At 42.1% G+C, this 134,653-nt stretch overlaps 1 protein-coding gene across 4 annotated transcripts; it reads left to right on the top strand.

The window, feature by feature from the left end:
* Window positions 1-53,850: 53,850 nt before the first annotated feature.
* SENP5 (SUMO specific peptidase 5) lies at window positions 53,851-101,879 on the top strand. Of its 4 annotated transcripts, none has more exons than XR_014492675.1 (10): window positions 53,851-53,968; window positions 64,761-66,295; window positions 74,782-74,887; window positions 75,017-75,164; window positions 79,513-79,560; window positions 80,954-81,031; window positions 91,130-91,267; window positions 93,274-93,357; window positions 94,855-94,970; window positions 101,001-101,108. XR_014492675.1 is itself a non-coding variant. In XM_083363929.1 (10 exons), the coding sequence occupies exons 2-10, from the start codon at window positions 64,792-64,794 to the stop codon at window positions 101,109-101,111; spliced, it is 2,268 nt and encodes a 755-aa protein (XP_083220055.1). In that variant the 5' UTR covers window positions 53,851-53,968; window positions 64,761-64,791; the 3' UTR covers window positions 101,112-101,879. The 4 variants fall into 4 exon arrangements, 3 of the variants coding, with proteins under 3 accessions (XP_083220055.1, XP_083220054.1, XP_083220056.1); XM_083363929.1 differs by lacking the exon at window positions 94,855-94,970 and adding an exon at window positions 100,833-100,883 and having other exon boundaries at window positions 101,001-101,879; XM_083363928.1 differs by lacking the exon at window positions 94,855-94,970 and having other exon boundaries at window positions 100,932-101,879.
* The last annotated feature ends 32,774 nt before the right edge of the window (window positions 101,880-134,653 follow it).

Below are 134,653 nucleotides of genomic sequence, written 5' to 3'. Positions count from 1 at the left end.
TGATTAGTTTCTATCCATTGCTTCTTGTTCTGCCTTCCAGTACCTTGGAAAATAGCTTGACTCCCCCCCCCCTTGGATATTGGAACACTGCTATCATGTCAAGGACTTCTTACTTCACTAAGAGTCCTTCCCTAATTTTAATGAAACATGGTGCTCTGGAGAGCACATTACGTGACATAAAAGGGAGGATTTTTCCATTATGGACAAGGACATCAGACAGGTTCAAAGTCAAAATTCAGGTGAATGAACCAGGCTTAAATCAACAGAACGTTTTGTCTGAAAAATAGCCAAAACTAACAGGTCTTGATAAAATAGTTTGCAAGTTCAGGGACAGATAGCTGCTGCAGTCATTCCCCAAATCAGAGTTTGTCCTCTTCCCTCTGCTGATTCCACAAATTTAGATCGCCCACCTCCTTTTCTTATTACACATAGTCCTCAATTTGTGTCCACAATTGAGCCCAAAATTTCTGTTGCCAAGCAAGACAGTTAAAGTGAGTTTTATTCCATTTTACGACCTTCCTTGTCACAGTTAAGGCAATCACTGAGGTTAAGTTAGTAACACGGTTGTTAAGTGAATTTGGCTTCCCTGTTGACTTTTGTTTGTCAGAAGGTCGCAAAAAAGGGATCACATGACTCCAGGACACTACAACCGTCATAAATATGAGTCAGTCGCCAAGCATCAGAATTTTGATCACCTGCCCCTGGGGATTCTGCAACAATTGTAAGTGTGAAAAACAGTCACTTTTTTCAGTGCCATTATAACTTCGAACAGTCAATAAACAAACAGTTATAAACCAAGGACTACCTGTGTATGTTTGTGTGTATATATATATGTATGTGTTTGTGTGGATAGATAGACAGAAAGACAGACACACCTATGTTTTTAAGGGGCTGCCACAAAGTAGATGGTGTTAGCCTATTCTCCAAAGCACCTGAGGGCAGGACAAGAAGCAATGGATGGAAACTAATCAAGGAGAGAAGTAACCTGGAACTAAGGAGAAATGTCCTAACAGTTTAAAACAATTAATCAGTGGAATGGCTTGCCTCCAGAAGTTGTGGGTGCTCCATCACTGGAGGTTTTCAAGAGACACTGAATAGCCATTTTTCCAGAATGACATAAGGCCTCCTGCCTGAGCAGACCATTGAACTAGAAGGCCTCCAAGGTCCTTCCAACTCTGTTATTCTGTTATGTTTAAATTTGCAGAGTTCAGTATATAAAATAATAATAATAATAATAATAATAATAATAATAATAATAATAATAATAATAAGAAGAAGAAGAAGAAGAAGAAGAAGAAGAAGAAGAAGAAGAAGAAGAAGAAGAAGTTGGAAGGGACCTTGGAGGTCATCTAGTCCAACCCCCTGCTCAGGCAGGAAACCCTATACCATTTCAGGCAAATGGCTGTCCAGTCTCTTCTTAAAAACTTCCAGTGTTGGAGCATTCACCACTTCTGGAGGCAGGTTGTTCCACTGGCTAATTGTTCTGTCAGGAAATTCCTCCTTAGTTCTAGGTTGCTTCTATCCTTGATCAGTTTCCATCCATTGCTTCTTGTCCTGCTTTCAGGTGCTTTGGAGAATAGCTTGACTCCCTCTTCTTTGTGGCAGCCCCTGAGATATTGGAACACTGCTATCATGTCACCCCTCACCCTTCTCTTTGTTAAACTACATATACCCAATTCCAGCAACTGTTCCCTATATGTTTTAGCCTCCAGTCCCCCAATCGTCTTTGTTGCTCTTCTCTGTTCCCTTTCTAGAGTCTCGACATCTTGGCTGGGCTCCCATCTTGCACTAAGCTATCATGACAAGGGCATTTGTTGCAGGGGAACAAAAGGAGAACAAGGAATGACATGTCCACTGTGTCAGTCAAAACAACAACCCTTGTGAGTTGCAGATGAGAGTGTAGTGTGAGAGCAGGTTAAAGCTACCAAAGGCAGGAACGTAAGGAGGGTAAACAGAAGCCAAGAATCTTGTCTCATATACCCCTTAGGGGAAAAAGTTAAGAAGCAACCAGGTCATTAAGGAAATAAAGGAAAAATATGTTGTCTGAACCAGACAAAGGAAGTTGGGCCTGAGCACATGAAATCTCACCCTCCTAAACTCCCTCAACAGCTACCAGACTTGAAAATCTAGAAGGCCAGAGTAGCTGCCCTTCTAGTGAATCAGCAGAGCAATTATTTTGGGGTATAAAAGGGATCCTGAAGCACACTCAGGTTGTTTTTTGAGTCTCTTTGGATCCAAATCTAGCAGTTTCTATCTCTCTGGCTAGTGCCTGGTGATCTAATTGAGAAGGATGTGGGGTAAGGATGGATGAGTGTTTAATTATGTTTGTGAGAAAGAGCAAAGTACATTCCAGCAAAGTAAAATTTTGCTGTTGCAATACCTTAAATTCACTGGGTCTCCTATATTCCAAAGAATCTATTGTGTCTCAGTGTTCAGTTGAAAGTGACTTGTGTGCGTCCACTGACCAAGGCTGGGCTGTGTGTCTTGTCTGCTCTAGCTGCAACTTTCTGGAAAACCCAGATACAAGATCTTTGGATTTCTTCCCCCATGCACAACTTTGCTCCTTTGCTTCCATCTTGATTAATTCAATTTTATCTGAATTTTTATTTTCTTTTTTTTAAAAATTCACTGTTTTATTAGATTATATGTCGTCTTTTAATTATATGACTATAAGCCTCCCAGCTTCTGCCCACCTAGCAGTTCGAAAGCACGTAAAAATGCAAGTAGAAAAATAGGGACCACTACGGTGGGAAGGTAACAGCGTTCTGTGCGCCTTTGGCGTCTAGTCATGCCGGCCACATGACCACGGAGACGTCCTCGGACAAGCGCTGGCTCTTCGGCTATGAAACGGAGATGAGCACCGGCCCCTAGAGTCGGAAACGACTAGCACGCATGTGCGGGGGAACCTTTACCTTTACCTTTTTAAGCCTTCCAGAGTTGCCTCGCTGAGATGGGCAGCACAGAAATTTAATCATAACTTGGGCGGTCAATACATTTTATAAATAAATAAATAATAAATAAAAAATACTGAAAAGGACCAGAGGCACTGGCCCAGAGATATCCAGGGACCATCTATGGTTGGGTCCTTCGTATGTTTTAGTTTGGGGAAACTAAGATGAAGCTTCTTCCCAGTTCAACATCTTTCTTACAATTCTGCACTGCTTCTTAGAACAGAGAGATGAAGGGGCTCCGAGTCTCCCAGTGAGCACCATTGGCAAAACAAGCACCACAAGGTCACCATGCCAATTCCACCTTTTTTGCGTGCGTGTCACAACATCACGTCCATGCTCAAAAAAAGGGCAAGATTGTTATAATTCCTGTCATGTGAGTGGACTTTCATTTGCATGATGTAAGCTTTTTTTCCTCCATTATTCTTGAGACACAATAAACATTACCAGAATGTAAAAAAAAAAAGGGCAAGGCTTGCATGGCAAGATCACAATGTCCGTTTGGCATTTTGATGAAACAGGTGGATCCTGCAAATGTCCACGGTTGTATCATTGGGCCGTACAAAGATCTCATAGGGATAGAAGGAAAGATCTGGGGAACAGCTTTGCCTTGTAGTAAATGAAGGTTCTGGCGGTGCTTAGACCAGTCAGGGAAGCCATTTTGTGAAGACATCGGTCACCATCAGCAACACTTTGCAAGGGTGTTCGTCATAAGCTCTCAGAAATCTAAACTTGCTCATAGCCCTCAAAGATTGAGGGCTAAATTATAATCCTGAGGATTATAATTAACTACTACAAGAGTGAAAAAATGGACTCCTCCTCCTCCTCATTTATCTAGAGCTCCCTTAAAAAGACTCTGAGTGCATATACATGTGCTTTAAAATTCTGATTTTTATCAGAATAGACCTGGAAGAGACCTTGAGGGGGGGTCCTCTAGCCCAAGCCCCTATTCAACACGAGATCCTTTGCAGCTTTGTTGAATTCCTTTGGATTTGTACCAAGAAGGTAAATTAAGACTGCTGCAGCAAAAACAGTTCAGGATATGTATGAAGTTCTTGATCTCAAGTCAGATGGTGCCTAAAGTTTCCCCTCAAAAGGCCGCAAAAGGCCCCCTTAAAAGGCCTGCTGACTTTTTACTCCTTAGTGGATTTTAAGGAACATCAAAAACAGCAGGGAAAAAAGGGGGAAAAAAGCTATCAGCAAGTTTACAAATGGAGGATATTTCCTATTTGGTGCTCTCGTAAAATAACCTTGAAAAAGCTGAGAGGTTGCACTAATCTCTGAAAATCAGCCTCTGAACCTTTGCGAATCAAGCAAAGACATCTCTTATCTTATCACCTCAGGTGATAGTTTAACTCAAACCCTCCATGGATAGCCCAGGCATCATTACAAAATTTAAAGAAAGGCTACATCTCCTTTTCATGTTTAATTATATAAAAAGGGCAGCATACATTGCACTCCTTTTCTCCATGTTCTCTATAACCCAAACTGTAAGATAAATTCATTTACCTAAAATTACCCAGGGAACTTCTATGGCTGAAGGTGTATCACAACCTGCAACTTCATTTGAAGAGTTAGGGAAGTGGCCCTGATAAGACCACACCTGGAATACTGCATCCAGTTTTGGTCACCACAATATTAAAAAAAAAGATGTTGAGAGACCAGAAAAAAGGCAGAGAAAGAGGATTAGAGGACTGGAGGCTAAAGCATATGAAGAACTGTTGCAGGAATTGGATACGTCTAGTCTAGTGAAAAGAAGGATTAAGGCATGACATGATAGCAATGGTCCAATATTTGAGGGGTTGCCACAAAGAAGAGGGAGTCAAGATATTCTCCAGACAGAACACCTAGAGCAGGACAAGAAGCAGTGGATGGAAACTAATCAAGGAGAGAAGCAAACTAGAACTAAGCAGAAATTACCTGACAATTTGGACAAAACCAGTGGAATGGCTGGGTAAGCCTCTCTGGAGGCTTTTAAAAAGAGACTTGACAACCATTTGTCTAAAATGGCATAGGGGGTCCTGCTTCAGCAGTGGGTTGGACTAGAAGACCACCAAGGTTCCTTCCAACTCCATTATTCTGTTATCGGTTAACTCTCTATTTCTAATCTAACACCATAATCACCGTGCTGGTTCTGCATATTTAATTGAATTTAATTCATGGCATGTGGCTAGCCCATACTGTTCCTTAATGCCGCAAACATCTGAATTATGCCCATTGTCAATGGGACTAAGAAGAATACTTGTTTTCACCCTAAAATCAAAATTAAACAGAATGCCATTTACAATATGATCTGAAAGGAACATAACCGTAAATTTATGATGAACACTTCCAATAAACAATGGATCAGTGGGTGGATGAATGGAGAATGGATGGTGGGTGGGTGGACAAATGGATGAATGGAGAGAAATTCTAGACCAGGGGTAGGCAACCTTGGCTCTTTTATGACTCATGGACTTCAACTCCCAGAATTCCTGAGCCAGCATAGTTGAAGTCCATGAGTCATAAAAGAGCCATGGTTGCCTACCCCTGTTCTAGACTATGCCCAGCTTTCCCAAACTTGTCAATTTAGGATAGCCAGTCTCATTTATAAAATGATTGATTACAGCTTGCAAAGCTCTCTTTCACTTAAACTACAAGTAGTCTTCAACTTACACCCACCACTGAGCCCAAACTTTCTGTTGCTAAGTAAGACAGTTGTAAAGTGAGTTTGGCCCCATTTTACCATCTCTCTTGCTCCAGTTGTTAAGTGAGGCACTCCACTTGTTAAATTAGTAACATGATCGTTAAATAAACCTTGTTTCCCTGTTGACTTGGCATGTTAGAAGCCACAAAAAGTGATCACGAGACCCCGGGACACTGCAAATGTCATAAATATGAGTCAGTTGCCAAGCATCTGAATTTTGATCATGTGACCATGGGGATGCCACAACAGTTGTGTCACTTGTGTGAAATACAGCTGTAAGTCACTTTTTTCGGTGCCGTCATACTGTAACTTTGAATGGTCGCTAAAGGACTAAATCAAGGACCACTTGTGCTGTCAAACATAGAGCCATACAAACCTATTCCCCTCACTTTTCCCAAACGAAATGGGAGAAAAAGAGGGGAGAAGGAGAAAATGGGATGGAAATGGGATAAAAAGGAAATGGGGATGGTTTTGAGAAAGCAATGGAAAGAGAGGAACAGAATGGAATAGTGACCAGGAGAATTAAAAAAAAGAGGTAGTAATAAGCCTTGGAAAGAAATACACATAACCTCCTTTCAGGTTGAGTTCATTTGGGAAAATGTGAGAAGATCTGGAGATGACGGATTTGAGAAAACAGGTTGAAGGAGACACAGTGCCAAAGTTCAAGTCATTTCCTCCTGGCAGTGTCAGGAGATGGGATTAGGAATAATTTTAGAGCTGGCATAGACTAGTGTTGAGAGGCTACAGGTAATCTGTAGAAATGAACCAACTTATCTAAATTATTTGCTCCATAAGATCACTTTTTTCTTCTGTTTCCATGATAGCCAAGTGTCTGTGTTATCCTATACCTTCCCATTCTTCCACTTTAATTTCCTTAGCGAGTTAAAGAATTTCTAAGTGCTGCCAGGAGCAGAACAAAATGATAGTAAAGGAAGAGAGTCCTACAACAAGTTATTATGGAAAGGGCTGAAGTCACCAGGCAAAGAGGCTTGTTCCAAGCAGCAACTCACCTTCTCAGTAATCTTGAAAGGCAGTGCCTTTTTTGTAAAAGAAAAAGGTGCCGGAACTCACACGTCATACAAACCACCTTGCCTACCCTACAAGGTTCCATCCAAAAAAGGTGCCGGAACTCCGTTCTGAGCGTTCTATGAGAAAAAAAGCCCTGTTGAAAGGCATCCAGGCTTTGCGGTAAGCCAAATTTGCAGCAATTTGCACCTTGTGTTAATTCTTTCATCTCTAACAGTTCCTCTACTATCTGTAAAATGTAAGCTGTAAATTGGGCCCTAAAATGTGTTCTGTAAAAAAATTCCTAGAAGGTTGGTGCTACGGTTAGGGATCTGGAGGGAATCTGCCATGGATTTCAGGAGGAATGAGCTGGCACAAATGATCAAAGGACGTGTTAGGGCAGCTAAGAGGGGCAAGCTCAGCTAAGCAGCGATAAAGGACACTGGGAAACAGCCATATCTTTTCACTAAAGAACAAAAAACTGCATATAAAACTCCATAGATTAGTCATGTTAAAAGTGCATATCAGAAAATTGCAGATATTATTAAGGGGAACTAGTAGCCTACTAGGGCTGTGCCAGATGGCAGAACTTGTTTGCTTTCTCAGAGGCCTTTTTCTTACTTATGAGTCTTCTGCACCTATAGTTCTGCAGGCAGTCCTACAATTCTCACATGAATTAGAAATGGAGCAGTCTTTTTGCAGTTTACTGGAAACCAGATGCAAAGAATCTTGCAGTACTTCTTGACTGCCAGGCAGTGGCGCTGTTGCTAGTCTCCTCATTCATTTCTGCTAACACAATGCTTTTCAACCTTGGCAAATTTAGGATGCTGGCATTCTGGGAATTGAAGTCCACGCATCTTAAAGTTGCTGATATTCAAAAACACTGTGCTAACGTGTTCAAAAGGAACCAGTACAAGTTCAGGAGAAGGATTTACTGCACATAAATGAAGGTTCTGCAGCAAGTGTATAGCCACAACTGTGTATAGCTGGTGTCCTCCAGTTGCTGTTTGCACACAATTACAGAGAGCATAGCTACAGTCCTCAACAATTGGTAAGGAGTTATTTCACTTTATTTCCCTTACGAACTATAGGAAGGATAACAAAGAAGTACAACAGGTGAATCCAGGAACACTATCAAATATTCTCCCTGGCTTGTGTGGTGAAAATAACTGGCACTCCTGCTGAGGTGCAAAGATTTTCCTTCATTTTTTTCTGCTGGTTTTCCTCAAGTATCCATTAACCCCAGCTTGTGCTTAAGAGCTGTGGTGGCACAGTGGTTAGAAAGCAGTATTGCAGGCTAATTCTCCTGACTGCCAGCAGTTCGATCCTGACCGGCTCAAGGTTGACTCAGCATTCCATCCTTCTGAGGTTGGTAAAATGAGGACCCAGGTTGTTGGGGGCAAACATGCTGACTCTGTAAACCACTTAAGAGAGGGCAGTGAAGCACTGTGAAGTGGTATATAAGTATACTGTAAGTGCTATTGCCGCTATTGTTTTGAAGTTTGCTTCCCCCCCCACCGCTACAGGCTGGATCAAGAACTATTTAGTTTGTACAAGTAGTCCTCAACTTACAACTACAATTGGGACCATAATGTCTGTTGCTAAGAACAAGGTGGTTGTTAAATGAGTTGCACTTGATTTTATAAGCTTTTTTTGCCACAGTTGTTCAGCATATCTCTGCTGTTGTTAAGTGAATCACATAGTCATTAACAGATCTGGTTTCTCCCATTGACTTTGCTTTTTGGAAGCTGGCTGGGAAGGCTGCAGATGGTGATCACATGACTCTGGGACGTTGCAACCACTGTAAATACATGCCAGTTGCCAAGCAACTGAATTTTTATCACATGATTGTGAGGAAATGCTGTATTGGTCATAAGGGCGGGAACCGCATGTAGATCAGTGATGTTGTAACTTTGAACAGTCACTAAACAAATGCAAGTCAAGGACTACATGTATATAACTTTTGCAACATTTCTGCACTTTGTTGCTATAATGCCATTGTAGGGAGCCCCCCCCCTTTTCGGGGAAAAAAACAATTAGGGAAAAGTCCCCCCAAAGTAAAAAGAAGGCTCCCCTGAAATAAAAGCAGACTTGCAACCCCTTGCTAGCAGAGGAATCACCTGGAGCAGCTTTTGCAATAAGCTTGTGAATGAACTACTTTTATCCATTCACAAAGGCAGAGCGTTTCTTGTGATTGGATACTTCGAATCTGGACAGCTCCTTTCATAAACAAATGCTGCCAGCTGCAGCCCATTCATAAGCAAAGCACTACCTGATGCAGCTTTCGTAAAAAGCTGAAACTGAGCAGTTTAAGGACACAAAAAATAATAACACTTAAATCTAAATTTCCCCTGCCCAATCTCAAGGACAGGGCTTGACCTCCCAGCCACAATAGGAGTTGATCCACCACAATTAGAATATTAAAAAACCACACATTTAAGTTTATTGCACAACAAACCTGCATATCTCAAAGCCCAGAAATCCTATAAAAATCCATCTGCTCACCAAACCTGGTTGTCAGCTGTCCTAGAACCAATGCCTTGTCATTTCGCTTCTGATTCCTAAATAAATGGAGACCTCCTTTCCTGCTGCTTGCCTCCAAATTCATTTCTCCTGCATCTTTCTCCCGGATTGGAACAGGACCAGATTTTACTTCCGACACCATGATCTGGGGATGGAAACCTCCATTATATGCTGTGGTGTGCACATTGGGATAACAAGTAACTTGAACACAAATGTACATTTTTCCTTCTTCTGGACAACTTTGTTTAAAAAACCGTACGTTTTCTGTTCTGAAAACAAATATTTGGTGACCATTTTGTAACAAATATCCTTATCAGAAGTTCTTTGAATCATTGTGTCCAGGGTTTCTAGTTATTTCTGCTGGAAGAAATTTAACAGCACAAAAACCTGTTATTGTGAAGCAGAGCAAGTCAGATCAACCTCATCTTAATTCTTTGGCCAGATGGAGTAACACACTGGTGCACACAGCATCGCTGCATCTCACTAGAGTGATATGTCTCATTGAAGCACATGGCAAGCAGTGCTTATAGCATGATCATCGGACCTGACAATAAGAAATAAGTAACAGTAACCTCTCATCGATATGCATGATGGTGTGCCTCAAGACAGGTGGCTATCCAATTTCCATTTGAAAACTTCCACTGAAGAACTCCACCACTGTCCAGGGCAGACTCTTCCAGTGTTTTAATAGCTCTGACCATCCTACTATTGATCAAATGATCAATATTGTTCTTTCCAATCAAATTTAAATGATGCGTTTGAAAACGGGGTTGGGTGGCTTTCCTTTTATGTCACATGTTTTTCTTCATTATGCTGAAGAGAATAACAAACTTGGAAGGGATCTTGGAGGTCATCTAGTCCAACCCTCTGCTCAAGCAGGAGACCCTATACCATTCCAGACAAGTGGTTGTCCAGTCTCTTCTTAAAAACCTCCAGTGTTGGAGCACCCACAATTTGTAGAGGCAAGTCGTTCCACTGATGAATTGTTCTCACTGTTAGGAAATTTCTCCCTAGTTCTATGTTGCCTCTCTCCTTGATTAGTTTCCATGACTTGTTCTTTGTTCTGCCTTCTGGTACTTTGGAAAATAGGTTGATCCTCTTTTCAATTGTGGCAGCCCCTTTCTTTTTTCATGCTTTCTTTCTTTCTTTTTTTTAGTTTGGTTTTGTAAGCAAACCAACCAACCTACCAAACAAAAAAACAAAAGCAGGCTGAGGATAAAAACAAAAGCCCATTTCAGCTGAGTCCATAAATTAAATCAGAGAAAAGGATTGTCGTCTGGATGTAGCTCCACACTTCTCTAGGTAGCTCTTTTCTTGGTTCTTGACTTAACTGTGCTGTATTTTTTGCACTATCTTGCCTATGATTTATGACCTATGGCCTATTACTTGCTGTTTACACTGTGAGCTTATACACTGGAGAAAAATTCCTTGTGTGTCCAATCACCTTTGGCCAATAAAGAATTCTATTCTATTCTATTCTATTCTATTCTATTCTATTCTATTCTATTCTATTCTATTCTATTCTGTTCTGTTCTGTTCTGTTCTGTTCTGTTCTGTTCTGTTCTGTTCTGTTCTGTTCTGTTTTGTTCCTATTCCTATTCCTATTCCAGAAGATGGTAGAGGACAGGAAGGCCTGGAGGAACATTGTCCATAGGGTCGCGATGAGTCGGACACTACTTCGCAGCTAACAACAACAACATTCCTATTCCTATTCCTATTCTTATTCTACTCCATCCCATCCCATCCCGTAATTGCTTTATACTGAAATATACCTGATATACTGTAGGTAATCCTCAACTTCCATTCACTACCATGTTTCCCTGAAAATAAGACTGGGTCTTATTTTATTTTATTTTATTTTTGCCTCCAAAAGAGGCACCAAGTCTTATTTTCGGGGTAGGTCTTACCTCACCCCCGGCATCGACAGCCCCACTTCTTCTGGGGCTGAGGTTCTGCAGCTGCATTCGGGCCTGAATTATGCAGTCAGGCCTTTCCAGAAGACCTAAGCAGCCGAGTACCGATCTTATGGATTGAATCCATAGCTTGGTTCTTGGCTGCGCAGGCCTTCAGGAAAGCCCTGACTGAGAAATGCAGGACTGGCTACAGAAGAGGCCTCAGAAGTGGGCCGGTGAGGAGAGGCCTGGCAACAAGGTAAGTGGGTGCAGAATGGGTGGGGCAGCTCCGCACCTCCACCCCCACCCTAGCTTGATTTTTAGGTGTGTGCCTCACCCCAAAACTAGGGCTTATTTTTGGGATAGGGCTCATTTAGTGACCATTTGAAGTTACAGTGGCACTGAAAATTTCCGGTGATGTCACTCAAGGATAGCCCCCGGGGAATGATTCTCCTCTCCCCGGGTCTGATTTTTGCCTGCCGGTAGGTCCAATTGGACTGAAGGTCACCCAGGAGAGGTGGCTACCAAGGGGTGAAGCTTTGAAGACTGCCGGTAGTAGCCAGCTCGCTGAATACAAAGGAGCCCATTATCGGCTGTTTGTTGGAGACAAAGAATCTTAAAGTGGCAGCAAACAGCTGATCTAGGTGAGAATACTTCTCCTTTCTCACTAGAAGTTGATATCAGTTTGGCAAATAGCTCTTTTACAGCTCGAGAGTGAAGCCTTTACTTTTAGGGAGGGGGTGGAATTCTTTCTTCTTACCCCTCCTCCTGAATTTAAGCGGCAGTTTAAGCTTTTTGGCAAACTAAAAACTTTCTATATTGTAAAGCTGTCTGAGGCATAAGATAATTTGGGAAGCTCCTGCTCTTATAGAGATTTTTTTGTGTTTGCTTTTTGTTTGGAAGCCACTAACAACTTTTACTTTTTAAATCTCTTTTTACTTTTGATTATTATTTTTTCCAAATGTGCTGGGAATGGACATCTAGTGCCACCTTGTGGTGAAAGTGAGAACTATGTCCAGCTTCCCTTGACTGGAATATACTTAGATTAAAATTTTGGCTGTATGCAGACATTGCTTATCTGAAAGTCCTTGAAAACTTTGCTGGAGAAAAGACTTTATTTTTGTTTTACCTGGTTTCACAAGATAGACTATAACTATAAATAAAATAGTATTTGGAGCCATCTGACTTCCCTGGATTACAAATACAGCGTGTTTTGGAACTATAATAAGCTACTTTAGAAGAATTGAAAATTAAGAAATTACCTAGAACAGAATTTGGTGGATTATAATTTTGACACTTTTCTCCCTTTTTCTTTCTTCTTTTTTTTACTTTTAGAGCATTTTCCCCCTCCTTTTTTCCCTTCTTTTTGCCCTGCTGCTATTTTTATTTTTCCTTCCTCTTTTTTTTATTTTCAACTACTTTTTTGGATTGCCTCTCCTAATTAATAGGAGCCTATTGGATTATAAAATGTGGCCATTTGGCTACCTGATGAATTACAATATATGAAGATGAGCATTTCAAATCTATCCAAACTTGGGGAAAAAGGATCCTCTGCTCCTGCTTCGACTTCTGCAAGTCCAGTATATCAGAGATCAATTACGACAATGCTTCTGCAAGACAAGACGGATACCCTCCAGAAAGATACTCAAGCAATTTTGCAAGCAATTGCAGCTCAGATGGCAACTTCAATGAAAATCCATGAAGAGTTGAAAAATGACCTTGATAAAATGAATCAAAACATTAACAATAGAGGTTCCCAAATTGAAAATTTTAAACAGATGATTACAGTTAATCAGCAAAGAATTCAAAAAATGGAAGATAAATCAGTTGAAGTTGACCAGAAACTAGAAGCCTTAAAAGATGAAAATGAAAAATTGGTGCAAATAAACAGAGAACTAGAAGACTAGTTAGTGGTTATAGAAATGAAAAAGGCCTCATATTTTCTAAGATTCCAAAATATAATAGAAGATAAGGAAGAGGATCTTTTAGATTTGATAACTGAGTTACTGGCAGACACTTTAGGAATTAGGAAAGTACAAATGGAAGGAGAATTGGATCAGATTTATAGAGTCAATTCAAATTATGCTAGAAGAAATAAAGTGCCTAGGGAAGTGCACATTAGATTTCTTAAAAGTTTCATAAGAGATGAGATTCTGAGAAAAGTAAGAGATGAACCGTTAAAATATAAAGAAAAAAAAATGTAGTTCTCAAACAAGAAGCAATGGATGGAAACTAGTCAAGGAGAGAAGCAACCTAGAACTAAGGAGAAATTTCCTGACAGTTAGAACAATTAATCAGTGGAACAATCTGCCTCCAGAAGTGGTGAATGCTCCAACATACCTTTACCTTTATGAGAAGGAGAGCGAATATTTAATACCACATGTATTAACAGCAGCGAGAATTGTATTTGCCCAATATTAGAAAAATGAAAACTTACCAACTGAAGAGGTATTAATCAAGAAAATTTTAGAATGTGCAGAAATGGATAGATTGACTTTAGAGATTAAAGAGGAAGAAGATTCAGTTTTACTTTAGAACATGGGATAATTTCTATCAATGGTTTGGAAAATGAACTAGGGAGAAAGGAATGTGATATGTTATTTTGAATACATACTAGTAAGAAGAATGTTATACATTGATTAATTAATACTGTCTATGATAACCAATCATACTACTGTTATCTAGTACTATATTAATTATTGTTACCTAAACATATGTACCCAGACAATATTGTTTGCTAAATATTAAAAATGTTACTGGGGGATAACCCCCAATGTTGATCCCAACCCCGATCCCAACCCCAGCCTAAACCCCAACCCCAACCCTATCTTATTCTTAACCCTATAAAATTCAGTAAAATTCTTTTTTTAAAAAATGTGACTTATGGCTGGTTTTCATAAGTACTACTGTTGCAGCATCCCCATGGTCACATAATCAAAATTTGGACACTTGCAATTGGCATGTATTTATGACAGTTGAAGTATCCTGGGATCATGTGACCCTCTTTTGTGACCTTATGACAAGCCGAGACAATGGGGAGGGGCAGATTCACTTAACAGCTATGCTACTAACTTAACGATTGCAGTGATTCACTTAACAGCTCTGGCAAGAAAAGTCACAAAATGGGACAAAACTCACTTCACAACTGTCTCATTTATCAATTAAAAACTTGGTCACAAGTCGAGGACCACCTATGCCTGGTCATTATTGGCAGAGAATTCCGGTAGCCATAGACCCAACATATTAAGATACCAGAGATAAACTGTAGAGTAACAATTTCTGGATATCTAGTCTTAAGATCTCTCTGGCAATTGTGGTCCCAACACATCTGCAGGTCATCATGGAAACATCTACTGTTATTTTGCACTGAAGTCTCAAGATGAAGAGTTTAGCCATCAGGATGACAAAGCTTAAACCAGCTTTAGACTAGACACTCTATTGCTGAAAGTATAAATGGATCATCTTGATGATGCCAATGCAAGTGTTTTAAACAATCTGTCCAGTCTCTTAACAATATTTTTCCCCTTTCCCTAATAATGTAATCCATTTTGATCTGTTATGTTTCTGGCAAGCTCAACTGCCATAATAAATGAGCACCATTAAGCTAGAAGTGACCTTATTGAGGGCCAATCAACATATCCATCTCTCTGTGATCAGAGGATATGAAAACAAATATAAGCTCAGATTACTTAGCATGAATTATGTTACTGGTATTGCTCTTAGAAGAAAGCAAAGCACTTCTTTCTCAAGGATCATTTGCTTTGCTTAAGGGTTTACTGACCTGGAGTCCATTACAGCTGCTAAAGTAGTTGACCCTTTAGATGCACTCCATTAGTCTGTTAGTTATCTACTCATCTACAAGACCATCCATGTTTAGGGTCACTGCTCAATGCACCCGCGGTGATTCACACAGCCCATTCAGTGTGATAGGAGGCTGAGTTTCATTCTGGGTTGCATAAAGTTTTCCTATATGCTTCAATCCTGAATGTACTAGTACTAGTACTGCTTTACAAAGCCCTAGTAAGACCACACCTGGAATACTGCAGCCAATCACAAAAAAGATGTTGAGAGTTTGGAAAAAAAATTCAGAGTAGAGCAACTAAGATGATCAAAGGCCTGGAGCTAAAACATATGAGGAACGGCTGCAGGACTTGGATTTGGCTAGTATAAAGAAAAGAAGAAATAGGGGAGACATGATAGCAGCAGTGTTCCAGTGTCTGAGGGGCTGCCACAAGGCAGAGGGGGCCAGGTTGTTCACCAAAGCACCAAAGGGAAGGATGAGAAACGATGGTTGGGAACTGATCAAAGAGAGAAGCAACCTGGAATTAAGGAGAAACTTCCTGACAGTGAGGACAATCAAACAGTGGAACAGCTTGCCCCCAGAAATCGTGGGCGCTCCATCACTGGAAATTTTTAAGAAGAGACTAGACAATCACCTGTCTGAGATGGTATAGGTTCTCCTGCTTGAGCAGGGGGCTGGACTAGAAGACCTCCAAGGTCCCTTCCAGCTCTATTCTATTCTATTCTATTCTATTCTATTCTATTCTATTCTATTCTATTCTATTCTATTCTATTCTATTCTATTCTATTCTATTCTATTCTATTCTATTCTATTCTATTCTATTCTATTCTATTCTATTCCCCTGTTCCTGAAAATATAAAATGATGAAAGCGGGTTGAATCACTTTGTTAGATGTGACATCCTTGGAACAAATGTAAAACAAAGTTCTCTATGAAGGTACCACTTTGGGGGTCACCTCAGGGAGCCTTTTTCAGAAAAAAAAATGATGACAAGGCCAGACAGGTGGACCTATGGTCAAATAGGGTATCCCAAGGCTCTGACATGGATGCAATACTCTTTTTTTGTAATATATTTTATTGATTTTTAAAAAAACATAAATCACTTAATAATTTGTGAACAGTGTGTTGTCTGGATTACATTTGTAAAACAATCACTGATTTCTATAATCCATAATTCACATAATAGTTTTAGTTGATTTCCTCTTTTCCCAAAATATCCTCTTTTGCAAACATTGAGTTAATACAATTCTTATTGTTTTGATAGATAACAATATATAATTATAATTAACTGATTATCTGGACCCGTACCAATCGGGTTTCAGGCCTGGGCACAGCACGGAGACGGCATTGGTCGCGCTGGTGAATGATCTCTGGCGGGCTCAGGACAGGGGTTGTTCCTCTGTCCTAGTCCTATTAGACCTCTCAGCGGCTTTCGATACCATCGACCATGGTATCCTACTGCGGCGTCTCAGGGGGTTGGGAGTGGGAGGCACTGTTTTGTGGTGGTTCTCCTCCTATCTCCTGGGCCGCTCGCAGTCGGTGTTGACGGGAGGGCAGAGGTCCGCCCCGAGGCCTCTTGTTTGTGGAGTCCCTCAGGGGTCGGTTCTCTCGCCCCTCCTGTTCAACATCCATATGAAGCCGCTGGGCGAGATCATTCGTGGTTTTGGGGTGGGGTATCATCAGTACGCTGATGATACCCAACTTTTTTTCTCCACCCCAAACCAACCCAGCGATGCCCTCGCCGTGATGTCCCGTTGCCTGGAAGCGGTCCGGGTCTGGATGAGGAGAAACAGGCTTCGTCTCAATCCTGCCAAGACTGAGTGGCTGTGCATACTGGCATCTCGGGTCAACCAGACTATTCCATCTCTAACGATGGGGGGTGAGGTGTTACCCCCCGTTGATAGGGCTCGCAACTTGGGCGTCCTCCTGGATTCGCAGCTCACTTTTGAAGACCATATAGGAGCCGTGACCAGGGGGGCTTTTGCCCAGGTTCGCCTGGTGCGCCAGTTGCGACCCTACCTGGACCGATATGCCCTACGCACAGTCACTCATGCGCTTGTGACCTCCCGTTTAGACTACTGCAACGCTCTCTACATGGGGCTGCCCTTGAGGACCACCCGGAGGCTTCAACTGGTGCCGAATGCAGCCGCGCGAGTCGTGATGGGGGGTCTCCCGATACTCCCATGTAACACCTCTACTCCGCGAGCTGCATTGGCTTCTAGTTGCCCTTCGGGTGAGATTCAAGGTGCTGGTGATGACCTATAAAGCCCTAAATGGCGAGGGTCCGGGATATTTGAGGGAACACCTGCTGCCAGCATCAAGTTCCCTTCGTCCAGTGCGCTCCCACAGGGAGGGTCTCCTCAGGGTGCCGCCGGTTAAAGACTGCCGGTGGGTAACACCCAGGGGTAGGGCCTTCTCAGTGGGTGCGCCTGCCCTGTGGAACCAGCTGTCTGCGGAGCTTAGGACTGCCCCCAACCTCCGTTCATTCCGCCGGGACCTGAAGACCTGGCTCTTCGAGCTCTCTGGCCCAGGCTGAGAATATTTTTCATTTTAATTTTAACTGGGTTTTAATTTTCTCAGGGTTCTATTTAATCTCTTTTAATTTGTTTTAACGTTTGTATTGACTGTTTTTAAATGCCCTGTAAACCACCCTGAGTCCTTCGGGAAAGGGCGGTATATAAATCTAAATAAATAAATAAATAATTTTTTCCCAATAATCCTAAACATAATAATCACATCAATATAATATTTTTTTTTCTATCCAATCATTCCGGTTGCCTTATCATAGATCCTGTTACAGTCCTTATTTTAATTTGTTTCTCCCACCAAATTCTAGATATTCTTACTGGTTAAGATTTTCTCAAAAATTAATTACATTTAAGAATTTAACTCTATTTTTCCATATGAAACATCTCCACATTTCTTAAAGAATAGATAAAACAGTAGAAAAAAGAAAGAAAAGCAAGAGTAAAGAAACATAAAAAATAACATACTACTTAAAATATATATCCCTCCTAAGCTAATATATATTTATTTCCTAAATTTATTCTTTTTAACCATAATTAAAAATATGTTTAATCTTTAAACATTCCATTTAATACATCTAGCCATCTAGTCCTTTAACTCTTATTCAAAATATTTTTTATCCATTATAATTTTCTTAAATTCAATCACATTTAAATATCTAAAACATTTCCTTTATCTAAGTCATTTAAACTTTTTTATATTACTCATATCAAGAAAGAGAACAAAAAAGGGAAAAAAAGCAAACTATATTACATTTAGGGAAATCATCCCTCTTAGAGTGACATACATATTCCAAAACTTTTCTATTTCTTTAACCATATTCAAACAAATGTTTCTTTTTTAAGTATTCTCTCTGGTAAGTCCCATCATCTATTTTCTTTTTTTCTTTTCTTTTTTATTAATTTAATTTATATACCGCCCTTCTCCCGGAGGACTCAGGGCGGTGAACAGGGCAATACATAAAAACTAGATACAAAAATTAAAAATTATTAAAACGTGATTAAACAATGCCCATAATAAATTAATACAGATTAAAAATTGAAGTTCATTTATAAAAATCCCACCCCGTCCCATCAGGCCAGGCCAGCTTGTTTAAAGAGATGGGTTTTAAGATCGCGCCGGAAGGAGCGGAGATCGGGCGCCATCCGGAGCTCGACCGGAAGATGGTTCCATAAATCCGGTGCACCCACAGAGAACGTCCTCCCCCTGGAGGCCACCAGTCGGCATTCTCTGACTGGTGGCACCCTGAGGAGGCCCTCTCTGTGGGAGCGTACTAGGCGGAGGGAAGTTGACGCCGGCTGCAGGTGCTCCCCAAGGTATTCCGGACCCATGCCATGAAGGGCTTTGTAGGTCATTACTAACACCTTGAACCTCACCTGGAAGACAACTGGTAGCCAATGCAGCTCGCGGAGCAAAGGTGTGACATGGGAGTATCGGGACACCCCCACAACAACTCGCGCGGCCGCATTCTGCACCAGTTGGAGCCTCCAAGTAGTCTTCAAGGGCAGCCCCATGTAGAGAGCGTTGCAGTAGTCCAAACGGGAGGTCACGAGTGCATGAGTGACTGTGCGCAAGGCATCCCGGTCCAGATAATCAAAGAGAGAACCTAGAATTAAGGAGAAATTTCCTGACAGTTAGAATAATTATTTCCACTTTAGTCTTTTTCTTTTGCCCAGTGTCTTTCTTAATCAATGCATTTTGCTGAATCAAATTTTTTCCCCGTACATTCGTAAGCTGCTGTAGATATAAAAAGTAAATCAGGAGAAGTGTCTTTGTACGGAACTTCTGCCTTTCCATGTTTGTTGGAAATCTTTTTCTTTTTCTTTCTCTCCACTTCTCTTATCATTTCCTTTCTCTCCGATGTTCCTGACATTTCTACAGTCCATTTTATCCAATCTGTTTTCTTGTCCTCAGATTTATTTTGTAGTCTTAAGGGATAAGTTGTTTTTTCCAATTCTTGTGATTTTCTCCCCCACTAGGATTAAATCATGTTTCCTTGTTTTGTTAAGTTCCATCTTTAAGTCTCTATTCTCAATTCTATATCCATTTATCTGTTTTATCTGCTCCTTCTCTCTTGTTGTTTTCTGGGATTTTTTGTTGTTGTAGAGTTAACTTAGAAATAGATTGGTTTATATTTTCAAAGTTGTTTTGGATTTCTTTGTGGTTTAAAGTCATTGTTGTTAGTTGCAGTATAATATATATCTTCTCCTGTGAAGTATTTATGTTTTCTTGACATGTTCTTTCTACATGTCTCTGATCCATGATAGCCAAGAATTTGAGTTTTTTTCTTCCTTTCTTTTCTCTGCAAATAGCTTTAGAGTCCCAATCAGATAGATATTTGTAATTCAAATAGTTCAAAAAAGATTTTTTTTCCTAAAATTTATAATTCTCTCTTTGTCTACAGCCCAGATTATTGTCTTTTTTTGTCACAGCTGTTCTTTGTTGTTAAAGCTTTGAAGGTCACAAACACAGATTAGCTCTTCCCAGATTTGGCCAAGTCTTATATTAAAGTCATAGCTGTCATAGTCTTCATCTGCCACTAGGTATCAGCAAGTATTTGTTTTTCAAATTCCAAAATGAACAAATTATCTATAGAATGAGAGTCTTAACCATTCAAACAATTTTAGATTTATCCAGATTTAAGTTTTAAGTTTCAGGTTTTATATTTATCTCACTTCCATATATTTTGATCCTCCATAAAAAGATTAATTCACCGCTTCTGTTAGTATAAGGGTGGGGTGGAAATCCCCTCCTTCCCTTTTAGAGGTATTTTGCTTCTTGGGTATCCTTTTCAGGAAATTAAATGTAAAATAGAAAAGAGAAGATCGAATTCCTCACCCAATTTCAAGCATGCTGTTCACAGTTGTGCTGCTTAGTGCTTTTGGACTTCAGTTGCTAGTAGCGTGGGCTGGTCGATGCAATATGGGCAGTCTTTCTCCTGTCAGGTTAGAAGGCTTTCCCAAAGTCGAACGGAATGGCCACCACTGTTCCAGAATCGCTGGAGCACCTTTCTTTCTTTGTCGCCTCTCTGGGGTGACTTAGACCCATTTAGGGTCCACTGGAAGGGCAAAATTAGCCGTGGGGGTACGGAGAATCCACAAGCCCACAACCGGTTGCTACTGTATAAAACTGGAAGTCCTGGATGCAGTACTCTTCAATATCTTCATAAATGATTTAGAGGAGGGGATAGAACAGGAAGTCATCAAATTTGCAGATGACAGCAAGCTGGCAGGAATAGCCAACACTCTGGAAGATAGGCTTAAGATACAGGATGATCTTAACAGACTTGAACATTGGGCTCTATCTAACAAAATTGAATTCAATTGCAAGAAAAGGTTTTACACTTAGGCAAGAAAAAAATATATGCACAGGTGTATAGAATAGGTGATACCTGACTGAATAGCAGTAACTGTGAGAGGGATCTTGGAGTCCTAGTAGACAATCACTTAAATATGAGCCAGCATTTTTTGGCTACAGCTGCCAAAAAATCCAACACAGTCCTAGGCTGCATTAACAGAGGTATATTATCAAGATCACGTGAAGTGTTAATACCACTTTACAATGCCTTGGCAAGGCCACACTTGTAATATTGCGTCCGTTTTGGTTGCCATGATGTAAAAAAGATGTTGAGACTCTAGAAAGAGTGCAGATGATTATGAGACTTGAGGCTAAAACATATGATGAATGGCTGCAGGAATTGGGTATGTCTAGTCTAGTGAAAAGAAGGATTAGGTGTGACATGATAGCAGTCTTCCAATATTTAAGGGGCTGCCACAAAGAAGAGGGGGTCAACCTATTCTCCAAAGCACCTGAAGGCAGGACAGAAACCAATGAATGGAAAATAATAATAATAATAATAATAATAATAATAATAATAATAATAATAATAATAATAATAATAATAATAATAATAATAATTTAATTTCTATACCGCCCTTCTCCCGAAGGACTCAGGGCGGTGTACAGGGCAATACAATAAAATACAACATACAAAAATTTAAAAAAATATTAAATATTACAGCCCAATTCAATACATTAATACAATAACATTAAAATACCCCTAAACCCATCAGACCAGGCCGGCTTGTTCAAATAAATATGTTTTTAGGTCACGTCGGAAGGAGCGAAGATCGGGAGCCATCCGGAGCTCCACCGGTAAACGGTTCCACAGGTCTGGCGCGCCCACAGAGAACGCCCTCCCCCTGGGGGCTGCCAGTCAACACTCTTTGACCGACGGCACCCTAAGGAGGCCCTCTCTGTGGGAGCGCACTGGACGAAGGGAAGTTGATGCCGGCCGCAGGTGCTCCCGTAAGTAACCCGGACCCATGCCATTTAGGGCTTTATAGGTTGTAACCAGCACCTTGAATCTTACCCGGAGGACAACCGGAAGCCAATGCAGCTCGCGGAGTAGAGGTGTTACATGGGAGTATCGGGACACCCCCACCACAACTCGCGCGGCCGCATTCTGCACCAGTTGGAGCCTCCGAGTAGTCTTCAAGGGCAGCCCCATGTAGTGAGCATTGCAGTAGTCCAAACAGGAGGTCACGAGTGCATGAGTGACTGTGTGCAAGGCATCCCGGTCCAGATAATCAAGGAGAGAACCTAGAATTAAGGAGAAATTTCCTGACAGTTAGAATAATTATCAGTGGAATGACTTGCCTACAAAAGTTGTGGATATTCCAATACTTCAGGTTTCTAAGAAAAAACTGGACAACCATTTGTCTGAAATGGCATATGGTTTCCTGCTTATAGTCCAGGGGGTTGGACTATAAGACCTCCAAGGTCCCTTCCAACTCTGTTATTCTGCTATATAATACTTTTTAATCTAGGTGAACCTCTGCTAACTAAAAAAAAAGAGTTGGAATCAAAGGATGTGTCTGTCACTGGTTCACATATTTAAAACTGAAAGGTTTAAACTAGATAAAGTTACGGGTTTGACTTTATAAGAAATGAATTTTAAATTTTACTGTGTGGTAATGATCAAGATATTATTGCCAAGGTTGCTATTGAAATTGCTATTGAAATTGAATTTGGAGAATCAATATGTGAAGCATCGCATGATTCAATGGGCAAAGAATTTGGGATATAATGCTTGAACAATGGGAAAACATGTGGATGAAGGGTTTAACATTTACATTAAAGGATTTAAAAGAAAATATTTTGTAAAATGTTGTACTGTTGATATTTAACACCCGATAAATTGTCAGAGATGTACAATTTCAAAGTGTATGTTGGAAACGTAATGCAAAGAAGGAACTTTTAATCATCTTTGGCTGACTTGTAATAAAGCAAAAAAAAAAACACTGGGGTAAGATTTCATATTTTATTACAGAAGATTCTTAAAGTGAATATATAAAAATTAAACCAGAGACTTTTCTTTTAGGCTTAATGGACCAAGAATTTGAAAAAAAAATCTGGAACTTGCTGTTATATATATTGACAGCAGCAAGAATGCTTTATTCACAAAAATAGAAAGATGCTCTAACTCCCACAATGGATGAATGGCTGGAAAAACTGATGGGACTAACGCAGATGGCTAAATTAATTGCTCTGACCCAAAAATATACTACATCCAACTTTCTGTTTGGAAACTTGCCTCTGGATTTTGTGCTTGAGATGGAAAAATTGAAATGTTGACACTGGGTTTTGCTGTATAGATAAAGTTTGTTGTTATAGAAATGGCTAATATATACTAAGTATATAAAAGTAAAAAGTTGAGGCTGTAATGTTACTATTTTATTCTTCTGTTCTAAAAAAAGTAGGAATCAATGCATTTCCTTTCCCCCCACCCTTTACCCAACACCGCTTTCTCTCCCCTTTTCACTTCCCCATATTCCCACTATTTTCATTTGTATTTTATACTTTGATAAGTTTAATAAAATTCTTTTTGTTTAAAAGAAAAGAAAAGAAAAGAAAGTAGGTTGAATGAAGAAGAACAGTCATTGGACTGGTCTACATAGGCAGTGGAAATGTTTGATAGGGAAGCCTACTATATTGAGCTGCCAAAGGATAATACAGTATTTTAAAATGATAAAAAGGTAAAGGTAAAGGTTCCCCTGCACATGCGTGCTAGTCATTTCCGACTCTAGGGGCCGGTGCTCATCTCCGTTTCAAAGCCGAAGAGCCAGCGCTTGTCCGAGGACGTCTCCGTGGTCATGTGGCCGGCATGACTAGACGCCAAAGGCGCACAGAACGCTGTGACCTTCCCACCGTAGTGGTCCCTATTTTTCTACTTGCATTTTTACGTGCTTTCGAACTGCTAGGTTGGCAGAAGCTGGGACGAGTAACAGGCGCTCACTCTGTTATGCGGCACTCGGGATTCAACCCGCCAAACTGCCGACCTTCTGATCAACAGGCTCAGCGTCCTAACCCACTGAGCCACCATGTCCCTTTTAAAAAGATATCCAAGCCCAAATCTATTGCTAAATAAAGAACACTGCAAAAGAAAATTGTCTGCCCATATAGATGTTTTAAGATACTGTATTTTTTTTAAAGTGTTCTTCTACTATCTTTTCCAGCCCTATTAGGATGTCAGGAAAATAAACCACCATCTCTCTAAAACTCAAAGCAGCATCCAATAGGATACATAAAAATATATGACTAAACAAGGAAGTTCCTGAAACTATATAATTCTCCTCCTTTCCTTTTGATTATCAGATTTAGCCAGAAACCAAAATAGATCTAAAATTTCAACAAACTAGAGAAGGAGATCATATGTGACTGACTGGAACAACAACAACAACAACAAGAACAGCAAAAAATGGAAGCCTAATGCATACATAATGATCTTGCCTGATGAGAGCTAATTCTATTTTTCATTTTTCTGCTTTAGAGATAGTTGCATAACTGAAACATTTCTGTGGTTTAACAGGGGTTAAACACATACCTCAATTTAAAGAAATATTTTAAAGCATCACCATCTTGTGAACTCTCTCAAAAACTTCTTGAGTATTTGCAACAATTTTCTCATGAGACACACCATTACATGGTATTTTTAAAAGATTTTTTTTAGCCTGCTTTTTTAAAAAATAAATAACTCAGGGTGACAAACATATCTTAAAGTCCTTTCTTCTTCCTCCCCACAACAACCCTGTGAGGTGGGTTGGAGAGAGAGAGAGAGAGAGACTAGACCAGGGGTCAGCAACCTGAAACAGTGAAAGAACCGGTTCCCTCACAAAAGGAAAAACTGGAAGCCACAACAAATGTGTGCACATGCGCATACATGCGCACATGCGCAGAACAGGGTTTGACTGAAGAGTGGAGCCAAGGCGAGATATGCACCTACCCTGCATATTTGAATTGATTGGTTGAACTTTTTTACTCCCACTTTTTTTGGGGGGGGACTGCACATGGCAGAGGACTGGGAGCCACAGGAGACGGCTGAAAGAGCCGCATGTTGCAGACCTGTGGACTAGACAACTCACCAGTTGGCTTTCATTCATAGGCGGGACTAGAACTCACAGTCTCCTGGTGATTGGCCCAAAGCAACCCAATTAGCATTCATGCCTAAGGTGGGACTAGAACTCACAGTCTCCTGGTGATTGGCCCAAAGCAACCCAATTAGCATTCATGCCTAAGGTGGGACTAGAACTCAGTCTCCTGGTGATTGGCCCAAAGCCACCCAATTAGCATTCATGCCTCACGTGGGACTAGAACTCACTGTCTCCTGGTGATTGGTCCAAAGCCACCCAACCAGCTTTCATGTGTAAGGTGGGACTAGAACTCACAGTTTCCTGTTGATTGGTCCAAAGCCACCCAACTAGCATTCATGCCAAAGGAGACACTACAACTTGCAGTCTCCTGGTGAATGGCCCAATGTCACCCAACTACCTTTCATGCCTAAGAACTCACCGTCTTCAGATTTCTAGGTTAGGACCTTAACCTCTACACCAAACTGACCCCTTGGCACATCAAGTGGGTGGTTGTGAGAAATGGCACCAGGGTAGCCACTGCCTGGATTAGATTATTTTGAATCAGGACGCTGTAGGCTGAATATTGAAATCGTATTATTCGAATGGCTGTAATTCTCTCTGAAAGAGGGGGAAGGGAGAGGACTGGACACAGACAAGATAAACACACCCAATATACCAACAAAAAAGTTTTATGCATTTTATAACCATTGGACCGGTTTAAAAAAATTGATCCCAAATTCTTCCCAGCAATTTCTTTGGTGATACTGTCTGAACGATTTCGTCAGAGTTTTATTTTTAAAATCGAGGCAGTGCTTGCCTCATATCCTTTAAAGGGTAACCTGAGTTTGATAAACCTGGAAGTTGTTCTGAAAACATGAAAGAAAAATGCTAACCCATAATGTGGCATATCTTATCAACCATCTTTTATTTTTTTAATGTTTTCTCTGTGGAGAAGAGCATCTGGATGTGTTTTTCTTACGCAGATTTACTACTTGGATTCCTACTCCAAATTAAAAAAAAGACACTCTGTCTTTCATTTCCTTTTTTAAACCAAAATCTATTCATCAACCTAATGTGAATGAGTCAACATAAAGGAGTAAAAAAAAAAGATTATTTATTATCTCTTTTATTTTTCTATGCATAATGCAGGGCCAAAAAAGTATCTTCCCAGTGGCAAGGCAAGTTTATTTCTTTAATCATTTGTCCTAAATTCATTCTTAGAGGGTTGTTTTTAAAGGAAACCAAGATTCAGATTTGGCTAAAGTTATGGATCCAAGCAACCTGGAAAATAGTGAAGGAGGCACAATCAAAGTTGTAAGAGATCCAAAATCTCCCATGATTAATTGGACTAGTTTTGCATTAAATGGATACACGTAGTCCTTGACTTACAAAAAAATCATTTAATGACCATTCGAAGTTACAATGGCAGTGAAAAAAGTGACTTATATCCATTTTTCATACTTATGCCCATTACAACATCTCCACAGTCACATGATCAAAATTTGGATGCTTGGCATCTGGAATGTTTTTACGACAGTTGCAGTGTCCTGGGGTCATGCGATCCCCTTTTGCGACCTTCTGACAAAGGTGAATCTGGGGAAACCAGATCCACTTAACAACCATGTTACCAACTTAACAACTGCAGGGATTCACTTAACAACTGTGGTAAGAAAGGTCATAATGTGGAGAAAATTTCTTAACAACTGTCTTGCTTGGCAACATAAAGTTTGAGGTTAACTGTGGTCGTAAGTTGAGGACTTACAGGTACTCATTATCCCCTTCAGGGTTTGGGCTAAAAGCAGTGACATTTTTGGTGCAATTGCTCCATCATGTCAGTCTTGCTATCAAACAAAAAGTCAAGAAAGTACGGTCAAGGCACTTGAATAAGTCCCTCAGATAAACAAGATCAGGTGAGATGAATCTGGTTTAATTTCCTGCCACTTCTACCCTTGTAGAAACAAGCAAGAATTACAGGGGTGTCAAACTCAATTTCATTGAGGGCCGCATCAGCATTGCGGTTGCCCTCAGGGGGCCGGGTGGGTATGGCCAGGGTGGGCGTGGCCTACCGGGTGGGCGTGGCTAGAGTGTGTATGGCCTACTGGGTGGGCGTGGCCAGCTCTACATTGTTCGCATCAAGGGTGCCTTTGGGGGCCTGGGCAGGAGTGGGACAGATCTGAGGGTCTCTGGCAGAAGGAGGGTCTCTGGGCCAGGGCCAAGGCAGTGGGGGCCGTTCCCTCACTGTTTCCAGGGTGGCTTCGCGGGCCACATGAAACCACTTCGCGGGCCGGATCCGGCCCCCGGGCCTTGTGTTTGACATGTCTGATTTAGAACATTGGGTGCCCCTCTTGCTACTTCATGTTTGATGGTTGCAGAATTTCTAGATGTATATTGTTACAAAACTCTAGTAGAAGAGAATTTATGTAGCTAAAGATGAAAACTGTGGAGTCCTTGGTGCTTCCTGATCTTGGTTGTTTACATGCAGCTGTTTCCCTAGTCATTATTCTATTCCCTAGATCAGGGATAGGCAACCTCGGCTCTTTTATGACTCATGGACTTCAACTCCCAGCTATGCTGGCTCAGGAATTCTGGGAGTTGAAATCCATGAGTCATAAAAGAGCCGAGGTTGCCTACCCCTGCCCTAGATGTTAGCTTAGATATTCCCTAGACATTCCCCAGTTGAACGTCTATGGAGATTCTCAGTCGTGGTTGTCCCAAAGGTGCTTTTTCAAGAGCCAACTGGGCTTTCTTGTTTTTCTTTGAAGACATTTCACTGCAAATGGGTGTGGAGCCTTCCTGGAACTGCTGAAAGGACTGTGTTGAAGACTAGAGATAGATCATGTCATATCCCTCTCCCTCTATTGAGAGAGGCCATCTCTGTCAAAATTGAACAGCCCTCTCTCAACGGAGGGTGAGGGAATACAACATCATCTATCTCCAGTCTACAACGTAATCCTTTCAGCAGTTTCAGGAAGGCTCCACACCCATTAGGTGACCCTGAGGGCACAGATAAACCTCCAAGTGACCTCAATGACTCTCTAAAAAAATGCAAATGAACAGCCGTCTGCAAGGAGTATAAATCCTTCCATTCCCCACCACCCAGCCGTAGCTGAAAAAGCTTCTTGGAAGTGAAACGTTTTCAGAGAAAAACAAGAAAGTCCAGTTGCCTTTTGAAAAAGCACCTTTGGGATTCTCCTAGCTGGGTCATAAAACGTCTGCAAGCAAGCAACCAACCAAGCTCAGAGACCAACAAGGACTCCACAAACCTATATTGGTTGGCTTGTCAGTAAAAAGGTAAAAAGTTTCCCTGTCCAGTCATGTCTGATTCTAGGGCATGGTGCTCATCTCTGTTTCTTAACCTAGGAAGCCACATCGTCCGAAGACAATTTCCGTGATCATGTAGCCAGCATGACTATACGGCAAAGGCACACAGAATGCCGGTACCTTTCCACCGAAGTGGTACCTATTTATCTACTTGCATTTGCACGCTTTCGAACTGCTAGGTGGGAAGAAGCTGTCAGGTCTGCGCCCCCTCACTTGCGACTAGTGCAGATATAATTAGCCAACATTTAACTTCTGAATATTATGGGTAAGGGCTGTAGGTCAGGAATGGAAGAGCTGCTTTGCTTGAAGAAGATCCCAAGTTCCACCCCAGGCATCTGGAGGTAGTGTGGGGGAAAGGATCCTTCAGGAAAAAAAACCCTGTCCTTTAAACAAGGCTCAGATCACATACGAAGAGCTTCACTTTGAGAAGAGGGTGGTGGCAGAGAAGCTGCTTTTGAATGCCAAAGGTCCCACGTTTATTTTATACAAGAGACCCCGCCGTCCATTTTTTTTCTAAGCAGCCCTGCGAGGACAGATGGCTGAGAGAAAGCTCAGGATTGGCCCTTTGCCGCTGAGGCATTTCTGTGACTTGAATTTGATTATCTTCAGTGCCTGTTCAATATCTTACTCACTACGTCAACTTACGTCAACTCCCCTCCGCCCTGTGCGTGCCCACAGAGAGGGTCTCCTCAGGTTGCCTCCGGTCAGGGAATGTCGACTGGTGGCCCCCAGGGGGAGGGCCTTCTCTGTGGGTGCTCCTGCACTATGGAACCAACTGCTGGTTGAGCTCCGGATGGCACCGGACCTCCGCTCCTTCCGCCGCGGGCTGAAGACCCACTTCTTTGAACTAGCTGGTCTGGCCTGATGGGGAGGGTCTTTTTAACGGGTTTTTTATTATTTTATTGTTATTGTATTTTAATTGGGCATTGGTTTAATCTTTTTAAAATTTTGTACTGTTATTTATTTATATATGCCCTGTTAACCGCCCTGAGTCCCTCGGGAGAAGGGCGGTATAGAAATCGAATAAACCTAAACCTAAACCCAAACTAGACCACATTGGCTCTTGGGCTGAGAGAAAGACTCGCCGGGTCTCCCACGGAGCTTCTGTAATTGAGGGTGGGCTTGAAGCTCAGTTCCCCAGCCCAAGTTCAAGTCCTGGCATCACCAGAGAAGACTTAGAGAAATCGGGAGTTGCTGCCCCTAGAGAGAAAGGTGGGCCCCGTAGAAATGTATATAATAAAGAAATGCAAGGAGTCCTCAACGTACGACCGCAATTTGAGCCCAAAACTTCCATTGCTAAGCAAGACAATTGTTAAGTGAGCTTTGCCCCATTTGACAATCTCTCTTGCCACCGTTGTTAAATGAGTCGCCGCAGTTGTGAAGTTGGTGAGCCAGCCGCTAAGTGAATCTGGCTTCCCCGTTGACTTTGCTTGTCAGAAGGTCACCCAAGGGGATCGCAGGACCGTCGTAAATACAGACCGGATGCCGAGCATCCGAATTCGGATCGCCCGGCCCTGCGGATACTGCAACGGTCCTGCGGGCCACTGCCGTTGTCATAAATACGAGCCAGTTGTTCAAGCACGTGAATTTTGATCACAGGGCCAGGCACGTGCTGCAACAGTTGTTAAGTGTGAAAAACGGTCAGAGGTCACTGCTTTTCACTGCCTTTGAAACTGTGAACAGTCACTAAATGAATGGTAGTAGGTTGAGGACTATTGTAAGATCCTTTGCACAAGTGCCATTGTCAGGTCAGGTGTCCCCCAGAACACATACACACACACACACACACACACACACACCCCAAGAGCCTTGGTGGAGCAGTGGGCGAATGCCTCCTTAAGTAACACCAGCTGCCTGCAATTAGTGCAGGTTCGAGTCCCACCAGGCTCAAGGTTGACTCAGCCTTCTGTCCTTCCGAGGTAGGTAAAATGAGGACCCAGATTGTTGGGGGCAATTAAGCTGACTTTGTAATAATGCCGCTTGGGGTGTGTGTGTGTGAAAGCCCTAATAAGCAGGCATATACATAGAATGAAGGCTACTGCTAAGCACATTGGTTTGTGCTTAAATTGTAAGCCGCCCTGAGTCTTCGGAGAAGGGCGGGATATAAATGGGATTAAAATAAAAAAAAATAAAATAAAAAAATACCTCTCCAGGTCGTTTTTTTACGTATTTGCATTTTTGTTTCTTAAGTGAAGAGGTTTGTGCTTGTCTGCCAATTTCCACGGCAGTTTTATTTTCCTTTTAGGATGGACAGCCCTGACCCTCAGTGGGTGCCCGTGCTGAAGGCAGCCAGGTTGGGGAAGGCAGATTTAGAATAGGGGGGAAGGATTTGTCTTGTCGTGCCTCGGCACCCAGAGCTGATGTTTCTCTCCCAGTTGAAGGATGAACGGCGGCTTAAAAAAAAAAAGTTTGACAAATATTAAAGGAGAGGGAAGGGTAGCTTAACCCTTTGTGGCAAGCCCTTCCATCTTGCCAAAAAGCTGTTCTGGTTCTCACCCCCCCACCCCTCGCCCCCCCCATCAGCAGCACTCCCACAAAGAGCTCTTCTTCCCTCCCCTTCCCTCCCCCCTCCCCGGATTTATATGGTTTTAAAGAAAGGAGGCTCTACTAGCCTTTCATTAGACTCTCATCTCTGGGAGCATCCATCATTTTATAATCCAGGATCTGCACCTTCTCATTTGGGGAGTGCTGTGCTGTCTCTGTCGAGAAGGAATCCAGATTCTGCCTTACACATTTCAGCCTCTAGTTTTTTGTCTGGCACAGATGGATGGTGCGGAATTCGAGGTTAAAGAGGTGAGCAGATATTGAAGAGAAAGAGGCAGCCAAATGCTGGAGTAAAAGTATGAACAATGTTCCTTTTCAGAAAAGTCTCTTTGATTCAAACTTTGCTTTGCTCTGCTTTCTTTGCTTTGCCCTTCCCTTCCCTCTTTCTTTTCCTTCATCCTTCCCCTCCCTTTCCTTTCTTTTCCCTCATCCTTCCCTTCCCTTCATCCTTCCCTTCCCTTCCATCCTTTCCTTCATCCTTCTCTTCCCCCCTTTCTTTTCCTTCATTCTTCCCTTCCCTTCCCTTCCCTTCCCTTCCCCCTTTCTTTTCCTTCCTCCTTTCCTTCCTCCTTTCTTTTCCCTCATCCTTTCCTTCATCCTTCTCTTCCCTTTCTTTTCCTTCATTCTTCCCTTCCCCCTCCCTTTCCTTCATTTTTCCCTTCTCTTCCCCCTTTCTTTTCCCTCAAACTTTTCTTCCCTTCATCTTTCCCTTCCCTTCCCCCTTTTTCTTTCATCCTTCCCTTCCCCCTTTCTTTTCCCTCATCCTTTCCTTCATCCTTCTCTTCCCTTTCTTTTCCTTCATTCTTCCCTTCCCCCTCCCTTTCCTTCATTTTCTCTTCTCTTCACCCTTTCTTTTCCCTCAAACTTTTCTTCCCTTCATCTTTCCCTTCCCTTCCCCCTTTTTCTTTCATCCTTCCCTTCCCCCTTTCTTTTCCTTCATCCTTCCCTTCCCCTTCCCTTTCCTTCATTTTTCCCTTCTCTTCCCCCTTTCGTTTTCCTCATCTTTCTCTTCCCCCTTCCCTTCATCCTTCCCTCCCCTCCCCTCCCCTCCCTTCCCCAGTTTAAGAGCCGATCTTTGAGGCTGACCTGGCAATCTGTTGGTATAAGAGGGGAAATACTTTACAATAACAAAGCAAAGGACTTAATCCTTCTCACTTGTGGGATGAGGCGGAGAGGAGGGTGAGCCCACGGACTGACGAGAGCAAAAGGCAATCGCCAGAGAACGTTTCCACCCTATTAGATGAAATTGCCTGATTCTCATCACTCCTATGGTGACTGGTGTGGAATGCTATTGGATGGCTCCTTGTTCTCTCATATACAGGTACTCCACAACTCCTCAACAGAGATGCCCTACGTACAGTCACCCACGCACTCGTTACCTCCTGTATAGACTACTGTAATGCTCTCTACATGGGGCTGCCCTTGAAGACCACCCGGAGGCTTCAGCTGGTGCAGAGTGCAGCTGCACGGGCTGTGATGGGAGCACCCCAATACTCCCATATTACACCCCTCCTGCGTGAGCTGCATTGGCTACCGGTTGCCCTCCGGGTGAGATTTAAAGTGCTGGTACTTACCTTTAAAGCCCTACATGGCTTAGGCCCGGGATACTTACAGGACTGTCTGCTAGGTGGGCAGAAGCTGGGACGAGTAACAGGCGCTCACTCTGTTACGCGGCACTCGGGATTCGACCCGCCAAACTGCCAACCATCTGATCGACAAGCTCAGCGTCCTAACCCACTGAGCCACCGTGTCCCAAATAAGTATAAATAAGTATAAAGTATAATCATCAGCTGTGATGATTAATCAGCTAATAGTAAAACCAAGTAACGAGGCCCTTCGCATTAGGCCCAGCTGACACAGCCAGTAATAATGGGAGATGTCATTCAAAACATTATCAAGGAGGTAAGTTGTTGCATCACAACTTCTAGCATCAAAATGTTGAGACTTTGGAAAGAGTGCAGAAAATAGAAACAAAGATGATTAAGGGTCTGCCTTAAAACAATGAAGAATGGTTGCAGGAATGGGTATGGCTAGTCTAGGGAAAAGAAGGACTGGGGTGACATGATAGCAGTGTTCCAATATTTGAGGGGCTGCCACAAAGAAGAGGAGGTCAACCTATTTTCCAAAGTATCTGAAGGCAAAACAAGAAACAATGAATGGGCTTCCAGTTTGACATTTAGGCGGAATGGACGCAAGAAGACGGGGCTCCGTCTTTCACATTTGATTTCACCCTGCTTTAGATAGTCATAAAGAGAGGATAGGATCTCACCCAGTTTCATCCATGTTGCTGAACGGGTTTAAAAGTCGCCCCATAGAGGCGACAAGCAAGGAGGGGACCCTCGTTGATCACGGGAGGGTGGCGGTCCTTCTGTTTGATCTGAGGAAGCACTCCAAATCGGCAGGGGAAAGACTGGCCACATTCGTGTTGCCAGCCAGAAGCTGCTGACAATGGAAAACAATAAGCACTAACAAGTAATCTTTCAGCAACGTGGATGAAACTGGGTGAGACCCTATCCTCTCTTTATGACTCTAAGGTTTCTTCCTGGAAAAAAATGCCCAAAATACCCTCCCTGAGAGGGAAGGAGAATTTCCACCCCATTCCCTCAGGAAAAGAAAAGCTGCAAGCTAATTACTTGGGGGAAACAGAGAAAATTACAAGATTAATTTGGAATTAATACACATATATAGCTTTGAAATTTGGGGATTAAAAGTGCTTTTGAGACTTTTTTTAAAAAAAAAGTTTTGAAAAGCTTGTAATATAAGTTTGGATTTCAAAAGCTGGAAAACAGCGCTAATAGCATCTAGTGGCAAATTATGGCACTACAATCTGTTATGCCTAAAGGAAACTTGGCTTGAAGCCCAGATTTAGATAAGACTCTTGCTGAGCTTGGGAACTTTCACTTTTGAAGACTGCAGCTGGGAAAAGGGAAATAAAACTTTTTGGCTGCTTATTGGTGTGGCAGAGACGATGAACTACTTTGAAACCAGCCTGCCTGAACTATGAATATAAATATTAACTGACTTTCAGAGCTGTGTTGTGGAACTATTTCCCTCCAGGAGAAACACACATCATTGCTTGAGATGATGGAATATTTTAAATTACAAATCTTTGATTGATGAACAATTTTTATTATAAAGACCACCTACAAAAAATGAAATGGTAGTCCCATGTTCAGCTTTAAAAGAGCCTTGGTGGAGCAGTGGGCTAATGCCTCCTTAAGTAACACCAGCTGCCTGCAATTAGTGCAGGTTCGCATGCCACCAGGCTCAAGGTTGACTCAGCCTTCCATCCTTCCGAGATAGGTAAAAGGAGGACCCAGATTGTTGGGGGCAATTAAGCTGACTTTGTAATAATGCCTCTTGGGGTGTGTGTGTGTGTGTGTGAAAGCCCTAATAAGCAGGCATATACATAGAATGAAGGCTACTGCTAAGCTTGTAAACCGCCCTGAGTCTTCGGAGAAGGGCGGGATATAAATGGAATTAAAATAAATTAATTTTTAAAAAAAATGGTAAAAAACCATCTCTAACACTTTTCCCCAAAGTCTTCAGTTTAATATACGACCAGGAAAATATGGATGAAGATCAGAAAGAAATTTTCTCTATGCTGAAATCAATACAAGAGACTATTGTTTTAGCTCGTGATGAGACTAGAAATAACACAAAGGAGATAAAAGAACAATTTTCTAATCTAAATTTACAAACCCAGAACATGACTACAAAGAAGGAACTAGCAACTCAGAAAATAGAAGGAAAACTGGATTGAACATATGGATATTACGTACAAATGCAATTAAGATATGTTTTGGTTAGAAAAGTTATCTAAAACTGACATTATTTATATTATGAAAAAAATGTAACAATGTTGATATTCAATTGTGTATTTATTAATAACAATAAGAATTGTATTTGCCTAGTGTGGAAAAACAGATTCTACTGGAAGAAGAAACATTTGATGGTGTAATATTGGATCTAGATTGAAGAAGTTAATATATACCACTGAATTACTAATGGACCCAGACAACACATTGTCTATTAAGTATTTGACTGTAAAACTAGAAAATTAATAAAATATTTATAAAAAAGAAACAATGGATGAAACTAACCACTGAGAAAACCAACCTAGAACTAAGGAGAAATTTCTTGACAGTGAGAACAATTAACCAGTGGAACAGTTGTGGGTATCCCATCACTGGAGGTTTTTACGAACATACCAGACAACCACTTGTCTGAAATAGTATAGGGTCCCCTGCCTGAGCAGGGGGTTGGACTAGAAGACCTCCAAGGTCCCTTCCGATTCTATTATTCTGTATCACTAAATCCCTGAAGTAGCTGGCGTTTATGAGAGATTACAGGTAATCCTCGATTTACAACAGCTCACTGTTATGACAGACCTCTTTGGGGGTACTTATAATCCAGCTCCAACAGTCGCTCTTGCCCCCTTCCCAAGGTAATACGACCACATGTCAGGTGCTCAGAATCCAGTCTGCATGTGCAGCAATGAGGGTTAGGGTTTTACAATGTTTTTGCCAAAAACAGACAATTACTTCCTTTTTTGGTAAGACTGGCCCACAGTAGTTCACTTAGCAACCGCTAATAACCATTTGCAAGAAAAGGTCATAAAATCGGGTTGGTCACTCAACTGACTTGATTCAGACCATTCCCAACTTACAGTCACAATGGGTAGGCTTCATTACGGTCATTAAGTTGAGGACTACCAAAATCCAAAGCATCTGGAGAGTTTTGGGTTTCCTAGCAAAGATCTAGTAGATCTGTAATTAGGAGCTTAGAGTCAGATTCAAGTCAGTGCTTCTACTTCTGCTCAAAACGGGAGAACTGTGGAAGGAAGAAAAATGCTAAGAGCAATGCAGAAGCAGCTTTGATTTAAAAAAAAGCTCCCTTTGAAACAGGAAGTGGGAAACTTCTCTACAATTGCCAACGATTGCCTCATCCATCACGAATTTGCCAAGTTCCACTTTAAGACTATATAAGTCAGTGGCCATCTCTGCAATTAATGCAAAAGTTCTGGATAGCACAGAAAAATCATGCAAACCTCTCATCAAAACAGTCTTTGAGTTTTCTCATGCCAGATTCTTAGGAAGAACCCACTGACTATCATTGGTGTTTTTCTTTATGAAGGATAATAATATTTTAAGAAGAGAAAACATAAATTCAAGGAACCCCAAAACAACCAATGTCCGTAACCTGAAAGAGAAGATGCAACTCCATTTCATGTTTTTAATATTACCATTAACGCTGGGGTAACTTTTGATCTGAAATAATTTTGTTGCTTTTCCGAATACGAGGACTCATTTCTTGCAATTGCATAATTCTGCTTTTTTTTCTTTTTAAATGTTGCAGAAAGATGAATCTGTTGAAAATATTTGTACAGGTAGGGCTTGATTTATGACAAGTGGGGCCAGAATTTCCATTGCTAAGCAAGGCCGTTGTTAAGTGAGTCACATCTCAAATTTACAACTTTTTTTTGCCACAGCTCATAGCAAATCACTGGAGTCATTAAATGAATTGTGCGGTCGTTAAGTGAATCTGGCTTCCTCCATTGATTTTGCTTGTTGGAAGCAATCTGGAAAGGTCACAAATGGCAATCACGTGGCCCTGGGATGCTGCACCTTTCATAAATACTGTTGTGATTCAGGGTCAGCCTGGGGGTTTGGCAGTTGGGTCGGACGATTCAGAGGAGGAGGAGGAGGAGGGGTTTGGAGAGCCTGCAGAGGACAGTTCTGAGGCTTCGCAGAGCTCTCAGCCAGGCCCCTCCCATCTGGTTACTATGCAAACCCAGCTGTGTGAGCCTGACAGCGTGGATGAAGATGACCCACAGCTGGCCCTGTTCAAGGACGCCCAATGCAGGAGGCAGTCAATCAGGAGTAAACAGAGGAAGGCAATGGGGCACCTCGGAAGGAGGCAGAGAGAAGCCACGCCCTGAACTGTTTAAAAGGGGAATGTGTGGGAGGGCTGGTTTGCTGAAGGCAACCGTTTGAATAGCTCCTGTTTTAGTGGTTCGTGTTTTGTTTTGCTCAGTTTGCTCTGTTTTGGATCTGTTTTGTGTAAATAAATTTGGCGGGCTTACTTCCAGCCTTTTGCCTTTTGTAAAGGGGTTGTCCCTGCCTTTTCTGCAGGGCCGGTAGTAGGCTGGAACAGAACAAATACATGACAATTGTCAAAAAAACAGATTTTGATCACATGATCATGGGGATGCTGCAACGGTTGAAAACACGAGGACTGCTTGTCAGTCACTTTTTTGTAACCTCAAACAGTCACTAAACAAATGTTGTAAATCGAGGACTACATATACTTTGTTCAGAATGCAAGGCATCTAAAAATAATAAGAGAAGATAATCCAGCAGAGGGCAGTGGAGTCATGTCATATTTTTTTTGCAACGTGTGTTCTGCGATAAATGCAAGAAAGGATAACCTTATTTAAATTGTATTTCTTACTTTCTTTAGCACTTCCTCAGAAACGTGGGGCATCTTTGCTATCTGGCTGGTTTGGCTGGCAATAAATACCAAGTGTGCACACCCAGTTAGTTCGGCATTTTAGTCCAGCTTTAGTATTGATTTTGGTCTCTACAGTATATAAATCAACACCCTATATATTGTCAGCTTGCTTGTGTTTGTACAGATTTGCACCACCAAGTGAAATGGCCTAGGCTGTTCCCTTCTATGCTCTTGAGAAGAGTAAATCTCACAGAACCCCATGGAATTTACTTCTGAGTAAACATTCCTAACTTTCTGCAGTTAGGCCTAATTGGTGTGGGAGGCCCCCCCACCCCCCAGAGAAGGAACTGTTTGGGGGAATATTAAAAAGGGAGAATATATTTCCCCAAAGGATCTTAAAAGGCAGAAAAGCAAGCCCAGTTTTTCTTAATAGCCCCAAGCAGAAACTAGGCAGAGGCCAGCTTTCAGAAATGCAGATGTGATAATCCTTTCAGAAAGGTTGGAGCCAGGAAGCTAGAAGCTGATGAGATTAGGAAGACAGAGACCCTTAAAATCTACATCCCACACCTGAACTCTAAAGACAGGAAACATAATAGGATTAACCCACCAATACCAAAAAGGAAACACTGAACCCCAGGTCAAAGTTCATGCCACAGGAACAGGAACTCGAAACACAAAAGCCCAAGAAGGTATAAAAACCCTCCACTCCCAGCAACATGTGGTCAGCTTTCCCAGAGCCATGCTTCTGTCTGGCTTTGCTCTTCAATAAACTACAACCTTCTTTCTAAAGCAGTCTCCATTTTGATTATTCCCAGCTTGGACTGGACCCTGATGGAAATTTTTTCATTCAACATTGGCTTTCCATGGGGAGAATGGAAAATGCAAGAGGTTAAGACATAGAGAAGCCTGGAATCATTAGAGGCATCCAGGAAGACTGAACTTGTCAGTCAGTCAGTCCTTTAGTTACTAGAGTCAATGACCAATGTTCCATCTGGAAAACCACAGAGGTTAAAATGTATTAGATAACAAAAAAAACCCAACATATTATGCAATACAATTGGGCAAGAATAAAATAATAAGCAAATAAAACAGCCAGATCTAAATGATCAGTCTAACAGAGTAAGTTTGCAGGTTGTATAGATTTTTTTATTTTATGCACAACTGTTATTAGCTAGACAGTATGGTTTCATATTTTTTTTTTGAATGTGCATAAAATAAAATCTATATGACCTGCAAACTTAGTTAACAAAGGGTTAACTTTCAGGCCAAACTAACCCTGGTAGTAGTACTGAATCAGACGACTAGAGAATCCTTTGTGGAGAGATAGAGCAATAAAATCAAACTTTATATCTAAAAGGAAAAGAGTGTAGTTTTTTTAAAAAAACAAATCCCACAGGTAAAAGTTTTGTTCAGAAGGGGATAAAATTATAGGCTGTTCCAATCCTAGAGAATAATTTATAAAAACTCTCCAATAGAAAAAAAATCAAAGAAAATCTTTAGGCTCTGTAGACCACAAGTTAACGCTGGTCTGACTCTAATTTAGAAGAACTTCGTTTGAAAAGTAATTCCATGTGATATAAAGCACACAGAATACTGAGTTACAGAAGAACAATAAATATCAGTGACAAAATTTTAGTCTTACCAATTTTCGATCAAAATAAAAATGAGTCTTATACAACATTTGTTACTAAATTTGTTATCTGCTGCTTTGGATGACCAGATGCCTGAACATAAAATCCCCTGTGTGCTTTCTTTGACCTTTTTTCCTAGATTCTTGTAGATTTTCCTTTGATCAGAGACTCAGGCCCAAGTATGTATTCTTTCTTTCTTTCTTTCTTTCTTTCTTTCTTTCTTTCTTTCTTTCTTTCTTTCTTTCTTTCTTTCTTTCTTTCTTTCTTCTTTCTTTCTTCTTTCTTTCTTTCTTTCTTCTTTCTTTCTTTCTTTCTTTCTTTCTTTTTCTCTTTCTTTTCTTTCTTTCTTTCTCTGTCTGTTTTTCTCTCTTTTTTCTTTCTTTCTCTCCTTCCTTCCCTCCTCCCTCCTTTCTTTCTCCTTCCTTCCCTCCCTCCCTCCCTCCCTCCCTTCCATCTTCAGTGAACTGCCTGCAATTTCCAAAAGAATAAAGCATTTTCCTCTGGACAAGTTGGAGTTGTGTGGAATCTCTATGTTTCTTTCCCTCAAAATATAGATGTTGTCTGACTTAGTGGAGTAGGGTTTCTTTATTTTAATAATAAGTAAATAAATTCCCCACATTAGAAATTGGCAATCAATACATGTTTACTAAAAATGGGTATTCATGACTTGCTGTCAGGCAGAAATCTGCTTCCTATATGATTGATTAGATAAGCCATAATAGATTGAGTTCATACATGCCAAGCCACCAATCTGCAAACCATAAATGGCACATGGGGTATTTTCACGTGCAAAGGGTTTTTTTGGCCACTGAGTGATGTCATTGGAAGACTGAAAGTTCCACTTATAAATTGCTTTCACTTGTCCAGAAAAACATCATTTTCATGTAAAAGGATGGAAGAAGAAACTGTATGACTTGCCTGCTTCCAGCTGATTAATCTGAATTTTAGGACAGGGATGTCTATTTATGTAATGTCTAAGAATTCATTGCTGTATTTCACACTATTTCAATTTCTATTTCAATTTTGGGAGGGAAATGTGAGGGCATTTAAGTTACCCACAGAAGCCAAAAGGAAAAATGAGGCATAGTTTACAGGGAGTAGATGACAAATTTTGTCTTGTTTTCCCATAAGACAAGAACTCTGAGTCCATGACTAAGTTTCATTTGATTTTGATTTGATTTATTAATTTTAGATGGCTGCCAAGCAACAAATATTCTCTGGATGTCTTTCAGACCAAGATGAACTAAAAAAAATGTTAACATTACAAAGTGCAGTAAATATTTTAAAAAGCAAAAATGCAGCCTAATAAAATTTTCAGTAGTGACAATAAGTAACAGCAGTTTATATTAAAAACCATATCAAAATAGTGAGAATTTGTGGAGAAGATCTGCTGCCAAAAGGACCATATCATCCATCCATCATGTCTTCTGTCTGTCTGTCTATCTAATCTATCATCTACCATCCATCATCCATCTATCATCTGTCTGTCTGTCCATCTCTCTCCTATCAACATACCATTTTCAATTAAAAAGTTCAAAGCTACCCTTTGGTAACCCTCGACTATCTTCTTGTAGCTATTTGATTTATTTTGCTTGATGGGACATATAAATACTGTATTCCTTTCTGATTTGCTTTTAATTGATTGGTCAAGTGCCATAAGTTGGTGTTGATTCTTGGTGACCCCATAAATCAGAGGTGGGGAACCATGGCCCCTTCATAACTTGTGGACGTCAACTCCCATGCTGGCTCAGGAATTCTGGGAGTTGTAGTCCACAAGTCATAAAGGGTCCATAGTACCCCACCCTTGACATAAATAGATCTTCTTCAGGAAGATGTGTCCCCAGCTTGCACCCATTCCCATTGTAATAAAATTCATCTATCTTGCTGCTGATTGTATTCTTCTTCTCTTCCTTTATAGTTTCCCCATCATTATGGGCTTGTGTAGACGACCGTCTTGGCAAGTCCATAATACATAAAGTGATCAAAATATGATAGTTTGATCTTGGTTATTTGTGTCTTGAGTAAGAACTCTTGGGTTGATTGGGTTGATGATCAATGTATGTGTTTGCTTGCCTAACCATGATATTATCAGGAGTTTTCTCCCAACACCAAAGCTCAAAAGGGTCAATATGTTATCTTATCTTGCTTCTTACAGGTCCAGGTTTCGCTAGAGTGTCACAGAAGGAAATACAGGTAATTGCCTGCAGAATTCTGATTGTTGTAGGTAGAGATAAATCCCAGCATCTGAATATCTTTTGCAAGGATTTCCTGGCTCCTCTACCAAGTTCTAGTCCATGGTACATTTATTGATTAAAGGTAAAGGTTCCCCCGCACATGCGTGCTAGTCGTTTCTGATTCTAGGGGCCGGTGCTCATCTCCATTTTAAGATGAAGAGCCAGCGCTTGTCCGAGGACGTCTCCGTGGTCATGTGGCTGGCATGACTGGACGCCAAAGGCGCATGGAATGCTGTTACCTTCCCACCGTAGTGGTCCCTTTTTTTCTACTTGCATTTTTATGTGCTTTCGAACTGCTAGGTTGGCAGAAGCTGGCACGAGTAATAGGCGCTCACTCTGTTACGCGGCACTCGGGATTCAACCCGCCAAACTGCCGACCTTCTGATCGACAAGCTCAGCGTCCTAACCCACTGAGCCACTGCATCCCTATTTATTGATTACTTGTTCCTTTATTATTCAGTTAGTCAAGTCTAAAAGACATTAGTAATCTACCTCTTCAGAATCTTCATTGTCAGTTCTAAGGCTGGTTGCTTTACCTACGTCATTAGTTTGGTCTGCGATATATTTAATGTTAATCCTTTTTCACTGTGCTCCTTGACTTTCATTAGTAAGGTTGCAGATCATTTATATATTCAGGTATCAGAGTAGTGTCATCAGCATAGCACAGATTATTGATGTACCTTCCTTTAAAACCAATGCTCATCTTTTTCTAATCAAGTTTTTCTCATTTTATATATATATTCAGCACATATGCTGAATAAATAAATAGAGAGTATTCAGCTTTGTCTCACTTCTTTGCCAGCCAGACTCAGCCTGTTACCAGATATGGACATGGGACAGTACCTGGTGCATATTCCGGTATTAACAACAAGAGTATATGCAGTACGATACAAGTAGTCCTCAATTTATGACTGGTCATTTAGTGACTGTTTAAAGTTATAACGGATCTCCCTGGAGGTACTTACACCCTAGTTCCGAAGTTCCAATGACTTGTCTGACTCCAGTCACATGACTGCATGTTGGGTGCTTGGCAAGCAGCCCACAATTATGGCTGCTGGCAGTGTCTTACGGTCACATGTACATGGTTTATGCCAGCAGCAGTCCACAGTGAATCATTGATTCGCTTAACAGCTGCAGGATTCACTTAACAATTGCTGCAAAAAAGATTATAACATTGGGCATCATGTGGTTAACCCAACTTAGGATTGTCACCACTTAGGACCAAGATGGGCAGGCTCCATTAGGTCATAAGCTGAGGACTACCTACAGTATATAGATTTTGTTTTCCTGTGGCCTCTTGGTATACATCATGGCCCCGTTATGCTTTTAACCTGTGGGCCTCATGAAATCTCCTAGGAACCCCCCCCCCAGGATACCATATGTTTTTTTTATCAGAGAAGCACTGATGCAGCTGATTTATATAATCTTTCATTGTGTTGACCTTTCTCATGTTCCTGCTTCTTATAGTTTATGTTCCCATTGTAATTCTTTCTTTGCAGCTTCAGATTTGGGCACTCTTGGCACACACTCCTGTTGTGCTCCACTCAACCTTCCCAGGAAACCCTTCCCCACCATAACCCTAACCCATCCCTAGGCTGAATAAGTTGGCCAAATGACAAGAAAAGCAATGATCTGAAAAGGATCTATAAATATATTTGACTGAGTGCATTCACAACCAGGTCTGTGCATAGAAACTCTGAATGGGGATTAAACATTTTTATGTCCTTTTGGTAGACTGATGTAAAACTCATGAATGTGAACTGATGCAGCTTAAACAAGGAAAGAAAAATAAATGGAATGTTCTCAGAGTCTCCGGAAGAGTGCAAATGAGTGTGGAACTGTTGTAAACAGGAGTTATCCCTCCCCCTTTTTGAGACAGGGCTGTTCAATCTTAATGTAGATGGCCTCTTTGACCCACCCCTTTGCACTATTCAGGTGATCCTGAGGGCACAGATAAACCTCTGAGTGGCCTCAATGACTCTCACAAAGAGTGCTAATGACCAGATGACTGCGAGGAATATAAATCTTTCCATTCTCCACCACTCAGTCAGAACTGAAGAAGCTCCTTGGATGGGAAAAGAAACATTTTCAAGGAAAAACAAAAGTCCAGTTGCCTTTTGAAAAAGCACCTCTGGGACAACCATGACATGGATGACGGAGAATCTCCATAGACAAAACTTTGTGAACTAATCAATGTTAATTAACTAATCAATTTTTAAATAATTAGATATATGAATCCATGGAACGATTCCCAAAATATTGTAGGAAGTCATCTCTCTGAACTGTAAATACATGCACACATCTCTCCTATTTGGTGAAGCTTTCGACAATCTTCATTTTGTGTTTCCTTGACCCGTAACCAAGTCTTAGTTGGCAAAATTGAACTAATCATATATTCTCCCTCCATCTCTCCACTACTGTCAGACCTTTGGATAAGAAGCTCCTTTCTTGGATTCTGTACAGACAACAATATCTAGAAATGTTTCCCCCCCTCTAATGTCTAATATGTCATCTGAGCTCTTGTATTCCCAGAACATACTTAGCCCTGTTAGTAAAAGCAATATTGGCTTCATTTGCAAAACAAGCTAAGCTTGACTAGTGTTCCTCTAAATTTCTCTTTGCGTGTAGTTAGTGGGTGATATAAAACCAGACAATTGGATTAATTTATGCTTTGGTACATTGCATCACACATTGTGATACAAACCCATTAAGTCAATTTCTGGTTTAAGGGGTTGTGCAATCCTTGGATGAAGTATATGAACATTCTAATGATTTAAATAAAATTAAATATATAAATGTATAATAATAGGGCTAGCCCTGGTTCCCAGAAATTAAAAACAAAGGCTTAAGTAATACATACGTGTGAGGAGACTTGCTGCGTAAGACATTCTGGTTTGTTCAATGCTCAAAGTGCAGGAAAGGTCCTCTTTTTCAGAAAGATCAGGTCTGCCAGAATATCATCTTCTCCATTCAGGTTGCCATACAGGTTATGCTCAACCCTGAATAAATTTTTCTAGCTTCTGCATCTTCCAAGTTCGAGGCACTTTCCGCAGAGCTGCTGCTTTGGGTGAATGAGAACAGACAGACATATCTCACAACCACCACAGACCTGGCACCAATACGAACCAGCTGTCCTTTTCCTGCATTTCAGATAAACCTTTCACTATTCCACACAAAATTGGAAACATTGACGTTCCTGGTCCAATTCAATGGAACTGATGAAATCACTTGTCCTTCCTTAAAAATGTGAGTTGAAACTAAAATTAGCCCTTAGGTTAATATTTTACTTCTAACTTGAGGTGTCATGGTTGCAGTATTTCAAACTCCATTTCAGGAGTCCTTATTTATTTACTGGTTGAATTTATATCCCAACAAACTTATTAGGTAGGTTGGGGTGAGAGTGGCTGCCAGTTTCAAGCTTGAGGTCAAATAAGGACTTTAGTGTTTAACTTAAAGATTAAAGGTCGAAGTCTTCACCTTTAGAAAACTGTTGGAAGGAAGTCTTCATCGTGGTTCAGTCCAAGCTGGGAATAAACATGGCGACTGCTTTAGGAAGAAGGTTGCAGTTTATTGAAGAGGAGAGCCAGACAGGAAGATAACACTGGCAGAAAAAAAGGGCTGAGTTTTTATACCCTCTTGAGCCTTTTGTTTGAAGTTGTTTCCTGTTCCTGTTTGAGGCTATTTCCTGTGTCATGTTTTCTGACCTGAGTCTGGATTTGCCCTTTGGCATCTGTGGGTTAATCTTATTACGCCCTGTCTTATTACGCCCGATCTTCGCTCCTTTCGCCGCGATCTGAAAACATACCTGTTCGAACAAGCCGGCCTGGCCTAAGGGGGGATTGGTGGGGTTTTTACTATCATTTTATTGGGGTTTTATTAATGTATTTATTGTTGGGCATGTATTTAATTACTTTTTAATTTTTGTAGCTTTGTGTTTTATTCTTGCCCTGTACACCGCCCTGAGTCCTTCGGGAGAAGGGCGGTATAGAAATATTAATAAATTAAAATTAAATTAAATTAGAGTTTGGGTAAGGTATGTAGATTTTAGGGGTTTTTTTGTCTTCTTAATCTTCTAGCTGGGCCTCCAACTTTCCTGGATGGTTTACATCTGCATTTGTATAGAGCTGGTTTCTGGTTGTGGGAGGGAGACCTGGGGCTATTAAGAAAAACTGGGCATGCTTTTCTGCCTCTTTAAGATCCTTTGAGGAAATATATTTTTCTGCCCTTTTAATATTTCCTTCACTGGGGGACTGACTTCCCACAATCCCCCCTTTGTGCCATAATTTAGATTTAGATTTTATTAGATTTATATACCGCCCTTTCCTGAAGGACTCAGGGCAGTTTACAGGACATTTTAAAATCATGGGACTTCCGGTGGCTGCGCGGCGCCGTAGACAGCCTTCCCGGGCTGCCCGCGGCTCAGCTGAGTTATTTTCGCCCGAAACAGCGCCGATCAGCTGTTCGGGCAAATTTGAAGCCCCCTCCTCGGGAGAAGAGGAGGGGGTGAGCCCCCAGGTAGGGGTCGAGTTCTCCAGGGCCGCCTGAGCTTATGGCTTGGGCGGCTGAAGGATTGAACTCCCCCGTAGCCTGGGCTGCTCCCAGCTGGCCAGCGCCTCTGCTCCTGATTTCTTGGAGCAGAGCCAGGCGTCTGCGACCACCCCTGCTTGAAGGAATGACTATGGATTAAAGGAGCAGGCAGAGCGGTACAAGAGGAAAAGGTGAAGAGGATTATTATATTTTACTCTCGAGCTTGATGGACTTTTTTGAATTTTAAATTTGAAGTGAAAGTGCGTCACAATTGAAAGTAAAAGATGGCGGCTAAACCACCCCCTAAAACTCTTCGGAGTGCTGGAACTTCTCCGGTGCAACAATCATTATTGCAGGCGTTGCATCCTCCTGATGTATTGACATCGAAGGACTTACAAGATGCTCTTGAAAAACATACCCAGGTAATTTTGGAATTAATTAATGATAGATTTGCACAGATGGAGGAGAAATTGGAGAAATTGGAGGAGAGAATGGAGGAGAGGATGGAACAGAAGTTCAGAGTGATGAAGGCAGACATCTTGTCTTCAGTGTATAAAGTGGCTGAATGTGTGGAAGAATTGGAGGAAAAAGTGGAAGACTTGACTCAAAAGAATGCTATATTAGAAGCAAAAGTATTGGAGAACGAAGATTTAAGAGACAAAATGGATAAAGAACTGAGTCTTGCTCAATATTACCAGATGCAGTTTGCCATTAGAATTAGAGGCTTAAAGGAGAATATTAAGGAAGATCTAAAGCAGCTGGTTTCTGAGGCTCTCGAAGTAGTATTGAAACAGCCAGCATCTGAAATAAAAGGAGGCATGGATAAAGTGTTTCGTGTGAATTCATGGATTGCTAGACAGAGAAAGTTGCCTAGAGATGTGGTGGTTTATTTTGCAAAAAGGGAAATTAGAGATGAAGTTATACGAGCTGCTTATGATACTAAAGTTGTGATTGCTGATCAAGAAGTTTTGGTTCTAAAAGAAATTCCTCCAAAGATTTTAAGGAGAAGGAAGGATTTTACATTTCTTGTGCAAGAGCTCAAGCAACGAGATATAAGGTTCAGATGGGAGATCCCAGCTGGGTTGATGGTGATGCATGAAGGTAAAAGGTACCGTCTGGTTACTGTGATGCAAGCGCGTGATTTTTACAATAATGTTTTAAAAGCAACGCCATTAACACTTCTGGAAGCTGCAAAGGGATCTGGAGAAGGAGAACATCAAGAGGCTGAAGATGGACAGATAGAAGAGAACGGTGTTGGAGGAGATCAAGTTACAACTTCGTTGGATGATCCTATAGAACAGAGGGTGACGCGTGCTGCTTTAAAACGATCCAAAAAGAGAAAATAGTAGGATTAGCAGAAGTCTATGGAACTTTTACAATGTACTTATAGTCAAGTAATGGGAGGTGGGAAAAGATTTGGGTGAAGACGCAATATATTTTTTATATGTGGTGGATTTGTGGAAAGGTTGAGGCTTTTTGGATGAAAGTTTGGTGGAATATACAGAAGATTTTTAAATGGAGGTTAAAGTTTTGTTCGCAATCTTTTTTGCTTGGAATAATTATAGATGTTACAGTTCTGGACATTAAGTTGATGTTGAATTTAATTACGGCAGCAAGACTTTTGATAGCTCAGTACTGGAGGAGGAACTGCCGACTACAGAAGAGTTGACTTTAAAGTTTTCCGATCTGGTTGAGGTGGCGAAGATTTTGGTCAATTTGAAAGATTATTTGTAAGAATGTTATATTATGGAATGGAGAAAATGGATTGAGTTTATTTAGGATAAGTATAGGGTTAAGAAGTATTATGTAGTATTTGAATAACTCTTTTTTCTCTTCTTCTCTTTTCATCTTGGGTTTTTTTTTAATATATATATATATTTAATATTATTAAGGTTTGTTTTATCCTATATAAGCTAGAGAGTGATAGATTTTAGAGTTTAGGGTTTTTAGCATATGGTTGTTTATGTTTGCTTTTTTTCTTATATATACCTTGTATTTAGCTCTGGGAAGTGGGGGGGGGAAGGGGGGGAGGGGGGAGAGGAAGGGGGGGAGGGAGAAGGGAGGGGGAGGGGGATTTGTAAGGGGAAAAATTGTATGTTAAAACTTTTTAATAAAAAAAAAATCACACCAATACAAAATACAAAAGTTAAAAAACAATTAAAAATATAAATGTTGGTTTTAAACATGATGTGACCACGTATAAGGAGATTTTAAGTTTGGAAAGAAATGTCTGGTGTCTGAAACCGTACAGTCTCTTGCGAGATGAGGAGATTATTCAAACTTGGTTTCAATATATTCAGCTACGGGCCAGGTGGAAAGAAGATCAGAAAACTGGTTTTACAATGACTGATGAAAATCTGATAAAGCAAATTAGAAAGCAGGGTCCAGCACATATCAAACGGATATATCTTGCACTGATAGAAATTGACTCAGAAACAGAACTTGTTAAAGATTGTATGATAAAATGGGCCCAAAACATTCAAGAAGTTATTACAATGGATACGTGGGAAAAGATTTGGGTGAGGAACGTAAAATTTACACAAGCTCAAAACTTAAGAGAGAATTTTTATAAAATGTTTTATAGATGGCATCTAGATCCTAAAAAGCTTGCAAGTATGTATCCGAATTATCAGCCCAAGTGCTGGAGGTGTGGCGATGAAGATGCAACATATTTTCACATATGGTGGACTTGTAAAAAGGTTAAGGCCTTTTGGATAAAAATTTGGTGGAACATGCAGAAGATTTTCAAGCAAAGGATAAAGTTTTGCCCGCAACTTTTTTTGTTAGGTATAATTACAGATGCTACGGTTGTGGACACTAAGTTGATGTTGAATTTAATTACGGCAGCAAGACTCTTAATAGGTCAATATTGGAAGAAGGAGGAACTGCCGACTATAGAAGAATGGACTTTAAAGGTTTCTGACCTGGCAGAGATGGCAAAGATTTCGGCTTATTTGAAATATCACTCGCAAGAACGTTACATTATGGAGTGGAGAAAATGGATTGAGTATATCCAGAGCAAATATGGGACTAAAAAGTTTCATGTAGCATTTGAATAAGTCTTCCTTTCTTTTCTTTTTTCTTTTTTTTATATTTAATAGTAATAGTGTTTGTAGTCCTATATGAGCTAGAGAGTGATAGATTTTAGAGTTTATGGTTGTTAGCATTTGGATGTTCATGATTGTTTCTTTTTGTTTTTATACCCTGTACTTAGCTCTGGGAAGTTGGGGGGGGAGGGGGAGGGAGGGATGGGTATGGGAGGGGGAGGGGGGATTGTTAAAGATAAAATGTATGTTAAAACTTTTTAATAAAAAAAAAAGATTACATTATCCCTGAAAATAAAAACCCCAGTTAAAAATTCTCAGCCTGGGTCAGAGAGCTCAAAGAGCCAAGTCTTCAGGTCCCAGCGGAATGAACGCAGGTCAGGGGCAGTCCTGAGCTCTACGGGCAGCTGGTTCCAAAGGGCAGGCGCACCCACAGAGAAGGCCCTCCCCCTGGGTAGTCTGGGTGACACACTTTTACTGGCACAAGATTAAAATTGATCTGATCAGGGATACTTGGTAAACAAGCTTTAAACTGTTAAGCCAAAAGAAGAAGACGACATTAATAGAGGCAGCAGAAAAAGATCCCTGCAGTGGCTCCTAAAAGGGGAGCTTCAAACCCATAAAGTTCTAAAAGTCAGGGCAAAAATTTTGTTAGGTGGAAAAGAAATTTATAGTTACCAATACTCTGTGCCAAGAGCCTTGGTGGAGCAGTGGGCTAATGCCTCCTTAAGTAACACCAGCTGCCTGCAATTAGTGCAGGTTCGCATCCCACCAGGCTCAAGGTTGACTCAGCCTTCCATCCTTCCGAGATAGGTAAAATGAGGACCCAGATTGTTGGGGGCAATTAAGCTGACTTTGTAATAATGCCGCTTGGGGGTGTGTGAAAGCCCTAATAAGCAGGCATATACATAGAATGAAGGCTACTGCTAAGCTTGTAAGCCGCCCTGAGTCTTCGGAGAAGGGCGGGATATAAATGGAATTAAAATAAAAAACAATAAAAAAATAAATTTTCAAATGTTAGATGTCACTTTGAGTTTCCAGTCAGGTTTGCACATTCCTCCCAAAATTCTTCACAGCCATGGTTTGCCTCAGTACATAACCACTGGCTGCCCATTTTCAAGAGTTGTTTCCTGCCTTAGCTCTTAGTTCAGTGCATCCAGGTTTGTAATGACCAATTGAGGTCAGCCAGTATGCGAGCCAGGCTATTAATTTTTTTTATCTTAAATTGCACATAGTGAGCCCTAGGACTCCCAATCTGCGTCCACCAGTGCAAGATATTCAGGGCTTAGGTTTGGAGATCTCTTTCCTGCTAGTTCCTCAGTCAGGGCATACGAATTGCAAATCACCTGAGGGGGCCTGGTTCCCTCCCCCTTGGAATTTGCAGGAAGTTGTACATGCAAAGCTTTGGAGCCACAGAGCAAAAACCAGCCCGGGGAACTTTACTAAAGGTAGATGGAGGAGACTCACTGTGTAAATGAATGGTGTGTGTGTGTGTGTGTGTGTGTTCAGCTACTAATACAAACAGGCAATACAAACATTCTGGATAAATTTTCCCTCCCACCAGACAGAAGTCCAAGGTGTTCAGTACTTGCTGTGCCAACTATTCCCAAATGCCAACTCTCCATCAATACATTCAAGTGACTTATTACAATACAAATGGGGCAAGAAAGAAAACCTTACAATGAGTTTCCACCCTCCCCCCATAGTCTTCCTAATTTTCTTCTGAGGCTTCACGTGGGGACCAATGGCTCCAGGACTCCTTCCTTCCTCTGCAGTTTTCACAGGCATCTGAGGGACTGGTAGGACTTGGGAAGATCTATTCCACTCAGGTTGCATGGTGGCTTTGTAGTGGATGGCTGGATTCAAAACTCAATTCCATGGCTCAAATGGATGGAGGCAGCATCTGGGTCAGTGTGCTCTGCTTCCAAAGGTTGGGGGGGGGGGTTATCTATGCAGGGCTGAAAGACAGGAGAGCAATATCTCCTCCCCCCTTTCTGGGTGGACTCTCCCAGGAGAGGCAGACAAAGGCATGGAGAACAGAGAATAAGAAAAGGAGAAGTAGAATGTGTGTGTGTGGAGGGGGGCGGTTTAGCTTGTAGAAAAAGTTTGAAAAGACATTAATACTGCAGTTGTTAAAGAAACGGATAGGCAGACAAAATGAGGAAATCACAGATGAGGACAAAAGAGAGGCTGGATTCTAGTAAGAGAACATAAATGAAAGGTCTCACTTCTGAACTGAACATTTGCAGCATGTTAGGACTTAAGGACTTGCAACATGAAAAATGCTGGGCAGCTTGAGAATGCTGAAAGCTCCAAATAATTTTAAAAGCCTAATATTTTAAAGGTGTGCAGTTTGCCAGGGGCAGGAGAATCCACCTTTAACATTTATTCTAAAATAGACCACATTATTTAGAGATTGAAAAATGCTTATATGTTCCAGGATTAGCTACATAGTAGTTTCACCAATTAGTGATAGGATAAGAAAAGTAACTTAAGAAGAAGATTACTTCCCTAGACAAGCAAACTTGAGCTTCAGGAGGCTCTTGTAGCTAAGACACACCTCATGTTGCAGGAAAAGGATAGACAGATAAAACCCATTTACAACACACAGAATAAATACAAGAATGAAACTTTTCCAGCAGATGAACTTAAAACATTCCCTCCTGGTAACTTTGGGCTGTTCTTATGAGTACAGAGAAAGGAAGAAGAAAAAACAAACAAACACATTTTTCTTCACTCTGTTTGTTGGTGGTTTGTTTTAAGCAGAATTTCTAGCAGAATTTTAAAATTCTTTTCTCTTTGGATTAGAGACAGTTAACAGTCACATTTACCTCATACACAAAGACTTTGGCACACATATATACGCAAAGAAAAGGAAAAGAGGACAGAAAACGGAAACAGAAGTCTTAGTTTTACACAACCTAGTCATTCCCACCATAAATCTTGGTTAACTCAAATTAGGGAAGGCACAAATCTTAAACATACCATATGGTTGGAGAGAGAGAGAGAGAGAGAGAGAGAGAGAGAGAGAGAGAGAGAGAGAGAGAGAGAGAGAGAGAGAGAGAGAGAGAGAGTCACTATTCCTATATTTTAATTTCCTTTTAAGTACCTTTATTTAGCCAAATTGGTTTCCCAGCAAAGCCCTGAGCAAAGCCCATTTCTTACATATTTCTCTTGCTCTTCGTTTCCAGCAAATCTCCTAGGGGAGTCCTAATTGTCACCTTCGAACTACCGCTTCCCACATTCTCTCTCAGATGTGGGGCTCACTTTGGCTCAGTCAGGTACAAAAGGGAAAAAACTTCCGCCTCATGGTTTTTGGACAAAAAAGCATCCGGGAGGACTTTGGTTTCCTGATGAAGTACAAGCACCTCCTTTCTTGTCATGGTTTTCAGACTCCTCGTGAGTCCGGGAGGACCTGCCGCTTTTTTGAAAAGCAGTGAGCACTGATACCTCCTTTCCTGCTACCAGTTTTCAGACTCCTCGTGAGTCCGGGAGGACCTGCCACTTTCTAAAAAACAGTGAGTACGAGCACCTCTTTTCCTGCTGCCGGTTTTCAGACCCCTTGCGGATCCGGAAGGACCTGCTGCCCCCTACGCAGTAAGTACGTGGCACCTTCTGAACTAGGCTTCACTTACAGGGCCTTACCAGCTGGTTGCCCAAATCCAATTCTCTCATTCCATTCTATTTTCACACAGCCTCTCCCTTTTCTCTAACAAAAGGTCCTGTGCTCTGGCCAAACCCCCATGCTTTCTAGGGTCTGCCACTTGAACAGATCCTTTCTGCGGTTAGGAAAGAACAGAGGGAGCAAAATCCAATTGTGATTGGGAAATCACTCACACAGAGAGACATTCACACATTTCTCTCACTCCCCTGGGCTTTAAAGTTAAAATTTAGAGGTACTCACCTTCACCTTCTTTCCAAAGCAGCCCTTGAGCTCAAACCCAAAACTCCCTTTACTACTCTGGCTCCACATGGGCGGGGCCTGGGAAATCCATCCACAGACACAAGGGGTCTGCTGCCGGCAAGATGGGGCCTACCAGTCTCAATCCATTGGAGAGGTTAGCTTGGAGTCCCATCTGGGTCGCCAAATTGTTGGAAGGAAGTCTTCATTGTGGTTCAGTCCAAGCTGGGAATAAACACGGCGACTGCTTTAGGAAGAAGGTTGCTGTTTATTGAGAAAAGCCAGACAAGAAGATAACACTGGCAGAAAAAAAGGGCTGGGTTTTTATACCCTCTTGAGCCTTTTGTTTGGAGTTGTTTCCTGTTTGAGACTATTTCCTGTGTCATGTTTTCTGACCTGAGTCTGGATTTGCCCTTTGGCATCTATGGGTTAATCCTATTATGAGTTTGGGTAAGGTATGTAGATTTTAGTTGTTTTTGTCTTCTTAATCTTCTAGCTGGGGCCTCCAACCTTTCTGAATAGTTTACATCTGCATTTGTATAGAGCTGGTTTCTGGTTGTGGGAGGGAGACCTGGGTCTATTCAGAAAAACTGGGCATGCTTTTCTGCCTCTTTTAAGATTCTTTGAGGGAATATATTTTTCTTCCCTTTTAATATTTCCTTCTCTGGGGGGGGGCTGACTTCCCACAAAACAATGCCCTTAAAGGTTATTTCCAAACTCTCTAATGCTGTGTGTTGGGGGGGAGAGAGCACAGGGGGAGGCTCAGCTAATCTCAATGTACACATGTTGTACTTTGACAATAAAGGTTTATTATTATTTATTATTATTATGAGCAGAGTTCAAATGTTTCTACAAGGAATCCACGAACTCCCTCTTCTGATGTTCAAACAAGCGCGTCATCCCTCATTCCGATATTCAGCAGCAACACGTAACTAAGGGACCTGAAGCGCACAAGCGGAATGCCCCGCCCACAAACCGGGACGGGGCTTCCTCTCTTGCCCTTTTCTGTTTTCTGATTGGACCTCCGAAGGAGAGAGGAAAAAACCGCCTATATCCTAGCAACGGGAAATCCATCGCGCAGGCGCACCGGTATCTCAGTCGCTCTCGCGCAGGGAGCCTTACGTCCTCTCTCTCTGAGAAATGACGCGGCGGCGCTTCCTCTTTTCTTCTTTCTTTAAGTGCCCCGCCCCCCTCCCGAATCGGAGTTCCTCCTCCCTCCCGCTCTCTTGCCCAGAGACGCCTGCGCAGAGCGCCCCTCCGTCTCGCCTTCCTCTCTTTTCCGACCCCCCCCTCTCGCTTCCTCCTCCCCCGCCTTTCGCTTCCGAGGTTTTTTTTTGTCGCTGAAGAATGACGTAGCGCGGCTGGGGCCGGTCGCTGCCGTGTAGGTTGTGGGCGCCTGACCCACGTGAGTCGTCGTTGCCGAGGCGGTTGCCGGGTGCCGTCGCTCAGGGGACGGGTGGGACGGGAGCCCGGGGGAAGAGCAGCCCTTCTCGGAGGCCGGGATGCGCCCAGCGACGAAGGTACGCGCCGGACGGGCAGCGGGAGGGGGCGTGGTGATCCGGGGGTGGGGGGCTCGCGTGCCTTCCTCCGCCGCGCCTCCTGGCCGGGGGGGGCTCACGGGTGGGCAGGGCTGGCTTGCGGCCTAGTGGACGCCCGTCCTCCGGCATATTGGACGGAATCCTGGCCGGGGGGGGGGTTGTGTTCTCGTGGGAGGTGGGGGTCCTGCTGTCCGTGAGGGCCTAACCTCGGGGGAAGGGATTGGCTGGGAGGCTGGGAGAGCGGCGAGGTTTCCTGTGAGGATAATAATAATAATAATAATAATAATAATAATAATAATAATAATAATAATAATAATAATAATAATAATAATAATAATAATTTATTTATTTATTTATTTATTTGATTTATATACCACCCTTCTCCTGAAGGACTCAGAGCGGTGTACAGGGCAATAAAAATAAGAATACAGGTTACAAGATTTAAAGTTGAATAATAATAATAATAATAATAATAATAATAATAATAATAATAATAATAGTAATAATAATAGTAATAATAATTTATTTATTTATTTATTTATTTGATTTATATACCACCCTTCTCCTGAAGGACTCAGGGCGGTGTACAGGGCAATAAAAATAAGAATACAGGTTACAAGATTTAAAGTTGAATAATAATAATAATAATAATAATAATAATAATAATTTATTTATTTATTTATTTATTTGATTTATATACCACCCTTCTCCTGAAGGACTCAGAGCGGTGTACAGGGCAATAAAAATAAGAATACAGGTTACAAGATTTAAAGTTGAATAATAATTAATAATAATAATAATAATAATAATAATAATAATAATAATAATAATAATAATAATAATAATTTAATTTTTTATACCACCCTTCTCCCAAAGGACTCAGGGCGGTGTACAGGGCAATACAATGGGCACCCCACGTCCAGTGAGGGAAGCAGGGGTCCCCTGGGGGTGGGTGGTGGGTGGGTGGAGGTATTTCTGCCCTCCCGAAGCTCCTTCATTCGGGTCCGCTCCAGGCTCATCTCGGCCTGTTTCTCATTAAATCTGTCGGACAGAAAAAAGCCCCCCATCCCGATGAACTCGGTAACCCGGAGCGCCACCCACTTCCTTGTGTTTTGGATTTTAAGGTGCCACAAAAAGCTCCCGAGGGACTTGATGCAACAAACTAACGTGGCTTCCCCGATGCAATCTCTCCCTCTCTTTCTCAATAGAATCCGAAGGTCCAGCCGTTAGAACCTGATGCAAAAGTCCTAACGCTGGTTATTGTGACCTCTGTTTTGTTTGTGATACTCGCTGCCAAATAAAACAAAAAAACAAAAACCCATCTGCGAAATTTTCTGTGGTTTTTCTGTGCTCCTAGAGGTATGTTTTTTGGTAGCAGGAACTGATTGGAGCTCTTGACGCAAAACACTGCTGGTTTAGCACTGTCCTCCCTCTCCTTCAGTAATATTACTTTTAAGTGAAAAGGTAATTTTTCCCCCTGTTAAATAACTGGCAGTCAGAATTTCTTGCATAGCAGTAGCACTTAAGACTTATATACCGCTTCATGGTGCTTTACATGCATATATGTTTCATCCATTGATCTGCAGGAACTGGAGCTTTCCCGTAAAGGAATTAGGCATAAGAATGTGTGAGGAAATCAGAAATTGACAGTGAAGATTGGAGCTCCAGAAAAGAGCGACTGCATATATGCATGCTGGGGAAAGTTAGGGAAAACTAAAACAGATTGTGAATCAGTGTTGTCTACTGTGATTACTTTTTCCCAAAGGTGTGATGAAGATGAAGTATGGAAAGGGGAATGAAATTAACAATATATTTAATTTCATAAAGAAGATTCAGAGAATGTAAATACATGCTTAGATAAAATCACATTTTCAGTAATCTGACAATAAAAGAAATGCTTATCTAAGATTTTCCAATGAAAACATCAGAATAGAGAGTAGTTCTATATTTAAGAAAGTAGGGGTGAACATAAGTTGCTGCTGCCAAGCAGATTTTTAAAAAAAACTTTTCTGCTGAGAATTTTTCACAAGATGTCTGAAAAAGCTGTTTGGAAGTACTTCTTGTATTTTTTTTTCAAAGGCAAGCACTTTATTCCTCTTGGCTGCAGGGGGAAAAAACAACTGTTAAAAGCACTTCGATTCAATGTATTTTGTATAGTTACATTCAAGGAAGTACTAAGATCCAGATCTTGTCCTCATAATGTTTGAGTTATTAAATAAAAGTGATGATTAGGGTTGAAATCAAATTAAATCAGACATTTAATTTATGGAACGTGCTTCCACAAGTTATGCTGACAGTTGCTAATAGGTGGATTTAAGGCGGATAAGGCGACCTGTAATGCTGGTAGAAGCTCCTAGTCAGGAGAAATCCCTTTATGTCTTCTTTGTGGTTCTCAAGGGACACCTGATAGATCACTATGGAAGATGGTGGCTGACGTTGATCTTCATGGATGGTTGGTCTGATTCCACAGATTTTACAGTGCTCAGAAAATGTCAAAGCCATTTTCATATTTCAGATGTCTTTTACCAAATCCATTGTGACGAGAGAACTGATATTATGGCCACTGGTGACTATGCATGCTTGTACTAATTGTACTGACATACTTAAGAAGCTGAATAAGAATAAATGGGTGAGTGTTACATTGGCAGCTTATGCTTACATGGAAACAGTTGCTTCTTGGTCTTGTTTGTTAAATGGACTTTACATGGAAACAACTGGTCTTGTTTGTTAAATGGAAGGATAGGAAGCATAAAGATTTTATATTATAAAATTCTGTTAGCCAAAGAACAAAGCTATTTTGTAGGTGGAAGAACTGGATGTGCTTGGGGCCTGGCTTAGGAAATTATTTTTAGGGTAGTCTTTCCTTCACACTTAATTTTTTTCCCCTTGCACAAAGAAAAGTCTGATCAGGAGACCCAGACAGGGACCATACCAGACACTGACCAGTTTAGGTCCAAAAACATGAAGATGTTCAAGTTCATAGTCAGTGCATTAAATCAGTGGTTCCCACAGACCCCCTTTAAATACCTTTTTTTGGCCACGGACCATGCCCATGGATCCCCAAGAGTTAAGATTTAAATCATAACATTTTTTCGAGCCTTTGCAGACCCCTTGTCATGACATTGCGTGCCCCCCCCCCCGGGCTCTGCAAACCACAGGTTGAGAACCACCTCGTTAAGTTAAAAACAAAGAACTGCATCTTCAGTGTATGTTGAAGATGGTATTGCAGGGGAGAGCACAACGCTGGTAAATTGATTGCACTGCTTGCCTTCATAATCTGAGGTCTGGCATGTACTTACAAGTCAGATTTCTCTGACTTTGGGACAATGTCTATGTTGCAGCATATTTTTTAGGGTGTGACAAACTTGTAATTTAGCAATTTTAAACAGGCTAGTATTTAACAGCTTATTTGACAGCCATAGGCAATTGGGAAAGTGATGCAGGAGAGTATATGGAGCTCCGTGCCGATGACTGAGTTGGCTGGAAAAACAATAGATCCCTCCTCTGGTTCCTTGCCATCTGCAGAGGGAGAAATTCTCCTGCTTGAGCAGGGGGCTGGACTAGAAGACCTCCAAGGTCCCTTCCAGCTCTATTCTATTCAAATTCTCCTCTCTGCAACCAGCAGAGAAAGATCAAACATTCCATCCTTCAGAGGCTGACCACTTCTTGGTGGATAAGTAAACCTTGCAGACGATAAATCCGGGATCTGATTTTTAAAGTTGAGTTTAGAATTTTGGTAGAAAGCCTTTTATGTTAAAAAAAATATTTTGTGGAGCAGGAGAGAGGCCTATAATATTGAGTTGAGGTGGTAAGAAATCTGAAAGAGATGGATCCTGGTTTCTGCAAATTTTGAATGTAGCCTGTTTATCACATTGCTGGAAAACTAGTGTGTTTGAAGGCCAGGATGGCTTGAATTTAGTTGTACAAAGGACAGGCTGGTGCTGAGAGAGCTCTCTTTTTCTAAAGAAAGTGACATGATGAAATTATCCTTATTTACAGCTGAGAACAACGAACTTAAAATGTGCAGTTCTCTCTCTGCCAGTGTCTTATTTTGGGAGGATGAACTGAAGGTTTTGACTTGTGTGCCAATTTTTTAAAATGGTTTCGAACAATAACATCTCAGATACTTTTCTTGGTTTCTGGGTAGATCAGACTTCTTCCAATGGGCGTTTTTCAGATATTTTGGCTTTAATTTCTGCTTACAGTGCAGTCTGAGCAGATTTGAAGGGCAAGTCAAAAAAGGATTTTATAAACCAATATTCCAATTTGTTTTTGAAATGCATTTGTTTTCCTTCTGAATTTCAGAGCAGTCATTTTCAGCGACTTATCAGCTAGACTAAAGTGGAAGAAAGTTAAGTGTGGTTAATCTCTAGTCATTCTTTTTCTGTGCTGTTTTACCTCTCCAGAACATTGTGCTGCAATGTTGCTTCAGTACTTTTATATTTTAGTGATTGTCCCATGTAGCACTTTATATTTTAGTGATTGTCCCATGTAGCAAAAGTGCTTAGATAACTAGAGTTCTTTTGCCACATATTCCAGTAGTTCTCCGGCACTGAGTAATTGTCCACTTCTGCTTGCGTTGCTCTTGTTACTTGCCAATATGTGGTCAGTCAGTAACTAGTTACACAAGAATAAAATATACAATTTTACAAGAATGTGCAAGCTAGTTCAACAAGAAATTACTAATAATTGCCTTTTAAATATATAAAGCATGCAATGCCATGGATGGTCTTCTGATATTTTGGGCCTTTGAGAAATAGCTTGACTTAGTACCAGGAAAATATATTAAAGTGAATCCTTGGTTAGGTCTGAGCAGAATATGTTTCAGAATTTCTACTGTTTGCAGTTCTTTGGAAAACAAAAGCTACCCAATGCTACATTTCATCTGATGTCAAACATAAGCATTCCGAAACAAAAACAGAACTGTGCGCTTGATCAGATTTGGGAATCTTCACATATTCACCCGATTGATTTATCTATTCAGGGATAGGGCCTCAAGTCATAATTGTCATTTCAGGTGAATTTTCTGTTGCTGCCTTTGATTAAAAAGGCAGCAGCGAACATTTTATCAGTTTGCATGTTGGGAGCCATTACAGGTAGTCCTCAACTCACAACCATTCATTTAGCGACCGTTGAAGAGTTTATTTTATTTTATTTATTTATTTTTGGGACTTATATGCCGCCCTAATCTCCCGAAGGACTCAGGGCGGCTAACAACAGTAAAAACAACAATACAAAAGTTAAGAGGAATTAAATAAACAGCCCCAAAATAAATTAATTAAACAATTAAAAATTAAAACATTTTAAAAAACCCGTCGTCAGTCCAGGTCAGTTAACAACGGCACTGAAAAAAGTGACTTGGGACCCTTTTTCACATGGCCACTGCAGCATCCCCATGGTCACATGATCAAAATTCAAGTGTTTGGCCATTGGTTCCTGTTTATGACAGCTGCTGCAGTGTCCTGGAATCATGGGGTCACCTTTTGCGACTTTCTGACGGAACAAAGACAGCAAAGTCAATCTGAGAAGCCAGATATCACTCAATAACCGTGTTACTAACTTAGCAACTGCACTGATTTCTCTTAACAACTGTGACAAGAAATGGGGCCAAACTCACTCAACAACTGTCTCGCTTAGCCAGAGAAATTTTGGGCTCAGTTGTTGTAAGTCGAGGACTATGTGTATGGCAAGGTTATACAAAAAAGCATACATTAAGGAAAATTGCCTAGAAGCTAAGGTAGCTGTTTGTAAGACGAAGTCTCCCCCGCCCACCCCTTTGCAGGTGTTCACTTGAAGTATGTTCCAGAAAAATAAAGCTTAAAAAAAATGGATGTTTTTGCTATTTTCACTGTGGAAATTTGAAATAGATCCTTTGTTTCTTTTATTTTACAGCAGTGGGCCACAATGTAGGATGTGGTCCAGGCTAAGGACTACCACAATTCAACCTACGGAAAAATTGGGTAGGGGAGGTTTTCCCCCCTCCCCAGTTTGAAACTCCCCCAACTAACACTGGAAGAATAGTTAAGCAACTTTTATAACCAATGGCTGTTTAAAATATGCATCAGAAAACAGATAGCAAAGAAGCAACAGCAATCGACTCATACAGTATGTGCAACATAACAGCAAAAATACTTGTCTTGATGCTTCTTCCTGATGCACATGCAAAGTTATCCCTCCAAAGCTTAGCAAAGAAATAAACCTACATATTTTTTTTTGGTTTCAGCTGGGAAGATGAAACCCAGTTATAGGGTTACTTACTTTATTTTGCAATATTTGCCGACCACCCACTCAAGACATGCCAGTGAATAACAAAGCAAAGATAAACCAGAGCACAATAATAATCAGAATATTAAAAATTTAATACTCCTACTTAGCCAAGACAGGCACCCGCAACCAATTCTGGCTGAAGGCACATTTGAAGCATGCTCCAATCAGTATGGAGCCTGATTCTCTATGGTCCAGATCCCACATAATCATGGGGAAGAAAACTTGCAGCAGATCCTCTTTAGATGCTTGGGGTGAATGGACAGAATCAACTTTGCATGGCCACTCCTGTTATATCCAAGTGGAACATGCTAACAATATTTTATTTATTTATTTATTTATTTTTATTTTAATTCCATTTATATCCCGCCCTTCTCCAAAGACTCAGGGTGGCTTACAAGCTTAGCAGTAGCCTTCATTCTATGTATATGCCTGCTTATTAGGGCTTTCACACACACCCCAAGCGGCATTATTACAAAGTCAGCTTAATTGCCCCCAACAATCTGGGTCCTCATATCTGTAGTAGTTTATTTATTAACATTTATTTGCCACCTATCTCACTGTGGGGCTATTCTAGGCAGCTTACAATAATAAAAAGGAAGAAAAGGAAAGACGTAAACAGAATTAAAATAATAGAATAGAATAAAAGCATGACAAAGGAACACAATGAGAATAATACAATATTTATTTAGATCCCGCCGTTATTTATAAACAATACAAGGCAGCGAGCATACTTAATACTGCTTCCTCCTCCTATTTCTCCACAACAACAACAACCCTGTGAGGTGGATTGGACTCAGAGAGAATGACTGGCCCAAAGTTACCCAGCCAGCTTTAAGGCTTAGGATGGGACTTGTAGTCACAGTTTCTTGGTTTCTAGCCAGGTGCCTTAACCAGCACATTTTGCATTTAGAACATTCTTGAAAACAGAAAATGTTAGGGGCAAAAATGCTTCATTATAAACCTTGGACTTCTGACTTCCTTTAAATATGTGCAGTTTCTCTGTAGATTAAGGCTAAAATACCATGCAGCAGCCTGCCTATTTTTGTGGTGCTAAAATAGAGATGAGGAAACAGCAAAGTGCTGCTTTTAAGTTCCTGTTTTTCATGTTTTTATCCCTTTTGAACATTTGAGGTACTTTGAGTTTTGTTCAATAAAGACACAATCAGAAAAGATTTGTTTCATTTAAAGCTCAGAACATATGCTTTTGGATTCAGCTCTTGTTACAAATGAGTTAAATATATAGCTCAGTTACAGCATTAATCCAGATTGGAGCAATAAGCATCACACATATTGGGGGGGGGGAAACTTCATGATTTTTAGAAATCTTGCACTACTGAACAAATGATAATTTTATATCCTGTGATTTGTGTATGTTCTGGATAACGTTGCAATTTTGCAATCCTCCATTTTGGTTGGCTGCCTTCAGTGGAATTAAAAGGGATATTCTTTTTTAACTTAACAAGCAACTGTCCTCCATGAGTCTTTGCTTTTTGTAAACCAGTTCAGAAGATTTCCTCAAAATAAATATATTGCATAGGTACATTTCTTTCTGTCAGTGCTTTTTCTGCATCTTCCCCCCTCCCCTTTTGTTTATTATTATTACTGCAAGGTGGAGTTGAATGAGCTCTGCACTATTAGCTCTCAGTGGTAAAGGTGACCTTGATAGGACAAAAGCTGATTGCTTCGGTCACCTGCTGTAATAAAAGATCGGCTCACCTGTATTCGGCTCCTACATTTACATATCACCACCGAATCAGTACAGCTGGCTTCAAGATTGGTTTACTGAGGTGATGCCTTCAAAGGATGTGATGATTATACACAAATGGCAGTGACTGAGTCATTGGTGGAGCAGTGGGCTAATGCCTCCTTAAGTAACACCAGCTGCCTGTAATTAGTGCAGGTTCGCATCCCACCAGGCTCAAGGTTGACTCAGCCTTCCATCCTCCCGAGGTAGGTAAAATGAGGACCCAGATTGTTGGGGGCAATTAAGCTGACTTTGTAATAATGCCGCTTGGGTGTGTGTGTGAAAGCCCTAATAAGCAGGCATATACATAGAATGAAGGCTACTGCTAAGCTTGTGGGCCGCCCTGAGTCTTCGGAGAAGGGCGGGATATAAATGGAATTAAAATAAAAAATAAAAAAAATATAGGCCAGGGCTTTTCAACCAGTGGTACAGGTACCACCTGTGGTACATTGGCACCTGGCAGGTGGTACGCGACCATCCTAGGAAAGTGGTAGCGGGGGAGGGGAATGAGCTGAACCAGTTGCAGCACTGCACAAGCCTGAGACGGCTGGAGCTGCAGGGCTGTCAGGGCTCAGTGGAAGCACCAGGATCAGCGCCAGGCTCCAGCTGGAGCTCGGCGCTGATCCTGGCACTTCTGAGCCCAGAAGAAGCACCGATCAGCTGGAATGTTGCAGCATCTCCAGGGTCTTGTGATTTACATTCAGATGCTTGGCAACTGATTCATATTTATGACGGTCACAGTGTCCCAGGGTCATGTGAAGTGACCAAAACCTTCTGCAACCACCCAGCAGACGGGGGGAATAAAAACCAAACACCTTCCCCCCCACTGCCAGTCTCAACAGAAATGCTCACAACAATGAAAACCTCAGACGGAAGAGCGCTGCCGGGCGGGCAGGCAGGCAGGTGTCTTGGCTGTGGCTTGGGGGGCACTTTTTCCAGTGCTCTTGTAACCAAACAGTCACTAAGCAAACTGTTGTAAGTCGAGGACTACCTGTACTTCATCACTTTTTTCCTATTTTTTGGTCATCAAGTTTTTGACACCTTGCTAGGCGACTGGTGGTACTCGGATGTTGCCATATCCTAAAAGTAGTACAATGGGTGAAAAGGTTGAAAAGCCCTAATATAGGCCACAGTTACGAAAGTAGTCTTCTGTATAAATGGTGCAGTATTGGGATTTTCAGTTAGAACAGCCAGTTCAGCTTTTGGTACCCGATTAAAGGGTCTAAGGAACACTTGATCTGAAATAATCTGAAGGGGATGGGGGTGGGCGGGCTGTGGATGGATAGGTTAGGAGAGACAGCACTAAAGAAACATGATTAAAACGGAGTGAGATTGTAATCGGGTCATCATTGCTAGGACAGATTTCAAGTGTTCAGATCAAAAGCTCTTCCCATACTCCTTCAAATGGATAGCTCAGTTCCCCACTTGTTCCTGTAATAGGTTACTGTAAATACGACTGTTGTCTGGATGCACAGTGGTTTGCCCAAGGGTGCCTAGTGATTTCATGGCTGGGATATTTGAATGGTCTCTTCTTAGGTATGGCCATCTTAGGATTTCCCTTGAAATATGTTGCCTCACACCCAGCTGGGCACAGAGTCTAGAATAGGGTAGAAGTCTTTTTAAGATGGTTTAATATTTTTGGATGAACATGAAGATATGGAGAAAGCATTGAGGGCCAAGATCATTTGGGCAAAAAAGCCAGTGCTTCTGTGAAAATAGGGTGCAGTTGGGAATTGGCATAAAGCAGAGAAAGGGATTAGATCTTCTGCTTCCAGTATTCTACCAATAAGCAGGGTGCAAGGCTGGTTGTGACTTATTAGTAGGTTTTATCAAATAGCAATAGCACTTAGGCTTACATACCGCTTCATTATGCTTTACAGCCCTCTCTAAGCGGTTGACAGAGTCAGCATATTTGCCCCCAACAATCAAAGCCATCATTTTATTGACCTCGGAAGGATGGAAGGCTGAGTTGACCTTGAGCCAGTCAGGGTCGAACTCATGGCAGTGGGCAGAGTTTGCCTGCAGTACAGCATTCTAACTACTGTGCCACCACAGCTCTTTCTTTTTTAGAAAGAACTTTAGAAAGTTATTGTGACCCTACTTAGGAAAAAGTATATTTTTATTTTAGGGAGCAAATTCTAAGCCATTACAGATAATTGTCAGGTTACAGCAGTTTGTTTAGTGACTTTTTGGTTATGACGACAGTGAAAAAAGCTTTTCACACGTACAACTGTTGCAGCATCCCCATGGTCATAATTCAGGTGCTTGACAACTGGCTCATGTTTAAGACGGTTGCAGTGTCCCAGGGTCACATGATCACCTTTTCGACCTACTGACAAGCAAAGTCAATGGGGAAGACAGATTCACTTAACAACCATATTACTAACTTGACTGCGGTGATTACTTAAGAACTGTGGCAATAAGTGGGGTCATAAAATGGGGCAAAATTCACTTAACAAATGCCTCACTGAACAACAGCAATTTTGGAGTGAATTATGGTTGTAAGTCGAGGACTACCTATACCAGGGGTCTTCAAACTTGGCCCTTTTATGACTTGTGGACTTCAACTCCCAGAATTCCTCAGCCAGGCACGCCACTGAGGAATTCTGGGAGTTGAAGTCCACAAGTCATAAAAGGGCCAAGTTCACAAGTCATAAAAGGGCCAAGTTTGAAGACCCCTGCCCTATACATTCCTGGAGAATGGTAAATGAGACAACCTGCCTGTATTCTCTTGTGTAATTCTGTTCCTTTTTTCCATTGCAGCTGCACTTTGGGATCATAATGCTGCAGAAAAATGAAAGAGCATAGTCAAAACTTGCAGTGGAGAAGTCGGTTGCTGGCCAGTTGTCGAACATGGACTGCGGGACTTTGGGGGCCGAGGCCACACTGCTTCCAGAAGAGGCGTCCCCCTCTCCTTAGAAGAAGGAAGCAAAGCAGTCTGACACCTTTCAATGGGAAACAAACTAAACCACACAAAAGGAGGGCTCTTCTGCACCAGAGAAGTTGGATTCCTGATGTGTTCTTCAATATAAATCTGCCAGTTGGATTTATTCAGAATTGTACATGTCCACAAAATACACTCAAAACCCCTTTCTCCAGCTGTAGAACACCTTATTCAGGGTCTAAGGGCCTTCGCCGGACACCTTGCCAGAGTGAGCTTCTGGCTAAATATATTAGCTTAGAGGTTGAGCCAGAGGTTTGTCAGGACAAGCAATACAGCCCTGAGGCCAGCATTACTGGTTTGTCATTTAAAAGGGGCAGTCGAATTCCGAGGGGGAGAGGCCACAACAGTGATGGAGGCAAAAACGAAATCATAGTTCTAAATAACTCTGCAAGAAAATATTGCTGTCGAGGACTGAAGCAAAATGGAACTTGCAGCCTCTTGAATGTCCGAAGGCCTAAATTTAACCAGCGTACTTTAAAAGGAGTCCTATTTATGATGCATAAAAAACTTTCTCTGGTTAAGTTTCGAATTAGAATTGCGAAATCTCTTCCCAAGCTTCGGAGAGGCAAACCGTGTAAATTGAACAAAAGCAAACTGAGTTGGGCGGCGAAAGTAACGAGAGATTGGCAAGAGGATCAGCGCTCGGAGGCCTTTGCGGAGGATCGCAGGGCCTCGCTTCCTTCTCGGAAATCCAAGCGTAGCTCTCCTTGGGACCTATTTTGCTTCTCAGATATGAACAATAACATGCCAGGACCACTTATTGAGGAGAGTCAAACATGTCGACCTGATGCTTGCCTTACGCAAGAGAGACTGTTTCACCGTAGGGAGCTCCATTACAAGAACTTTGCGCCCCGAGACCAAAATGGTATCGCGGAAACCTGCCTGCTGCCAGAGTTGCAGAAAAGTCCGTCAGGGACGGAGGCCATGCTCAGGGCGGACGCGGGGGAGATGCCATCCTTGGACAGCTGTCCCGAAGACGTTTTCATCTCCGTGACGGAAAAGGAAATCTCCGTTTCAGGTCACGACGAGGAAGAATCCAATCAGGTTATGGGGGCTGATGAGGTGGTCTTGGAGCCTTCCAAGTTGGATTTGGGCACAAGTGATGATTGCACTAACGGGCCTGTCGTGGAGTCGGCCCAGAACGAAGACTGCCGTAGTCAGATGGAAGTGGAAGGGCCTCTCGGCACGGACGTCTTTGGCGCAGAGCTCTTAGATCACCTGTACTGCAAGAGCCCTCTTGACGAGCCTCTGAGAGGAAGCACAGGGCAGAAATCGGGGACTCCCAAAGGTGGCAAAAGGAGCAGTCAGAAAATGTCTTGTGTCAATGATGAGCAATTGGCTGCGTGGCTCTGTGGTACTTGCCTATTATTTTTTTCTCCTTACGTTATTGAGTGTTTTGCTTGGTGTAGTTATTGCGGGACGAGGTTCAGACGCTGCTCGTGGAGCAGTTTATCCTCACTCTATAAAGAAGGATTACCCTCTTTTGTACAGGTAGTCCTCGGCTCCCGGCCACAGTTGAGCCCCAAAATTTCTGTTGCTAAGCGAGACATTTGTTAAGTGAGTTTTGCCCCATTTTACGACTTTCCTTGCCTCACTGGTTAAGCGAATCACTGCAGCGGTTAAATTGGTAACTTCTGGCTTTCCCATTGCTTGTCGGAAAGTCACAAAAGGAGCTCACAAGACTCCCGGGACACGGCAACTGTCATAAATGTGAAGCAGTTGTCAAGCCTCCAAATGTAAATCATGTCACCCTGGAGATGCTGCAGCAGTCATAAGTGTGAAAACTCTCATAAAGTCACTTTTTTCAGTGCTGTTGTTGTAACTTTGAACAGTCACTGAATGAACTGTAGTAGTAGTAGTAGTAATAATAATAATAATAATAATAATAATAATAATAATAATAATAATAATAATAATAATAATAATAACAACAACAACAACCAACAACAATAATAATAGATAAGAAAGACAACAAAGTCTGGATAGTGGATGAGGTAGTGCTTGGAGACAGCAGAATAGAGGAGAAAGAACTGGAGAAGATAACAAAATACAAAGACCTACAAATAGAAATAGAAAGACTGTGGCAAAGGCAAGCAAGGGTAGTACCAATAGTAATAGGTGCCTTGAGTGCAATCACAAAACAACTGGAGCAACACTTGAACACCACTGGCATTGACAAATTCACCATTAGTCAATTGCAAAAGGTGGCCTTACCAGGAACTGCTTCCATCCTGCAATGATATCTGTAATACCCTCAAACATCCACATCTGCCTATCCCAGGTCCTTGGTAAGGACTCGCTAGGTTGACAAAAATGCCAAATCCAGTCTGAACATCTGGCTGACTGTGCGATGATCAATAATAATAGTAATAATAATAATAATAATAATAATAATAATAATAATAATAATAATAATAATAACAACAACAACCAACAACAATAATAATAGATAAGAAAGACAACAAAGTCTGGATAGTGGATGAGGTAGTGCTTGGAGACAGCAGAATAGAGGAGAAAGAACTGGAGAAGATAACAAAATACAAAGACCTACAAATAGAAATAGAAAGACTGTGGCAAAGGCAAGCAAGGGTAGTACCAATAGTAATAGGTGCCTTGGGTGCAATCACAAAACAACTGGAGCAACACTTGAACACCACTGGCATTGACAAATTCACCATTAGTCAATTGCAAAAGGTGGCCTTACCAGGAACTGCTTCCATCCTGCAATGATATCTGTAATACCCTCAAACATCCACATCTGCCTATCCCAGGTCCTTGGTAAGGACTCGCTAGGTTGACAAAAATGCCAAATCCAGTCTGAACATCTGGCTGACTGTGCGATGATCAATAATAATAGTAATAATAATAATAATAATAATAATAATAATAATAATAATAATAATAATTAATGTTGGAAGGGACCTTGGAGGTCATCTAATCCAGCCCCATGCTCAGGCAGGAAATCCTATCCCATTTCAGACAAATGGCTTTCTAGTCTCTTCTTAAAAACTTCCAGGCTTGAAGCATTCACAGCATTTGGAGGCAGGTTGTTCCACTGGTTAATTGTTCTAACTGTCAGAAAAAAAGTCGAGGACTTATTGGACAGTAACGTGGATGTGCTTTGCTTTTCATCTGAAGTCAAAAAGAAGCAGGCATAGGTATGCTACCAATATCTCCTTAATTTAAATGGTGTTTCTCTGGGAGCCTGGGAAAAGACACAGTTTATTGAATGGGGTGCCAATAGAGGCACCCATAGAGTGTCCTCGTGCTTGTTCAAAGCCCATTTTCGACTTTAGATCCTACTTGTGGTGGCGTCTGTCGTCTGTAAATGTGTGATCTTACAAGCCACGTTGTACATCATGGTGTACTTGACAAGCAGATGAGCAGTAATCAAGCACTGGAGAGTCCATAAATATGGTTACCTTATTGTCTTGAATTTGGTGAATTGCAGATTATATAGAGCTGCCTATATGATAGTGCCAATCACTTGTAGTCTATTATGTACCCGTGCTGAGGATTTTATCTATATTATGTTAAGTGTGGGAAGAAATAGATACAGAGATCTGAACACAGTATTTAGATATAGTTGCTCTTTGGAACATTTCATCTGCTCCCTGGGATCCCAGAAATAGAGCATAATTTGCTGTGGAGATCACACACAAGCAGTCATGCGCAAAACTGTGCATAGGTAGTCCTCAATGTACTTTTAAGACCACAGTTGAGCCCAAAAATACCTGTTAAGTGAGACTTATTTATTTATTTTATTTTTTTTAATTTTAATTCCATTTATATCCCGCCCTTCTCCGAAGACTCAGGGCGGCTTACAAGCTTAGCAGTAGCCTTCATTCTATGTATATGCCTGCTTATTAGGGCTTTCGCCCCCCCCAAGCGGCATTATTACAAAGTCAGCTTAATTGCCCCCAACAATCTGGGTCCTCATTTTACCTACCTTGGAAGGATGGAAGGCTGAGTCAACCTTGAGCCTGGTGGGATGCGAACCTGCACTAATTGCAGGCAGCTGGTGTTACTTAAGGAGGTATTAGCCCACTGCTCCACCAAGGCTCTATAGAGACATTGGTTAAATGAGTTTTGGCCCATTTTACAACCTTTTTTGCCACAATTGTTAAGTGAATCACTGCAGTTGATAAGCTAGTAACCCGGTTGTTGAGTGAGGTCTGGCTTCCCTGTTGACTTAAGCTTGTCAGAAGGTCACAAAAGGTGATCACATGACCTTGGGGATGCTGCAAAGATCGTAACTGAAAAACGGTCGCACGTCACTTTTTTTAGTGCCGTCGTAACTTTGAACAGTCACTAAATAGAGTTGTATGTTGAGGGCTACCTGTACAATGATCGGTTTAGTGACCATTTGACATTACAATGACTGAAAAAAAATCACTTACCAGCAGCCATTATACTGTCTTAACGACCACTGCAGCATCCCCAAGTCACATAGTCAAAATTTGGGTGTTTGGCTACCAGCACGCATTTATGACGGTTGTCGGTCATGTGATCACTGTTTACAAACTTCCTGGATGGCTTCCGACAAGCAAAATCAGTGGGGGGAAACTGGATCTACTTAATGACCCCATGATTATCTTAACATCTGCAGTGATTCACTGACCACAACTCAACATCTGTCTTGCTTAGCAACAGACATTCTTGTCCATTCATAGCAACAGAAATTCTGACCAATTGTGGTCTGACGGTCGTAAGGATTACCTGTACTCTACCCCTAAACATTGTTCCATGTGGCTATTTGGGAATTTTGTCTTTTTCTGGAAGTGAATCCTTTGAAGGGATCAGCATCCCCAGAAAACTGATGATGTTATCTAGTTAGGGTAATGAAACGTCTGCAAGAAAACAAGCAAGCTCAGAGAGCACCAAGGACCACCCCCCACAGCTGAATTGGCACATTTGGGTGGACAAAATCCCAGAACGTTGTGAGCATCATGATCATGATCAGAACATGAAGCTTTGCAAGCAGCTACTCATAACCCAATTAATGATACACACAGCCCCTTTCAGTGTAGAAACATTAAATGGAATTCAAAGTTTAACAATATTTCCATTTTAAAACGAGGCAAATGTATGATCACTGCAATAGAGAAAATGAAAGAGCATTTTTGAAATTTATAAGGCTTTTGTTTTAGAGCTTTTACAATGTACTGTTGCAAAGAAGTATGTATTTGCTGACCTCGTGATTTTTTTAAAAAAAACATTTGACTATCGGCGACTAAATTCTGGTGCAATCTTAGGTGACCTATAAAAATAAGCTCAGATCTTGCTCTTGCTGGGAAAATATAACTTTAGGGTATGCATTTAACAACCTTTATGAAGTGTTCTGCATTCATCTTCTATCCATCCATTGCCACTCTTTGTTTTGGAGCATTGCTTTCAATAGGTGCCAAGTCCTACAATACAGCCATTTTTCATGGAATTCATTGATCTAATGTAACATTTCCATATCATTTCCATATTATTCTTTATTTTCGTCATTTGTGCACTGATGTCTTCCCTCGAATGCAAGGCAGCTCACAAGAATAAAACATCAAAGCAAAATGTAAAAAAATAAAAATGTCTGAAAGCTAATAGAATAAAAACAATTTCCAATGCATTTATAATAAATCACAGATAAACCATTCACTGGTACTCTGATGTAGGTAACTTGAGAAGTGACATCAACCCTACTTGTTGTGAGAAATACAGTAAACTGGTCTTTGCTGGTTATGGAAGACACTGGTCCAGCATTGATGTAGGTAGTCCTCAACCTACGATGGCAATTGAGCCCAAAATTTCTGTTGCTAAGCGAGACATTTGTTAAGTGACTTTTACCCCATTTTACGACCTTTCTTCCAGGGGTTGTTAAGTGAATCACTGCAGCTGTTAAGTTAGTAACATGGTTGTTGAATGGATCTGGCTTCCCCGTTGACTTTGCTTGTCAGAAGGGTGCAAAAGGCGATCACATGACCTGTGTCACTGTAATGGTCATAAATATGAGCCAGTTGTCAAGTGGACAAATGGGGACGCTTCAGTGATCATAAGTGTGAAAATGTTTATGAGTGACTTTTCCCAGGGCTGTTTTAACTTAGAATAGTTACTACAGGGCTCTTCAAACTTGGCCTTTTTATGACTTGTGGACTTCAACTCCCAGAATTCCTCATGCCTGGCTGAGGAATTCTGGGAGTTGAAGTCCACAAGTCATAAAAGGGCCAAGTTTGAAGAGCCCTGGGTTACTAAATTAATTGTTGTGAGTTGAGGATTACCTGTACAAAGGTATACATGGCTGACTCAATGCACGTTCAGGTTTTGCTGGTACATTCATTTGGCAACCATTCAAAGTTCCAGGGGCACGGCAAAAAGTGATTTACAAAAGTGTCACGTGATGGCCATTTGTGACTTTTCTAGCCAGCTTCCAGCCAGCAAAATCAATGGGGGAAGCCAGATTCGCTTAACAACTGTGCGGTTCACTTAACAACTGCAGTGCTTAATCGTGGCAAAAAAAGGGTGTGGTACAACTCACCACCTGCCTTGCTCAGCAATGGAAATGGTTCCAATTGTGGTTGTAAAGTGAAGATTATCTGCATATGAACTTGGAATAGAAAGTTCAGATTGACGGCGAAAAGAGTGTATTATGCTGTCCTATGAAGCAAGTGGTATTTAAGAGGTTACCATTTCATAGCAAAAAAAGATAGAAATTGTAAGGAATATTTAACCCTGTCTGCCTCCGGCTTGTTTCTTTCCATTGAGTCACTTCATTTACAGACCTAATTAGAGTAAAAAAGAGAGGTCGGTATTTCCAATCCTTGACTTACGACCACAATTGGGTGCAAAATTTTTGTTGCTGAGTGAGACATTTGTTAAGTGAGTTTTGCCCCATTTAAAGACCTTTCTTGCCACAGTTGTTAAGTGAATCATGGCAGTTGTTAAGTTAGTGACCCGGTTGTTAAGTGAATCTGGTTTCCCCACTGACTTTGTCCGAAGGTCGCAAAAGAGGATCACATGACCCCAGGACCGTCATAAATCTGAACCAGTTGCCAAGCATCTGAATTTTGTTCACGTGGCCATGGGGATGTTGCAACGGTCATAAATGTGAACAACGGTCATGGGTCACTTGTTTCAATGCTGTTGTAACTTTGCTCACTTAATGGAACTGTTGTAAGACAAGCACCTCTCCTGGTACCAATCTAGTTTAGGGTTGTTGTTTTTTTTAGATTATTTTACTTTAATTGAAACAGAACTTTGCAGGGCTACCAACAAAGAGACAGCCGCAAGCATGATTTGGTGTCCGGTAATGGCTCTGTCTCCACCTCCAAGATTCCAGATGCTTTTTGTGTTAAAAAGACAGGGGAGAAGTTACTAGCCGTGCTTTGTTTCATGGTTTGCCCATTTGCCTTTTTTATATTAAAAAAAAAGCAGAGCTGACTTAGGTGACAGGAACCATGATGGCCTTAGAAAGCGTTGTCACTGGTTTGCCTTCCTGCCAGTGGATATTTTACCTTTGCCATGCTTATTGTGGCGGTTGTCCCAAAGGTGTCATTCTTTCAAAAGGCCACTGGATTTCCTTGTTTTGCTAGAAGGCATTTCGCTTCTCATCCAAGAAGCTTCTTCGGTTCTGACTGAATGGTCAAAGAGCCTTGGTGGAGCAGTGGGCTAATGCCTCCGTAAGTAACACCAGCTGCCTGCAATTATTGCAGGTTCACATCCCACCAGGCTCCAGGTTGACTCAGCCTTCCATCCTTCCGAGGTAGGTAAAATGAGGACCCAGATTGTTGGGGGCAATTAAGCTGACTTTGTAATAATGCCGCTTGGGGGGGGCGTGAAAGCCCTAATAAGCAGGCATATACATAGAATGAAGGCTACTGCTAAGCTTGTAAGCCGCCCTGAGTCTTCGGAGAAGGGCGGGATATAAATGGAATTAAAATAAAAAAAAAATAAATAAAAATGGTGGAGAATGGAGGGATTTATATGCCTTGCAGTCATCTGGTTTGCATGCCCTCTTTCTCAGAGTAGTTGAGGCCACTGGGAAGTTTATCTGTGCCCTCAAGGTCACCTGAATCCTATAGTCTGTTGTGGCAGTTGTTTTGTGAATGCTCTTAATAACCTTAAATTCCAAGGGTGTTGGCAGCTTAGTTAAGATCGGAGTCCCTGCAAGTAGGCAGGTGGATGAGTTGAAAAATCTCAACTGGTGAGACGTGTTTGTCCAATTCCGTCTTTAAAACACAATGAAACCCCGTACTGCATTTTATGGGAGAGAACCTGGTTCTCATTTTAACGCAGATCTAGCTCAGTATATGAATCCCAGTAAAGCCATTTGGCATTTGCAATTCTCACATTTCTAGTAATATATGTATTACTATGCAAACATGAATATGCAAAAGGAGAGAAAGAGAGATAAACAAGTAGAACTGTGTTCAGAAAGGAATATGTTAGCAAAAATGACTGAGGACAGAAAAGTATACAGTGGGTGAATCGTGTATTAAAATGCATTTATTCTTTCATGAATATAGAAGTGTAAAATTTCATTTTTTTAAAAGGCAGGCTGAATGTGGAAACAAATTCAGGATGGATTTCAGATGGGAAGATTGATTTATATTTGACCATCTAAATCTGACTAAATTACACACGCATGCTTTTGAAGTGCTTATTGTGGTGTTAATGTGTTCCTGTCTGCTTCAAAGTCTTAAGTGGCCCCAGTTGGGTTTGTGGATGTAACAAATCAACAAGGAGGCCACAAAATCAACTTAAGATAAATTGCTGAAAATAGTAGTGGATGATGATGATGCCTTTGCGCTTCTTGTATTTCATGAGTTCCAGAGATAGAAATGGTGTAAAGTAAACATCACTGATATAATGAAAGGGTTTGATATTTTAATAATGAAAATGCAAACAAATGCAAACAAGGTTTTTTTTTTTGCTAGAGATTGGTGAATAAATCTGGTATAGATTTTCATGACTGTGCCTTGAATATCACTTCAGTTGCACTTGAGAGCAATTTACCCATATAAAACCAGTCAAAATACCAAATACTCCAATAGGTTTTGCACGCTTCTCTCGTTTATTTGTTACACATTTATTTTTTATAAATAACTCAAGGCGGTGAACATACCTAATACTCCTTCTGCCTCCTATTTATCCCCAGAATAGGTGAGGTGAGTTGGACTGAGAGAAAGTAAATGGCCCAAAATCACCCACCTGGCTTTCTTGCCTAAGGCAGAACTAGAACTCATTGTCCCCTGCTGATTGGCCCAAAGTCAGCTAGCCAGTTTTTATGCCTAGGGCAGAACTAGAACTCACAGTCTCCAGTTTCTAACCTGTTGCTGTAACCACTTAACCTTAACCACCAGACCAAACTGGCTTTTTATGGTTATTTTACAATGAGTGTTTCAAAACAGATTGATTGGAGTGATTGGACCAATCACTTATCCCTGCAAGTTAGTAACACAGTTGCTAAGTGAATCTGGCTTCCCCATTGACTTTTCTTGTCAGAAGGTCACAAAAGGGGATCACATGACCCCAGGGCAACGGTCATAAAAATGAACCAGTTGCCAAGTCACGTGACCATGGGTTTGCCACAACCGTTGTAAGTGAAAAATGGTCATAAGTCACTTTTTCTCAGGGTCGTCGTAACTTTGAACAGCCACTAACTGAACTATTGTAAGTCAAGGACTATCTGTACCGTCTTTGACCAACAATACTCATCAGTTAACCTTGTGGGTTAATTTTGTGCCGTATTTTCTAGATGAAAATGTGGTTTGTTCAAACTTGTCTGTGGAAATAGATTAGCCAGCTCTTTTGTAATTAATTCTGCAACTTTTTAATATACAAATCTTTTCCTTGAAGGATTCCTAGATGAAGTAATAAAGAAATACGGCAGCTTAGTTCCACTTTGTGAAAAAGACGTTATGGGAAGATTAAAGGAAGTCTTTAATGAAGATTTTTCTCATCGGTTAGTAACTCTATAATTTTCTGCTTTGCTCATTCCTGCTCATTCCAGATTCCATGTTTATGGATTTATGTACCTGTGTCTCACAAGTACTGGGATTATTTAACATTGACTGTTTTAATTTTGTTGCAGAAAGCCATTCATCACTAAAGAAATCATGAAGTATCAGACTAGGCACCCAAAATCTTCCACTTGCAATTTCCGGGTCTTTTATAATAAGCACATGCTGGATATGGATGATTTGACAACGCTGGACGGTCAGAACTGGCTAAATGACCAGGTGAGATACTGCTGTAAAAAGCCACTAAGATGGAGCTGCTTGAAATGGTAGCTTGCTGACGACCAGAGTGGTTGCGTGGGATGCTGGCTTCTTGGGAGAACTTAACTAGGAAACACCAAGCAATGATGGAGGGGAGCATTTTGGTGGATTTGTATCTTGTTGCTGACCCTGCCTGGTTATTAACCATTCTGTGAAAGAGCCCATAATACAGTCAAAAGTTTGTGCTCACTTATCCAGAAAGGTGGAGGGCCTCAGCTTGTATGCATTAGAAGAATGTGAAGGAAAGAATTGCTAGTGTTACACAACTGAGGCCTTTCTAAAGTGAGGATTCTCTAAGGTCAGTGTTTCAGGGAACGGCGTGGTGGCCCACTCGAAAGGTTGAGAGTTCAGTCCTACGCAGTGGCAGATTTTTTTCCTAAGGCACAAAATAAAAATATCTGCTGTGAACTCTGTGTGGCATCAGGAAGGGCATCCGGCCAGTGAACGCTCAGCTTCATCCAGTCACCTTGACTCTACCCTGAGTAGGGTCTTATAAAGGGAGTTCGATGAGATGTTTTCAGCCCAGCTAACAAAAGAATATCCACCATAAAGATAAATAACAAATCATCAGAATGAACTCTTATAATTTAGACCTGAGCATACCATAACAGAAAAGGGATGCGGTGGCTCAGTGGGTTAGGACGCTGAGCTTGTCAATCAGATGGTCGGCAGTTTGGCGGTTCGAATCCTGAGTGCCGTGTAACAGAGTGAGCGCCTGTTACTCGTCCCAGCTTCTGCCAACCTAGCAGTTCGAAAGCCCATAAAAATGCAAGTAGAAAAATAGGGACCACTACGGTGGGAAGGGTAACAGCGTTCCATGCGCCTTTGGCGTCTAGTCATGCTGGCCACATGACCACGGAGACGTCCTCGGATAAGCGCTGGCTCTTCGGCTTTGAAACGGAGATGAGCACCGGCCCCTAGAGTTGGAAACGACTAGGACTTATGTGTGGGGGAACCTTTACCTTTACCTTTTTATACCATAACAGATGATACAGTAAACTTAGAATAAACAGTAAATGCCCATTCAGATTGTTATGAGCCCACTGATCTACAAGATAGGTGACAGCTATATCTGAATGAATTCTGAATTCATATTGGATAGGTTGTCTTGGTGGGAGAAGATGGCTTGATCTATAATAAATGTGATTTCTGAATGAACTGGCCAACTGTGTGGAATAAAGGAAAATGGGAGAGCTAAAATGTCAGATTCTAAGATGGCATTCGTAGGCAGTTGAGAAAAATATGTTCAGATAGAGAAAGGATTGTGAACAGATGAATCTTTAAAGAGAATAATGCAACAATTTCTTTTTTCCTGTATTTTGAATGTAATAAGTGATGATCTTTATCTCTGCCTAAAAATGGGAAGGAATGTTTTTTTCTTAAAAACATGTTTTAAATCAGTGTTGGGATTCAAATATGTAAACAGCCGTTTCTCTGTGTGGCTGCCACTTCCGGAAGTCCATTCTGGGCCTGGGCAACAAAAAATTAGGTACCGGTTCCGCCAAAGTGGTGCGAACCGGCTGAATCCCTCCACTGATTTAAATGCTTACTTGCCCAGAATTTTTTGTGTGTGTGTGTGTGTTGGCAAATCTAAAGCAAATGATTTGATTAGTTGTGAGAATGTATGTGCAAAGAACCCACTTTTTCCTAGAATTAACGTAAAGATGTGTAATTTGTGTTACACTGGGCCACAACGTGATATATTAGTTCTACAGTGTTAATCTTACGAAGGAGAGTATCTTGCTCGTTTCTGTAGAACTCCAGTTTAGAAGTAGGGAACCTCTCAAAAGAAAGATGCATTAAGTTTTAGCTAACTGATGAGAAGTTCAGTGTGCAAAAGATTTCGTTCAGAACACATTTTATTCTTATCTGTATACTGTATACTTGCTCAACTCGGAGAAGGCCGGAGAAGTAAACAGGTTATTTATCAAATTTTTATCTTGCATTTTTTTCTCCCAAGGAGTTAGAAGTGGCTTATTTGTTGCTGGGCAGAGTTCTTTTTTTTTATAGGATTGTTATTGAAACTTTCAAAGAAGAAGATTTTTTTTAAAAAAAGAACTCGGTGATAATACAATTATAATTGCTGTTAAGCAGGTTTTTTCTTTCCTTTTTCTTTCCTTCCTTTTATATTTGTTTGCATTAGCTGCTTGCAGAGTTCCCAAAGAATTCATTATACAAGAATGGCCTCGATTTAGCTGCTCTGCTTAATGATGTTTGTTTTTGTGAGGAAAGTTTAGAGGCTCATAAATTTTATGAATTCTAAAAGATGCTTTAGTATGCAAAGACTAGCATAGGTCAGCGTTTCACAACCTTGGCACTCCCAGAAGCTTTGCTGGCCAGGGAATTCTGGGAGTTGAAGTCCGCACATCTTCAAGCTGCCACGGTTGAGAAACTCTGGATAGGTGCTATTGTTTCTCCACACCCGGTGAATCTCATTTATTTTATCTTTTTAACACAACCCCATTATTTAATGGCTTAAGCACGTTTTCTTGTGAGACAAAGTATTTCAGACAGGAGCAACAGGGAGTCCTTGAGTTATGACTGCAATGGAGCCTGCCATTGTTGTAACGGTTGTAAAATGACAACTGACTTGATTTCATGATTGATTGATTGATTGATTGATTTTTCTGGCAGTTGTTAAGCAAACATGACAGTTGAGCGGATCCATTGTTCGCTGTGCTGGGGCTTTGCAGAAAACTGAAAGGAAGGACCGGTTTTCAGCAAAACCATTGTAAAACAGGGTCAGGCGACCCCAGGACGCCACAAACGGCTGTGAATGAAGGCCAAGTTGCCCAGCATCCAAAGCGTAGTCACGTGACTGTGCAGGGGGGGGGTCACCGTCAGAACTTTGGATCTGGGTCATAAGTCCCCCTTTTCAGGCAGGTCTTAACTTTGAATGGTCACTAAGTGACCAGTCACAAGTCAAGGGCTACCTCTAAGCAAATGAATTTCTCTGAACCAGCAAGTGTGAAATGCAGTGATTTTGTGTGGTGGACACTGGTGACTTCCTTTGTGAGGTGGTCTCCCAAAAATGTTCGGTATTTACTATATTATTTATTTAGCCCATGGCATATCATAGATGGACTAGCACAGAGGTGTCAAACTCAATTTCATTGAGGGCCGCATCAGCATTGTGGTTGCCCTCAGGGGGGGCGGGTGGGTATGGCCAGGGTGGGCGTGGCTAGAGTGCATATGGCCTACTGGGTGGGCGTGGCCAGCTCTACATCGTTCGCACCAAGGGTGCCTATGGGACCCTGGGCAGGAGTGGGACAGATCTGAGGGTCTCTGGCAGAAGGAGGGTCTCTGGGCCAGGGCCAAGGCAGTGGGGGCCGTTCCCTCCCTGTTTCCAGGATGGCTTCACGGGCCACATGAAACCACTTCGCGGGCCGGATCCGGCCCCCGGGCCTTGTGTTTGACATGTCTGGACTAGCATTATTAACATTTCACCTAGATTAGTAAAACCCAATAAAATATAAATGTTAAAAAGATCTATGTTCAAATACCAATGTCTAGGCCAGGGGTCTTCAAACCTGGCCCTTTTATGACTTGTAGACTTCAACTCTCAGAATTCCTCAGCCAGGCACGTGTGCCTGGCTGAGGAATTCTGGAAGTTGAAGTCCACAAGTCATAAAAGAGCCAAGTTTGAAGACCCCTGGTCTAGGCCATGTAACCACTGAAGGGCAGCATTGTTTATATTAAAAAAAAAACACCAGATACTGGGCCTGCATATGTTCTCAGCTTACAGCCGGCCACGATAGGATTTGAGTGATTCACGATACAAAACCCATAAGTGGAACTTAAAAACAAATCATACACCCACCGCAAACCAGAGCAGCTATTCATGATAGCCTTTGATTTTAAAATCTTTTTATCTAGAGCGCTTTGAAGGGGATGCATTCGTATGCCTCATTTCAATGTAAGTGTAGAAAAATATAGAGCTTTAGGCAAATAATAAACTGCTGAAGAAGTTCTGGCTTTCTTTTCTGTCATTTATGCCTGTAGAAATACTATTAGATTCAGGTACTAATATCTAATACTCTACACAAATGTAGGACATCCCAACATTTTTTGACCGCCTCCCCCCTCAACTATTACCAAGTTATTGGTATAAGAAAATAAACATTTCTTTAATCAATATGAGATAATTGTAATTTTCTCTTTTCCTTTGCGTAGAACTGTAGTGTGCATGCTGTCTACATTAAATTAAGCATAAGGAACTTGATATATATTTCATGTTCCATAAAATAACTATGCATTGGACTTAATAGCCTTTCCATTTTTTAAAATATTTTTTTCTAAACTCTTTCAGATTATCAACATGTATGGTGAGCTAATAATGGACGCAGTCCCTGATAAGGTAGGAATCCTTCATTTTGTCTTTTTAGGTAAAATTAGCCAAATAAGATCCAAAACGAGTAGGAAGGAGAATAAAGAATTATCTTGAGAAAAAAATATATGAAGAATCGGTTTATTTATTAAACGGTCAAATCACCTGGAAAGCTGGGTGATGGTGGGGACAGTAGAGCAGCTAAACTGCCTATGTTTTGTACATGTATTTTATGAATATTATTTAAATGTTTATACATAGGCTCATAAACAAAAGTGCGTATAGTCAAGGCTATGCTCTTCCCAGTTGCAATGTATGGCAGTGAAAGTTGGACCATAAAAAAGGCTGAGCGCCAAAGAATTGAGGCCTTTGAACTATGGTGCTGGAGAAGACTCCTGCGAGTCCCTTGGACTGCAAGGCGATCAAACCGATCAGTCCTAGAGGAGATCAACCCTGACTGCACTTTAGAAGGCCAGATCCTGAAGCTAAAATTCAAATACTTTGGCCACCTAATGAGAAGGAAGGACTCACTGGAGAAGAGCCTAATGCTGGGAAAGGTTGAGGGCAAGAGAAGAAGGGGACGACAGAGAATGAGGTGGCTGGATGGAGTCACTGAAGCAGGAGGCATGAGCCTAAATGGACTCCAGAAGGTGGTAGAGGACAGGAAGACCTGGAGGAACATTATCCATGGGGTCGCGATGGGTCAGACATGACTTCGCAGCTAACAACAACAACATAAACTGGTTTATGAATAGAATAGAATAGAATAGAATAGAATAGAATAGAATAGAATAGAATAGAATAGAATAGAATAGAATAGAATAGAATAGAATAGAATAGAAAGATTGAGCATAAAGGAATTTGTCTCTGGTCCATAAGCTGTCAATATACACATAAACAACAATGATTGTATTATATACAATAGGAGAAGGTAATAGGAAAGATCAGAAGGATAATAGAAATACAGCTATATTACATGGCAAATATCCTTAGTCAGAAGACAGTGTTGTGGGAACTAGGTGTTTAACAGAATGATGGCATGGGGGGGGGGAAATTGTGTCTACTTGTGGCACGCAATGCCCTATAGCAGCATCCCAAAGGGAGGCGTTGAAACAGTTTTATGTCCAGGATGCGAGGGGTCTGTAGCTATTTTCTCATCCCTCTTTCTGGCTCATGCAGTATACAGGTGCTCAGGGGAAGGCAGGCTGGTTGCAATTCTTTTTTCTGAAGTCCTAACTGTCAGCTGAAGTCTGTACCTGTCCTGTTTGGTTGCTATACCAAACCAGATGGATAGATATCTAAAGATGAGCCCTTTTCCTTCTCTTGTTGCATGAAGTAGCTTTACTGTTAAGGACTCAGTTCAGCATTGGAAGTATGAACTCCGATTGGACCAGTACATTCACTGATCGCCTTGCCTTTATAGGTTCACTTCTTCAACAGTTTTTTCCATAGACAGCTGGTAACCAAAGGATATAATGGGGTGAAACGATGGACTAAAAAGGTATGTTCCTATTTGCTGTTCTTCACAACCCTTGGCAGGTGAGAAGTGTTGCACATTGGGAAAAATGCATCTAAAATGTATGAACTTTATGTTTATGAACTTTTCCCATTCATAAAAATATCAACATAATCTGCGTCAAAAGCAAAACGTAGGCTTGCAGGGTGCCATTCATGGCATAGCTGGTGAGAATATTATTCTTTGGGGAACAGACCAAGTAAAACTCTTTTTTGCCTTTTGGCTAAATTCAAGTGTGGTATCACAAAAATATGATTACTTTAATCGCTCGTGTAGGGCCAACGTCTTCGAATTCTTTTGTAGTTAAAATAGCTTTTGTAAGTATTTATTTAGAACCCTAAATGAAATGTTCCATTCTGCTCTTTGGAATTAGAAATTAAATTGGATTTTGTTACTTGACTTGTGTAGTAGAACTTTTGTTTTGTTTTGTTCACGCTTTGTGTGGAGCATTTTGAGTTCAGCCGAAAATGGGAGTTCCACCTGGCTGGATTTTAATTAAACTGAGAATGTGTGCTTTTCCCTCCTTTTTTTGAAAAAAATAAATAAAAATAAAATCTGAGATTAAGGGTATCTTATTTTGCCACTTCAGCTCTCACTCCAAGTAAGCCATAGTTAATTCTCATTGTACTATTTTTATGAGCTGGAGTGATGTAGCTCTATCTAAATGGTCAAGTTAAATTTACTATTTGAAAGCTGGTTTGATTTCCAATCTTATTAACCATCTTGATCTATTTTGGTCTGAACTCACTCCATTTTCTCCCCCCCCCCTCTCTCTCTCTCTCTCTCTCTCTCTGGCTAATGTAACAATGCCATTATGCTAAATAAATAAATAAAATCATCATCACCATCGTCATCCTAGTGTTACTCTCACAAGTGCAAGGTGTGCTTTTCGGGACAACAAGCGCCATCTTGTGTGATCAAATGCAGCATCCGGGTCTAACTCTCATTACCCGTTCACCGTTGGACCTACTTGCCCTTTGGCTTTTCTTTTGTTTCTAACACAAATAATCCTTTTGGTTGCTTTTGGTACCTCTTACTTTTGTGTCTCCTTTTAGGCGTACTCATTTGCAGTGGGATGTCCATGCTGCATTCCTAACTCACTCTCTCTCTCTCTCTCTCTCTCTCTCTCTCTCTCTCTCTCTCTCTCTCTCTCTCTCTCTCTGTGTGTGTGTGTGTGTGTGTGTGTGTGTGTGTGTATTCCTTAATTAAATTAAAGATACGAATCCCAGGCATATTGGAATTGAAGCAAGAAATTAAAACACTGGGACAAAGTAAAAAAAATAAAGCAATTTTTAATAAAATCGAGCTTTCATTGGTCAAACTGCCAACGTCGTCAGGATAAAGTCGTCGGAGCAGTGAAAGTACATTTATATCATTGGCGTTCTTGCGCTCCGCTCATGGAACGTGTCACCGGTCTGTTCGTTTCTGTCGGCCGTATTTTCTTGAGCTGCCTCGCACTCGTTTTTGTGGGCTGCGATTGTCTCCGAGTGTTTACTCTCCGAGGGGGATCACTATCCATTGTATCAGTCATAGCCATCGCTCTTGTCATTGCACGTGTTCTCATACCGAAGGATCTTAATGGTTGCTCTTCCTCTTTCTCACATTCTGTGGTGTGGGGTCGTTGTATGGCTATGCAATCCTGATCCTGGTTTAGCAATGTGCCCTGTAAGTGTTCACATTGTCTGCATTCACGTTGTCTGTGCCATTCCTTTTCCCAAATCCTAAGGAGTTGGTGTGCCGGGGGGAAGTTTATATGACGGTTGATTGAGAGGTGGTCAGAATACCAAGCTTCTTTGAACAACACCAAGGGTGGACGACTGTTCAAAGAATATGTATATATTCTTCACGTACAGTGCAATCTCCTCATCCCTTCTGCTAGATCTTATCCTTCTGAAAAGTTGTAACCTTCCAATGCTATAGGATCATACTCCCTGTCAAGTTTATATAATGTCTTATCACAACATCTTTGTCTTCTGTTAATTTTTCATATTCTGCAATGATGTAGAAACATCAAGAGTTTCTGAGTATTACCTGCCAGTATTTGCGTTGTAATATCCTACAACATGCTGAATGCTCATCCTGGATTTCTCCCTTTGTGTTCTGCTTTACTTGTCCTGGATCTTGTCAGCATGTTAGCTTCTGGGCTATTCCTATCCTCCGTCTTTGATTCTTGTTTTATGCCATTCTCATGAGACGGGAAAGTGCCTAGCAAACCATTTCTTCCCAGTCTTCCTATAACTATCTTTCACAAAGATAGTCCATTGATGTAGAAGCTAAACTATTCTCGGTTTCACCATCTACAGTACAACAGATGCTCATTTCCAGAGTCTTGTTCTCTGTACTTGCTGGTGACCTTCAACTGAACAGATTGATGAAAAAATTACTTGTCCTCCCAGTTCACTTTCCTGGCAATGGATTCTTTCAGATGTATTCTGGTCATGCCATACCAGGGGTCTTCAAACTTGGCAACTTGCGGACTTGGCAACTTGCGGACTTCAACTCCCAGAATTGCTCCGCCAGCCTTGGCTGGCAGAGAAATTCTGGGAGTTAAAGTTCACAAGTCTTTTTTTTTATTGAAAAGTTTTAACATACAGTTTATCTTTAACAATCCCCCCTCCCCCTCCCCTCTCCCTCCCCCCTCCCTCTCCCCCCTCCCCCCGACTTCCCAGAGCTAAATACAAGGTATATATATAAAAAAACAATCATAAACAACCATATACTAAAAACCATAAACTCTAAAATCCATCACTCTCTAGCTTATATAGGATAAAACAAACCTTAGTAATATTAAATATATATAGAAAAGCTAAAATAGAAAAAGAAAAAAAAGAAAGAAGACTTATTCAAATGCGACATGAAACTTCTTGACCCTATACTTATTCTGGATAAACTCAATCCATTTTCTCCATTCCATAATATAACGTTCTTGCGAGTGATCTTTCAAATAAGCCGAAATCTTCGCCATCTTCCAGGTCGGAGACCTTTAAAGTCCACTCTTCTATGGTCGGCAGTTCCTCTTTCTTCCAATACTGACCTATCAAAAGTCTTGCTGCCGTAATTACATTTAACATCAATTTAGTGTCCACAACCGTAGCGTCCGTAATTATTCCCAACAAGAAAAGTTGCGGACAAAACTTTATCCTTTGCTTGAAGATCTTCTGCATATTCCACCAAATTTTTATCCAGAAGGCCTTAACCTTTTTACAAGTCCACCATACATGAAAATATGTTGCATCTTCATCACCACATCTCCAGCATTTTGGCTGATAATTCGGATACATACTTGCAAGCTTTTTAGGATCTAGATGCCATCTATGAAACATTTTATAAAAGTTCTCTCTTAAATTTTGAGCTTGTGTAAATTTTACGTTCCTCACCCAAATCTTTTCCCACGTGTCCATTGTGATAACTTCCTGGATATTTTGGGCCCATTTTATCATACAATCCTTAACAAGTTCTGTTTCTGAATCAATCTCTATCAATGCAAGATATATCCGTTTAATATGTGCTGGTCCTTGATTTCTAATTTGCTTCATCAGATTTTCATCAGTCGTTGTGAAACCATTTTTCTGATCTTCTTTCCACCTGGCCCGTAGCTGAGTATATTGAAACCAATTTTGAACAATCTTCTCGTCTCGCAAGAGACTATATGGCTTCAAACACCAAACATTTCTTTCCAAGCTTAGAATCTCCTTGTACGTAGTCACATCATGTTTGAAACCAGCATGTATATTTTCTATTGCGTGTTTTGGAATTGCCCACAATGGTATCTTACAATCTAACTTATGTCTGTACTTCTTCCAAACTCTCAGCAATGCCTGTCTTAAAATATGCACTCTAAACACATTATCTACCTTCTTATCATAAAGCAAATATGCATGCCAGCCAAACAGCAAGTCGTGGCCCTCAAGATTTAATAATCTCTCTTGTGTCAAATTAATCCAATCACTTATACCTGCTAACGCAGCAGCTTCATAATATAATTTAAAATTAGGCATTTTAAGACCACCTCTTTCACGAGTATCCTGCATAATCTTAAGTTTAACTCGTGGCCTTTTCCCTGCCCAAACAAATTTGTTGATACCTCTCTGCCATTCCTCCAAATTAGAATCTTTCTTAAGAACCGGTATCATTTGAAATAAAAATAAAAATTTAGGCAGGACATTCATTTTTACTGCTGCGATTCGCCCCAACAAAGACAATTGCAGTTTTTCCCAACTCTCCAATTCTTTTTGGATTTTTCCCCATAATTTTTCATAGTTATTTTTATATAATTTTGTATTAGAGGGCGACAAAAACACCCCCAAATATTTAACCCTTTTAACAATCTCAAATCCAGTTAACCCTTCTAAAAGGGCCTTTTGCGATGCTGTCATGTTTTTAGCCAAAATTTTAGTTTTCTGTGCATTAACTTTAAATCCAGAAACCTTCCCATATTGCATTATTATCTCCATCAGGTCCACAACAGAACTCTCCGGCTGGGTCACTGTAACAACCAGATCGTCTGCGAACGCTCTCAATCTATAATCCTGATCTCTAATCTGTATACCCTTAATTCTTTCCGAATTTCGTATTTTTACCAATAATATCTCCAATGTTAACACAAATAACAAGGGCGATAACGGACACCCTTGCCTTGTGCCCTTCTCAATATTACATACTTCTGTCAGGCTATTGTTAACTATTATTCGGGCTGTTTGTTTTTGATATAATGCCCTGATTGGTTGCAAAAATTTATCCCCAAAATTCATTTTGTCTAAAACTTTCATCAAAAATTGCCAATTCAATTGATCAAAAGCTTTTTCAGCATCTAAAAAAATTAGCGCCGCAGGGATCTGGTTGTTCCTTTCCAAAAATTCCAACACATCTACTATATGCCTCACATTATTTTTCATTTGCCTACCACTAATAAACCCAGTTTGATCCCCATGAATCACCCGTTGCAGAACCCTCATCAATCTATTAGCCAACACCTTAGCAAATATCTTATAGTCTGTATTTAATAGTGATATCGGTCTATAGTTTTTAACTTGAGTAACATCTTGGTCTTCCTTCGGAATCAAAGAGATAAAAGCAGTTCTCCAAGATGGAGGCACCTTTCCCCCTCTCTGGATTGTCTGGAACAATTCCTTTAACGGTTTAACCATCTCTAATTGTAAATTTTTATAGTAGGCCGCAGTCAAACCATCTGTACCTGGCGCTTTGTCTACCTTCAACTCCTTAATTACTGTAAATATTTCTTCTTCTGTAATCAGTTGATTAATCTCCTCTTTTTGTACTTGTGTAAGCACCGGGATGCTAGCATTCTCCAAATATTCATCAATGTCTTTTTCATTAATCTTCTCCTTAGCATATAATTTAGAATAAAAATCCACGAAGGCTTCCTTAATAAAATCCTGTTGAAACACCATTTTTCCCTTGTGTTCAATTTTGTCTATATTAGAAGCCCTCTGCTTTTTCCTTAGTCTATAAGCTAGCCATCTACCTGGCTTATTAGCATTGCAAAAAGTATTATGCCTGGCAAACCTCAAATTGGTTGCCACTTGATCAGCCATTAATTTATCAAATTGTCCTCTTAATAGCTTAATAGCCTCCTTCGTCTTCACATCCAATGGATTCAAAATCAAAGCATTCTCCTTTTCCTTAATTTCATTCTCCAATTGTTTCCTTCTAGCTTCCAACGTACGTCTATATTTATTGTTCATATATATCAACACTCCTCTCATATAGGCCTTGCTAGCATCCCAGACCATATCCATAGAAGTATCCTTATTCATATTAATTTCAAAAAAATCCTTCATTCGCTGTTTACACTCTTCCACATTTTCCTGGTTTCTAAACAAATTGTCATTTACGCGCCACGAGCGCCTATCTCTGTTATCCTTATTAATCTCTAACCATACTGGGCTATGGTCAGAAATAGCTCTTGCACAAATCTTTATCTCAAGTTCACAAGTCTTAAAAGTTGCCAAGTTTGAAGATCCTTGTGCTGTACATTTCCACATGAATTAAAAGGAAAAGAACCTTGAAGAATCTTTTCCCAAAGTGCTTTTCAAAAGTCAATTGAACGTTCATAGGTTTTTTGGGGGGCGGGGGGGGGAACCAGGAAAGTAAGTCAAGAATCTTCTTGGATGAGAAGCGAAACATTTTCAGGAAAAAAAAAATTAGGTAGGTCCAGTTGACTTTTGAAAAGCACCTTTGGGGCAACCGTGACCTGGCTGATCGAGAATCTCCGTAGTCATTGAATAATCTTGGTAACCTCTTTGTTCAGCTCTATAGAGATTGGCACCTGGAAGACAACACACTTGTCATGATGATGTATTGTGGCTGCACACAACTTCCTTGGATCCTATTAGCAGGGAATTGCCCATCATCACGATGTGGTCCTTTTTCCCTAAGTGGCTCCTGCTTTTGTTTCTTTTCTGCTTAGGATTTAGGCCCCAGGCCCAAACGTGGGTTAATGTAGAGGTGTAGAACATTGGATTCTGATTGAGAAATTCTGTAAATGATTTCATTTCTTCACCGGCTTCTTCTGCGATTATTCCGTCCACTCTATAGTGAGGTGACTTGATCCTTCCCTTTTGGTAACGTCACAGTGTTAATTCTTTAGAGACAAGATGGCAGATGCTGGTGGCGAAAAGTTGGATGTTCTGCCATTTCTGTATCTTCCTCCTTCTCCACATCCTTCTTAAGGTTTTGCCAAGAGTTTTGTTCCTTGATAATCGCAAAGAAATCAGAACTCTTGTTTCGAGTTTTCATTGTGTCTTCTGAAGACTGTTTAGCATACGTCCTTTTGGCTTGTTTCAGAATTCTTTCCTGGTTTTGCCTCCTTCCAAACTCACAATATGTTCAGGGTGCTCAGTGCCAGCTAATAAACAGGAGCCTGCATTTTGGATTAATTAAAGCTTCATCCATAAATGGAAAATAAATCTAACATTTATTCAAATATTTGCTTTGTTTGTAAATATGTTTCTCCTCTCCACTTGCCTAGGACATTTTCTATCTCTCCTAGGCACCTACCAGATCTTCACTATAGTGGGTTGGGTTGCAGAATTAAAAGAGTTACTTCGGCCTTTAACATCGTGAACTGATGGGCATTTCTCTGTCTTGAACACCTTGCATAAAAATGCTAATTTTATACTTAACACCCTCACATTGTATGCTGTCTAATAGTTCTGATTTTGAATAAGTCACTACAGGAAGATTTTTTTTCACCGTTTTTTTTAACAGATTAAAAGCTCTGATTTATTTGGGTAATTGCGTCAGATAAATGACCGCTGAGAAGGAGTATTGGCTCCCATATGACTGGGTCAAGGATATGCATTCTTTTATTAATCGAGGACAGTTGTTTTTTTATTATCCTTTACCAGGAATTTCACTGGCCAAGGTCATCACGCAAAATGGAATAAAAAATGTGAATGACAGCACACATTTTTTTAAAAAAAAAAACCTACCCCCTCCTCTGCCATCTGAGGCCCAGATTCCTCTTTTATGACTTCACTAAATTTCAGCAAACATTTTTACTGATTATACTACTAAACTGCTGGAAATGTTTAAATTGCTGTTTGGTGGCTTGACCCCACGAATGTGTAAACAGTTGGGTGATGATTGAGGAGCCCTGGGTTCAAGTACTCCCTCAGCCATGGAAATTTCTGGAAATTTCCTCAGGGGACTTGCTGCTAGCCAAGTCACACTCGGCCCAGCGTACCTCACAAGGTTGTGGTGGTGAAAAAACTCTTGAGAACACTGTATTCACTGCTTGTCTTTCCTGGGGGAGAGGCAGGATATAAATCTAAAAAACAGCTTTAAAAGTTACCATTGACCCAGAACAACAGGCTGTTTCAGCAAGGGTCTCTCATTGACCTCTTGTGTGTTTGCTCTCTGCCTTTCCCAACGAACTGTGTCTAACCAACTGGAATTCTAAAAAGCGTACAGGAAAAAAGAAATGTGTTGTGTGACTTTTCTTGATTCGTTCCCTAATGACCTTTTGTCAGGGATATTCTGAAGAAAGACGTGTTCAGACTGCCGTGTGTTCTCTCTGCCCTTTCTTTTCCCAACGACTGTTGGTATTCTGCTTTTTTCCACTGTCTCCTTGTAAAAAGCCCCCATCTTCAGATATCCAAGGAGGCCTTCTTAAACGCCTCTTATTTCATCAAGGCCAGAAAGAGGCAGGAGGCTACTACCATCAGCCTGAGTTCAAAAGTCCTCCTCCGTTCAGACCATATCCTTGACCATGATGGTTAGAATGGAAAAGAGAAAGATAGTACAGAGAGCCAAGGTTCTTGGAACTTGTCCTCTACTAGTATTTTTTTTTAACCAATAGAAGAAAATATTTCTAGCTTGGGGTTCAACTGTGAGATATCCTTGGTGCTTTCTGAGCTTGGTGGTTTTCTTGCAGAGTTTTCATTACCCAACAAGGTAACATTCATCAGTGCCTGGACAGGAGTGGGGTTTTGCTCGCCATTCCCTTCCAGCCCTGACGATGTTACCTAGCTTGGTAATGAAACCTCTGCAGAAAAACAACCAAGCTCAGAGAGCAACAAGGATCCCCCACTACACACACACACACACACACACACACACACACACACACACACACTAGTATGTTTACAAGTTAGGCACTGTTTTTGACCTGACTTGGGAGATAAGTTGGGACACGTGGTGGCAGCACAAACCTAGCGCCTGTCTGCAGCTCATCATCGTACCCGCAGCTGCAAGGGAGATGGCCTTGTCCATGCTCCTGTGCATTGCAAAGTACTTCTTGATGCTTGCTCGGCATTCTTTCAGATTCTCAGATGTTGCTTATCCTCTAAACCTGGCCTTCAGTCATCTGCATTACAGCTTTGCTGGCCTGCTTAAGGTTTGTCCGGATCAGGGGTATGGCTAGAATCTGGGGCAGCCTGCGTGCAGCTGGTGCTCTTTTCGAGAGGTTGGGATCGTCATCAAAGCCGCAGTCGCCTTTGGCAAAAGAGTTGTGCCCTGCAGTCCAGGGAACTCTTCTGCCTCTTGGCGTGGGAAGGGGAGAGAGGCGCCACTATCCATGTGGAACTGCTGCCCGAAATGATATCGGTAGCATTCTTTTGTGTAGCCACTGCTGCCTTAAGAAATAAGCTTGGGGTTATTAATTTTTTTCTGTGGGGAAGTAAATTGTGCCTCAACCCTTGCATTCCCCCTTTTTACAGCCCCTGCCTTGCGGAGCTCAGGTTTGAATGCAGCTTTGGGTGGAGAATGGAAAATTCTCTTGGCAGGATCTCTGTAAAGTTGCAGATAGAACTCAGCTTGAGGATGTAAAGGTTGCTTTGAGCTGCAAGCCAGGCTCCTGGTTTTAACACCTTGGTCCTAAAGTCACGTGCAAGCAAAACAAACAAACAAGACACACACACACACACACAGGCTCCCAGGGTTACAAGTTCCACCTTTCTGTCTCTAATAAAATAGACTAGCCTTTGTCAGAAATTAGCCAATCTTGGAATCATGGCTACGCAGGATTTCCAGACCAACTGGAAATTACCAATTCCTCATGGTAACTTAAAGGAGCACAAGACAAGAAGGGAGCTTTGTCTAGATTTTAGGCTCTTAACGTTTCGTTACTCCTGACAGTGGTGCTGATGCCAGTTGCCATTCAACATCCTCAGAGCAGGGATGCAAAATGTTAATGTCCTGAGAATCAGAAACGGGGACGGTCTGTACGTGAAGGGCCAAAATGAGCCTCGCAGATAACACATTTCAAACTTTGGAAATTCTCCCCCAAGAAAGGCTGTGCGGCTCCTTCGGCCTGCCATGTAAAGCTCGGGAAGCTTATTAAGTTGATGGAGATTCCAACCTCTGGTTTGGAAGGCAGTAATTCCTCAGCCCAGGTAAAGAGGAAGGAGGCAAGGTGTGTTTGTGTGAAATTGGCAGGCAGCGTACTTTGCATTTCCTCTGTCTCTTTGTCTTATTGTATCCAGGGAGGGCCCCTGTTGGGATTCTGGCACTTTTCTTTATGGTTCTGTGGGAATTAATGATGCATTCAGCATTGTGAGCAGGTGATGTATCGCTAGCTGCAGGTGATGGATGACCTGCACCTTTTTTTTTTCTTTTCAGGTCGACCTCTTCAAAAAGACCCTCTTATTAATTCCTATTCATCTGGAAGTTCACTGGTCCTTAATTACTGTGAATCTCCCTAACCGAATTATTTCATTTTATGACTCTCAAGGCATTCATTTTAAGTTCTGCGTGGAGGTAAGAGAAACTGAGGCTCTTCTAATAAAACGTGACCCCCATCTTTCCATACCCCAAGGAGCTTGGTCGTCCCCTGGGTAGAGCTGCCCTCAGTGTAGCACAGTCATTCCGGTTCACAAAACTCCAGCCCTCTTTTTTTAAAGGGATAGAGCCGTGGTGGCCAACCTATGGCACAGGTGCCAAAGGTGGCACGCACAGCCTTTTCTGTGGGCACCCGCACCATCGCCCCAGTCCTAGGCCTTCAGCTGGTTTTTATAAAACCTTTTCGCTTTAGGCCTCCACCGCCGTGTGCAAGAAAAAAAAAGGTTCAATCAATCAATCAATTTCAACTCGCGGGGAAAAAAAGATCTCGCAAAGTTGGAATTGGTTGATTGAACTTTTTAGTCCCACCCAGTCTGCCGTTACCACTGCAGCCACGCCCACCCAGTGGGCCACGCCCACCCAAAGGGCCACGCCCACCCAGCACCCGATGATACATAAGTGGGTTTTGGGTTGCAGTTTGGGCACTCGGTCTCTAAAAGGTTCGCCGTCACTGGGATAGAGCATCAGTTGGTTAATACTTTGGGTATTGTTGCAGCCATTAGATCAGGGACAAGTAATGGGTTGCGGCGTGCCAGCAACCGGTCCGCATAAACAAACAAAGCCCCATCCTTGGGATGCAGGCAGCGCACACAAAAGCCACGCACCCTCTGGTCTGTGGAAAACCCTCTCTCCACGGAACTGGTCCCTGGTGCCCAAAAGGTTAGGGACCTCTGCATTAGGTTGTTGAACTTGGGGAAATGATAAGGCATTGTAGCATCTAAATACCAAACTCCATGCCACAATTGTTTGAATTTTTGTCTTATGTCTATGCCAGGCCACCTGTTACGGGTAGTCAGGTAGTCCTTGACTTACAAACATTTATTTAGTGACTGTTCAAAATTACAACGGCACTAAAAAGTGACTTATGACCGTTTTTCACACTTATGATCATTGCAGCATCCCCCGTGGTTACATGATCAAAAATTTGGGTGCTTGGCAACTGGCTCAAATTATGACGGTTGCAGTTACCTTGGGATCATGCCATCTCCTTTTGCGACCTTCTGACAAACAAAGTCAGTGGGAAAGCCACCTTGACTTAACAACTGTGGCAAGATGGTAAAATGGGGCAAAACCCTCTTAACAAAAGTCTCGCTTAGCAACGGAAATGTTGGGCTCAGTTGTGGTCGTAAGTCGAGGACTCCCTGCACTTGAGTAGTCTAAAATCTCTTTCTTACAATTTGGCTGGAGCCATCATCGATAAGTTTTCACCTAGACCAGGGGTAGGCAACCTCAGCTCTTTTATGACTCATGGACTTCAACTCCCAGAATTCCTGAGTCAGCTATTCTGGGAGTTGAAGTCCATGAGTCATAAAAGAGCCGAGGTTGCCTACCCCTGACCTAGACTATGTTATTTACAAAATATACAATGGATCTTGCCTGTATCCTTGGCCATATATTGTTAATTCTAACTGGGCTACACTTCTTACTTTTTCCTCCGTTCTTAATATCTTTTACCAATCTAGTATTCTCCAAATTTACTGTGATTGGAAGTCTCAATGGTCCCAGCCATTTTTGGCCCAAGAACCAACATAGTTAAAAAATTTTGGGAAGCGAAGGTGCCTGCCCATTCTTAAAAGCTGTCTTTAAGTAACTTGCAATTGGTGTCCGTCATTGATCCTCCTCCTTTCAGACTACATAGACAGATTTGTTGCAAAGATAAAATGAATTAAAACCCCGCGAGGTTAATTACATTGAAAGCTAATGATTCCGGCAAGATTTAACCCAGGATGTTTTTAAATCAGGGCCATTAAGGGAGCTTTCTGTTTCAAGCCAAACGCTTTTCATTGTATCCCACTGACTCTCAGAGGGCCCAAGGTGTGGGGAAGTGCTTGTTTAAGAAATGTACGGCCGAGCCAAACGGGCTTTAATTCATATTCCTCCTCTCATATATGTATATATATATATCTATATTTCCCCCCTAAAAGAACATACGGAAATACTTGCTGACAGAAGCTAAAGAAAAGAATTACCCTGATTTCCTTCAGGGTTGGCAGACGGCTGTTACAAAGGTAAGTGCTGTTCTTGCAGGCAAGGTATTTTTGTGGTAATACCTGGCGGAAGGGTTGACTTTGTCTAAAATGAAGGCTTTGCATTGAGAGCAGGAATGAACAATTGGGAGAGCTGCATTGGACAACGGCAGTGTGGGGTCAGGGAATAGGCCTCACTGGGCAGGTTGAAAAGGGAAGCTGGGGTGGGGGAGGTAGATGTTAAGGTTCCCCCTTCCCAGCAACGTTGGAACTAATTTTTACCGTGCTGGGTCTTCTTTAGGGCACGTACCGGTAACCCCCGACTTATGAGAACCATTGACCCAAGATTCCTTTTGCGAAGGGAGAGGGTTGCTAAATGAATTTTGCCTCGCTTTACCACCTTCCTTGCCCCAGCTGTTAAGTGCCTCACTGCAGTGGTTGAGTTAGTAACAAGGTTGTTAAGCGAATCTGGCTTCCCCATTGACTTTGCTCAATCAGAGGTTCACACAAGGTGATCACGTGACACACCCCCCCCCCCAGGACACAGCAACTGCCATAAATGTGAGCCGGTTGCCAAGCGTCCGAATTTTGATGACGTGACCCTGAGGATGCTGCAAAACGGTCGAAGTCACTGTTTTCCAGCGCTGTTGTAACTTCAAGCGGTCACTAAACGAACTCTTGTAAGTCAAGGACTACCAGTGCCGTATTTTTTCATAACTTCCTCGGATCGAATGGCGGAGAACCGTGGAGTTTTAATTAGAGAAGGATTTCAATACCTGGGGGGTGGGAAATGGTGTCTGTAATCAGTCCCGGGGCTACTGATGGCCCATTCCTACTCTAGACCAGGCACCTTCCGGATACTCACCTTGTGAGTGCAAGACTAGAGGGAGGTTGCTCTCATCTGGGCAACTTCCAGATGTCTGAATTTCAGCCCCAGAATTTCCAACCAGATGTTCCATCACCAGGCTTCCCCCTCCCTCCAATAATCTTATCATTTAAAAGTGGAGCTCTGTCTGTAACGTCAAACAGAAAAATGAAAATTAGAACGTTTCAGTAGCTTGAAGCTGCGCTCAGCTGCCAAAAACATAACCATCATGGAATCGGAGCGTAACCTGCCTACCAGATCTTCTCTTTAGAAAAATGCTTGTCTGCCTGCAAAGTACAGCTTAGCTGCTGCTTAACCATAGCATTGTTACGCTAATTCCCTATAATTATAAAGATGGATTGAATACAAATCAGACTATGTAGCCTGTTCAGGATATCTCTAAATTTGCGGGTTGGTTTAATTTTATGTTCGTTGCTTGCAAGGAGCAGTACACATCTCGTTTGCTTGGTTGGGTGTCCCTCCCTATAAGTTGGAAGCAAAAGTCAGAATTTCTAGCCAGATATGAGAGTTACTCCCCACGCCCCCCCAAATTTATTTGAGGGGTACCTGGTTGGGAAAGGTTTCTGCATAGTATGACTCAGAGATATGTATCTTATTAGGAAGGGGGTTGAAGGGATAGTTTGAAAGGTGGGGGATGTGACTTTTTCCTGTAGGGCATCAAGCTGCCAGATTGGTCCAGTACAATACCCATTTGACACTCAAAGATAGTCCCAGTGGAATACAGGTAGTCCTCGACTTACGACCACAATTGAGTCCAAAATTTCTGCTGGTAAGTGAGACATTTGTTCAGTGAGTTTTGACCCATTTTACGACCTTTCTTGCCACTGTTGTTAAGTGAATCACTGCAGTTGTTAAGTTGGTAACACGGTTGTTAAGTGAATCTGGATTCCCATTTGACTTTGCTTGTCAAGAGGTTTGCACAAGGTGATCACCTGACCCCAGGACACTGCAACTGTCATAAATATGAGCCAGTTGCCAAGTGTTTGAATGCTGATCACATGACTGAGTGTGAAAAGTGATCATAAGTCACTTTTTCCAGTGCTGTTGTAGCTTCAAAGAGTCATTTAAAACAAACAGTTGTAATTCGGGGACTAGTTGTAAAAGGGAAAGAATTTGCATGAAAGGAAAGCGAGGGGTTTTGACACTTGCATACCTACATCTTGCAGTAGCTTTGGAAATAATAAAGTGGTTCAATGAACATTAGCTGGTTTCTTAGTGAGATGCCTTGCAGCTTTCTGGCTGTCTAAGAATGAATGGGATGGAAAACCTTCAGAGAAGAGCAACTAAGATGATCAAAGGCCTGGAGACTAAAACATAGGAAGAACGTCTTTGGGACTTGGGTTTGGCTAGTCTAAAGAAAAGAAGAAACAGGGGAGACATGATAGCAGTGTTCCAGTGTCTGAGGGGCTGCCACAAAGAAGAGGGTGTCAAACTATTTTCCAAAGCACCAGAGGGCAGGACAAGAAACAATGGTTGGAAACTGATCAAAAAGAGAAGCAACCTGGAATTAAGGAGAAACTTCCTGACAGTGAGGACAATTAACCAGTGGAACAGCTTGCCCCCAGAAATCGTGGGTGCTCCACCATTAGAGGTCTTTAAGAAGAGGCCAGACAGTCACTTGTCTGAGATGGTATAGGTCAGACATGTCAAACACAAGGCCCGGGGGCCAGATCTGGCCCGCAAAGTGGTTTCATGTGGCCCGTGAAGCCATCCTGGAAACAGTGAGGGAACGGCCTCCACTGCCCTGGCCCTGGCCCAGAGACCCTCCTTCCGCCAGAGACCCTCAGATCTGCCCCACTCCTGCTCAGGCCCCCATAGGCACCCTTGATGCGAACGATGTAGAGCTGGCCACGCCCACCCTGGCCATACCCACCCTGCCCCTTGAGGGCAACTGCAATGCTTATCCGGCCCTCAATGAAATTGAGTTTGACACCCCTGGTATAGGTTCTCCTGCTTGAGCAGGGGGCTAGACTAGAAGACCGCCAAGGTCCCTTCCAGCTCTATCCTATTCTAAGAATAATAGAATAATAACTTTATTGTCGCTTTGAATGTACACTAATCGGCATACATTAAAGTGAAGTTTTGTTGCATACAGCTCTCAAAGGGTCACCACCTCCGATATACACTACATAAATACGACAAAAATAAATAAATAAACACAGAATCATGCATATACCCACATATATTATATGACACAGGGAAGCAAAAGTCTAGTTCGGGTCATGTATGCATGCGCATGGCGAGAAAAACGAATCTTGCGAGTTTACCAGACGTATAGGGAACAAAGCTGTTACAGAACCGGGCAGTCCTGCTAGAAATAGTTCGAAACCACCTCCTGGAGGGGAGCAACAGGAACAGATTGTAAAGTGGGTGTCTGGGGTCTCTAATGATGCTTTGAGCTCTAAGCACATAGCGCTTACAAGCAGCATCCTGCATACCAGGAAGCGAGCCTCCTATGATCCTAAGAATGATTTTCCAGTTGTGCCCTGTCCTCATCAGTGACCCAGTCCTTTTGTGAATGGGGGAGAGGATATTCTAGGACATGTCTTGACCTCAGGAATATCAGATGGTATTTTATGTGAAAAGCTTTTGGGAGGGATATAAGGAGTATAGGCCACATGATCGGGAAGGTTTTGATGTGTTTGAGCAACGTGGTGGAACTAAGGTAACATAACGACCGACAATCTTTGCTGGCGTGGCAAGTTTCTAGCTGTTTCGGAACTGTTGGTGAGGCCGTCAAAAGTCGTTGGCGCTGTTTGAAATTGTTTTGCCGGCAGCAGGATCTGACTGCTGGCCCAGCCACGAATTCTGTTGCAAGTCAGGGCTGTTTCCAAAGGAGGCCAAGGAGGAGAGGTCCCGGGGCTTATGGAGCGAAGGAAGAGAGAGAGGCTTTTGGAGGAGGTGGAGACAGCAGCAGCAGCAGCGTGCTCCAGGGGCGAAAAGAAGTGAGGCCTCTTTAAGGAAAAGGTGGAAGAGGCAGGATGAGAAAAAGGAAAGGAGGCGAGGTTGTCGTGCAGGAATACAAGCTAATTTGAGTGCTAATCCACATGGTGCTCCGTTTCCATCCGTCCTGTTTGCCATCGTTCGCTCCCTAGAGATTAAAATGGGCGATCTGAAACTTGAGCTGGCCACGTACAAGGAGTATACATTGGAGGTGGTGAGCTGTGTGCAACGAAATTTCATTTTGATGTATACCAATTGGTGTACATTCAAAGTGACAATAAAGTTGTGGCTGTTAGGAGAAGCCAGCATAGACTGGATGGGTTGATGAAGTTGGATAGTACAATCCCACTTGTCAGGTGTCCTGCCTAAAACAAACTGCTTGGGTTTGCAGAATGCTAGTTACTGTACAGAAGTTAGGCATAATTGAAGCTCTGCATGTTTGCAGCTCACAGGAGCATCACCAACAAAGCCCTTGGGGTCTCCTCGTTTGGTCCAACTCAGGCTCCTTGAGTTGTCTTGATTTAATGTCTTTTATATACTCTCTGGTCTCTTGGACTGCAAGGAGATCCAATCAGTCAATCCTAAAGGAAATCAATCTTGGCGGTTCTTTGGAAGGACAGATCCTGAAGCTGAAGCTCAAATAATTTGGCCACCAACTGAGAGGAGAAGACTCATTGGGAAAGGCCTTGATGTTGGGAAAGATGGGAGGCAAAAGGAGAAGGGGACGGCAGAGAGTGAGATGGTCAGATGGTGTCATTGACGTAACGAACATGGACTTGGGCAAGCCTCGGGAGGCAGTGGAGGACAGGGGGATCTGGCTGCTATGGGGTCACAAAGAGTTGGACACAACTCTTAAGTGACTGAACAACAACAACAACAGAGATACCCTTTGAACAAAAGAAATAGGGGTGCTGAAGAAGATAATCACCAGTTGTTAGCGTCATTGTTACAAAAATGGCTCTGAACCCATAAATAAGCACATTATCAAAAGCACCAAAAATAAGAATTGGTGAGAAGCTGCTGCCCAGCTGTTCGTTGAGAACTGTCCCTATCGTAGGAAAAAAAATTCAAGAGATGTGGAGGTCACGATAGGGAATCCCATTCCAAAATCATTGTTTTCTGAAATGTGTTGTATCCACTGTGATCAGTGTTTGGAGAATACCGGAGTTCCGGTTCACCCAAAAAAGCTTGGGTACCCCAGCTTTAAAGATAAAGGCAATCACGTCTTAGAGAAAATAATAATATATCAGTGAATGGAAAAAGGCCAACCTAAATAATCATTATTTTCTTTACAACATAAACATTTGGAGGATTGCCTCCAGCAGAAATTAGGATCCTGGGATGTACTAATATAGAACTTAGTTAGGATGTTACTCATTATTCAGGAAGCAGGTTTTTGAAGTAAGGGGTGGCCTCAATTTTTCGTAGACATTGCAATTTATTGAATTCCCCATAAAAGTCATCTAAATTACTGCTCTCATTCTGTTGATGACAGTTTATTGAATGGTGTCCTGTAAAGCAAACTTCTTAACACACATCTCCTAGTTATCCCTCTTTCCTCACAGCCAGTACATTGTTAAGATGCTTTCATAGGGTCTAGTAAGTCTGTATTGGTCAAATGGGCAATCTCGCTTTTAAAAAAATGCCTTAATGATGCCCAAATACGTTAAAGCTACTAAACTGTAAAAATCTGTGTTCTGTGAAGAGAAGGTGAGGAGTAAATGTTTCCTTGAACTAGTGTGTTTGGGCATGTATGTGCATCTCGGAATAAATTGAGCCTGTGTAAAGGAGATAGCAGTATTCAAATATTTACTTAAAATAATTGGAAAGAAGCTGCCCTATCTTGGTTATTAAAATTTTGGCATGTGGTTGAGAGGTGGAATTTATTTTCTATTACAAAATACATGGGTGTTTACTTACATGGCCAAATCCACATAAAAATCTACCATATTTTTGAGCAGAGAGACCTTGCAACCTTGTGATTGAACTCAAGCTGCCACCACATCCTTTGGGTTGGATCACATCAGGGAAAGTATTATCCCTAAAAGAAAAACAGCATCGCCACCTCTTTTTTAAAACAATGTCCCTTTCTCACTCTCATTTGCACAATTCCGAGTGAGAGTGCATGTAGTCCTCGCTTAACGACCATTCGTTCAGCAACCATTCAAAATTACAACAGTACTGAATAACGATACTTATATCCTGCGCCTGAACCTATGACTGTTTCAGTGCCCCTGCAGTCATGTGAATGTGTTCTGGGCGCTTGACAACCCATTTGCGGTTATGGTGAGTGGCCAAGCATCCCATGTGATCACCATGTGTAATCTGTCCTGCTGGCTTCCCCAGAAAATCAATGGGGAAGCCGGCAGTGAAGGCCACAAGCTGCTGCCACCTGCCCAGATGACACCCTTTGATTCCTGGGGAATGGCTGAAAATGGTTCATCACAAAACCCAAGCAAGGAAATCCTGCTTCGATTTCGGAAGGGATCTTTTCACGCAACCTCTTTTGAGAGTAAAAACGTTTAGTGGAGAACTTCCATCCTGCATAATCCTTCGGGCCGCACTTGTGCTCTCAAAAGAGACAAAATGGAAAAGTCCCTTCATGAAGTTCTGGCTGGAGAATTCTGGGAGTTGAAGTCCGCCCGTGTTACAAAAACGCTTCAACTTTTTTTTTCTTAATCCTGAAATGGTAGCACTTCAATTTGATTTGGACTCAGGAACCTCAGCCAGTGGTAATGCCGACAGGATGCTGGGAATTTTGCTGTGAAGGCAGTTCTGAAAATGTGGGCAGCACCTTTATGTTACCTCTCCGGCTATATTTCTGCAGAAAAAGTTTCCAAGGGGCAGGAGATGGCGGGTTGCATATGCCTTCTTAGGTCATGTGAACAGGAGGAAACAGGATGGAGCACTGAGCAACATTTGGAGCAGGGGTCTTCAAACTTGGCCTTTTTATGACTTGTGGACTTCAACTCCCAGAATTCCTCAGCCAGGCTCGCTGGCTGAGGAATTCTGGGAGTTGAAGTCCACAAGTCATAAAAGGGCCAAGTTTGAAGACCCCTGATTTGGAGCATCTATCCCAGCGGCTTTCTCATCAGGATGCCCCGGGAAATTTAGATAAGGAGACTTGCCTTATCTACTCTTAACTTATTTCTTTGCTGCCCATTAACAGTGAAAGTCACGAAACTCTACATTTAGAATCTTGACCCTCCCTCTATAAAGATTTGGGCCAATCGGAATGTTTCCCGACATCCTCCCTAGCTCAGCATGGTCTAGTCTAGGGCTCTTCAAACTTGGCAACTTTTAAGACTTGTGGACTTCAGCTCCCAGAATTCCCCAGCCAGGAAGAGCCCTGGTCCGGTCTAGCCGGCAAGACTTCTCAGTGATCTCCAGGCTCTGGAGGGAGAGATCTTTTTTTATTATTTGCTACCTGGTTCTCTTAAATGGGTGACACCAATTGGATCTTTCCGAAAGCAAAATGGTTGGCAAAGTGTTGAGATACCATAATTAGAGGTTAGGGGTGTTTTTTGCCAGCGTGGGCTTCCTTTGGGCATTTTCCTTTCGAGCATCAAGTTACGTTGGTTGCAAGTTGATGATCTGGAAACGAGCCATTGCAGAATGCAAATCAGCTCCTTGGAACCCAGTCTGCCTATTTGTGTTAAATTCTTGTTTTATTTATGTGGTTTTCCAGTGCATTCCACAACAGAAAAATGACAGCGACTGTGGAGTTTTTGTACTCCAGGTAAGGCAGTACCTTTTCAAAAATTACCGGCCTTTCTCTTTTTTTCAGAATCCGCTGGAACGTTGTTTTTCGTCCCTGTTTCTAAGATATGTTCCTTCTTGGTTTTTTCCCCCGCAGTACTGCAAGTGCCTCGCCTTAGACCAATCCTTTCAATTCTCCCAAGAGGACATGCCCAGAGTGCGAAAAAGGATTTACAAGGAACTCTGTGAATGCCGGCTAATAGACTAATAGAAAAAGAAAAAAAAAAAAAAAGAAAAACAGCCTTTGGTATTTTGTGAAGAGTCCCAGCTGGTATTTGTGTACTTGAATTTTCTGAGAAGACAGAAACTTCCGTGAATTTCAAAACAAGTCTTGGTGGAGTGGTTATAGCCAACAGAATTACCTCAAGCATTTTTTTTTTCTTCTTCTTTCAACCTGTACCATTACCCAGTGAACCTGCCGCAAAATATTCCCAACGTCATGGTTTTTTCTTTTTCTTTTTCTAATGTTCTTTCCTGTATTTAATATTTATTATCTAACGCATGCACATAGGCAAAGCATGCGACTAAAATCAAAGAGAAGTATAAAACTGTAGAATTGGTGCACCTTTGAAATGTAGCTAGAAGTGACAAGAATAATACAGGTTAAACGTTTTTTTGTCCGAAAACATGAAACGTGCATGATCCATTTTTCTGATGCAATAATCTTTGAATGTACAAAAAAAAGGGAAAGAGAAGAAAATCCCAATTTCATGAAAAGAATATCCAGAAACTTTTTCTTTTTAAAACAAAAACAAAAAATTTCTCCTTCCTAATCCCTTCCCCGTTAAATTGGGAAGAAAGATAGTTGGAAACTGGACTCTGTATGTAGTTTGTGAAAATCCATTCTAATTAGTCATTTTATTTTATTTTTTATTTGCCAAGTGGTGGTACTAGATCACAGTCTTCATACCATTTGGAAGGAATTCTTTGTACCACAGACTTTTAGCGCTAATAAAATAATGGAGATGCTCGTTCAGTTGGATTTGGCAGTCTTGCTTGTAGAGTTACAGAGAAATGTTAACATTTGCTCTCATTTTTAAGCGATTTCTGGGTCACTTTCTCAACCTGGCAGCTTCTAGGTGTGTGGATTTCAACTCCCAAATTCCTCAGCCACAGCTGAGAAACTCTCATCTGGGTTCATCATCAAGCTGCTTAGCTAACTCCTGTTCCCTTCCCTTGCCCTGCCCTGCCCTTTCCGTACCCTACTCCACCCTTCCCTACCTTTCCTTCCCAACTCTACCCTATCTTGCCTTTCCTTGCCCTACTCTACCTACCTTTCCTTTCCCTACCCTGCCGTGTCCTATCCTACCTTCCCCTACACTACTTACCCTTCCCTACCTTTCCCTACCCTTCCCTTTTCTTCCCTTCCCTATCCCTAGTCTTCCCTACCCTATTCTATCCTTCCCTACCCTTCCCTTCCCTACCCTACCTTACCCTATGCTTCCACTTCCCTACCCTTCCCTACCCTACTTTTCCCTACTCTTCTCTTCCCTACCTTACCCTACCTTCCCTACCCTAACCTTCTTTTCCCTTCCCTACCTTTCCGTATTCTACCTTTCCCTACTCTTCCCTTCCCTACTCTACCTTCCTTTTCTCTACTCTTCCCTTCCCTACCTTTCCCTCTTCTACCTTTCCCTACTCTTCCCTTCCCTTCCCTACCCTAACTTACCTTGCCCTATGCTTCCACTTTCCTTCCCTACCCTACCCTTCCCTTTCATACCTTACCCTACCTTCCCTACCCTAACCTTCTTTTCCCTTCCCTTCCCTACTCCCTTCCCTTCCCTACTCTACCTTTCCCTATTCTACCTTTCCTTACTCTTCCCTTCCCTACTCTCCCTTCTCTTTCTCTACTCTTCTCTTCTCTTCCCTACCCTTCCCTTCTCTTCCCTACCTTACCCTATGCTTCCATTTTCCTTCCCTACCCTACTCTTCCCTTTCCTACCTTACCCTACCTGCAATATTTTTACAGTGGATGCCCCCTGCGGTAAACCTTGGATACAGCCTGTCTTCCTTCTCAACTCTGGCGTGCTTATTTTCAGATTTAGGCTCACTTCCCCAAGTGAGGTGTCTGGAATACAAGTTTCCAACATGGATAAGCTCTTTTTGTGTAATTGCGGAATGAGGGACTGACTTTCTCAGGCTCTAAGGACGAAGGGGCTCAGCATGGACGTTTCCTGCCATTGGAAGGAGAACTGTACATGCGAGAGGAGGAGGAGGAGGAGGAGGAGGAGGAGGAGATGACGAAACCTAGTATAAATTGGCTTCAGTATTTTGGGGCTAAATGGACACGGATGTGCCAGTTGCTAGCAGATCCCACAGTTTCACTTTGAGGCACTGGGATATGATGTTAACTGTTTTGATCGCACTGAGCAGTCTGTATGCTGATAGCTCTTGGATGCTCAGAACAAACGGATTTATTTGGATTGCCTTGGTCAATTTTTTCAAATGAGGTTGAATTGGGTTCCCCACCATCCCTTTGGCTAGGAATGGCTTGAACTCCAGCACATCTAGATTGACAGCAAGTTGGGAAGACCAGCTAGGGCAGGGGTAGGCAACCTTGGCTCTTTTACAACGCGTGGACCTCAACTCCCAGAATTCCTGAGTCAGGTAGGCAACCTTGGCTCTTTTACGACGTGTGGACTTCAACTCCCAGAATTCCTGAGTCAGCTATGCTGACTCAGGAATTCTGGGAGTTGAAGTCCACGCGTCGTAAAAGAGCCAAGGTTGACTACCCCTGAGCTAGGGCATCCTTTTAAGTGTTGCAGACCACGTCAGCCCACCCAGCACAATTAGATCTTGGGGATAATGGGAAATGTAATCCGGATCATGCAGAGAAAGCCAACACCAGAGGAAGGGAAGAGGGACCAGTGAGACTGACAGAGAATTCAGTTGTCCACATCTGGAGCTCGCCAGTTGAGAAGTTTGCCTAGAGCCATTGAATTTGTGTCTTTGTGCATGTGTGCGTCTAGCATAGTTTAAGAAAATTCGAATTCCTTCTTGACTTCCTTCATAGCTTATAGAGATATAAATTCACCGTACAGTTTTAGCATTTCTGTGGAACGGATTCCCTAAGTGTGTGATGGCCCCCTTACCATAGGCTCCTTTGACTCCAGTACATGTAGTCCTCAACTTACGACCACAATTGAGGCCAAAATTGCCATTGCTAAGCAAGGCAGCTGTTAAGTGACTTTTGCCTAATTTTATGACCTTTCTTGTTAAAAGTGAATCACTGGAGTTGTTAAGTTCATACCAGGGCTGTTCAGCTAACTTGTCTTCCCCATTGACTTTGGTCATCGGGAGGTTGCAAAAGGGGATCACGTGACCCGGGGACACTGCAACTGTTGTAAATGTATGCCAGTTGCCAGATGTCCAAATGTTGATCACGTGACCATGGGGATGCGGCAGTGGCCATAAGTGAAAAAGGGCTATAAATCACATTTTCAGTCCTGTTGTAACTGCAAATAGTGACGAGATGAATGGTTGTAAACCGAGGACCACCTGTACTTGTTCTGCCACCTGCAACAGGTGGCCCTGCCGTATTCATGGAGGCGAAGCCCTGTTGACACAAAAGCATTTCTTGTTATATCTCTCCGCCTTTGCTCACAGAGGAGAGACATAGCACTCAGATCACTGCTGTGCAGCCTTCTGATTGAGCTGGGTGCCATTTTCACAAAATTCTTCTGGTTTATCTTTTTCATTAAGACCACAGAGGCTTGATCCAGCAATAGCACTTAGACTTATATACATCTCCATAGTGCTCTACAGCCCACTCTGAGCTGTTTACAAATGTCAGCATGTTCGCCCTTCTCCCCCCCTCACCCCATCTCAGAAGGATGGAAGGCTGAGTCAACCTTGAGCCTGTGAGGATCAAGCTCCTGGATGTGTGAATGCAGACTTAGCCTGTAATACTGTCCTCCTTGAAAATCCAGCCGGGGTGGGCGCGTGAGTATCTTTTACAAGCTGTTGGAAATGCATATCTCGTTTTACTAGCTCTGCTTCTGGAAACGGAAGGCTTACAGAGAAGGCACTTTTGGCTGATGCTGCCGTCTAGCAATTCATCATGTAATCCTTGGATGAGCAATATCCTTATTTTTGTTGCATTCATCACTTAAAAGGATAAAAAATAATAAAAAAAGACCGATTAACAACACAGCCTGGTCTGTGAGAAAGACTAGACTTTTTAGATATTTCTGACAAGAGGCCGAACGCTAGAAAAAGTGACGGATTAAAATACAAACTATACAGCCTTGGCAGAGTTCATCATTGCATTTATGTGTAATGATAATCAACATTAACAGACAATCTGCCTCTATACTGAAGATTTAACAGGGTTTACAAGGAATGATCTAGAAGAATCTTGACCTTCGGTGTCATAGGCTAAATTTGTGATCTATGTGGGATTTAAAAAAAAAAGGTTGGGAGTATAATGTCTGAGTTTTTCCTTGATAAACGATCTCTGCTTCCATTAAGATTCAGCAATATCTCAACTACGTGTGTGTAAAAGGACTGGATGCTAAAAATTGCTGGGCTGCTTTTTTAAAAAGGGTCTTTTCACTTGCTCCTACCAAACTTCCTCAAAATGTTCCAAGGTTGGACACTGTTTTCCAAGACCCTAACCATGGACTCCATGATGCCTTTGTATTTGAGGCTGTGTGTTACGTGCTTCAAAAATAGCAATTCAGATTCTGCCTTAACGATCATGTCTTTTTTTTTTATTTTGTAGCTTGGGAGGGCTATTAGTTTTGCCAATGTCTGTATTTTGGGATGTTGTGTAATTTATTGCCAAACAGACAAGTTTCTGTAGCTATGGCTAGTAATGGAGGCAAAGGGAGGAAGCTGCGATCCTTGTCTTGGATTTCACCCCCTTGTCAGCACACGTTACAGCTCTTGTAAGCTTTACATTTATAATCGTAAGGATCCAAAGCATGTTTTTTCAAGTCTGCAGTTCTTGAGGCTGGATGTTCTACCACAGCAAGGAATGCTAAAGACAGGATGAGACTCGGGCAACTTGGGGTCTGAAAATATTCCACCCTCCTGCAGTTGGGATCAAAAACTACCAGGTCATCAACTAGAAATCCAGTATAATAACTAAAATGTAATGCATAATAAACATTTTTTTACACTTTTCATATGTATGCAAGGTTACCGCTGCAAATGGTCATTCTGTCCTATGCTTGTTGGAATGTTTACAGACCCAGGAAACATGAGGAAGAGTAATATTTGTTACAGAAGGAAACAGGACAATTACAGAAAAGATGCCTAAATCTGAATAACAGAATAACAAAGTTGGAAGGGACCTTGGAGGTCTTCTAGTCCAGCCCCCTGTTCAAGCAGGAGAACCTATACCGTTTCAGACAAATGGTTGTTTAATCTCTTCTTAAAAACCTCCAGTGTTGGAGCACCCACATTTTCTGGAGTCTGGTAGATGAGGGGATGTGGAAATATGGGGGGGGGGGACACCCAAAGTAACTCCACCTTAACTACATTAGGTGTAAGTTGACCTGGAGAACTTTTGATGGGCTTTCAAGCTTCTCTTACCTTGCCCTATTAGCAACAAAGTTCATTCTAGAAATCCAGGTGGCTCTTATATCCTGAGTTTGCCAACTTGAACCTCTTGACATCTTCTCGTGGACTTAGCAATCTTAAAGCCAGCAAGGTTGGCCCATCTGGTCCTCAATAGCTTTTTTGAGGATCTTCCTCTAAGCTCCCATTCCTGTTATACATAGCACCACCTCTCATTAAATGAGCAACAGCTAGACCGTGGTCTTTTTATCTACCTTAACCCCTTTCTTGCATTAATCATACCATCTTTCTTGTTACACCAATAATTCCCAGTGGGGGAACCTACACGATCTTCAAAGCAGATATTTGAGAAGAATGAGTGTCTTTGGGAAGCCACAGCTCAAATGTTGCGCATGTCCCAGTAACATCTATTATATATGGACACATAGAAATCTGCTTTCCTGTCTGAGCTTTGAACTGCCAGCTATGGTGCTGATTAAGCCTGTGATATGGAAATGATAACTGTGCCGGGGATTGCCTATTTTGGTATTCTTAGCTTGCATGGAGGCATAAACCTGTAACTGAAATACAGTATATAGCTTCATGCATGTATGCATTCACAATAGTTATAGGACAGTGTCTTGGTTTTGTTTGGACTTGGGAGCTAAGCAAGGCCAAGCCTGGGAAAATCTTGGGATGGAAGACCACTGGGAAATCCCTAGCCTGTGGGCTAAATTGGGAAAATAAATGTAAAAGGTCCTTTCCTATAAGAAGGCGATGGAGAACTAGTTCTGTGGGGCTGCAAGAAGAGTCCATAGACTTATCTATTTAGGAGATGGACAGAACTTGAAGTAGATTGATGCTTAATTTTGACTTTCTTTTTAAAGCATATTATTCAAAAGTTCACCTTTGGTAAGAGCAGGGATCTAATCATCGTATCTGTAATCAGAGAACTATTTTAGGAACTCCCAAGATTTTGCCAGAAGTGTGAAAAATTCTATTCATCACACAGCTTGCTTGCTTGCTTGCTTTGCTTATGTGCCATAAAAGTCGAAGTCAACCATTAGTGGCCACATAAATCCATATCCTCCATGATGACTTGAAAGATCTAACTTGGTCTTTCAGGTTTTCTGATGGTGCATCTCTCATCACTATAACTGAGTCTATCCACTTTCCTGCTGGTCATTTTATCTTTCCTTTTACCTTTCCCAGCGTTCAAGTCTCCTGCAGAGAAACAGGTCTCTTAATTTGTCTGAACAATTTGAGCCTGGCCCTTTCTGCCTTGAGTGAGAATTATGGAGTGATTTGTTAGGTGGTCCGCTCGATTGTTTCCTTGGCTGTCCGTGCTATTCGCACTAATGTTTAAAAGCCTTGGTACTCTTCCTGTATTACTTCTTCAAAGTCCAACATTTGCTCCCAGTGAGTGTCACAGGGCATACCGTGGTCTGTATGAATCTAATCTTTGGAGGTATAGATTCATTGCAGCAGCTGAATACTTTTTCCAAGGCCTTCATGGCTGGTCCACAAAGCTCTAGTCTGTGGCATATGTCTGGATTTCTTGTTACTTTAGTGATGGTTGATTCTAAACAGCTACCCACTTTCAATAGAACAATGTCTCATTGCCAAATCACATTACTTAACGATGGATTAAAGTTGGTTTTCTTCCATGTGAAATTTATCACCATGTATTTGGATCGCTTGCAATGTATGGCAGTGAAAGTTGGACCATAAAAAAGGCTGAGCGCCAAAAAATTGAGGCCTTTGAACTATGGTGCTGGAGAAGACTCCTGCGAGTCCCTTGGACTGCAAGGCGATCAAACCGGTCAGTCCTAGAGGAGATCAACCCTGACTGCTCTTTAGAAGGCCAGATCCTGAAGCTAAAACTCAAATACTTTGGCCACCTAATGAGAAGGAAGGACTCACTGGAGAAGAGCCTAATGCTGGGAAAGGTTGAGGGCAAGAGAAGAAGGGGACGTCAGAGAATGAGGTGGCTGGATGGAGTCACTGAAGCAGTAGGCCTGAGCTTAAATGGACTCCAGAAGATGGTAGAGGACAGGAAGGCCTGGAGGAACGTTTTCCATGGGGTCGCGATGGGTCGGACACGACTTCACAGCTAACAACAACAAATTTTGATCGCAAAGCCCATAACCTCTAGCCAGAACATGTAGCAAGTTGTTTAGGACTAACGGCAATCAAAGATTAGCATTATTTGTTGGATGAAAGCCACATTAGAAAGTTTCTCAGACTTTTTGATTTTTCTGAATTTAAAATAAGAAACAAATGAGACATTTTAGGCTCCTATTCCAGGAAAAAGGGTGATCACCCTCCAGACACTTTGTCCCCAGTCACTATTAAGCATGTATTAGCAGAATCAATGTTTTAGAAGAAGTAGAAGATTCAAATCCAGCCAGGAGGAGAGCGGTGAATTGCACAGAGAGACATAAGGTAATTTTTAAGGAATCCAAAATAAACGTGTTTGTTTTAGACTTTTGGTAATTCTCTGGCACAGTACTGTTTTAGTAAATATTAGTCTATGTGATGTAACTGTTGCCTATCCTGGCTAGAAAAAAAAACCTTAATAGATTGTTGTAGAGCATTAAACCTTCAATTTTGCTTTCTGCTGAAGTCAGGATCGTAGAAGAGACTACATTTTTCTAATAGGCTTATTTCTAATTGACACAGGAGCAAGGATCCACATTGCTGAAGGTGAACTTGTGCAAGTAAACCTGTAGGAGCTGTCTCAACAAAAGCTATTAATGCAAATTAAACACAAAGAGACCCGGGTGTCTGTTTTTTTTTTTTACATTGATCTGATCAACCTCAGGGGTCAGTTCTGAAGCAGGTGCCCTCATAAGGCCTAGAAAGCAAATTGTAAAAATTAAAAACCCTGGATTCTCCAAGAGGAATATTCTGCATATTATTATGTTTTATCATGTCTTTACAACTATGGCTACCACCCATAAAGAGTTTTCTCTGAGCTTTTTTTTATTAGAGCAGGGGTCTGCAACCTTGTGGACTTCAGCTCCCAGAATTCCTCAGCCAGGTATGCTGGCTGAGGAGTTCTGGGAGCTGAAGTCCACAAGTCTTAAAAGTTGCCAAGGTTGAGGACCCCTGGCTTAGAGTATTCTTTTTAAGATGTTGAAATGTTAGGTTCATCTTTCCTGATATACCTAGAGTAAGGGTCGGCAACCTCGGCTCTTTTATGGACAGACTGAGGAATTCTGGGAGTTGAAGTCCATGAGTCATAAAAGAGCCGAGGTTGCCTACCCCTGGCCTAGAGCAACGGTTCTTAAAGCGACGTAATTGCGGCATATTTAGGCATATCCTGAGGAAAATGGAGCAATTTGTAATTGTGAATTGAGTACAGGTAAGTCCTTGACTTACAACCACCCATTTAGTGACCATTCGAAGTTACAACAACATGGAAAAAAGGGACTTCTGGCCATTTTTCAGACAACCGTTGTAGCATCCCCATTTTCACATGACCACCTTTTGCGACCTTGTGACACCTGCCACATCAAGGGGGAAGCCAGATTCACTTACAACTGTGTTACTAACTTAAAAAGTGCAATCATTCACTTAACAACTATGGCAAGAAAGGTCGTAAAACGGGGCAAAACGTAACAACTGTCTTGCTTAGCAACAGAAATTTTGGGCTTAGTTATGGTCATATGTCGAGGATTACCTGTATCCATTTTGGGATTGCTGCTCACAAAACCCTTGTTTAAAATAAGACACTGCCTTTTTTGAAGGTCTGTTTACCGTCTTGAGCAGGGGTCTTCAAACTTGGCCCTTTTATGAGTTGTGGACTTCAACTCCCAGAATTCCTCAGCCAGGCATGCTGGCTGAGGAATTCTGGGAGTTGAAGTCCACAACTCATAAAAGGGCCAAGTTTGAAGACCCCTGGTCTTGAGTTACTTACAAATTAAGTGAGGCAAGATGAAAACCATAATTACATTATTTGAATGTAAGAAAGTGGGTAATTGGGTCAAACAGTTTAGAACCACTGGTCCAGAGACTGTTTCCTTGCATGACATTGGGATGTGTGAGGGGGGGGGGGTGTCAAATAAAATTAAGATGGCAGCTACCACTGTGTGGTCCCTTTTTTATGAGCATTGACAGTCCTGGATAAGGTACAGCGTGACTTTTTGACACCTGCCTCCTGTGAGTTCCAGTTTGTTGTGGTAGTGATTTAAAGGCCCTGGGATGGAAACAGGGAGAATTCTAGTCTTGCTGCCTTAGGCATGAAGGCAGCTGGGTGATCTTGGGGCCAGTCATTCTCTCTCAGCCCCAGGAAGGAAGCAATGGCAACCTCTTCTGAAAACCTTTGCTAAGAAAACTGCCGGGCTCAGACCAGGCAATCTCCAGGAGTCAAGAGTGACCAAAGAGAAGCACGCACACACACACACACACACACACACACACACACACACACACACACACACACCTCTTTCCTTATGGGCCCCCTTGACTTCCTTTTTGTCATCAAAACTCAGCTGCACAAGGGGGAATTTCTGTGCAAGGGGCAAAGACGTTTAGAATTCCTCCAAAAAATCAGACTGCTGTTCCTCAAAGAGGACTTCCGTCTTTGCAAAAGCGAAGAGTTGCCCATAATTTCTGCATTTCCCAACAATGTCCATTCCTCAGAAGAAATCTTCTTGCTCTGCCTGGAAACTTGCAGGCATGAGTTCCATTGCCCTGTGATGGCCTCCATCTTGACTTTTTTTGGACCAAAAGGGCCCTGAATAGTCACGGGGTTTTCTGGCCTCTTGAGACCGATCTGATAACATTGCTGAGATTTGCCAGCAAAACTCCCCAAATTCTCAGAGAGCTTTTCAACTTCTTTGAAGTAGGAAATGAATAAGCTAAACACAGGGCAGGCTTGTATAATAATGTAGACAAAGGTTAGGTCATTTGTGATTCAGAGTTATGGAAGTCAGCCAGCCTGTTGGCAGTGTTGTGCGCCTTTTATGTTAAACCGTTGAATGGTTTGTTTGTTTATTTCACTAGAAAATTTATATGTCTGCCCATCTTAAATAAATTACTCTGGGTGCCTAACTAACCAGTCCACAAGAAAACAAAGGAAGAAAGGGGGGGGGGGGACAAAAAAAATAACATATAAACAAAGCAAAATCCTCACCCCAGAACATTCATTCCAAGCAGAAATGACCAGGTTTAAATTATCCCACTTCAGACACGTTATGTGAAAACCTAGCATTCTGGAGAAGGTGTTGATTTTGGAAAAGGTGGAAGGAAAGAGAAGAGGAGGAAAACCAGAGCAAAATGGATGGAGTCTTGATGGCTGCTCTGTTGCCAGACTCAGAAGGACCAAGTTAAGGGCAGATCATCATGGGGAAAAAAATCTATGTGGTTACTAAGAACCAACACTGACTTGATGGCAGGTAATCAATAAATCAATGTAGTTTTAATATATTCTGAAAGCAATTCTCTCTTATGGTAAAGATGGGTCACTTCAAGTGGACAGCTGTCCAAACCATAGAACATAGAATCTCAGAGCTGAAAGGGACCTCAGATGTCTTCCAGTCCAACCCACTGCTCAAGGCAGAAGATCTTATACCAACCTAGTCAAAAATGGTTGTCCAGTCTATTTTTGAAAACCTCCAGTGATGGAGCACCCACAACTTCTGGGATATGAATAGAATAGAATACTTTATTTGGCCGTGTGATCAAACACAAAAGGAATTTGTCTCTGGTGCAGAAACTCTCAGTGTACATACTACGCAACAGAGCAATAATAATCATAATAATGATACCAATAAGTGTGGGTGTGCGTATCAGGGTGTTCAATTCACACCGGTGATAGGTGCAGTGTTAGATGATCTAAAAGACCAGGTTCTGTTCATATAATCACTCGGAATTGGCATTGAGTTGAACATAGGTAAAGGTAAAGATTCCCCCACACATGCGTGCTCGTCGTTTCCAACTCTAGGGGCAGGTGCTCATCTCCGTTTCAAAGCCAAAGAGACAGCGCTTGTCCCAGGACGTCTCCGTGGTCATGTGGCCGGCATGACTAGACGCCAAAGGCGCACGGAACGCTGTTACCTTCCCTATTTAGCGGTCCCTCTTTTTCTACTTGCATTTTTACGTGCTTTCGAACTGCTAGGTTGGCAGAAGCTGGGACGAGTAATGGGCGCTCACTCTGTTATGCGGCACTCGGGATTCGACCCGCCAAACTGCCGACCTTCTGATCAACAAGCTCAGCGTCCTAACCCACTGAGCCACCGCAACCCTATAGAGTTGAACAAACATAAAACCAAATGCACATTTAAGAAACGATAATTGTAATACAAGAACCAAAGTGTGACATAATAAACTCGTAATAGCATCCTGATCCTTTTCCCAGTCTTTGTGGTCTTCTGGAAGGTCTTGGGACCTTCTGAAGATCAACAGGGGTGGCTGTTCCACAGGGAAGATGCCAGCCATACTAGATCAGGCCAGAAAATCAGCTGCATGGAAAGACCAGGCTTCACTGAGATAGGTTGCAGTGAAGAATTTTACAAGGCTGTGTGATTAACTCTTCCTTTCTTCTATCCCAATGAATCAGGAAGATCTTTGCCTGATCCAGTTCTGAATATTATCTTCTCCCTAGCACTTTTAAAGAATGTTTTGGTCTCTTTACCAAAGTTAATGTTTCTTGCATATCAGAGAAGGAACATCTCACTCCCACAAGATAACATTGTTTGATGGAGAGGGCCTGGAACAGGCCCACCTTGTCAGATCCAGAGCCTGAGTAGAGAGCCTTGGAGACAGGCAGTACTGCTAGGAACCTGGCTGTGTGTCATGCAGGGCTTTAAAGTGAATAAGATACACCTTGACTTGCACTGGAAGCTTATTGGGGTTCCCACTGATGAATCTCGGCGTGTGCAAAAATTACCGAACAGCTGCACTCTCAGACTGTTAAAGCAGGGCCTCCCAAGCTTGGCAACATTTAAGATGTATGCAACTCCCAGAATCCCTCAGCCAATCATGTTGGCTGGGGAACTCTGGGAGTTGAAGCCCATGCATGTTTACGTTGCCACAGTTGGAGAACCCTGAACTAAAACTTCTGCATGTTTTTCAAGGGTAATCCCATGCAAAATTGCAGTACAGGTAGTCCTTGACTTATGACCATTCACTTAGCAACCATTCAAAGTTACGACTGCACTGAAAACAATGACTTATGACAGGTCCTTGTACTTGTGACCATCACAGCATCTCTGCAGTCACGTGATTTTTTTTTGAGCACTTGACAACTGGGATGTATTTACAATAGTTGTGGCATCTGGGTGCCATGTGATCATCATTTATGACCTTGCCAGTCAGCTTCTGACAAGCCAAGTCAATGGGGAAAGCCAGATTTGCTTAACAACCACATGATTTGCTTAACAACTGCAGCAAAAAAAAAACAGTTGTAAAATTGGGCACGTTCACATGATGACTCCCTTAGCAACCGGATGAATCATTTAGGGATGGAAATTCCGGTCTCAATTGTCACTGTAGGTTGAGGATTACCTGCAATCTTTTCATTGGGCATCGCAGGTTCTGTAAACATTGGCTAACATTTGCTTAAGGTGGGTCTAGAATTTGTTACCTATGTTGTGCGAACATAGTTATGCTTAAGTGAGCCCTGTCCAGCCCCTTCCCAGGTTAAAATATGGAAAGTCCTTGACTAATGGTGGACAGTCTACTCCCCCATCGTCTCTACTGCCTGTGTCACGATATGGGGATGTGGTCTATGCACGTTCCAGATGGCATCACCTTGTCTGTTTCACTTCAGCCTCAGTCCTGAGACAGAAATGTCTGCAGGGTACGGTCAAAAAAGTCAAGATGGTGGCTACCACGTGCAATTGAAGCTCTGCGGGTATTTTTTATCACCATTGCTTCAAGATCACACTGTGGCAGCTGCCATCTTGATTTTTAATTTTTTTAAAATCATATCCTGTGGTGATCCCTGCCCGGAGAGGCTTAACTGAAAAATGAGTATTTGAGCAAATTGGATGGGGGGGGGGGTGTCAAAATCCAGGTCTCTCCTCCCCCACCCCCTCAGTCATGTAATGTGACCTCTCTGGTCCTTCCTTTAAGTATTTGCTTTGCAGACCTGGGCAGGCTGCCATACAATTGTGCAGGCCTGCACTGTGTAACACACAAATTGGGCCTCTGAACCGTAATCTTTCTCTCTCTCTCTCTCTCTCTCTCTCTCTCTCTCTCTCTCTCTCTCCCCCCTTGGTTTTTTTTTTGTACATATAAAGTACAAACACAGGAGCAGCTGCTTTGAATTCTGAATGTGCACAGAGCTTTACAGTCTCGCTGCTAAACTGGGGCGGGTTGAAGGGAATTGATAAAGAGGGTTAAGACGAATGCAAATCACGTCCTTACCTCGAAAGCCGAAGGATGGCAAGACCTGGAAGAGAAAATAGTCATGCCAACAAATTGGATCTGTTTCTTTCAGTCAAGCTGTCCAAATAATTGGGGGCTCGGCTTCCTTCTTTGCAAATGGAGTTGAGGGGGGGTGGGGGGCAGGCTCTCCCTTGGCCAGGAGGAGGGGAAAATCAACAGCGTTTTCATGGAAAAATGGGCCTACAGACGCACATTTTCAATGATCCTGGCAGGTTTTCTCTCTTCCCTCGTGGGCTGTTTTTCATATAATCATAAAATTCTATTGATTTTTTTTTAATTTAATACAGAAGATTTACAAAGCATCTTGAGTTGAACTGAGCTGGGGCTATTCTTTTAACGGCTCAGCTCAAGTATTTGCTTTGGTTCCAGAATGACAAACAGGTTACATCAATTTTATTTATTGTTTCCTAACATCTGGCATTTAAAAAAAGAAAAAGAAAGAAAGCACTTAAGTTTCCTTGTTAGGAAAATACATTCTCCCCCCCCTTCCCAATTGGGGATGAAAATGTGCATAGCCGTATAAGGGCAACATTATATTAACATGGTTTGTTCGACTAGTCTTTCCTTGTTGTATGAACACTGTTCATGGAGGTCTGTAAACCATGGTTTGTGATTTATTGGGTTCAAACCCATCAGTTGTGGCTTAGCCAATAAACCACACTCAGACAAATCATGTTTTAACCTGAAGTGCAAAACTCTGTTCTTTTTCCTTCCCAGATTAGATATTCATCCATCTTAATTTTATTTCTTGTAAACGGGCCACTATATGAGTGACATCATTATGTATGTGACCTCATCATGGCTGTTGGATGCCTATGGGCCCAAGGGGGTCTTTCTTCTTTTCCAAAGGAAATGAGGCTATTTCTATCAACTAGACAAGCCATAATCTGGCATGTGAGCCAATAAACTTGCTTTGTTTTTCCTTTCCAGCCTCCGTATAAAATGAGTCAGTGATTAGAATAGAGCAGGAAGGGACCTTGGAGGTCTTCTAGTCCAACCCTCTGCTCATGCAGGAGAACCTATACCCTTTCAGACAGGTGGCTGTCCAGTCTTTTCTTAAAATCCTCTAATGGTGGAGCACCGACAACTTCTGGAAGCAAGTGGTTCCACTGGTTAATTGTTCTCACTGTTAGAAAATTTCTCCTTAATTCCAGGTTGCTTCTCTCCTTCATCAGTTTCCATCCATTATTTCTTGTCTTGTCTTCTGGTGCTTTGGAAAATAAGTTGACCCCCCTCTTCTTTGTGGCAGCCCCTCAAGTACTGGAATACTGCTATCATGTCACCTCTAGTCCTTCTTTCCTCTAAACTAGCCAAACTCAAATCCTGCAACCATCTCCAGGCCTTAAATGATTTGTGTTGCTCTTCTCTGCACTTTTTCCAAAGCAAAATTATCCCAGTGGGGGCAAGAGAAACCTTGGATGTGACGCTTTGATGGGGGTTCTGCTGAAGGCCTAATCTGCCTTTCTTCATTTATGTGCAAATGCAGTGTCCCTGTGTATGTGATGGACGCTAAATTTCCCCCCTGACAACCTTCCCCTAACCAGTGGGAAAGCAGAAGAGCTGCTTGGCCTGTTGGCCCTACAATCTGGAGCAGGGTTTCTCCACCTTGGGGACTTGAAAATGTGTGGACTTCAACTCCCAGAATTCCCCAGCCAGCAAGGGAATTGAAGTCCACACCTCTTCAACTTCCCAAAGTGCAGAAACACTAATCTGGAAAGTTCAGTCTTCAGGCTGCAGATCTTTTGTTCAAGAACTTCCACTTGGGCAGGGGTAGGCAACCTTGGCTCTTTTATGACTCGTGGACTCCCAGAATTCCCGAACCAGCCATGCTGAGGGAAAAGGAGAGGTTTCCAAGGTGAGCCATGCTGGCTCAGGAATTCTGGGAGTTGAAGTCCATGAGTCATAAAAGAGCCAAGGTTGCCTACCCCTGGCCTAGGCCTAGGCCACTTTATGACTCATGGACTTCGGCCATGTTGAGGGGAAAGGGAGAGTTTCCAAGCTGAGCCATTGCTGGCTCAGGATTTGTGGGAGTTGAAGTCCACGAGTCATAAAAGAGCCAAGGTTCCCTACCCCTGGCCTAGGCCTAGGCAGCTTTATGACTCATGGACTTCAACTCCCAGAATTCTTGAGCCAGTCATGCTGAAGGAAAAGGGAGAGGTTTCCAAGCTGAGCCAGGCTGGCTCAGGAATTCTGGGAGTTGAAGTCCACGAGTCATAAAAGAGCCAAGATTGCCTATCCCTGCACTTGGGGGAAACCCCACCCCAAACCATCCTCACAAAATGTAGTGATGCCAACTGTGTGAAAGGAAAAAAAAGGCCCTTTTTGGCCAGCAGATGTCTCCCGAGTGCCACCAAGCTGTGTTTGGTGTGAGTGTTCGGGACATGGTGTTTGTCAAACGGCTAATTAACAGCAAAATCTTCTGATGTTTGTAACCTGTCATATTAATAACCAGTGTGTTCGCTCACAAAGCCTGAAATATGCAAGTCTGGTTTTGAAAACGTTTGGCCATCTGTCAAATTCTCCAAACACACAAAGCACATGCTTGTTTTGGTGGTAAAAAGAGGAGGAGGTGAACTGTTCCAGGCCAGAGTCACGCTCTTTGTATTTTTTTTTACTTTTTTTTAAAAAAAAAAATCACTCTCCCCTGTAAAAAGGCATAATTGCAACTTTCCACAGGCCTTCAGATCTGTGGGACTGCCCTAACTTTTATGGGTTAAAGCGGAATTGTAGTCCCAGGCTGGTGGGCCACCCCAGTCTGCTTTTTTTTTTCTTTGCTGAATTCTTCAGTAAAATTCCTTCCTGAAACATATGGAGAAACCTAGGTTTTGCCAAAGATGGTTAATATAGGAGGCAGAACTGGGACTGCAGAATGCATTATTTTAATCACTTTGTAAAAAAAAAGGACTTTAAGTGGATTCAAAGGAAGTTTTTTAAAAAAACAGGACAAGAAGTCACTACAATAAATGTAAACAAACTGCAAAACATGATTGATAAAAACTCTGAAATTGGACAAGATAGTTAGCCCACTTTTGGTAGATCATAGTTTGTTTGATCAAGCCCATGATTCCTGATTCAGTCCTTGGCAATTCTAATTAAAATATTTTTAATTACATAATGCATTTATATTCTACATTTCCTCTGGGGATTCAAGGCAGTACATAGTCCACTGTTTGGAACAAACTGCAAATTAACCCACTAGATCTGAGCTGGTGGATAGAATGCATGAATAAAATAAATACAATTATTTTTTATTTATTCCTCATTCTGTGGCACTTCTACACAAATTTTTACATTACTCCAGAGTCAGCTTTTTATGCTGGTTGCTCAATAGTAGTGTACAGGTAGTGCTCGACTTACAACAGTTCATTTAGCGACCGTTCAGAGTTAAAACGGCACTGAAAAAAGTGACTTATGACTGTTTTTGACATGACCATTTGCAGCATTCCCTTGGTCATGTGATCAAAATCCAGACATTTGACAACTGACTCATCTTTCTGACAGTTGCCGTGTCCCGGGGTCATCTGATCCCCTTTTGCGACCTTCTGTCAAGCAAAGTCACTTCTCCCTTTACTCATCCTAATGAATTTTGCAGAAGGGAAGGCAATTGTGCCATTGCCTTCAAAATCCTTTTGAACAATTGGACTAGAACCACCCTTAATGGCATATTAGTCTGAAATATTTTGTAATGTAAGAGGCTGACACAAAGAAGTGGGGGGGGTGTCAACCTATTCTCCAAAGCTCGTGAAAGCAAAACAAGAAGCAACGGATGGAAACTAAGCAAGGAGAGAAGCAACCTAGAACTAAGGAGAAATTCTGTGACGATTAGAACAATTAATCAGTGGAATAACTTGTCTTCAGAAGTATAGCTAGACCCTGACCTATGACCACAATTGACCCCAACATTTCTCTTGCTAAGTAAAACATTTGTTAAGCAAGTTTTGCCCCATTTTATCACCTTCCTTGCCGCGGTTGTTAAGTGAATCACCGTGGTTGTTAAGTTACTAACATGGTTGTTAAGAGCCCTGGTGGGGCAGTGGTTAGAAATCAGTATTGCAGGCTAATTCTCCAGGCTGCCAGCAGTTCGATTCTCACTGGCTCAAGGTTTTAAGCGAAGGACTACTGCAGTGAGTGCTCCAACAGTGTAGGTTTTAAGAAAGACATTGGACAACGATTTGTCTGGAATTGTATAGAGTCTCCTGCTTGAGCAGGGGGTTGGACTAGAAGACCTCCCAGGTCCCTTCCAACTCTGTAATCCTATAATTTGGGGGCGGGGGAGAAGAAGGCCTATTTTTCTATTGCATGTTTGGAGCTGTTTATGTGGTGTGCCTGCAAAATAATCTAGAAATATAAAGAAAGAAGCAGCCACCGTATGCTGTGGTCCCAAATTTTTAGTTTTACATATTGATTACCAAACCAGCCAGATGCTTGATCCCAAGGATGATCACAGCACTGGAAGTGGTGTGAGAAACTAGGAAGTTTGCAAAATGTGGGGGAAACCTTTGCACACCGAAAGAGCGGATACTCAGACAATGTCCTTGCCCTCGTGTTAATAAGAGCAGGACAAGAGCCCTCCATTTTAATGAAAACGGAAAACAGTTTCTTTTCTGCTCAGTTGAACGCAAACGACCAGTAAACAGAAATGAAATCTTCAGATAAGTGGGGTCATGAGGTCAGTGGAAAACCTGGTTGCACACTGTACTCGGCTTAGTTAGCCTTGACCTTGGATTTTGAGTAGGGGAATACAGTATTGTGCAAACACAGCTTGATTAGTTTAGAGTTCACTATGTTGTGAGAACCAGGAGGAGGGTTAATCCATGAATCAGGTTAAAGGTGCTGTGTGAACGGAGTTGTTCATTATCCTGCTTAATGAGAACCAGAAGGTTAGCTAGATGGCCTGATCAGAAGCTGAGACAGTCCATTCTGTCTTTATCAGAGGATAACCTCAGGACTGGCTCAGTCTTGCCTAGTTTGCAATACCAATAAAGGAGAATATTTGTTGCTCAGGGTTGAAATGAGGGGTCCTTGGTGCTCTCTGAGCTTGGTTGTTTTCTCGAAAACATTTCATTGTTCATCAAACTAGCACTGATGAGGTTACCTAGTTTGTAATGTAATGTAATGTTTACAAGAAAACAGCCAAGCTCAGAGAGCACCAAGGGCCCCAGATTTGCATGAGGAAAAAGTTTGAGAAACAATGTTCTAATGTTACATCCTAGCTCCCTTCTTTCCACCATTTCTATTCATCAAATGCAACAATCACAAGTTCATTTCCCCCCCAGTTTCAGTAAAAAGTCCACAAAGGGTTTCCAGTCACTGACAAATGTAGTTATTGTCTTTTTTCTAATCAAAGAAGTCAATTTTGCCATCTCTGCAAATTCTGTCCTCTTCACCAGCCATTCCCCCATTGTGGGTAGTTCCCACTCTTTCCATATAATAATCTCTCTGCAGTTATCATGTATAAAAACAATCATCCAACTGGTCTTTTCTAATTGTCTTTCCATTAGTCCTCATGATTTGTGAAAAAGATTGGGTTTTTTAAAAAAAATTTGATATATAAATAATAAATATATAAAAATGCTCACGTTCAGTTGGAGTTGGGTCTCAGTTGTGGATTGAACCCTAAGAATTGAGTCAAACTCAATGCTGGTTTTAGTAAGCAACCTTACACTACACAATTGTGTTCATCCAACAACAAACAAAACATGGTATAACGTTGTTGTAGATAATAATAACAATAATATTACCAGTAGGAATCTCAACAAAGATAAGAGGGGTGGACAAAGATGCCTTCACATTTTATGGTTCCCTGGACCTAGGGAAAAAATGATGTTAGAATAGCCAAGTATCGGATTTTATAGCAGACCGTTGATTTCAGTGAGGAGTGTCAAAAAGTCAAGATGGCAGCCATGACAGTGAAGTTGACGCTCTACCTGGTTTTATGTGCATTTCTGTGCTTTGTTTGATTGGTTGTGGCTGCCATCTTGATTTTTTGGACCACACCCTGCAGATATTCTTAGTTCCCTTTTTGGGGAAAACTTCTCTGTGTATGAGAGGCTAAAACAGGGTTTTCCAACCTTCGCAAGTTTAAGATCTGTGGTTGTCAACTCCCAGAAGTCTTCAACTTTCAGAATTGGAGGACTTCAACCCATGCTAACTGGGGAATTCTGGGAACTGAAGTACATGCAGTTTACGGTTGCCAAGGTTGGGAAACGCTGGGCTAAATCATCTAAGCTTGCTATAAAAAGAAGGAAAAGCCGTAATAAAAAGAGAACAGTGAAACCTTGTAAAGCTGTGCGTACACACGTCACCATATTCTGCATTAGAGCAAACAGCAGGTCTATTTAAATTCTGGTCATTATTTGCAAAATATCACCTCTCTCTGTTGAAGGCCTTTTCTTGCCCTTAACCTTGGCACAAACACACCCTGTCAACTTCTTTCTGCAAAAGACTTTGGAATTTGCTGCGCCTTGTTCCCATCACAGAATGGAGACAAGCTTCAGCCTTCCTTAGCTTTGTTAAAAGAGCTTTTTCTTCTCTCATTCCAGCCCTGTCCAAGGTTAGTTGCACAGAATATGAAACTTGTTCAGCTTTGTCACCCATTCATCTGACAGCCATCATGTCACCGGGACAATGGAACTGGGGGAGGATAGGCAATGGAGAAACACATTTAATACGGTACCAAGTTAGGGGTTTCTTTTGCTGATTCCAGGATGGATGGAGAAAATTGTACAAGCACGTAGAAAGTGCAATGCAGCTGCCTTGATTTAATTTTCCCTTCAGGACCATCTTGGCTGAATCAAAGCAAGATGGACACCCACAGGAAACTCTAGGGCTGTCACTAGCCAGGGGCCACCCAGTTGTGGGGTGGGGGAACCAGGGTTGAAGGAGCAAGGAAATCCACAGGTTGAGCTTTGCAGCACCACCCCACACTCTCTTCCTCAAATGAACAGGGAGCATACCCAGCTCCGGGGCCAAGGGCCACCTGTCAGGGCTTAAATTAGTAAAAACGGCCCACGTGTTCTGCAGAAGGTGATGTGAAACCCAAGACTTGCACAAAACATATTTTCCGGTAAATTATTCATTCCTCAACCCATCTTCAAACTCTCCAGCGTGAGTATAACTGACAAGGGTAGGAGAAGAGGATTAAGAGAAATTCTTTTGAGCTTCACACTTATGCAAATTTTATTCAGGTTTTTCTCCCTCCACCCCCCCTCCTTTTTCTTCTCCAGGCAGGGCCCTTCCCCCAAATCCAGGGCGCATATGTGCAATGTGGCTTTGCGGGCTCTTCTTGCAAGATGGGGCTGCAGCCCTCCAGATGCACACATGGTGGGGCTCTTGCCTAGCCTGAAATCTACTCACTGGATGCACCGGGGTGCATATACTATCATTGCCACAGGACGGACAGGAATTGAACTGCACAGAGGTCAAGGCTGCCCACAGAGATGTGTGCCGTGTGTTTTCAAATCATTCCAATTTCTCTGGATGTTACTTTCAACTAGTGCATCTCAAGCTTAGCAACTGTAAGATGGGCGACTTCAGCTGGAGAAATACTGGTTTAAACCGTTTCTTTGATTTTGACCCATTCTCTTGTCTTAGGGACTAGAGATATGCTATCAGCAGAGGAGGTATTGGAAACAAAGATATATGCATGCTGCAACAAATACAAATAAGAAATTACAAAGAGGAGGGGGGTCAGCTTATTCTCCAAAGCACCTGAGGGCAGGACAAGAAACAAAGGATGGAAAGTAACCAAGGAGAGAAGCAACCTAGAACTAAGGAAAAACCTCCTAACAATTAACCAACGGAACAACTTGCCTTCAGAAGTTGTGGGTGCTTCATCACTGGAGGTTTTTAAGAAGAGACTGGACAGCCTCTTGTCTGGAATGGTATAAGGCAGGGGTAGGCAACCTCGGCTCTTTTATGACTCATGGACTTCAACTCCCAGAATTCCTGAGTCAGCATAGCTGACTCAGGAATTCTGGGCGTTGAAGTCCATGAGTCATAAAAGAGCCGAGGTTGCCTACCCCTGGTATAGGGTCTGGGGCTTGAGCAGGGGGTTGGACTAGATGACCTCCAAGATCTGTTCCAGCTCTATTACAAATGTTCAACATTCAATAAATGCACAATGTATTCCAGGAAAAGGAAAGGAGTTTTAAATATGAGCCAGCAGTGTGTGGCAGCCACCAAAAATGCCAGGGCATTCCTAGGCTGCATTAACAGGGATAGATAGAATCAAGATCACCTGAAGTATTATTATGCCTTGGTAAGACCACACTTGGAAAAGTGCAGCCTGCTTTGGTCACCACATTATAAAAAAAGATGCGGAGACTCTGGAAAGAGTGCAGAGAAGAGCAACAAAGATGATTAGTGGGCTGGAGGCTAAAGCAGATGAAGAATGTTTGCAGGAATTGGACATGCCTAGTCTAATGAAAAGAAGGACTAGGGGCAACATGATAGCAGCGTTCCAGTATTTGAGGGGCTGCCACAAAAAAAGAGTGTGTAATTTCCAAAGCGCCCAAAGGCAGGACAAGAAGCAATGGATGGAAACTCATCAAGGAGAGAAGCAACCTAGAACTAAGGAGAAATAAAGACGTAGAGCAAAGCTTAGTGGGAGAAATCAGGCTTTGTGAGCTAAAGAATAGTTACTGTAGTTGCAATGTTCATATAAGCAAGCCAAAGACCATGTTGTCTGCTTCACATCCTTGACTTAGGATCATAATAAAAAGGTAAAGGTAAAGGTTCCCCCGCACATGCGTGCTAGTTGTTTCCAATTCTAGGGGCCGGTGCTCTTCTCTGTTTCAAAGCCAGCGCTTGTCCGAGGACGTCTCCGTGGTTATGTGACCAGCATGACTAGACGCCAAAGGCGCACGGAACGCTGTTACCTTCCCACCGTAGTGGTCCCTATTTTTCTACTTACATTTTTACGTGCTTTCGAACTGCTAGGTTGGCAGAAGCTGGGACGAGTAACAGGCGCTCACTGTTACGCGGCACTCGGGATTCGACCCGCCAAACTGCCGACCATTTGATCGACAAGCTCAGCGTCCTAACCCACTGAGCCACCGCGTCCCTAGGATCATAATAGAGTTTGTCAATTAAATCATGAGATTTGTTAAGCAAGTGACTGATCTGATTTTACAATCTTTTTGGGGGGTGGGTGGATGGGTTGCTAAGCAACCACCACAGGGATTAAGTGAACCCTGCAGTCATTAAGCGAACCCATTGTAGCAGAATATGAGAGTTGGAAGGGACCTTGGAGGTCTTCTAGTCCAGCCCCCTGCTGAAGCAGGAAACCCTTTACCATTTCAGACAAATGGCTGTCCAATCGTCTAAAAAAAACCTATCTAGTGTTGGAGCATCCACATCTTCTTTTTTGTTATTTTTGCCAAAAATGGAAAGTAATTGTGGGGTTTGGGCAAAAACGTAAATTGTGACTGCAGGATGCTGCAAACAGTCATAAATGCAGACGAGAGGGCAGCCATCAGAACGTCAGAACTGGGTTGGAATTACCTTTTGGGGACTCTGTTGTAACTTTGAATGGTCATTAAGTGACCAGCCATATTTGGAGGATTACCTATATTCAGAATAAGCTGCTGCATTTTCCTGTTGCCTCTAACACCGTTTGGAGTTTGGTCCTCAGCATGCATTTCATGATCAAAACCTCTGCATTTTCCAGCATGGATTTCTAGCAACTGGGGGATCTCAGCCTTGAGACACACATACTTGAACATGCGTATTTCCTTGCGATGAAGCTAAGCTGGCCAACCAGATCGCAAAGGGAGATCTCTGCTGCTCTATCCCCCAGAATGCATTGGCAAAATCTGGACTGAGCAAATTTATCCAGTAAAAAAAAGGGGGGGAGGAGGGGAACTGTAGGGTATGATTTTACCATTGTCATGATAAATAAAATTATTATTGGGAGATAATTTCTCTCAAGGGCTTGTAAATACTATTTTAATGTAACCACCTGACTATGCCCTCCCTCCCTTTCCTTCCTTCCTCCCTTCCTCCCTCTCTTCCTTCCTTTCCTCCCTTCCTCCTCCCTCCCATCCTCCTCCCTCCCTTGCTCCCTTTCCTTCCTTCCTTCCTTCCTTCCTTCCTTCCTTCCTTCCTTCCTTCCTTCCTTCCTTCCTTCCTTCCTCCCTTCCTTCCTCCTCCCTCCCATCCTCCTCCCTCCCTTGCTCCCTTTCCTTCCTTCCTTCCTTCCTTCCTTCCTTCCTTCCTTCCTTCCTTCCTCCCTTCCTTCCTCCTCCCTCCCATCCTCCTCCCTCCCTTGCTCCCTTTCCTTCCTTCCTTCCTTCCTTCCTTCCTTCCTTCCTTCCTTCCTTCCTTCCTTCCTCCCTCCCTCCCTCCTTTCCTTCCTCCCTCTCTTCCTTCCTTCCTTCCTCTTCCCTCCCTCCCTCCCTCTCTTCCTTCCTTCCTCCTCCCTCCCTCCCTCCCTCTCTTCCTTCCTTCCTCCCTCCCTTCCTTCCTTTCCTTCCTTCGTTCCTTCGTTCCTCCCTCCCTCCCTTTCCTTCCTTCCTCCCTTCCTCCCTCTCTTCCTTCCTTTCCTCCCTTCCTCCTCCCTCCCATCCTCCTCCCTCCCTTGCTCCCTTTCCTTCCTTCCTTCCTTCCTTCCTTCCTTCCTTCCTTCCTCCTCCCTCCCATCCTCCTCCCTCCCTTGCTCCCTTTCCTTCCTTCCTTCCTTCCTTCCTTCCTTCCTTCCTTCCTTCCTCCCTCCTCCCTCCCTCTCTTCCTCCCTCCCTCCCTCCCTCCCTCCCATCCTCCTCCCTCCCTTGCTCCCTTTCCTTCCTTCCTTCCTTCCTTCCTTCCTTCCTTCCTTCCTTCCTTCCTTCCTTCCTCCCTTCCTTCCTCCTCCCTCCCATCCTTCCTTCCTTCCTCCCTCCCTCCCTCCTTTCCTTCCTCCCTCTCTTCCTTCCTTCCTTCCTCTTCCCTCCCTCCCTCCCTCTCTTCCTTCCTTCCTCCTCCCTCCCTCCCTCCCTCTCTTCCTTCCTTCCTCCCTCCCTTCCTTCCTTTCCTTCCTTCGTTCCTTCGTTCCTCCCTCCCTCCCGCCTTCCTTCCATCCTTCCTTCCTTCCTTCCTTCCTTCCTTCCTTCCTTCCTTCCTCCCTTCCTTCCTCCTCCCTCCCATCCTCCTCCCTCCCTTGCTCCCCTTCCTTCCTTCCTTCCTTCCTTCCTTCCTTCCTCCCTCCCTCCTTTCCTTCCTCCCTCTCTTCCTTCCTTCCTTCCTCTTCCCTCCCTCCCTCCCTCTCTTCCTTCCTTCCTCCTCCCTCCCTCCCTCCCTCTCTTCCTTCCTTCCTCCCTCCCTTCCTTCCTTTCCTTCCTTCGTTCCTTCGTTCCTCCCTCCCTCCCTTTCCTTCCTTCCTCCCTTCCTCCCTCTCTTCCTTCCTTTCCTCCCTTCCTCCTCCCTCCCATCCTCCTCCCTCCCTTGCTCCCTTTCCTTCCTTCCTTCCTTCCTTCCTTCTTTCCTTCCTTCCTTCCTTCCTCCTCCCTCCCATCCTCCTCCCTCCCTTGCTCCCTTTCCTTCCTTCCTTCCTTCCTTCCTTCCTTCCTTCCTTCCTTCCTTCCTTCCTCCCTCCTCCCTCCCTCTCTTCCTCCCTCCCTCCCTCCCTCCCTCCCATCCTCCTCCCTCCCTTGCTCCCTTTCCTTCCTTCCTTCCTTCCTTCCTTCCTTCCTTCCTTCCTTCCTTCCTTCCTTCCTTCCTTCCTTCCTCCCTTCCTTCCTCCTCCCTCCCATCCTTCCTTCCTTCCTCCCTCCCTCCCTCCTTTCCTTCCTCCCTCTCTTCCTTCCTTCCTTCCTCTTCCCTCCCTCCCTCCCTCTCTTCCTTCCTTCCTCCTCCCTCCCTCCCTCCCTCTCTTCCTTCCTTCCTCCCTCCCTTCCTTCCTTTCCTTCCTTCGTTCCTTCGTTCCTCCCTCCCTCCCGCCTTCCTTCCATCCTTCCTTCCTTCCTTCCTTCCTTCCTTCCTTCCTTCCTTCCTTCCTTCCTTCCTTCCTTCCTTCCTCCCTCCCTCCCTCCCTCCCTCCCATCCTCCCTCCCTCCCTTAAAAATCACCTTTCCTTTCTTTTTATATTTTATTAATGTATTGATATATATTTCTACGGACTGTTATAGAATTTTCATTTTATATGTGCATTTTACTTTTCAGAAGAGAGTCTTACTTATAAACATTCTTACCACGTGTCTTCTACAGCACAGACAGCAAATTTCTTTCTGTTTTTTTCTCTCTGTATAGTTTCAATTTTCCCCCTTCGTTTTTCTAATTACTTCCACAAACTTGTCTAATTTCTCTGGTTCCTTACTCACCCCTGTTGTGGCATTTCTAGTGTTGCTACTGTTTCTAGATATGTCCCTTAGGTGGTGATTGGGGTGTTGTTGTTTTTTCCGAAGCTTCTTTTAACTAAAAAAAGCTAACAAAGGAGAAATTTCATTTCCACAAATCAAAACAACTGCCTAAAGCATCAGCTTTATTTTTAAGATCTCATCGACTCGAGAAGCTTTTTTTTTTTAAATGATAGGCAGCTTTGGTTCATTGTTTTGTCTGGAAGCATATCTATTTGCCCATTAAAAAAACAACCACCAAAAACAACATCAAAGGTTAACTGGCATCTGAAGAACATGTGAGATGGACAAAAAGGAGTATGTTCTGTACCAGCCTACTACCGGCCCTGCAGAAAAGGCAGGGACAACCCCTTTACAAATGGCAAGAGGCTGGAACTAAGCCTGCCAAATTTATTAACGTAAAACAGAGCAAAACAAGACACGAACCAAGAAACAGGAGCTTTTCAAGCGGTTGCCTTCAGCAAACCAGCCCTCCCACGCATTCCCCTTTTATACAGTTCAGGGCGTGGCTTCTCTCTGCTTCCTTCCGAGGTGCCCCATTGCCTTCCTCTGTTTACTCCTGATTGACTGCCTCCTGCATCTGGCGTCCTTGAACAGGGCCAGCTGTGGGTCATCTTCATCCACGCTGTCAGGCTCACACAGCTGGGTCTCCGTGGTGACCAGGTGGGAGGGGCCTGGCTGAGGGCTCTGCGGAGCCTCAATATTATTCTCAGCAAGCTCTCCAACACCCCCCTCCTCCTCCTCTGAATCGTCCGACCCAACTGCCGAACCCACAGGCTGACCCTGAATCACAACAGAGTATTCACAGGCAAAGTTCCTTGGCAAGTGGGTGTTTTTTAGTTGTTTTTGCCCAACGCATTATCATGTTTTGTGATAGACTACAGGCCACGCTCTCCAAAATTTGGGCATCCTCCCAAAACTGTCCACGGCCATTCCTGGGTACAAAGTTGGCTGTCTAACTTTTCAAGATAGCATTATGCTTGTCCCTTGCCTCGTTCAAGTCCCTTTAGCCTGCCAGTGAAAAACTCTGCAGCATATTATACCGGCATTCCTCGACTTACAACAGTTCATTCAGTGACCATTCGAAGTTACAACAGCACTGAAAAAAAGTGACTTAAGGCCGCTTTTCACACTTAGGACCTTTGCGCCATCCCCTTGGTCAGGTGATCAAAATTCAGACGCTTGGCCACTGGCTCATATTTATGACGCTTGCAGTGTCCAGGGCTCATGTGACTTCCACTTTTGCGACTTTCTGACGAGCAAAGTCAACGGGGAAGCCAGATTCACTTAACAACTGTGTTACTAACTGAACAACTGCAGTGAGTCAAATGTGTGAAGAAAGGTTGTAAAGTGGGGCAAAATTCACTTAACAAATGTCTCGCTTAGCAACAGAAATTTTGGGCTCATTTGTAAGTCGTAAGTCGAGGACCACCTTCCGGAAATGGCATCCACAGAGAGAACCGGTTGTCCACATATTTGAATCCCACCACTGACTGTAGTTCTCGACTTCCCAGCACAACTGGGAGCAGAATTTCCACTGTTAAGGCAGGTGGTTGTTAAGTGAGACACCCCAGATTTTTCGAACTTTTTTTGCCAGGGTTGTTAAAGCAAGTTGCTGCAGTTAAGTGAATCACATGGTTGTTAAGCCAATCTGGCTTCCCAAATTGACTTTACTTGCTGGAATACTGCATCCAGTTTTGGGCACCATGATGTAAAAAAGATGTTGAGACTCTGGAAAGAGTACAGAGAAGAGCAACAAAGATGATTAGAGATCTGGAGGCTAAAAAATATAAGAAACGGCTGCTGGAATTGGGTATGTCTAGTTTAATGAAGAGAAAGAGTAGGGGTGACATGATAGCAGTGTTCCAATATCTCAGGGGCTGCCCCAAAGAAGAGGGAGTCAAGCTATTCTCCAAAGCACCTGAAAGCAGGACAAGAAGCAATGGTTGGAAACTAATCAAGGAGAGAAGCAACCTAGAGCTAAGGAGAAATTTCCTGACAGAGAACAATTAACCAGTGGAACAACCCGCCTCCAGAAGCTGTGAATGCTCCAACACTGGAAGTTTTTAAGAAGAGACTGGCCAGCCATTTGTCCGAAATGGTATAGGGTTTCCTGCCTGAGCAGGGGGTTGGACTAGATGACCACCAAGGTCCCTTCCAATGTTATTATTATGATTATGATTAACCCAGGCGGGAAGGTTGCAAAGGATGATCAAATGACCCTGGGAGGCTGCAACTGTCATAAGTACATGCCAGTTGCTAAGTGTCTGAATTCTGCAATTATATTTTATTATTATTATTATTATTATTATTATTATTATTATTATTATTATTATTATTATTATTATTATTATTAATCTGGCTTAGGATTCTTTGAATATCCAAAACAGAATAAAAATGTATATTAAAAGAAAGAACCAGTGCCTGTCAATTTACTGAAGATGCCAGGATTGCAGACTTAGTTTGCCATGGTTCAGAAATGCCTACCAAGAACATAGGAAAGGTTTCCAGCGAGCGTATTTTGTGACAACCGAAATCAGGTTTTGGGTATTATTGCAGAATCAAAGCCCTGTCTTTTGAGCTTGCTCTGTTCTTTCTTTCAAGAATTTCTAACCTGATCACCATCAAGGATTCAGGGGCGGTTGTTTGAGGATAGGCTGTGACTTCACTGGCCTGATGGCGGCCACGTGGATTTGCTTGTCCCTTTGATTGTGGGTTCCTGATAAGAGCACAAAGGATGCCTTTTAGTAAAGGCTTTGCTGCTGGAACGGCTGCCATAACCCCTCTTTCTGGTAGCCAGCAGCTGTTTGTTATCCTTAAACCACTCAAGGCTATCTTGACATAAAAAGCCAGCATAGCAACGTAAGTAGAGCAGTGACAATAAACAGAATGGCTTGATAAAGAACAAACTGAGCCAGACCCAGGCGGCTTGGTTTTGTTTAGATAAGACAAAGCGACAAAAATCAGTAAATTTTGCCAGGCAGCTTTTTTGGAAGGAAAGGCAACAGAGGGAGTCCCAGTGGGTGGATGGGAGAATTTTGCCATGCTTATCGGTTCTGTGGTCTCCTTCTGACTTGGGTTTTTCAGCTCTTGGAGACGGATTGTGAAATGATCTCATGCTTAGGTCTGTGCCTGAGAAGGGCACATCACTGTCACCCCAGATGACTGAAAGCTTTGACTGGGTGGCTACGTCATTTCAGAAATCTGAGAATGCAGAATAAGAGAGCTGGAAGGAAACTTGGCAGCCTTCTAGTCTTAACACCCCTGCCCAAGAAGGAGACTCTATGCCAGGGGGTCTTCAAACTTGGCCCTTTTATGACTGGTGGACTTCAACTCCCAGAATTCCTCAGCCGGTGTGCCTGTACCATTTAAATCAAATGGCTACCCAATCTCTTCTTAGAAAGCTCCAGTGATGGAGCACCCACAACGTCTGAAGCCAAGCTGCTTCAATGTTTAACTGTTCTCACTGTCAGGAAATTTCTCCTTAGATTTCAGTTGGATCTCTCCTTGGTAAGTTTCCATCCGTTGCTTCTTGTTCTGCCTTCAGGTGCTTTGGAGCATAGGCTGAACCCCTCTTCTCTGTTAGGCTGAACCCCTCTTCTCTGTGACAGCCCCTCACATATTGGAACTGCTATCTTGTCACCCCTGATTCTTCTATTTGTTAGACTAGATCAGGGGTAGGCAACCTTGGCTCTTTTATGACTCGTGGACTTCAACTCCCAGAATTCATCAGCCAGCAAGCTGGCTGAGGAATTCTGGGAATTGAAGTCCACGAGTCATAAAAGAGCCAAGGTTGCCTACCCCTGGACTAGATACATCCAGTTCCTGCAACCATTCCTTTTATGTTTCAGCCTCCAGTCCCCTAATCATCTTTGTTGCTCTTCTTGGCACTCTTTCTAGAGTCTGAGTATCTTTTTTTTATTGAAAAGTTTTACAATACATTTTTTAAAAAGACAAAACCCCTCCCAACCCCTCCCCTCTCCCCAACCCTCCCCAAAACCTCCCTCCCTCCCCCCTCCCCCCTCCCCGACTTCCCAGAGCTCAATACAGGGTATAAAAATACAAGCAATCATAGTCTACCATATGCAAACAACAATAAAATATTAAATCTATCGCACTTTAACTCTTATAAAATAACTACAAGCAATATAAATATCAGATCAGTACTTATTCAAATGCTAGATGAAACTTTTTAATCCCATATTTATTCTGGATATAATCAATCCATCTTCTCCACTCCACAATAAATGTGGATTATTATTATTCTGAGTATCTTTTTTGTATCATGGTGACCAAACTGGATATATTTTTCCAAGTGTAGCTTTACTGCAGCATAAAGCAATAGTAACACTTCATCTGATCTTGATACTATCCCTCTGTTAATGCAAACAGGAAGTGAGCAAGCTCCTGACTTCAGCTGTGGTGGATGGGATTCAGGTAGCCACCACAGATAGCCATTTGAAGAGGTTGGGCCAGGAAGAGGTTGGTTCTTCATTCAAGGATCTGACAGATCAAATGTTAGACATGTTTGGAGGGAGTGGAAGTTGAGACACAACAAGGAAGAACCTCCAATTGTGGGTTAAAATTTCTCCTTAGTTCTAGATTGCTTCTCTCCTTGATTAGTTTCCATCCATTGCTTCTTGTTCTGCCTTCAGGTGCTTTGGAGAATAGCTTGACTCCCTCTTCTTTGTAGCAACCCCTAGTCCTTCACTTCATTAAATTAGACATACCCAATTCCTGCAACCGTTTTTCATATGTTTAGTCTCCACCCCCCCCTCACTTAATTATCTTTGTTGCTCTTCTCTACACTTTTTTCTAAAGTCTCAAAAAATACAGTTTTCTTTACTGAGTTTGGCTTCTGGATCTCTGGTAGCCTTGTAGGTTTATATAGAAGGCTTATATAGTGAGTTTCTTAACAATAGGACCAAAGTGGTTTGCCATTGTCGTCTTCTGACATTTTTGAAAAACTTTTTATTCTGCAGCTTTGGCAGCATTCTGGCAGTTCCCCATCCACAAGGGTTCACCATGTTTGATCTTGCTTAGCTTCCAAGCTAAGACAAGTTCCACCCAAGCACTGCCTCCTGAGGAATACCTAAATGCTGACAAAGCTTCAAACTTTCTGACCTTTTATAAGGATTAATGTGGATATACATCTGTCAGAGCATGCACAGTCTTATTGTGCTGAGGTAACTCAGGAGTAAATACAGTAAATAGTGGTTTGTATTAAATGGTGGTTTATTAAACACTATCTACAAATATACAGTACACTAGGAACAAAATACATACACATGGTGATAATTCAGCAAACTCCAATACAGAGCAATTACAGCAAGAAATGGAGAGAGAGAGAGAGAGAGAGAGAGACAGAGAGACAGAGAGACAGAGAGACAGAGAGACAGAGAGACAGAGAGACAGAGACAGAGAGAGACTCCAGCAAGGCCTTCCCTTTTATACTCAAGCTCTTAAAGGGATACAGACTCCTGCTGAGTCCATTCCTAACATTGCATCATTCATCTCACATTATACAAGCTGCTTAGCTTCTAAATCATTACCTTGACAACTTCAATATTATTATTATTATTCATTATTTTTTAAAAAAAAATGATTGAAACTAGGAACCTTTATGATGACATGGGAGAATACAGATAGCCAATACCGACTAGAGCACCTATCGTGTACGGAGGACCCTGTGTTCACTGTAAATTTCGTTGGGTGAAACAGAATTCCATTTCACACAGTGGTTTGTTTTTATTAATCTTTGACGAAAATTAAACACAGTTTAGAGTTCAGATGACCCTTGAAAAATTATTGTTAACCTAAATAGAATAAGCAACTTTTGAATTCACGGTAGTTTGACTGTTTACCTAAGCTCATGTTAGTCTTTGCACAAACGTCGGTTGGACCTAACATACCTTTGGCATGGAAATATTTCATGCATGCTAAGAAAAAGATTCTGGCATTTTAGCTATCAGAAATCTATGTTCCGAATGAATGAAACTGTTAACAGTTCTTGGCTTAAACGTCGCTTCCTACATAAGTGTTTGAAATGAGCTGGACATATATCATGAATGAAGTTTACTTGCTGATGCATTGTGATTAGTCATTGTTTGCTAAGTAAATTTCAACTGATGTGGGCACACAATACACTAAGCCCAAACCCACAAAAATATTACAGTTTAGTAAAAGGCATGAACCCATTCATAAAAAAGAGGTACCTATTTCAGTTCTGATGAGAATCTTCAAAGTTTTTTTTTATAAGAAAAATATCTTGGATATATTCTATATAAAGTGGTAATTCTTTTTCTGCTTATGGGATTCTTGATGCTCTCTGAGCTTGATTGGTTTCTTGCAGAAGTTTCATTACCCAAACTAGGTAACATCATCAATGCAAGATGATGTTTCCTAGTTACCTAGCACCTATTTACCTATCGCTGATGATGTTACTTAGTTTGAGCACCAAAGACCCCTCATGTCAACCCTGAGCTACAGACATTCTCCTTTACTGATTCCTTTGCAAAGGTTAGAGAGACATCCAGCATATGTAAGCCATGCTACATTTGGCCAGTGCTCTCTGAGCTTGGTTGTTTTCTTACAGGACATTTCATTACCTAAACTAGGTATCAATGATGATGATGATGATGGAAGGGACCATGGAGATTCATCTAGTCCAACCCCCTGCTCAGGCAGGAAACCCTATACCATTTCAGACAAATGGCTGTCCAGTCTCTTTCTTAAAAACGTTCCAGTGTTGGAGCATTCACAGCTTCTGGAAGCAGATTGTTCCACTGATTAATTGTTCTCACTGTCAGGAAATTCCTCCTTAGTTCTAGGTTGCTTCTCTGGTTAGTTTCCATCTGTTGCTTCTTGTCCTGCCTTCAGGCAGTTTGGAGAATTTCTTGACTCCCTCTTCTTTGGGGCAGCCCCTGAGATATTGGAAGGCTGCTATCATGTCCCCCCTCATCCTTCTCTTCATTAAACTAGACATATCCAATTCCAGCAACTGTTCTTCGTATGTTTGAGCCTCCAGTGCCCTGATCATCTTTGTTGCTCTTCTCTGCAATCTTTCTAGAGTCTCAACATCTTTTTTACATCATGCTGGTGACCAAAAACAGGATGCAGTATTCCAAGTGTGGCCTTACCAAGGCATTGTAAAGTGGTAATGAACACTTCATGTGATCTTGATTCTATCCCTCTGTTGTTAGTTTGATGAACAATGAAAAGTCTGCAAGAAAACAACCAAGATCAGAGAGCACCAAGGACCCCTGATTTCAACCCCGAGCTACAAATATTCTCCTTTATTGATCTTTTTCTGGTTCTCATCACTTGGTTGATTATGTGCCATTGGGCTGGTGCTGACACTTAAAAAATTTTGTAGATAGAATTTCTCCATGATGATCTGTTGCTAACTTGGTCCTTCAGGTCCTTCAACCTTGTAGCCATCACTGCTGTAACTGAGTCCAGCCAACTTGCTCCTGGTTGTTGTTTTCTTTCCTTCCACATTTATCAGCATCAAAGTCTA

Source organism: Vipera ursinii (assembly GCF_947247035.1).
Source record: "Vipera ursinii genome assembly, chromosome: 5".
NCBI classification, from domain to species: Eukaryota; Metazoa; Chordata; class Lepidosauria; order Squamata; family Viperidae; genus Vipera; species Vipera ursinii.
The sequence above is the reverse complement of the archived record's forward strand: the minus strand, read 5'-3'. Positions and strand labels throughout refer to the sequence as shown.

Coding starts and splice junctions, on each gene's coding strand:
- SENP5 (XM_083363928.1), top strand. CDS start 64,792: ATGAAAGAGCATAGTCAAAACTTGCAGTGGAGAAGTCGGTTGCTGGCC. Junction 74,888..75,016: donor AATGAAGATTTTTCTCATCG/GTTAGTAACTCT, acceptor ATTTTGTTGCAG/AAAGCCATTCATCACTAAAG. Junction 93,358..100,931: donor GGCAGACGGCTGTTACAAAG/GTAAGTGCTGTT, acceptor TCTTTTTTTCAG/AATCCGCTGGAACGTTGTTT.